Source organism: Sylvia atricapilla, chromosome 29, assembly GCF_009819655.1.
Source record: "Sylvia atricapilla isolate bSylAtr1 chromosome 29, bSylAtr1.pri, whole genome shotgun sequence".
Lineage (NCBI taxonomy): Eukaryota > Metazoa > Chordata > Aves > Passeriformes > Sylviidae > Sylvia > Sylvia atricapilla.
In genome coordinates, this window is record NC_089168.1 from 1340880 (window position 1) to 1474699 (window position 133820).

Sequence of the window (133820 nt, forward strand, 5' to 3'; positions counted from 1 at the left end):
TGTCCACCCTCTACTGGAGCATCCTTATGGCACTAACTGGAGAGAAAGCAGACAAAAATAATCCATCTCCTCTAAAGAGCATGAATTTTCATGACTGCATTCCCCGTCACCACCCAGCCCCATCCTGACCCAGCATGCAGCTGTTACCCAATGAGGTGCCGATGGTCCTTTACCTGCTTCTTCACGTTCTCGATCTCAGCCCGCAGCCTCTGGACATTCCTGGACAACTCCTGGATCTCCATCTTGGTGTTGCGGAGGCTGTCCCCGTGCCTGCCAGCAGTGTTCTGGAGCTCTTCATACTATAGGCATGGGGATAAAGACACCAGTCAGGGACACAGCTGACCAAAAAACTCAGCTGTTCCCATGTTCCTGGTGCCTCAACCCCCACCCAACTCACCCGGCTCTGGTACCAGGCCTCGGCCTCAGCCCGGCTGCTCTGGGCGATCTGCTCGTACTGGCGCCGAACCTCCTCGATGATACTGTCCAGGTCCAGGTGCCGGTTGTTGTCCATGGATACCACCACAGACAGATCCCGGCTAATTGTCTGCATCTGAGACAGCTCCTGCAACCAAGACATGAGTCAGAGGCACCATCTCAAGCCTAAATCCAGCCACAAGCCCCGTCCAACCTCAGGGTCCTTGGCCACCACACACCTGATGAGAAGTTTGCACACACACACACACATCCCCTTCCTGGAGAAGAGAGAGCTCCTACCTCCTCATAGATGCACCTCAGGAAGTTGATTTCATCTGTCAAAGCTCCCACCTTGGCTTCCAGCTCAACTTTGGTCATGTAGGCATTGTCCACATCCTAAAGGAAAGATCCCAGAACTGGACCACAGCTTCCTCTCAGCACACAAGAGCTGTTGACTCTTCCTGTTTGGTTCTGCCCATCTTGGAGCTGAGACCTTCCCATGTCTTTACCTCCTGTCCCCCCTCACCCTATCCCCGCTGGTGTCTCACCTTCTTCAGCACCACAAACTCATTCTCGGCAGCCGTGCGACGGTTGATCTCCTCCTCATACCTGTGGTGGGGGCAGGACAAGGTGAGACTCTGAGACCCCTGGTCACTCCACCCACAGGGTCTCAGCACCAGCTCCACTCTCCTGGCTGGTCCCTCCCTGCCTTGTCCTCACACTCACTTGGTTTTGAACTCCTCCACGTACTGCCTCATGTTCTGCAGCTCTGACTCCAGCTGGCCCCGCTGTGACACAATTGATTCCAGCCTCCTCCGCAGGTTCTGGATGTAATTCTCAAAGATCACATCCAGGTTCTTCCTCGGGCCAGATGGCCCTTGCTGCTGGAGCAGCTCCCACTTGGTGGAGAGCACCTTGTTCTGCTGCTCCAGGAATCGGACCTACAGCCAACGAAGGTGTGTGAAACATTCACCAGAGACACATGTCATGCCTTGGGAATCACTCCCCATCTATGTCTCATTCAGGCATTCAAGCTCCTGAAGTGCACAAGAAGCCTTATTTAATTTATTTATTATTAGACAATTAGATTTTGAGTCATTCTATACTTCTCCCTTGGGGACAAAGAGATGCTGCCAGTAGAAAATACTATCTCAATTCTCTATAGCATCAGGGTTGGACTTTGACATCATCTTTCCAGCACTGAAGTCAAGAAAGATGAATTTTTTATTCCGTAACTGCCCATGCATTCTCTTGGGAGGGATTCTCTATTTCTTCATCTTCTACTTGAAATGAAAATGATCTAAGAGTATTGGGAAGAGGTTTAATGCTCTGAAGTTTCTAGAATTAGGCTTTGAGAAGAAAGTCTCATCAAAAAACAAATCCCAGTGTTGAGCACTCTTAGAACAATTAAATTTACAGTGATGATTTTGCCCTGAATCTCCCAATATAAAACTGCAGAAGTGCCTTGGCAAGACAGTACTCAGAATACCCTGCAGGTGTTCTCTTTAAATTTCCATTAACACAAAACCTCCTCTATTGTTCAGTGCTACTTAATAAAACCTAACTAATTACAACTTGATGCTGAGGCATTGGTCTGACAACTCCAACAGCTGTTGATAAAAGTGAAAAAATTCCCATTCCACACCCCAAGGAAGTTGTTTGACATGGCACCTCCAAAAAAACCCAGTCCTAAACTCTCACCTTGTCAATGAAGGAGGCAAACTGGTTGTTCAGGGTCTTGATCTGCTCCTTCTCCTGGTTTTTGACTTGCTGGATCTGGGGGTCAATCTCAACATGGACTGGACGCAGGAGATTGGGGTCAACTTGCACTGGTTGGATGCCTCCAGGGAAGCCTGGAGCACCAAAACCACCCATTCCACCCATTCCCCCACTGCCCATTCCACCACCAAAGCCACCCATTCCTGATCCACCACCCATTCCACCACCCATTCCACCACAGATTCCACCACCAAAGCCACCCATTCCTCCACCACCCATTCCACCACAGCTCATTCCTCCACCAAAGCCACTCATCCTGCCACCGTATCCACCACCGCCATAACATCCGCCCATGGAAAACCCTCTGCTGCCCCCTGTGCTATGGAGGCTCCGGCTGCTGAACCCCCCACACTGTCCTCCTCCGCCTCCTCCCCGGGATGAGGAGTACGAGCTGTAGCTGATCTTGCTCCGGCCACCACTGCCTCCAAAGCCACCACCAACAGCAGAGCAGGAGCTGAATCCTTTTCTCCCCCCGGCTCCAAAGCTCCGGCAGACAGACTGACGAGACATGGCTGGTTTTCTCCAAGCAGAATCAAAATCCAGAAGAGCAGAAAGACCAACAGAGTTGATGTGGGCAGAAAGAAGTATGCAGAGTCTTCTCTGGCTCCAACAGCTCTGGGAATTCCCTTTTATCCGCTGCTGGAGGTGGGCTGGGACAGTTTGGGCGTGAAAGTGGAAAGCAATTTAATATTTTCATCAGCACGGGGCTGTTGACAGATTTTCCATGAGCTTTGCCGTATTTGGGGCTGCCCAGAAACACACCCTGTAATCTAGAGGTGAATAAAATGAGCATTGAGGCAGGTCTCCATGACTAAGCGAACTCTCATATCTTTATGAGATCTTGGAAATCAATTTTGTCCGTAATTCCATTTTCTGCAGCCCCTCATTGGATATCCCGCCCTCATTAGTGACTCCCAATAATTCCAGATAGCGATCTTCCTATCCAAGATCCACAGAAAGGCAAAGTTTTGATGAAATCCGAGCTATAATATGGCTTTCACAATTCCTTACACACACCCTTAATCCTCATTTTATATGTTAAATTGCCTTTGGAGTTTCAGGAGATGTTTCCCAATCCTGAATGGGAATTCACGACACCAAAATTTAAGGAGACTCAGCATATTCTTCTAGAGTGGAAAAACATCTCCTTGGAGCATGTGGTGTCACTACAGTGGGAGTGTCTTTTGCCTGTAGACTAAATTCCCTCCACTTGCAACTCTACAAATCTGGGACAACTGTCTGGGGCTTTGGATGATGCTGAAGCAGAGGGAAGAAGGTGACTGGAATAATCTCACTCTCCTCAGTGTTCTGAGGGTGACGGAGAATGACAACTTGAGGAAGAATGAAGCGAACCCTCTGGTGACAATATCAGGGACAAACAGACAAACACTATGGAAGAGGAGCAACAGATGGACAATTCAAAGTGGTGAGGGGTTCCTGCTGCTCTGGTGAATCCCATCACCTCCGATTTACCTGTTTTTTCCCAAAAATGAGATGACTGAAATGGAAGAACCTGCTGAGAAATGGAGCTGTTGCAACCCCCAAGGCATAGTATAACCTTTTGCTTCCAAATAATTTATTGGGAAAGGAATGTGGTTTAGGAATATCATTTAAGAATATGGTTTAGAAATGTATTTTATAGGATGTGTCTGAAATAAACCCCTTTTTTGTGTTGCGTGTAAATGAAATTTTAATTATTTAAAGATAATACAAATAATATCAGTGCGTTCCAAAAAAAGTAGATTCTAGTTTAAAAGGAAGCCAAGTCTGTAAATACTTTTTAAGAGGCAATCTAAAGGTTTTATCTACCTGGATAATATCAATTAAATATCTGAATCATTTAATGAATTTAATAGAAAATGAAGTTCACATTTTCCTAGAAGACAGCACAACACAAGTAATGAAATAATGACAGAAAATGCTTTTCTAGCCCTTGAAATACTTAAAACATGAACTTAAGGCCATTCAAAAGACCTGTATATGAAGACAGACCTTCAGAAGGAATTTTCAGAGTCTCCAACAGGATCTGGACAACTAAATGTGGTTTGAAAGTATCACGAGGCATCAGAAACAAAAATGTCTTTGACTATCACTGGGACAGGAGTACTGAGCCCCCTGGTCTGCATGGAACAGGGTGCAAGGGAGGGGAACACATTATCCTTGAGGGAGTCAGCAGTTGGCCGAGGGTTTTCCCATTCTTGAGAGACTCAACAGTTGGCCAAGAGTTATCCCACTCCTGAGGCACTTGGTAAGAGTTGGCCAAGGATTATCCGACACTTGAGGGCTCAGTAACATTTGAACAAGAGTTATCCCACTCCTACCTCCTGGTTGGTCAAGAGTTATCCCCCTCTTAAGGAATTCAGGCAACAGTTGGCCAAGGATTGTCCTACCCATGAGGGGCTCAAAAAACACTTATCCAAGAGTTGTCCCATCCTCAATGGACTCAGGTAAGAGTTGGTGAAGGGTCATCCCACCCTTGAGGGACAAGGTTATCCAGCTTTGTGGGGGACCAACCAGGGGGACCAGGGTTGGCAGAAGGTTGTGTGTGTTCCTGCAGCTGGAGAATGGACAGCACCCCCACAGCATGGCGGGGACACCCTCCCTTCCAAAAGCAGCTGCAATCAAGATGGGCTGGTTTCTCCACAGTCATCTCCCAGATGAAGATTTAAGCTCTCCAGACCATCCTGCAGCCCAGTGCACTCACTCATGATGCACATGCCAGGGGAGCTGCAGAGTGGTTCAGGCTTAGGTGGAGAAAACAGGTTGTCCCTTCTCCTGGCCTCCCTCTCAACTGCCAAACCCATGCTATGAAGGCACCAGGACTTCACTGGAACATCCCATGAGGAGATTCCACAGGGAGGAGGAAGATCTGCAAAGTCAGCCAGATGCCTGGGTGCTGACCACACTCAGCTCCTGCAGATAAGATGCCCAGAATGAGTCACCCTGACGTCTTCAGACAAGATGTGCAGATTATTCCAAACCTGGAGTCACTACAGCCGCCTTCAGGTGAGACTCAACACCAAGCTGATCCTTCAGATCTCTTACACAAGGAGTTGAACATGGTAAGATCAACACCAGGAAAAATGTGAACTCAGCAGAAAAAAACTGGATGGAGACCAAGCCATGTTCCGTCTTCACATCTAACCCAGCCAAGAGCTTCCATCACAGATCTTGCATGGAGGAGGTGTTGCAACGACCCCTCACTTGGCACTACAACGCTGTATTCTGGATTTTAAAGCTGAGAAGAAACAGGCTCTTAAAATTAAGCACCAAAACAGGTGCTTGCCCCAAGCTCAACCTCAAACTGCTCCTGGCACAACACCAGCTTCTCAGAGCCTTCTCAGCATCTTCTTCTTGGGCCAAATCCAGCCACGTTCCCCAACCCTGGCACCCTCCTGCTGGGCGCCCAAGGGGAGAATTCTCTCTTCCAAGAAGCCTGTAGTCATTCCCTGTTGCCTTTCCTGGACCTCTACCTCAGTCTGCAGCTTCCTGACCCACTCTGAGAACACCAGTAACTCCCAGAGGCTGTTGCAGGACTCTTGAACCACCACTGGCAAAGTTTTTGCCTCTTTGATCTCTCTGGGTGGTGGAGGAGCCACAGCACAGTGCAGATCAAACACTCCAGCCTCCCCTCCCAAACTCCCTCGTGAGCTCCTCCAAATCTCTCCCTCCTGCTCTTGGAGCAAGGATGAGCCACTGAGGAGTTAATCAGCTTCTCAGGGAGAGGATGGTACCTGAGCTCATGGATGGGGATGAATCACACCTTCCCAGCCCGTCGTGTTCTCACGGCTGGAATCATGGCTCATCCTGATTTCAGAATGAGCTTGGAATCATGGCTCATCCTGGGGCACATGTGTTTGTGGCTGACTGCAGCTAGTGGCAGGTTCTTGGGCAGCATCCTGATCCATATTCACCTGCCCTCACACCACTGCACCTGGCAACACTGGTGCCATCTCTTTCGCCTAACACAGGTCAAAGTCTCCTGCACCTGGAGATGATCCCAAAGGAACCTCAGAAGAAATAATTTATTTACATTGCTTGGTCCAAGGGGTGCAACACCTCCTGTCTAGTGGAAGGTGTCCCTGTTCATGGCAGAGGGGTGGAATGGCATGATCTTTAAGGTCCCTTCCAACCCAAACCATTCCATTATTCAATGATTCCAGAACTCTGACCTGGGCTCTTATTTCTCATTGTTCAGCTGGAAGATCCAGATCCCAGCCATTCCAGATATAGGCTTGTGTCTCCAGGTGAGAGTCAAGAGCATCATCTGAGCTGAGGCACCTGCCCTGATCCATTCTCACCACTGATCTGTTCCCTCAAAACACAGACACAGGCAGGAGAACAGTCCCAGCCCCCTCTCCCACCCTGCCCAGAACAGCTCCCAAAGCAGCAACATAACAACATCGTGAATATTCTCTGCAATTTATTGGGAATGGCAACATCCCAAGGAAGGAGGGCAGGCCGCAGAGGAGGGGGGAGGTGGGGACAGTACATTTTGCACTGTGGCAGGGGAGCTGGGCACTGAAGGACAATTTTGGTCTCCTTGGGGATAGTCCATGTGTGTGTGAGGTGTCCCAGGTGTCACTGAGAGCTGGGACAAGTGGAATGGAAGCCGGAGGTCCAGGTAAGTTTCCTGCTGGCAGCACATCTGGGGCTCCCAAGTGAGCAAAGTTGCCCAGAAGCTCCACCCTGGGCCAGCTCATCCCTCTGGACACTGCCTGAGATGCCCCCTCCCCAAGGAACAAATCCCGCTTGCCCCACACCCACCCTGACCCCAAAGGCCTGCAAAGGGAGTAGCAGGATGGACACACACAGAAGCACCCCGGGGACAGAGAACAGAAGGAGAGATGAGGAAAGAGGGGTTTTATACACGTTTGCCACAAGAAATGTACAACACAGCAAGGAAGGCAGAGCAGCCCCTCCTGCCAAGGCAGCTCCCGGTGCTGGGACACCCACCACAGCCCCGGGTGGGAACAGGAGCTGGAATGGGCTGGGTGCGAGGGACAGAGTTCATCCCATTGCAGGACACCGGAGCTGAGCTTTGGGAGGCTGGGCTGCTGGCAGGAGGAGAGAGGAGGTGCTTCTTTCCTTGTCAACCTTCGGGGCTCAGAATCTCACTCCCGAAGATTTGACCGAGGTGGTGGTGACGCATCTCCGCATGGAGGAGGATCCCCCGCCAGAGCCGCACATCCTTCCGCTCCCAGAAGAGAAGCCCCCACCGTACATTCCTCCCCCCATCCCACAGCTGCCACCCATGCTGCCTCCTCCAAAGCTGCTGCCTCCTCCACAGATGCCACCTCCTCCCATTCCTCCTCCCATGCCGCTGCCGCCTCCAAATCCTCCCATTCCACAGCTGCCGCCTCCGAATCCTCCTCCCATGCCGCTGCCTCCGAATCCTCCTCCCATGCCTCCTCTGCCTCCAGAGACAGTCGTCCTGCCCACCACAGCTGGAAGAGAAGCATGGATTACTCACCTGTTGCCCAAAAGAACAAGTTCTCCCCCTTCTGAAGGACCCCAGGGCAGATACTTACAGACATTGACGTTGGACATGCTGTCGTTGCACAGCCTGTGAGGGAAATTGGACATTTTAATTACCCAATACAAGAGAGGTTGTAAAAACTTTAAACTGTGTTTCCACTATCAAGACATTTTCCTGGTTCACTCTCCTAAGCCACTGTGGAATCACTATAAGATTGGAGGAGGGAAGGGGTTGGTAATTCCTCTTTACAATGAGGTTTCTCCAGATTTCAGGTTCATAAAAAACTCAGCAGTGACAGAGATAGGGCAGCAGCTCTGCCACTCCTAGGGAGCCAGTTATGGATCCTGACCCTTAGAAATCCCACACAGCATCAATCATAACATCCACCTGTTAGCCCAAAGAATTGGTTTGGAATTACAGTCAATATTCCAGGTGTCCAGTGTCACAACCCCCAATGACAGCTCAGCTGTTTACCTGTTCTCCTCTCCCTCCAGCAGCTTCCTGTACATGGCAATCTCAACGTCCAGCGCGATCTTGACATTCAGCAGCTCCTGGTACTCCTTCAGCAGGCGAGCCAGCTCCTCCTTATCCTTTTGCAGGGCACTCTCCAGCTCCTCCAGCTTCAACCGGGCATCTTTGAGGGCCATCTCTCCCCTCTCCTCAGCCTCAGCGATGGCTGCCTGCAGCTGCTGGTTCTGGGAAGCACAACAGGAGCTTTCTCAGACCTCATTTTGTCCCTAATGATCAGTCCTCAGACCCCCAATAGGAGAAATCCAGAGGAAAATAAACATCTGCATAAAGTGAACTTGGGGTGATGAAAGGTTTCTACCCCACTCATTGTCATTTGTGATCCAGCCTGCTACCATCTTCCCCTGAGACATCAACCAGCCCCTACCTGCTTCTTCACAGTCTCAATCTCAGCCCGCAGCCTCTGAATGTTCCTGGTCAGCTCCTGGATCTCCATCTTGGTATTGCGGAGGTTGTCCCCGTGCCGGCCAGCTGTGCTCTGGAGCTGCTCGTACTGATGGCACCAAGACAACGACCCATCAGTAACACATTCCTGGTGCCTCTGCGAGATTTGTCCCCACTTTCTAGGGTCAGTTGACACTATGAGGACCCACTCATCATGCCCAGCCCAATGTTCAAGGTGGCTCAGAGACTCAGTCATGGGGCTTGAGCTTTGAAATGGATCTTAATGACACTAAAAAGCATCTTTTGCCTTTTGAAAAGCCACTTGGGCTGGAATTTTCTCATTAAGGTGCATTTTGGGCCATTTTAATTGAGAGGTTTTGATGCCTTATGTTTTAGCTTTCATATTATCCAGATTCTGTACTGCATTAGTATATAACTCTGAACTTCATATGAAATGTTAGCAAGTTCTCCTCACAGTTCAGTCAGACAAAACAATCCCTTTCCAGCCTGAGAACCAAGAACACCACTGCAGCTTCAGAAAATATAAACAACAGCGAAGTGAGGAGAGCAAACTGGGATGATGGGACTTCATAACCTGAAGCTGTAATTGGACAATTAACCCCAATATGTAAATGGACCAAAAGTTATAAAAGTGTGAAAGATCATGACCCATCATCCATCTTGGATGTAGCCTCAGCTGGTTCTTGTACTGTCCAAGGTGTATTCTTTGAAAGTCTTTTTAATAAATACCTACTTTATTTTTTAACACTCTCTAGCCTCAGTCTAGGTAGCCTCTCAAGTCATCAGTCCGTGCCATGCACCTCGGTGAGTTTAGCACATATTGGGAACAGTGAGTCATATCCCTCAAAAGCAGCTCAGTCCCTCTGGACCTTCCTTGCACCACAAGCTCCAGCCCCGTTAGCTTGAAAAAGTATCTCACACAGCCATAAATTATTGTAAATCACCCTGCCACACCCAGGAGTCTCAACTGCTCCCTGACTCACCTGGCTCTGGTACCAGGCCTCGGCCTCAGCCCGGCTGCTCTGGGCGATCTGCTCGTACTGGCGCCGAACCTCCTCGATGATACTGTCCAGGTCCAGGTGCCGATTGTTGTCCATGGACACCACCACAGACAGATCCCGGCTGATTGTCTGCATCTGAGACAGCTCCTGCAACCAAGATATGAGTCAGAGGCACCATCTCAAGCCTAAATCCAGCCACAAGCCCCGTCCAACCTCAGGGTCCTTGGCCACCACACACCTGATGAAAAGTTTGCACACACACACACACATCCCCTTCCTGGAGAAGAGAGAGCTCCTACCTCCTCATAGATGCACCTCAGGAAGTTGATTTCATCTGTCAAAGCTCCCACCCTGGCTTCCAGCTCAACTTTGGTCATGTAGGCACTGTCCACATCCTAAAGAAAAGATCCCACAGAAAATAGTTTTGTTTCTTCTTGGGAATCCTTCAGCTTGTGGGAATTGCCATCTGTGCTGAGGGTTTGGTGTTATTCACTGGGATATCATTATGTTTATATATAATTCTATAACCATATATATAAATAATTAAAAATAAATAATGTTATGGTGTCATTCAGTCATGAAAATTGAATATATGGGTTCCAGATATCAGCTGGAGGATCTTAAAAGCTCCACAATTCCCATTCAAGCATAGGTAAAGCCAAATATTAAGGGATTATTTTGTGGTGCCAGTGACTCACCTTCTTCAGCACCACGAACTCGTTCTCGGCTGTTGTGCGCCGGTTGATCTCTTCCTCATACCTACAGAGAGGAAAAGTGCAAATTGAGTTCCTGGACTTTTCTGCCGAAGGCCATGAGAAACAAATTTAAAGGGGAAAAATCACTAAATTACAATATTTAGGCTGAAAAACTCTCCACTCTCACCATGTAAAATAGTTGGGGAAAATTAAAGTGACCAAAAAGCTGCTTGAGCTGCTCCTGGCTCCACACTCACTTGGTTTTGTAATCCTCCACGTACTGCTGCATGTTCTGCAGCTCTGACTCCAGCTGGCCCCGCTGTGCCAGGATTGATTCCAGCTGCCTCCGCAGGTTCTGGATGTAATTCTCAAAGATCACATCCAGGTTCTTCCTCGGGCCAGATGGCCCTTGCTGCTGGAGCAGCTCCCACTTGGTGGAGAGCACCTTGTTCTGCTGCTCCAGGAATCGGACCTACAGCCAACACACAGAGGACCCACCATCAAACCGGAACAGGTCCCACCAAAACATCTCTTGCATCACTCAGAAAGATTTGCATGGTGATGAGAAAACCAATTAACTCTGTTTCTTTAAATTTCTGTTGGTGTGTAAGCTGCAAAATTGGGAAAAGAAGGAAAATTCTAGTAATTTTCTACTCAAAGGAGCTTTTACACATTGCCCTTACTCCAAGTCTGGCCCCATTGCAGGCAGTCTCCAGCCTAGATTTAAAAGTCTGGAGATTTGAAAACAAAAAGAGAAAAATATAAATTAATACTTAAGTGGGAAGTTTTTTGGGCAGAGAGGGGTGTAGGAGGGAGAATCTGTGCCCGAAACCTGTGGAGGTTGAAGGTGTTGAACCTGCTTGCGAGAGTAACCTCAGAGTAGAGCTTGGTGCAACAGGGCAGATGAAAGCCCTGAAGACATTGCTTTGATCTCGTGTGGAGGAGAGATTCCCATCTCTTCCCTTAATGAAAAGGCTCTGCTCAAGCTTCTCTGCCTGCTGGGATTTAGCTCTAGAAGGACATTTCTGCACAGCTTGGAAGTTCCTCCTAATTTGGGGCTTAATCAGGCAGAATCCCACCCTCTCACCTTGTCGATGAAGGAGGCAAACTGGTTGTTCAGGGACTTGATCTGTTCCTTCTCCTGGTTTTTAACTTGCTGGATCTGGGGATCAATCTCAACATGGACCGGACGCAGGAGGGTCGTGTCAATCTGCACTGGCTGGATCCCAGGGCCACCTCTCCCAGGGCCACCCATGCCAAAGCCTGGGCCACCAAAGCCACCCATTCCTCCACCACCCATCCCGCCACCAAAGCCACCCATTCCTCCACTGAAGCCACCCATTCCTCCTCCACCGCCCATTCCACCTCCTCCCATTCCTCCAAAGCCACACATTCCTCCTCCTCCTCCACCCATTCCACCCCCAAAACTGCCGAGACCCCCGTAGCTCCCGCCAAAGCCACCCATCCTGCCGCCGTATCCACCGCCGTAGCACCCGCCCATGGATATCCTGGCGCTGCCCCCCATGTTGTGGAGGCTCCGGCTGCCGAAGCCCCCGCACCGTCCTCCTCCTCCGAATCCCCTGGACACTGAGTACGAGCTGTAGCTGCTCCTGCTCCGGCCACCGCCTCCAAAGCCACCACCGATTGCAGAGCAGGAGCTAAAGCCCCTTCTGCTGCCCCCTCCAAAGCTCCTGCAGACAGACTGACGAGACATGGCTGGTTATCCTCAAAAGAGCCAAGAATGGAGAAGCTGAGGAACTCGACGGGTTTGTGGGTGAGGAGGTGGGTGGAAAAAGGGAAGTCAGTCCCTCTGGCTGGAGGGCAGCAGATGCTCCCTTTTATGTGTTTTTGGAGATGGGCTGGGTTTGCATGGGCGTGAAGGAGGAGACAGGTCCTGTCTTCATCAGCGTGGTGTGGCTTAAGATTTCCATCTCCAATTTGCCAAACATTGACCCTACCCAGAAACACACCCTCTAATGCAGGAGGAAAGGCAAAAAATATCCAACTGGGGCTCCCAGCACTCCATGACTAAGGAATCCTACATTTGGTGGAGCAGCAAGACCCTCCCTAGGATATGCCAGGCATTCTTTTTCCACCTTTCATCCACTGGGGTTGTTTCCCTGCTTGTGTTTATCTTTAAATCTCTCACTCCAAAGCCCCATTGCAGGCAGGCACTGCGGCTCATGCCAAGCTGTAGACCAGCTTTCACAATTCCCAACACACCTATGTTACACCCTCAGCCTTCTTTTTACTTGGAAAATTGCCTTTGGCTCAGAGAATTGAGTTTCTCAACCTACAGCCAGGGCTCAGCAAATTGCATTTTGATGAGGCTCTGAACCTTTTTGATAAATAAAACCTCACCAGTGACGAGACACCAGTGCTGGCACTGAAAATTCATTTATTGTTGGACTAAAACATGTCCCACTGACTTTATGCCAAGATAATCTCAGCACTAGTGAGGAAATACCCTAGCTGGGAAACCCGTGTAGGATTTTCTGAAAGCTTCAGGACCATGAGGAGACACCAAGCACCGGCTTCCATGGTGGGACATGCGGGAAGACAGAGAGACAGCCCCAGGAACGCAGTGGGAGGAGGGATCCCAAACCTTTCTGCCCACATCACATGCCCTGGAACAATGTAAATGCAATTAATAGAGCTCGACTCGTTTACAGAGGTGGGGAAATGAGGAGAGCACAGGGCTTGGTGGAATTGCCATTCTTTCCAGCGGTGAAATTTTTTGTTTGTTTCATTTATTTTGGTTATTCATTTATTTTATATGCAAACATATCTTTGGCAGATGTAGATTTTAGAAAGGCAGGAGTTTGTTGGAATCCTCCAGCTCTGATTACCAACTGAGGATGGATTCAGACTATGATCCATCACAGAATTCCAGAATGGCTTGGGTTGGAAAGGATCTTAAAGCCTATTTTGTTCCACCACCTCCTGTGGGCACAGGGACATCCTCCACTATCCCAAGTGGCTCCAAACCCCTGTCCAACCTGGCCTTGGGCATTTCCACGGATTGGGCATGCATCACCCTTCACAGAATCATGGAATGATTCAGGCTGACTCTGTAAGTCATTGAATCCAAAAATCCATCACAAATCCACCCTTTTGCCTTGCTTATCAAACAATAATTGGTCTCATTTTCTTTTTTTATAGAGAAAATATTTTTTCTATTACTTTTCAGCATTTTAAAGCCACCTAGGACATATTGAAGTCCAAACCAGCAGCTCTGGAGGCACCTAACTGTGCTGGCAGCCATCTGGTTCAGGTCTCAAAATTCTCACAGAACACATGTTAATTAAGAGTTTCTGGAAAATCCACACCAGCAACTTCTGGTATCATCAGATGTTTAAATACCTCTAAAAATATCGCCCAGACACCCATTTCCAAAAGTGCCTTGGGACCTGGACATGCAGCTAAACTGGCATTTCCACTGGAAAACATGACATTCCCTGTACTTATCCTATCTCCAGGACCTGTGTGGGTCTGCGAGGACTCGAGGAAGTGGATCAGGTGGGTAGATAAGGCTAAGAAAAATTGTGGAATCGTAAAAGTGTTAAGACTGGATAAGACCTTCAAGATCATCAAATCCTACTTTTGAAAAAATAAATATATATAATATCACAGCCTCTTGCAGAGCAAAGGAATGGGGAGGTGAGGTTGGACAGAGGGTTTTATAGGCAATAAATAAAAAAATAGACAAGAAATCTGTACACAGACAACAAAAATGGGGGCTGGGGCACTGTCCCTCAATGGCGCAGGCAAGACCCGCCTCCCTCAGCATTACTAAACCTCTGATTACACTTTCCTGGGGAATTTTTGTCGGTGTTTTTTTCTCCTCCTGTGGGCGGGATGACACGATCTGAAAGTTCTCCTGTTCCCAGGGGAGGAGAGTTCCCGAGTCAGCAAACGGCAGAGCCCCAAGCACCCGTGGAGAGATAACACAGAGCACTGAGTCACGGCCACGGCTCCAGCCAAGCTTAGGAAATCAAACTGAGATTTGGGTATCGGCATCACGTCCCAGTTCAAACATGGTGGGCAGAGGTGAAATGGCTTGGGTGGGAAAGGACTGGAAAGATCCTCCCATCCCACCTCTGCCTTAGGCAGGGATACCCTCCACTAGACCACATTGCTCCAAGCCACGTCCAGCCTGGACTTGGACATTTCCAGGGGTGCAGCAGCCACAGCTCCTCTCCTCTGGGAAATCCATTCCAGGGCCTCCCCACCCTAACAGGGAGGAATTCCTTCCTGAAATCCCATCTAATCCTGCCCTCTTCCAGCTGGGAGCCATCATCCCTTATCCCATCATTTCAGGACCTTTCCAAGCCCCTCTACAGCTCTCCTGGAGCCCCCGGTGAAGGGAAACGACCTTCAGAGGTCACTTCACACCCAAACTGTTCCATGATGCTGTGAAAATAAACAGGTCATGAATAACTGAGAGGAAACCATGAAATCACAGAATCATGGAATGGTTTGTGCTGGAAAGGACCTTAAAGTTCATCTTGGTCCATCCCCTGCCATGGGCAGGGACAAACCCTGATGAATCCAATCATATTTTCAGACCACAGAAAACATTTTCTCTCCTCCAACCAGAGGCAGGAATTATATTGCCTCTGCGTCTGGCCTGGGAGAATTCTTCCCTAATTGCTGGTGTGATCTCAGGAACAAAAGGAAAGGGATTTGTATGTATGTTTGTTTTAGCAACTGTCCTTTGGGCTCCTGGAGAAGCCATTTGTCTCTCTTCAGGCAGGCGTCACTGCTGGAAGTGAGTTTGGATTGGGGTGACTCCCAGGGATTGGGGTGACTCCCAGGGATTGGGGTGACTCCAAGGGAAGTCAATGCCTTTTCATTCAACACCACTTCAGGTCACTTTTACAACTTCCCGAATGTTTAACCATCGCTCAAACCATGTCCCCACCCAAGTAGTGACAAGCCCACACTGGCAGCATTGTGACATTCCACCTGTCACTGCTGGTACTGGATGTCTTCAGCTTTTACCAGCTCAGAACAGAATACGGGAGAAATGGGATGAGTCATCCCAAGCCCAGTCTGTGGTTGGCCAGGGATGTGATTCAAGGTCTCCTGAGCAAGAGGTCAAACCAGGAGTTTGGGGATGAAAATTTATCCAAATATTCTGCTTTTGGGGAGAGGTGGGGTTTGATGGAGCAGGGTGGGGGAGAAGGTCTTGCTCTTTCCATGGTCTCAGTTACCTTTTGGAGATGCCTTAAGAGCAATCCATGGATTCCTGGTGAGTCCAAATAGTAGGAAAAGCTGCAGAACTGGTTCCAAAACCATGGATACCAAGGAATTGGTTCCAAATTATTTGGAGGGGTGATGACCACTCTTCCTTATTGCACACCAACCATGGTAGGATGCTCTAAAGCACTTGGAATTGCACAAAGAGTGCCCTGGGAGCTTCAGCTGTGGCACCACAGTCCTGGAGCCACCTCAGAAGACAGAGTGGGCAGTTGTGTGGTTAGGCATAGTGGCCAAGGAGAGGTGAGATAGCTGTGGAATATCCCAAATTGTCTAACTCCAACATGGAAAGAGCTTAGGAAGAGAAGGAGGAAGGGAAGAGTCTCCTAAAATCCACAGAGTCTAAAAGTCTGCTCAGATCAGGTGGGCACAACGGTGGGACAACAATCTCTGCCACATCCAGAGATCCTGCAGGACAGAGAGGAGGACCCAGGGGCTGCCTCTTTCTCTCTGCCGGAAGTGGGCTCATTCCCAAGGCTGTCACCAAAGACACCCCCAACTGTGTCACTGTCACTCTGCATCCAACATCCCTTCAACCTCCTTGGTGGGACCCTCCTTATACATCCAAAACTCAAAAACTCCCCACATTTTTTGAGACAAGAGAGGGGTGAGAGGAGACCCAGTTGCACCTTCACCTGAGCTCCTTTAAATTCAGACTTCAAAGGGCAGGAGAAAGTCAGGAAGTGTTTTCAGATCTCATCAGAAGACAAGACTTGTTACAACATGAAACTCTTTGGTCGGAGAGAAAACCACACCAGGTTTCTGCCTCTCGTCTTTATTGGGGGATGGCACATGCCAAGGAGAAAGACTTACGCAAACATACACAATTGTTCCCATGGTCCCAAGGAAAAGTTGAACCCTGAGTAAAAATAAACATTTTACAACAACCTGAGTGAAACTCGAGGGGTAAAAGCAAACTAAAAGTCAGTTGGGTGAGAAACATCTTCAGCTGGGCCAAGGCACCAGGAGGAAATTCCTGTTTTAGAGCTTGAGCTGCAGCTGATGAGTGGCACTGATTAAAGCTACACCACGGCTGAATCCAGCACAAGAGCTTAAGAGAAGCTGAGGCTTCCCTCCACACTCGGAGCTGCTCCTGGATCCAGCCCTGCTCCTGCCTGTGGTCGGGCGCCTCTTGCTAAGAGGGTGCAGTTCCACAGGCTCATCCCAGCCAGGTTTGGGGCTCCCTGTGAATGGGCAGGTCCTGCTCCCAAAGGAGACCTGGGCACCTTCATCTCCAGCAGCTGGAGGGGAGCACAAGGGATTGAGCTGTTCTTGGCTGCTGTTGGGAGTCTCAGTCCTTAGCAGGTGGATTTGGCCATGTTTGTCTCCTATCCACAGTTTTAGTGCTGGTTTAAGGTGCCATCAGTGCCCATCACCCAGTGGTCCTTGGGGAGTCATCGTGCATTTGCTTCCTTTCTCCTCTGGGTGCCGGGATCGGGGGGTTGATTTCTTTCCTATGCCCTCCGGATGGTGGGGCTGCCGTTCTTCAGGATGGTGCCAGATCCCCCCACCACCACTGAGTTAGATCCCCCACCCAGGGAGCCAAATCCACCCCCAGCACCAAATCCACCCCCTCCCAGGCTGAAGCATGAACCAGCACCACCCGTGTTGCAGCTGCCTTTCCCGCTTCCAAAGCCAATTCCTCCTCCAAGGCACAATCCATTGTATCCACCTCCCACAGAGCTGCTGCCGCCCACCACGGCTGCAGAGAGGAACAAAAGGCACCAGGTTACCTCTGATGCCACCAAGAAGTTTGGGAGCACCAATCCCAGCCCACCACACTCCCATGGGAACAGTACTTACAGATGCTGACAGAGCTCTGGCACTCTCCAGACATCCTGCAAGGAAAAGAGATGGACTGTCAGATCCAGTCAGAGCATCTGGAGTAGTCCAGCTCCATGAAGTCAGGATTGGTCCACTGGCACAGCCACAGGACCATGGCTCATGACAACACCATTAATGTTTTATGAAGATGATGGTATCCTTTTTTCCCATTGAGGGATCAGGATACATTGGAATTCTTGCTGTATCCCACCCACCTGCACTCCTCGCCCTCCAGCAGCTTCCTGTAGGTCGCAATCTCCACATCCAGGGCCAGCTTGACGTTCATGAGCTCCTGGTATTCTCGGAGCTGCCGGGCCAGGTCAGCCTTGGCTTTCTGCAGGGCTGTCTCCAGCTCGGTCAGTTTGTCCCTGGCGTCCTTGAGAGCCACCTCCCCACGCTGCTCCGCATCCGCAATTGACGTCTGAACGGTCTCACACTGGAGGGCAAGACATGGGTGGGATGAGTGGGGTGGAGGCAGCCAGTAAGAGATGAAACCATGATCCCAGATCAGAGAAACACATCATGGTTTGGGCTGGACAGGACCTTAAAGATGACCTGGAGCATCAGCAGGAACACCTTCCACTATCCCAGGTTTCTCCAAGCCACATCCTACCTGGTCTTGGACATTTCCATGGATGAAGCATCCATAATTTCTCTGGGCAACATGTGCCAGAGCCACTCAGGCTCAGCTTTCCCCAGGGCTCTCCCACACCCAACAATTCCCACCAAACTTATTTCCCTTCAGGAAATTTCTAAAGGGCATGACCAAGGTCCTCCCCATTACTCAGAAAACATAATCCCCACCTGCTTCTTCACGCTCTCGATCTCAGCCCGGATCCTCTGGATCACGCGGTTCAGCTCAGAGATCTCTGTCTTGGTGTCCTTGAGGCTGTCCCCATGCTTGCCTGCAGTTGCCTGCAGCTCCTCATACTGGGATGAAGCAGGAAGAGCACATTGAGTAGGGTTATGTGACCCTTGTGACCTCACAGCTGCTCCTGGAGCTTTTGTGCAGTGCAGAGAAGCCAAGGAGAGCAAGTGTGTGCCAGGTCCACTCTGGATGGACCAGCACCAGCAACATTCCAGATCTTGCCATGGTCTGAGCTGCCACCAGTAGCTCTCCCACCCCCCCGGACACTGGAGAAGCCCAGCAGTGTCTGCCACCCTCACCTTGCACCGGTACCAGGACTCGGCCTCGGCGCGGCTGCGGTTGGCGATCTCCTCGTACTGCGCCTTCACCTCGGCGATGATGCTGTCCAGGTCCAGGTTCCGGTTGTTGTCCATGGACAGCACCACCGAGGTGTCAGACACAGTCTTCTGCATCTGGCACAGCTCCTGCAAGGGACACCAACAAAGATTTAACCCCTGCAGAGCTTCATACGGTGCCACAACCCTCCTCCATCCCGGTGTCCCTGGAACACTCACTGCCTCGTAAAGACACTTGAGAAAGTTGATCTCATCTGACAGAGAATCCAGTTTTCCTTGGAGCTCCACCTTGGTCATGTAGACTCCATCCACGTCCTGCAGCAGAGATGGGATGAGAAAACCTGCCCAGCACACACCTGGTAATCTATAATTTCATGGAATTGTGGAATGGTCTGGGTTGGAAGGCACCTTAAATGCAATTCCACCCCCTTCCATGGGCAGGGACACCTTCCACTCTCCCAGGCTGCTCCAAGCCCCATCCAATCTGGCCTTGGACACTGCCAGGGGTCAGGCAGCCACAGCTGCTCTGGGAAATGCATTCCAGGACCTCCCCACCCTCACAGAGAACAATTCCTTCCCCATATCCCATCTATCCCTGTCCTCTGGAAGTAGGAATTGCCCCTTGTTCTGGCACTCCAGACCCTTGTCCAAAGTCCCCCTCCAGCTCTCCTGGAATCCCTTTAGGTAGAAAACAAGGACTTGACCTTCTTCAGGAGCACAAATTCATTCTCAGCTGCCGTCCTTTTGTTTATCTCCTCCTCGTACCTGTGGATGGGAAGGAGGGAGATGGAATCTGGCTGCTTGCTTTGGCTCCGGCTCAAACTAATGAACATTGTTGGCCTCAGACTCATAAACTCGGCAAAAATAGATCTGCCACGAGGAAGATTTATGGACAGGGAATTGCACTTCGCCTTTCAGGACAAGCCCTGGCTCTTGCATCTCCAGCACCTGGGTGCGGAAAGCCTGGAAAGAGGAATTCTGGCTCTGCTAAAGGGAGTCCTGGTATTTGTGGCCAGTTCAAGTTCCTTCTATGAGATCCAAGAACCTTCAGATCCTCACAGGTATCATGTAATCTCCTGATTTGGAAGGGACTTACATGGATCATCGAGTTCAGCTCCTGGCCCTACACAGGACACCCCAGAATCCCAAAGGGACCCAAATTTTCCAGATGCTCATCTCCAAACATAAAGTCAGTTTTCACCCAGCAACCTCTGGTTGATCCCAGGTCTTGTGGATTCCAATGATTCCCGGACTTCCTTGCCCACTCTCTTTTGTAATTCCTCAAGTGGATTAATTTCTCCAGTCTTTGTTCTACTTTTTCCAACTGGACACATTTTATGTTCATATTTATAGACTAAAATTATATATAGACCCTAAATTATATATTATAATAAACAACAGCAGGAAAATTATTTCTCCTTCCGTTTTTTTACTTCATGTCAACCTTCCACAGAAATCCTCAAATCCCGAATGATATTATGTGAAAGAATCGTGAAGAATTTCATAAGGAAATTAGAGTTGGGTTTAGCAACTGATCAATTCATTAAATCGTAACACCACTGATTCTTAAGGAATTCTCTCTTGAGGAAGACAAAGAGTGGAAGATCCTCCTTCAGGAAGAAGCACAATTCAAACAGTATATTGAAAAAAATCTGAGAAAAGTTGAGAAATACCTTGAAAAACTACCACTTTTCATCATAACTCACTTTCCCCAAAACATTTTAACATTTTCTAACCATCAGAAAAAAAAATATTGACAATTATTATCAACATTTCAATTTTTTGGGCTGTATGAAGTGAGTTTTTCTCTCTGATTATTTGCCACCAGACACACCAAACAACCTACTTTGTCTTGAAGTCCTCCACCATGTCCTGGAAGCTCTTCAGCTCCGTCTCCAGCTGGTGCTTCTCACTGGAGAGACAATCCAACTGCTTCCTCAGCCCACTGATGTAGGTCTCAAAGAAAGGGTCCAGGTTCCTGCCCCCTGTTCCTGTACCACCCTGTTCCTGCAGCAGCTTCCACTTGGTCTCTAGGACTCGGTTCTGCTGCTCCAGGAACCGGACCTAAACAGCCAGGGAAAGAGTCAGACTGTTCCTTCAAAATCCCATCTTTTTATTGATTTTTTCCCCCCATGTGTTTTCCATATTTTATGGAAATATGGGAATATCTTCCCATTTAATGTGTGATAACTCCTCAGTCCTACAGGACAGGTAGGACTACACTGGATGGGGTGAGTGGGCAAAAGGGGCTCATGTCCCCTCCCCAATTTTGGAGCCTCCAAACAGGAGAAACACAGTGAACTTCGTGGGTTTGGCATCTTCTTGATCAAAATAGCCAGAAAAGTCCCAACACCTTCAAAACAGACCAAAACACCCAAAAAGTCCAATCATCCCCTTAAAAATAGCCTAAATCGCTACATATCCCATCTTCTCCTTAAAATAGCCCAAAACACCCTAAATCCCAACATTATTCAAAATATTCCCCCAAAAATCCCACCTTCTCCTTTAAAATAGCCCAAGTCACCCAAAATCACATCTTTGGAAAAGTAGCCTAATACACTCAAGATCCCATTAAAAATAGTCCCAAATGCCAAAAAAATTTCGCCTTCTCCTTCAAAGCAGCCCAATGTTCCCCTTAAAATAGCCAAATTTCCTCCTAAAAACAGTCCCAAACACCTTCAGTTTATGGTGATCTGGGCAACTCCCAGTTCTGGGTGCTAGTGGAGGAGCATCTCCTGGTCATTCCCACCCTCCAGAGCCGATCCCAGGGTGAAGCCCCTCCAAACCTTGTCAATGAAGGAGGCAAATTTGTCGTTGAGTTTCCTGATCTCCTCCCGCTCCTGTGTCCGAACCTTCTGGATCTCAGGGTCAATCTCCAGATTGAGGGGGGCCAGCAGGCTCTGGTTGATGGTCACCTCCCTGATGCCACCCGGGGGACACGGGGGGAAGCCCTGGCTCCCCATCCCACCGTCGAATCCTCCACCAAAGCCACTGCTGAGGCCTCCACCAAAGCACCCTGCACCATAGCCACCCCCAAATCCTGCTCCTGCCCCAAAGCCGAAGCCTCCTTGCCCACCAAAGCCTCTGCAGACACCACCAGCCCCCCCAAATCCTCCCAGGGATGTGCTTTTACTGCCCCCCAGGGAATAGAGGCTCCTGCTGCTGAAGCTGCTGGTGCCACCAGATCCTCGGCATCCTCCACGGGGCACGGAGCCAAACGTGACCTTGTTCCTGCCCCCAAAACACACAGAGCTGGAGCTGAACCCCTTGCCAAGAGCGCAGGACTGGCGAGACATGGTGAAGGGTCCCCAAAATGCTGAGCAAAGAGCTGAGGCTGGAGCTCGAGAGGCGAAAGGAGCCAAGTCCTGTGGGAGCAGCTGCTGGGTCCCCGCTTTTTATGGGCTCAGGGAGTTGGTCGGTGCCGGGGGGAGTGGAGGTGTCATTTTTTGGGGGTTGTTTCATTCTCGTCATTGTTTTCAGGTTTGAAAGGACGCCCTCCTCACTTTACCACAACCATGACCTGCCAGCAAACATTCCCCAGAGAGTAAAGAAAAACAAAGTATTGTTGGTGTTGGAGCCAAACTCCAACTCAAATTCCCTGGGCTGCGGCTGTCACTCATCACAAAGCCCCGTGAACTCTCTGATGCATCACGCCCTCAAGGGAAACCCTTGTTTTACCTAAATCTGTCATTTTCGGCCTGACACCAGGCACTGGGTTCACTGAATTCCAACAAAAACCCAGGCTCCCAGGCACACCCTCAGATGCACTCAGTTTCAACCTCCTGCTCCGAGGAGGGGTGACGTGAGTTGTCCAAAGTGTTTCACAACTAGGAGCATTAGTGTTTGGCAGGGCTCTAAAACTACCTTTATGTCAATAAAGATGATTTTAAAGCCTTCTTAAAATTTCTGAAAGGCTTTTGAAGTCATTCTGGATCCCTCTGAGTGATGGGTTGAGCTGGGTGGGACACACTGGGATTTGCAGAGACAGAAATATCCCAATATATCTGCATTGGGCCCCACTCCAGCAGAGTCAAGACTGTTTCCTGCCCCACAACTTCGACAGGGGACCATATCCCTCCTCTGAGGAACTTTTCAGGGATTTTGGGATGTTTCCTCAGGGTCCCTGTGGGTCTCCAGTCTCTCCACAGCACGTGGTACTCAGCAAAGCCACACCCAGCCTACACTATTGTTAAAACAACACAATTTAATTGCTTAATTGCTTTAAATTTCTATTTAAATGAGGTGTTGAGCTGCCTCCTTTGAGGATCCCGGTTTATCCCACCAGTAAAACAAACAAAAAGCCCCAAAACTTCCCCCCAACTCCACACTGCCAATAAAATCCAGCTGGATTAACCTGTTCATTGGGGGAGGTTTGTGGAACTAGTTTCAGCTCCAAGACTGTTCACTCCTGGCTTTTTTTTTTTTTTTTTTTTTTTCCCTGAAAATATGTAAGTCTACGTCTGAAAGCATGTCCTTGCATTTCCTCCTGAATCTCATCAGGGATTCCTGAAGCTCCAGGATTTTCAGCCCCAAATGATTTGCAGCACAGGAACAGGGAAGTTGATGCTTCCCTAGGACAATGCACGTCCTGCATGCCCCAATCCCACCTGGAAACCCTGTCCCACCCTCTGGGGTTCCCCAGTTTTCCAGCTGGAGAAGAGAAGCAGTTTGAACCGGGGGAAGGAGGCGGCGGCTGCCTCTCCTGACCTTACGCAACCGGCAGATCTGCTCCAAAACTGAATGAACCTGTTGGAGCCCGGGTGGAGAGCATTCCTGCCAGGAGTTCCCAGGGTGGCTCCAGCACCAGCTCCTGGCCCAGCTGCTGGCCCGTGGCCAGCCCGGCACTTGCCCAAGCAGCTGCTGGGCCAGCAAAGCCCTGCCCCACCCTGCCACCAAGGGGTGGAGACACCGCTGGGACACAGGGTCCGCTCCCAAATCCCTCCTGGACTCCAAGGGGGAGCATCTGGGATGCTCCAGCACTTGCTGGAATGGGAATGCATCAGGAGCAAAGCCAAGGGCCCAAGGCTGGCCAGTGCCACCCAACCAGCGCTGGCCACCACCTCTCACCCACTGTTGGCCACCGTCACCCACCTAACACTGTCACCCAAACACCCTAACGTGAAGGGCCATCCCCTACTCAGTGTTGGCCACCATAACCCACTCAACATTGGACACCATTCTCTGCTCAGCCACTGTCCCCCACCCAATGCTGGCCACCATCACCCACCCAAACTTAACCATCCTCACCCATCCAGCACCCCAACATCCCAGCTTCCTGTATCCCATAGGAGCAGGCACCACCAGCACGGGCACCCAGCAGTCCCAACCAGGGAAAGGTGTAGCAGAACCAGAGCCCAAATACAGACATTTTCACCCCAAAACTGCCCTGAGACTGGGTTCAACTGGAAAAACCTCAGATCCAGAAACTCCTGGCTGCTCTGTTGGCAGCTGCCGACCCAGGAAATTGCAGGGCTGGGAGCAGGAATGGTGACAGCTGGAACAACAAGGTGGGTCCCCGGGAGATCAAAGCAGGTGTTGCAGAAGATGGGCGGCACCCTGGGACTGCCGAGAGCCCTGGGCGCTCTGGGATCCATGGCAGGGGCAGAGCTGGCAGCGAGGAGCTCGTGGCACCCCTCGGTCCCAGGATTTACAAGCCCCAGGAGGGGGTCAACTCTCATTACTGTTGTGATGCCATTGGTGTCACCTTTCCTGCTGTCCCACTGCCCAGAGATGGGACCCCACATCATGCTCAGCCACAGGGAAAGCTCAACCCAGCCCCAGAGCTGGAAAACAGATCCCAGGGAATGAGGATTAGGGATCATCAGGGACTAACTCACTTGGACTTGACAGCCCCTGCATGATCCTCATCAGGGGGTGAGGACCCTTCTGGGGGTCACAGGGTCGAGGTGGGCCCAGGACAGGGTGGGGTTGTGGGCCCATATGAATATACCACGGGAATAATGACCCACTGGACACGCAGCTCCCCCTGTTTCTTCACACATAGGGGGCAAACAAGGACACCAAAATGGGGTGAATTCAGTGTTAAAAAGGTTGAATCCTCCACCAAAGCCACTTTGGTAGTGCTTAAGATAGGGGAACCCATGTTTTTTGAGGGAAAACCATTGCGATTGGGGGGGATTGGACCTAATAGGCCCCCTCAGGTACAGCACCACCCACTCCCCAAATTCCTGGAGGTGGGGAACTGGTGGACTGGATCTCAGGGTATCCCTGTATCCATCCTTCCCCCATCCTCCATCCCTCCCTCCCCAGTCCCTTGGAATCCCAAATCCAGAACACTTTCTAAAGGGCCAGAATGTGCCCCAAAGTCCAACCAGGCTCCTAAAAACAAGTCCACACCCTGCCACCCCAGCCCCCCAATCCCCACTCCGGGGGGTTCCCCAGCTCCCGGGGTCACTCCATATCTCACCCCAATTAAAAAGGCAACACCAACTCAAAATATGCTGGGTCTGGGAGGGCAGAGTCTCAGGGGGCTGTGGGGGATGTTCGAGGGCAGGAGAAGGTTTGGGGTGCCGGGAGGCGAGGAGTGCAGGGGCGTGCGTGTGAAAGTACTGAGAGTTTGGGCGGCTCCTCCCGACATTAATTACAGGAGTTAATCGCCCCGACAGGCCCTGGCTTGCCACTGCACCCCAAAACCCAACCCAGGTGGTGGCCACGGGAACAGCCCCCAATAGGGGGCAGAGAACACCCTGCTATGGGGCAGAGACACCCACCCCAAAAACACCCTGGACACATCTATGTGAGGAGGTGCCCACCTAAGCACCTGGATTTTGAGGGCCCCCTCCATGGGGAGGTGCCCACCTAAGCACCTGGATTTTGGGGTGAAGGAGCCCATTAAGGAGGTGGATTTGTGGGGGGCTGAACTTGGGGGGTTCCCACAAAGACAGAAAGGGATTGAGGACTCCCTGATCCAGGAAAACTTGGGGGGCAGGAAGTGTCTGTCTGAGCACTTAGATTTTGGGGATCCCCTCCATGGGGAGGCGGGGATTGAGGTGAAGCAGCCCATTAAGGAGGTGAATTTGGGGTATCTGAGCTTGGACAAACTCTCAGTGGTGGAAATGGGAAAATCTGGGGAGGGGCACAAACCCCCAAATCCCCCTCGCTTGACTTCATCCTCAGACACAGGGGGATCCCCATAGGGCAGGCCCCCCCCCCATTTCCTCTATCACCCCCTATGAGGCCCCAGCACCCCCCAATGGTTCAGCACCCCCAAACCCCTCACCCCACTACCCCATCCCAAGACATCCAGGTGATCCCAAAAGGAGCAAACCTGTGAAAACCTAAACACCCTGAGTTCGACCCCATCCCCAGACACCGGAGGACTCCCATTTACCCCAGCACCTCGCATGAGCTCAGCACCCCAAACCCCTCACTCCGGCCCAAAAAGGGCCCCAAAGGGACCGCAGTGCCCGGGATCCCCCTTCAGCTCCCTCTCAATGCCCCAAAAGGCTCGGGGACACCCCCCAAACCTGGGGGCCCTCAAAGTGAGGCCTCACCGGGTGGGTGAGTCACAGCCCCACCCGTGGGATTACCTGGGTCAGGTCTCAGCTTGCCCTCCTCTCCCTCTGGGGGGGCTCCGAGGTCCCGGGCATGAACCCCCAGGGTGGGTTCGAGATCAAATCTTATGGGAGGAGGGGTCCCCGCGATGTCCCCGTGCCTCAGTTTCCCTCCCCCGGCACCACCAGCGCCCGCAGCTCCAGTGCTGGGAGATTTGGGTATTAAACTCCCTCCCCAGGACCCTTTGGGTGCCCCGGGACCCCCGAGGTGCCCCCGCAGTGTCCCAGCGGGGTGGGGTGAGACCCCCTGCCCCCAGAGACCCGCCCATAGCTGCCCCTTCCCTAATGCGGGGTTCCTCCCCACGGGGAAGGGGGTGAAGCGAGCAGGGGATGCTGGCACTGAGGGGGCTATGGGAGGGGTCCCGTCCCACCCCCCGGACTCCAGATGGCACTGAAGGTGACACGAGGTGACATCCCGGGGGGTCCCACCGAGCTTGAGGGCTCCAGCTCCCCGCACAAACGATCCCTTCCTCAGTTTCCCTGCAGGATCTCCGTGAGTCCCGATTTGCAACCAGGGAGGCTCCGTGGGGCTCAACCCCCCACAAGCCGCGGCCCTCCAGAACCACCCAGATCCCCCCAGGCCCCGAAGCCAAACCCCTGAGCCCCCAGACCCCACATCCCGGCCACAGCCCCCCAAACCCCCAAGAGCGCCCCGATCCCCCCATCTGCTTCTAGACCACCGCAGACAGCCCCCAGCCGCCGCACGGGGCCCCAGCTCCCCCCGACCCTTATCCCGCCCAATCCACCCCCTGCAGGAACCTCCAGATCCACCCGCAGGCTCGCCCAGCACCTTCCCCACTCCCCTAAACCCATCGGAGCCCCCGCGGCCCCAGCCCCAAAGCTGCAGCGGGGCCGGGCCCGGGCGCGGCCTCCCCAGGCCCAGCGCTGAGCCCCGGCCGCCGCCGGCCCCGCGCCTCCATCGCCGCTGCTCTGCCGCCCTCCAGCGCCCGCCGAGCCCAAAGGCACCGGGCCCGAGGTGAGCTCGTGGGCTGCCCAAACCCTTCAAACCCCTCCCCGCCGAAAAACCAGAGCCTGAGTCAAGGGGGAGTTGAAATGGGGGGCAGAAGAGAGGGTGCAAGGAGGTGACCCCCATTTAACCCTCCTGAGGGGGCGAGCCAGAACCCTCCTTCTCCCCAAAAGCGCCTCAAAAGCTCGGGCCCCCCCCCGAGGCTCAGGGGCCCCCGAGGGGCTCAGTGTCTCCCCAGAATTTCGGGGGGCTCACGGTGGGTCTGAAGGACCCCTTCCCGGTTTTGGGGCCGCCCTTCAATTCCCCCTGCAAATCTGGGAAGGGTCCCCAAAGCTCCCGGGGTGAGAACAGGGGAGACCTGAGGGCTCCGTGTACTTTGGGGCTGCAGCCCCTTCCCAACTCCTTAATTAATTAGTGAATTAATTTATTAATCCTCTGCCAGCACTAATTACAGGCACCAGGTATCACCACCTCCCCCGCCCGCGGATGGAACTGCGGGGGGGCAGACACCCCAAAACCTGTGACACCCCCAGACCTTGTGGACACCCCCAGCTCCCCCAAATCGGCTCTCAGCACTCCCCAGCCCCCACACCCTCCCTTCCTCCTTGGCCGGGTCCTGTTGGGTTAATAATTAACGGGGGACAAAGTCCCCTGTCAGTGCCGATTTTGGGGGGTCCCCCTTCCCCTCCACCCAGGATGGCTCACAGCCCCCCAAAATGGCTCAGAGCCCCTGCCATGCCCCGTGCCCCCAAATCTCTACCACCACTAGCTTCAACACCCCAGGGCACGAACCAAGTGGGAGGGCCGGGACCCCCAAACACGGCCCCTGCCACCCCTCCCTGCCGCTCCCAACCCCGCAGGGCCCCCAGCGCCTTTGGGGTGCGGGGGCAACCCACAGCAAAGGGGCCCACAGAGCCCCGTAGAGGCACACAGACACCTCTAAACAGACCCTGCTACCCCCTTCCTGGGATGAGAGCCCAGGAAGGGACCCAGGCACCCCAAAATACATTCTGGCATCCCAAAAGGGGTCCTAGCCAGAACACAGACCTGGCCACCCCAAAATTGGCTCTGATGCCCCAGGGTGGGTGCTTGTATCCCCAAACTGATCCTCATATCCCCAAACAGATCCAAGTGCCCTGAAATTGGTTCTGGCAGCCCCAGAGGGATACAGGAACCCTAAGACCCAGACACCATGAGATGGGCCCTGGCACCCCCTGAGGGAACCAGCCACCCCCAAACAGACCCTGACACTCCGAAATGGGTCCTGGAACCCCAGGAAGGACCCTGGCACCCCAAAACAGATCCTGCCATCCTGGGATGGGTCCTTGTTTGCCAAAACAGTCCCAGGCAGCCCAGGGTGGGCACAAACACCCTATAACTGGCCTGGGCATCAAAAAAAAGGACCTGGGCACCCCATAACAGAGATTGGTATCCCAAAACAAGTCCTGGCACCCCTGGAAGGGTCTTGATGCTCCAGGAGGAACCCTCGTACCCCCAAACAGACATTGCCAGCCCATGATGGGTCCTGGCACCCCAAAACAGAGCTGGACATCCAAAAACAGACTTGGACACATCAGCATGGTCGCAAACACCCCAGGAGCAACCCTGCTGATCTGGAAACACCAAGATTGGTCCTAGTCCCCCCAAAAAGACTCAGGAACCCCAAAACAGCCCCATACACCCTGAGAGAGATCTTGACACCCCCAAACTGATCCGAGCACCCCAAGATCGTCCTGGCACCCCAAAACACCCCAGGCAGCCTGGGATGAGCCCCAACACCCCAAGGAGGAGCACACACCCCTCCCCCCCAATTATCAACACTCCCAGATTTCCAAGGTTTTATTCCAGCAGCAAGTGGAACCCCCGGGGGAGGCCCAGACCCCCCAGTCCCCACCCCACAGTCCGAGAGGGGACAATGGGGGGGTTGGAGTCCTCTAGGGGAGACTGGGGGGGCACTGGCTCAGGTTGTCAGTGGAGGGTGCCTGGCGTCCCGTCTGGAGCTGGGGACCCAGCCAGGATGGAGGGGGAACACACCAGGGGCGGGGAGTCTCGGCAGATCAGGACATGGGGGACCCCCCACAGGAATGGGGGAACCCCCCCGGAAGAGAATTGGCTCAGCTGGCCTGGACAAGGGTGATCCCCCCAACAGCCCCCCAGGACATGGACAGGACCCCCCAAGAAAGGGGGCTCAGGTGGCCTGGACTTGGAGGCAGGAAATAGGGGACTTTGGGGGGACTCAGAAGGTCAGGACATGGGGGACCTCCACCCCAGAAAAAAGGGTTCAGCTCAGTAGGACATGGGGGGACACCCTGAAAACGGGCCCGGGGGGGGCTCAGCTTCGCTGGACTTGGGGGATGCCCTGGGAAGGAAAAGGGGATCCAGGGGGGCTCAGCAGGGCAGGACATGGAGGGACCCCCCCAATAAAGAAAGGCGGGGCTCAGGGGAGCTCAGCAGGTCAGGTCATGGACCTCCCCCAGAAAAGGAGAGGTCATCTTTCCAGTACATGGGGGGACATCCCAGGATGGAAAGGGGGGGCTCAGCTGGGCTGAACATGGGGACCCCCTCTCAGAAAAGGGGGTTCACCTGGCTGGGACTTAGGGAGACACCCTGGGACAGCGAGGTACATAGAAGATCCCCCTGGGAAAAGGGGGAGTTGGTTTGTGTGGACGTGGGGGACACTCGAGAAAGTGGGGTCCAGGGGACCCTCAGGTCAGGATATAGGGTCTGCTCAGGGAAGAGGGGGCTCAGATCAGCTGGCCAAGCCAAGGAATGGGGTCCCCCAGGAAAGGGGGTTCAGCTTTCCAGGATGTCGGAGGACTCGGACACGAGTTTCCCGTCACGGGTCTCGATCTTCTTGATGACGATGGCACGGGATTTTGGGGGGGCCGTGCCCTCGGGGAGTGGGGGGGGCACTGAGTACCCCGAGCTGACCACGGCCCCCCCAAACACCTCCCCAAATCCCCCCACAAAACCTCCCCCGAATCCACCTGTGGGGAAGAGGGAGCAACTGTGAGAGGGGGCACATGGGGGACATTCTAAAGCAGGGGTTTCCAGGGCTCCCCCCCAAACTCACCCAGATACCTCGAAGACTTGGTGTGGATGCTCAGGTTCTGCACAGCAGCCTCGAGCCTGGGGGGGTTTGGGGGGGTCCCCCAAATAGGATCAGTGATGGAGGGGGGGATAAATTATGTGGCCTGGGGGGGGAATTGGGTGGGGGAGGGGTAGTCCCCCCAAACTTTCCCCTAAACAGGAGCAGTGACAGGGGGCTATTTAAGGGACATGGGTAGAGTGGAGGGGGGGCGTGGTTTGGAGGGGGTCCCACAAACTGAGTGTTTCTGGGGGAAGAGGAATAAAGGACATGGTAAAGTGGGGGGTATCTGGGACATTTATGGGCTATGAGACCTGGGACATGGAATGTCTGTGGAATATGGGATACCCACGGGATATGGGATGCGGGATATGGGATGTCCATGGGATGTGGGATACTTGCAGGATGTGGGACATAGAATATGGGATGTTCATGGTATCCAGATTGAAGGGCATGGTATATGGGATGTCCATGAGACATGGGATGGAGCACAGGACACCAGGTGTGAGATATGGATGCCCAGAGGTTATGGGATGTGGGATGCCCATGGGATGCGGGATCTGGGATTTGGGATCAGGGCTTCCCACCTGCTCTCCTCGCCCTCCAGCAGCTTCCTGTAGGTCGCAATCTCAATGTCCAAGGCCAGCTTGACGTTCATGAGCTCCTGGTATTCCCGGAGCTGTCGGGCCAGGTCCTGCTTGGCCTGGGCCAGGGCCCCCTCCAGCCCCCCCAGCTTGGCCCGGGCGTCCCTCAGTGCCAGCTCTCCACGCTCCTCAGCCTCTGCCACTGCTGCATCCAGCCCAGAGCGCTGCGGGACAGGACACTGAGCCCAGGATCCCCCTGGACCAAACATCCCCAATATCCCTCACCCCCTCAGCACCATGGTCCAGTATACTCAGTGTCCCAGTATTCCTCAGTCCCCAGTATCCCTCATAAGCCATTATCCCTCACCCCCTTTTCACCCAGTATTCTCACCCCCTAAAATCCCCCCATCTCAGAGCCATCACTCTTTCCTCCCCTTTCCCAGACAAGATCCCAAGGGATCCTCAGGAATCCAGTGGGAGCGTTCCCAGGGGGTGCTGAGGGATGGGGGGGAGGGGCAGGCACTATCCCTCCAAATTTCCATCCAGGTTGAACCCCAAACCTGATTTTTCAGAGCCTCAATCTCTGCCTGGATGCGCTGGATCCGGCGGTTCAGCTCCTGGATCTGGCTCCGCGTCTGGCGCAGGTCGTCTCCCTGCTTCCCGGCTGCCGTCTTCAGTTCTTCATACTGGAGACACCAGACAGGGGGTGAGAATGTGGGACCCCCCAAATCCACCAGCACCCCAAAGTTGGGAGGAAAAAGCTGGGATGTGGCTAAACTTGGAGGGATATTCCAGGGTGGGATGTGGTAAGTCCAGTTGGGTTTGCGGCTGCAATCCTGGGGTGATGGAGATGGGGGACCCCCCCTTGTTCACCAGCACCGCAAAAATTGGGAGGGAAGAGCTGGAATGCAGTGGAGGCAGGAGGGATGCTCTGACAGGTATGTGGTAGCTCCAGTTGGAATTTGGTGGGTACAGCTGGGTTTGGAACTGGAATCTTGGGGGAATGGAGACAGGGGAGACCTATATTCCCCCAGGCACCCCAAAATTGGAAGAGCTTGGATCTGCCTATGTCAAGAAGAATGCTCCAACTGGGATCTGGGATCTCAGGGAGATGGAGGTGAGGGGACCCCTCTCTTCCCCAGCACATCAAAACCAGGAAGGAAAGAACTGGGATATGGCCATGCCAGGAGGGATGCTCCAGTTGGGATGATCCACTGGGATGCCGTGGGTCCAGTTTGGGGTCAGGGTCTTAGTGGGATGGGGAGAGGGGAACCTCACTTTTCTACCAACACCCCAAAAATTCACAAGAAGAGCCAGGATGCAGCAATGGTGGGAGGGATGATCCACCTGCGATGTGGTGGGTCTGGCTGGGCTTGAATCTGGGATCCCAGTGGGATGAGGGCCCCCAGTTTCCAGCATCCCAAAAACAGGGATGAAAGAGCCTGGGAAGTACTGGCACTGGGATCTGCGCCAGGAATGGAGTTGGGGGCCCCTCCCTGCCCTGCAGCACCCCAGGACTGGGATGAGCCCACGCCAGGGGGAACACTCCAGGCTGGGATGTGGCAGCTCCAGTTGGGTTTCAAGCCAGAATTTCTCCCACGTAGCAGCCTCCAGGGCAGGGAGGAAGAGGAGAAGGAAGAGGAAGAGAAGAAGGAGGAGGAAGGATTTGGGCCAGGGAGGAGGAGGATGGGGCAGGGAGGACAAGGAGGGTGAAGACTTGGGACAGGGAGTAGGATCGAGGAGCAAGGAAGAGGATGAAGGCTTGAGAAGCAGGGAGAAGGAAGGCTCAGGGCAGGGAGGAGGAGAATAAGGAAGAAGGAAGAGGATGAAGGCTTGAGAAGCAGGGAGGAGGAAGGCACAGGGCAGGGAGGAGGATGAGGGCTTAGGGTGTGGAAGAGGAGGAGGGTTTAGGGAGCAGGAAGGAGGAGGAGGAAGGCTCAGGAAGCAGTGAGGAGGAAGGATGGAGGAGCAGGGAGGAGGAGCAGGGAAGGGAGGAGGAGGAAGGATTAGGCAGGGGGGAAGAGCAGGAGTAAGGATTGCGGAAAAGAGAGGAGGAAGATGGTGAAGGTTTGGAGAGCAGGGAGGAAGAGGAAGAGCAGGAGGAAGGCTGGGGGGGCAGCAGGGGTTGCTGTCCTGACCTTGACCTGGTAGAGGCCTTCAGCCTCAGCGCGGCTGCGGCCAGCAATGTCCTCATACTGCGCCCGCACATCCGCCAGGACCCCGGCCATGTCCAGCTGGCGGCTGTTGTCCATGGACACCACCACGGCCGTGTCTGACACCTGTGCCTGCAGCTCCTGCAGCTCCTGCACACACAGGGGGGTTGGGTTTAGCGGGGGACACCCCCTGAATGCAGGCACCCCAAATCCCAGGTACCCCCAAACTCAGGTCACCCCCAAACCTCCTCATAGAGCTGCCGCAGGAAGTTTATCTCGTCCGTGAGGCTCTCCAGGCGTGATTCCAGCTCCACCTTGGACATGTAGGCTTCATCCACATCCTGCGGGAACAGCCTTGTCACCTCCCTGTTCCCAGCACCCCCAGGGACCCCCCAGCAACCCCTTGGTCTCAGGGACTCCCCCCATGTCAGGGTCCCCTCACCTTTTTGAGCAGAACAAACTCATTTTCCTTCTCTGTGCGATGGTTGATCTCCTCCTCATACCTGGGCAGAGGGACACAAAGATGAGGGATGACGGGCACATGAAGAAATGAGGATGGGGAACATGAGGACAGGAGGAACATGGGAATGGGAGCTGGGAGCACTTGAGGATGGGGGACATGGGAATGGGGTGACAAGGGAATATGGGAATGGGGGACATGGGGACAGATATGGAGACAGTAGGGATGGGGACATGGCAACGGGAAGTACACAGGTATATGGGAACATTGGGACAGGAGGATATAGGGACACAGGAGAATAGGAGGACATGGGGAGGTGGGGACAGGGGGACAAAGGGACAAGGCAATGGGAGGATGTGGGGGCATAGAGAGGACTTGGACCAAGAGATGTGGGGACATGAGGATATAGGGAGACCCAGGGGCATGGGGGGACATCAAGGGCCAGGGGGAGAGGGGGACACGGGGATGAAGGGCCATGGGGGTGAGGGCACACAGGATGGGGACACAGGGGTATGCGAGGGAACACTCAGGGACAAGATATGGCCTTGAATTCTTCCAGGAGGCTGCAGGGATGGCCCAGGTGGGGTCAAGCAGAGGGTGCAGCCCCAGGGAGGGGTCTACAAGGCGGTATTTGGGTCTGTGGAGGGGTCTGGGGAGACATGGGGATACCCGGGGGATTTGAGGGACACCTGGGGACACTGACTTGGCCTTGAACTCCTCAACGAGCCCCCGGACGTGGCCGAGCTCTGTGCGCAGCCGCTGCCGCTCCTGCCCAAGTCCCTCGAGCTGCCGCCGCAGGGTCCCCACGTAGCCCTCGAGGAGCCCCCCGAGGCTGCTGCGGGGTGGGGGCTGTGCCCGCAGCAGCCCCCACTTGGTCTCCAGGAGTTTGTTCTGCTGCTCCAGGAACCGCACCTGTGGACAGGGAACGGCACCCCAAAACCAGCCAAAATCACCACAAAAATCACACCTGTGGGAAAGGGGGTCAGGAGCACTCCCACACCTCAGAGTCATCCTCAAATCACCTCCACATCTCCCCAAAATAACATGCACACACACCAAAATCACACACAAAAAAATACCCCCACACCCCAAAATCACCCTTGGGGGAAAGCAGGGTCAGGTTGTTCCTATACCTCAAAATCACCCCAAAATCACCTCCACCCCCAAATCACACCTGGGGGAAAAGGGGGAAAAAGGGAGTCAGCACCCCAAAATTACCCCAAAACCACCCTCAGGGGAATAGGTTGGGCTGGAGGGAAGCATGAAGTGGAAGGATGGAGGTGGGGGGAGATTTGCGGTCCTGGGACAAGCTGGAGTCTGCATGTCCTTGTGGGGAGTCGGGGGGGGTCAGGGTGTCCCCAAGGGGGGTGTCAATGTCTTCAAGGGTCTTGGAAGGTTCCCAAAGGTGCTCAGGAGGTCCCAGCTGATCCAGGGTGTCCCTGAAGGGTACCTGGAAGGGCTTCTAAGCATCCCCAGGGGTCTCAGGAAATCCCCAAAGGTGCTTGGGATGTCCCAGCTGAGACTCAGGGGATCCCAGAGCAGGTCTCAATGTCCCCAAGGGTACAGCAAGTCCCCAAAGATGTTCAGGAGGCCCCAAGGAAGGTCTCGATGCCCCAGGTGTCCCAAGATGTCCCAGGTACCCCAGGAGATCTCAGAAGCCAGTCCCCAGGGTGGTCCCACCCCTCTTCGGGGTCCGTTCCCCACCCTCCCCCCCCTCCCAGCTCCACCTTGTCGATGAAGGCGGCGAATTTATCGTTGAGGGTCTTGATCTGCTCCTTCTCCTCCCGGCGCAGCTCCTGCAGCTCGGGATCCACGGCTACGTCCAGCGGCGCCAGGAGACTCCGGTTGATGGTGACGGCCGTGATCCCCCCGCCCGCCGCCGGGACCCACGAGGGACCCCCAAGCGCCCCGGAGCCGCCACGGAGCCCCCCGTAAGGGCCGAGGGCCGGCGCCGTGCTCATCCTCAGCGCCGGGCCGGCCGTGAAGGAGCGGGACGAGAAGGAACGTCCCGGAAAGGCAGAGCTACTCCGGAGCGGCTGCCGGGGAGGGATGGAGACCGACATGGGGCCGGGAGGAGAGGGGAAAGTGGGGAAAGAGGCTGGAGAGAGCTTGGAAAGTGCTTGGGAGGTGGGAGAGGAGGTTGGCCGGAGGATGAGGAAGGTGGAGAAAATTCGGAGGAGGCAGGAAGGTGGGAAAGGAGATTAAGGACGGAGTTTGTAAAGAGGTTAGAAAGTGGATGAAGAAGGTCGAGGAGGGTTGGAAGAGGTTTGGAGACGGCTGCAGGGAGGATGGAGAAGGTCAGAAGGAGGATGAGGAGATGGGAGGAAGTTTGGAAGAGGGCTGGAGAAGGTCCTCAGCTGAGGAGGACAATGACGACTGCAGGAGGCTGAGGACGGGTAGAAGAGGTTGCAGAGGCTCAGGAGGATGAGGACGGCTGGAGTAGGTTGGACGAGGCTAGAGACGGCTGAGGAGGATGAGGCCGAAAGCCGCGCTCGGGGCAGGAAGGCTGCGGCAGCCCCGGCAGGACCGGCCGGACGGGTCGGGGCAGGACGAGCCGGGCCGGGCGGAGCGGCCAGGCGGGTTCCGGGCGCGTTCCCGGCTTGGTTCCCGAGTTTACCCCAGAGCCGGGGGAGGAGAAGCGAGGGGAGGGACCGGAGCTTTAACCCCTTCAGGACGTGGGATCCGCGGGATCACCGGGATCCGCCGGGAGCGGGGCGGGCGGGGGGCGCGGGAGTGGGCTTACCCCAAAATGCGGTGCCGGTGCCCCCACCCCCCTCCGCGCCCCCTCCCGGAGGAGGAGACCCTCCGAGTGCCCAGGGATGTCCACAGCCCTGTCCCCGCGGTGTTATCTCACCTGGGTCTCCCAATCGGATTCCCCTTCATCACTTCACCAAGTCTTGTCCACCCAGTTTGGGCCCCCAGCCCTTCACACCAGACCAGGTCCCCCCAGTCTCAGTCCCCAACCCCTGGCCCAAGCCCACATCCACAGCTTGTCTCCCAGTCTGGGTCTACAGACCCATGTCACCACCCTGTGTCCCCCGGTCTGTGTCCCCAGCACCACATCCCCAATCCATGACTATTCCCCCAGACAATGTCCCCAACCCCTATCCCCTCATCATTGTCCCTGCCCATGTCCCCATCCTAGGATCTCAAACTATGTCCCTGTGGCGTGTCCCCAGTCCCTGACCCCATAGTTTGGTAGGCCATCAAACTGTGTCCCCAACCCCATGTCCCTCAATGCAGTACCCCAGTCCCTGTCCCCCACTCTGTGTCCTCAGCCCATGCCCCCAGATCCAAGACCGCAAGCCCTGTTCCCAGACCTCCATTCTCAGGCATGTCCCCAAATTACACCCAAACCTGCATCCCTTAACTCTCTTCCCCAACCCCAAAACCTGAAGCCCTGTCCCAAGCCCTGTGTTCCCAAACCCTGACTCCCAGTCTTTGTCCCCAGCTCCATGTTCCCCAACCCCTGACCCCAGTCCCTGTCCTCAAATCTGACTCACAGCATGGGACTCCAGCCACATCACTCCAAATCTGGCCCCAGACCTGCCCCCAGCCCTTTCCCCAGGCCTCACCAAGGCCTGTCCCCAGTACCAAACTCAGTGGCAAAATAAGGAAAACATCCAAAAAAAAGGCGTGGGATGGATGGATGGATGGAGGTGAGTTCAGGTGTATTCAGGTGTGTTCAAGCAGGTTCAGGTGTGTGCTGCTGGGTCCAACAGCAGGTGCCCGTGTGTGTAGTGGTGGCTCCAGCCCAGACTTGCCCGGCACGAGGGTGGCACACGCTGGGCACGGACAGGGTGCAGTACCTGCAGCCTGGGAGTCAGGACCTGGGATTTGGGGTCCAGAAGGTTACAGGGGTTTGCCTCCAAGTACACACTGACTGCTCTGGGGTAGCATCTCCTTCCTTCCTTCCCTCCTTTCCTCCCTCCTTCCCAGGAGTCACATACGTCTGAGCAGCCCAGCCCCAACCAGGGACGGTCTCAAAGCCCCCCCAAACCTGCAACACCCGGGAGGGGACACGATCTGCTCCCCCCGCCCAGAGGTTCCCACCACTTCCAGCTCCCTCCCTAAATCCCGCCCGTCTTATCAGGAAGGAATTTCCAGTGATAACCCTCGAAGGGGGGGTAGTGTGGGTTCCAGACCCTGCAGGACACTCTCCCAGCCCCAGGAGCAGCGGGGACCCCCTAAACCCTTGACAGCCACAGCTGAGCCCCCCACCACCATCAGCTGGGGATACTGAGGCACAGGGGGACACGGGGAGAACACGGGGGAGGTGTGAGGTGAGGGGGGACAGAGGCATGGGAAACGTTTTGGGGATGGGGGGGACTCAGGAGGACACGAGGAGTGGATACTGGGGGAGACCAGGTGACACGGGAGGAACAACCTGCGGGGACACCAGGGGGTCGATCACAGGGATGTCTGGCGACCGGGGGACACGAGGGGAAGGAGGGAGGGGGAACACGGCGGGGGCCGGGGGACACGGGTGGGACACGTCACCCATCGGGAACGCCCGGAATGTTCCCGATAAGGCCCAGGGTAGGAGCAGCCCCGACACCTCCGCCCCTCTCCCGGCGCCCTTCAGGGGGCCTCAGGGGGTCCCCAAAGAGGGACGAAGCCGCTGGACCCCGGGCGGGACCCCCTGGGACACTCGGGTCCGGGACCTCGGGGAAAATGGGGGAAAAGGCGGGGGGAAGGGGGAAGATAGAGCAGAACTGGATAAAAGTGAGCATAAGTGGGGAAAATGGGGGAAAATTGGGCAGGAATGGGGAAAAACGAAGGGAATGGGCAAGGGAAAGGAAGAGGGCAAAGCAGAGAAAAACGTGGGGGAAAAGAATAGGGCAAAATGGCAAAAACTGAGGGAGAAACCTGCAAAATTGGACAGAGATGGGGCAAAAGGGGATAAATGGGACAAAACAGGGCAAGATTAGGCAAGAAGGGTTAAAGTGGGACAATAACGGGATAAAATTACAACATAGGGTAAAAATTAGTAAAACGGGACCGGAATGGGGTGAGAAAGAGCAAAATGGGGCAAAACGGGAAGATTTGATATAAATGAAGTAAAGCAAAAAGAGGCAGGAATGGGGGAAATAGGGAAAATGAGAAATGGGCAAAAATGGGGCAAAAGTGGGCAAAACTTAGTAAATGGCACATGAACGGGGCGAAACAGGGCAAAACGGGGGAAAACAGGGCAAAATGGGGCAGGAGTAGGGTAAAACAGGGGGTCTCAGGTCAGACAGGGCTGCAGCAGTGCAAAGGTCAGTAGGGGCTGGCTTTGGGGACCCAAAAATGTGTGGGGCTGTTCCCAACCCTGCCCCACATCCCACAGTTCTGGGTCATACCCCTTTCCACCCACCCCACACCCCACATGTTTAGGGGTTGATTCCCTTCCCCTGCCCTGCTCTCCCCAATTCTGGGTCAGACCCCAAAACGTCTGGCCCACATCCCACGAGTTTTGGCGCTGATTCCTTTCCCTCACACACCATTCCCCACGTTTTGGGGTCGATCCCCTTCCCTGCCCCCCCCAACCCCTCGTTGTGGAGCCGATTCCCGCAGGAACAAAGCGCTGGGCCGGCTCCAGCCGCACCTTCCCGGGAGCGAGGCCGTGGGGAGGTGCCGTGGGGCCGCTCCCGGCTATAAATCCCGGCCAGAATTCCCGCCCGGAATTCCATCCGTGTGTCCGTCCGTGCGACTCTCGGGCTCCCGCCGTGGGATCACCGTCCCCATGAGCTTCTCCCGCCGCACCGTCTATTCCAGCTCCGTCCGCTCCGGCGGGATGGGGACCCTCGGGACCCCTGGGATCGTCCCCGGCCGCCGCTTCGCCCCCCTGGGCAGCGCCGCCAGCGTGTACGCGGGGGCGGGGGGCGCGGGGTCCCGCATCTCCGTCACCCGCACTCTGAGCAGCTCTGGGGGGGCCTTTGGGGCCGGTTATGGGGCCGGCCTGGGGTGTAATGTCTTTCTGGGGGGCTCCGGGGCCGTGGCCAACGAGAAGGAGGCGATGCAGGACCTCAACGACCGCCTGGCCACGTACCTGGAGCAGGTGCGGAGCCTGGAGCGGAAAAACCGGCAGCTGGAGACGCAAATCCGGGAGTTTATGGCCCAAAAGGGGCCCAGCGCCCATGACTGGAGCCCCCAATGGGAGCTGATCGAGGAGCTGCGGGACAAGGTGGGGGCGCCGAGGGGTTGGGGTTAAACATTAACTCGGGGTGGGGGAGGGGAAAGGGCTGAACTTTGCATCTGTGAGGGGTCTGTGAGTCTCTGGGTGGGTATAGGGGGGATATGGGGAGATCTCTATGTCCCCATGGGTGGGGGGCGCGGGGTGGGTTCTTCCCCGCAGGGCTGTTTTTGTGTGGGGCGAAGGGACGTGACCGCGGCCACTGGAGTGGGGCAGTGTCAAAGGAGCCCCCCTCCATTTTTCCAATTTTTGGGTAAATGACCCCCCGCCAGCCCCCACAAAGCCCCTCCTGGAGCCTCCTTAAGGTGACCGGCACCCCTCACCCCCCCTCACCCCCCCACACACACCTAGGCCCCCGCCCCGCCCCCGCCCCGGATTATCGCTGCTGTTCCGGGGCGAGGCCCTGCGGGGAAGGGGGGCCAAGGAAGTCATCTTGCCACGGTGACGGTGACACGTGTCCCTGTGTCCCTGCTGTCCCTAGGTCCACGTGACCATCTGTTCCATTCACCTGTCCCCCCATATCCATATGTTCACTTGGGTCCATGTGTCTCCATGACTATCTGTGTCCACCTGTGTCCCCCCACATGTCTTCCCCTCCATGAGTGCCTATATCCCTATGTCCACTCATGTCCATGTCCCCATGTCCATGTGTCCCTACATGTCCCTATTATCTGCACATATCCCCATATCCCCCCATGTCCATGTGTCCCCTGTATCCATGTGTGTCCTTGTGTCCCCACCCCAGATCCTGGAGAGCACAGTGGAGAATGCACGGACGGTGCTGCAGATTGACAACGCGCGGCTGGCGGCCGATGACTTCCGGGTCAAGTGAGGGCAAGATACTGGGAAGAATGGGAATAATGGGGGTGGGAACATGGCAGGGATGACACAGGAATGAGGATGGAGTGAGAGTAGAGATGGAAGTGGGGGTGAGAATATGATGGAAAAGAGGGTGCAGGTGGGCTGGGAATAGGCGTGGGACTGGGCATTGAGTGGAAATGGAGATAGGGGTGAAAATGGAGCTGTAAACAAGATGGTAATGGAGATGGGAATAGGGGTGGGATTGCTTAGGAATGGGGATAAAGATGAAGTGGGGATGAGGGTGAGGATGGGGGTGTGAATGGGGATGAGGATGGAGACGAGATTGGGATGGATGAGGGCAAGGACGAGGATGGAAACAGGAGTGAGAATAGGAGTGGGATGTGAATGGGGATAAAGATGGTGAGGGAGATGGGATGAAGACAAGCACGGAAAAAAGAGTGGGAATGGGAATAGGGTGGAAATGGATGGGGAGGGACTAGGAGGAGAACAGGTAGTAATGGAGGCAAGGATGGGGTTGGGGTAGAGAGTGAATGGGGATGGGTGGGAAGGAGGTGGGTACAGGGATGGGAATGGGGTGGAGACAGAGATAAGGATGGGGCTGGAGATGGGACAGGGACGTGCACAAGGACAAGGATGGAATAGAGATATGGACAGGGACAGGGATGGGCTGAGGATGGAAATCAGGATGATTTCCACCGTGGCAAGGCCAAAGATGGAGTGGGAATGGAGATGGGAATCTGGATAGGGGCAGGGAAAAGGACAGGGATGGGGACAGCTGTAGGTGAGAATTGGGATGGGACAGGAATGCAAACGTGGATGGGGAGAGGGATGGGACAGGAGGATGAGGAAGAGGATGAGACAGGAATGGGGATGGGATGGGGATGGAGAAAGGGATATGATGGGCATGGAAATGGGGATGAGGATGACAGGGATTGAACAAGGATGAAGAAAAGGCTGTCTTAGGCTGGGGATGGAAATGGGGCTGATGCTAGGGCTGGGGGACAAGGATACATCGGGGACAGAAACAGGATGAGGACAAGGTTATGAACAGGCATGAGGCTGGCTCTGCTCCATGTCCCACTCTGGCTGTGGCCCTGCTCCTGCGGTGTTCCAGGTTTGAGGCGGAGCTGGCCATCCGGCTGTCGGTGGATGGCGACATCGCGGGGCTGCGCAAGGTCTTGGACGACACCAACATGACGCGGCTGCAGCTTGAGGGGGACATTGAGGCCCTGCGTGAGGAGCTGATCCTGCTGCGCAAGGACCACGACCAGGTGGGTCTAGGGGGCTTGGGGGCCTCGGGGAGGGGGCGCCGTGGGACACCAAACTGACCCACTCTGCCCCCAGGAAGTGCAGGACCTGCGGGCGCAGGTCTCACAGTCAGCGCTGACGGTGGAGGTGGATGCACCGCGGTCGCAGGATTTAGGGAAGGTCCTGGGGGAGCTGCGGGCTCAGTACGATGCCCTGGCCCAGAAAAACCTGGAGGATCTGGAGAAGCAGTGGGGGCAGCAGGTAAGGAACCCAAAAAACCCTAAACCCCACCCCAAAACAGCCCCCGAAATGGTCCTGAGGGAGCTGCAGGTGCAGGACAATGCCCTGGTCTTAAAATCCGCGGAGGACCTGGAGAAGCAGAGGAGGTGGGAACTGGGGCCCCCAACCCCCCCACAGTCCACACCCAAGGGTCCCCAGTGATGGTCCATAAAGGTGTCCCCAGTGGGGTGTCACCTGGGGGTCCTAAGCAAGGGGAAAACACCTTTTGGGAGGTGTTCTCAGGCTGGCATGGGAGGACCCCAAAGGAGTCCCACAAAGGAGAGAGGGAGGGGTGGCAGACCCAGGGGGGTCTAGGGTGGAGATTTAGGATGTTTTCGAGGGGACTTCTGGGGTGAACTGCTCCAGAAGGCTCCTGACCCAATCTTGGGGACATTTTGGGGTGGCCTCTATCCAAGGGGGTCCAAGTTTGGAGCCCCTTCTAGGCGCCCAAATGTGGGCCCCCCATGCCTGAGTGTGGGTCCTCTTGGGATGATCTCATTCCCCACATCCCCTTCAGAACTGGGGTGGGACCAAGGCTGCTGTCCCCCAGACCCCAAGTGTGTCCCCAGACCCCCCCCCGACCCCTTCTTTCCCCTCCCAGATCACGGAGACCACCCTGGAGGTGACTCAGAGCACAAAGGACCTGGACACAGCGCGAGGCACTGTCGGAGCCCTGCGTCGCTCACTGCAGACCCTTGAGATTGACCTTGAGGCCTTGCGCAATCAGGTACCCTTAAATCTCCCCCAAAACCCCTAACCCCCCAAATCCCTCAATCAACAGCCTCAAAACTCCAAGTCCCCCCCAAAAAAAACCTAACCCCTTAATTCATGGCTCCAGAGCCCCAAAACCCTGCCAACCCTCAACCCATAACTCCAGCCCCCCAAAGGCCATTTTTGAGGTCCTGACCCCCCACCCCCTAAACCCTCCGAATCCCCCAGAACTCAGGGCTGGGGGCAGTGCTGCCTAAGGCTGAGGGTCAGGCCAGGGTGAACCCCTACCAGACTCCCTAATTCTCCCCTGATCTCCCCAGAACACAGGTTTGGGGGCTGCATTGACCAAAGCTCAGGGTGAACCTCCACAGAAGCCCCAAGTTCCCCCAGAACTTGGGTCTGGAGGCAGCACTGGCTGAGCCCAAAGTTACTCCCCCTGCATTTTCTGGTGCAGATCCTCCAAACCTCCCATTTCAGGGGTACTGACTCCCCTAAACCCCTTTTACTTCCCTCCGCCGAACCCCCCAGAACACAGATTTAGAGGCTGCCATGGTCGAGGCTGAGGCTCAGACCGGGGTGAACCTGCCCAAAACCCCTTTAACCCCCAGAACGCGGGTCTGGAGGCAGCGCTGGCCGAGGCCGAGGCCCGGGCCGGGGCTCACCTGGCGCAGGTGCAGCTCCAGGTGAGCGCGGTAGAGGCGGAGCTGCGGGACGTGCGGGCACAGCTCCAGCGGCAGAACGAGCAGCACCGGGAGCTGCTCGGCCTCAAGGACCGGCTGGAGGCCGAGATCGCGACATATCGGCAGCTGCTGGAGGGTGACGACGGCGGCTTCAGGTGAGCGGGGGGGACTGGGGAGAGGATCAGGTACGGGGGTGAGGAGGGGGGGGGGGACTTCAGGTGGGGGGAAAAGGAATTCAGGTACCCCCGGGGTGGAACGTCAGGTGAGAGAGGAAGTTCAGGTACAGGGGGAGTGAGTTCAGGTGAGTGAGGAAGTTTGAGTTGGGGGAGGGGGATTCAGGTGAGGGGGAGGCGTTTGGGGGAGTTCAGGTATGAGTGGGTTCAGGGGCGAGTTTGATGGAGAGGGAAGGAATTCAGGTATGGGATGTTAGAAGTTCAAGCCAGCAGGGAATTTGGGAGTGTAGTTCAGATATGGGTGGTTCAGCTGAGGAGGGGAAAGAAGCCAGGTACAGGGGGTGGAAGTTCAAACCGGGGGGGAGTTCAGGTACAGGGGAGAATGTGGGGGGGGGGGGGGGCATTCAGGTACAGGGGTTCAGGTGAGAGGGGGAGGTTTAAGTTTGGGAGAAGGTGAGCAGAGAGAGCTCAGGAAGTTTGGGGGGTGAGCTCAGGTATGAGAGTGAGGGGGAAATTCAGAGGGGCGGAGTTCAGGTGAGGGGGAAATCCAGGTACAGGGGAGTTTAGGTGGGGTAGAAGTTGAGGTGAGGGGAAAATGGAGACAGAGGAGGGGGGGATGTGGGCTGGGAAGGGATAATCCCAGGAATGGAGTGTCCAGGTGCCATCCCTGGCATGGGGAGGGGACAGTGAGGACACCCAGAGTGGATGAGCCTCCTGTGATGAGGTTTCCACGTCCCACCAGTTACAAGATTTTGGAGACAGCCAGGGGAGAGCAGTGATGTCCAGGGGGAATGATTGCAGGAGATCATATATCTGAGTTCTGTCCTTCAGGATGGTTGGGGATGGGGACAATGGTGACATCAGAGGGGATGAACCCCAAGTGTCCAAATGTCCAAGTCCTACCAGTTACAATATTTTGGGAACAGCCAGGGGACAGTGGTGACAGCCAGAGGGGACAATCTCCAGGGTGTTGGGAGACCCCCAGTCCAATCGCCCTGGACATTCCATCTCTATCACCTGTTGGTGACACTAAGCGGGACACTACTGGCATGGGGAGGGGTCCTCCAGGTGCCCCCACCCCTAACCACCCCTCCCTGCAGCCTGAGGGATGCCCTGGACAAGGAGACCACGGCCACCACGGCAGGGACAGGGACCACCCAGCGCGTGATCACAGAGACCAGGGAGGTGAAGGTCCGCACCTACTGAGGGGGTCACAGGGGATCCCTGGGCTCCGAAACCCGGGGGGCCCTCGAGCCCCAATAGATCCAAATAAAGTGGTGAATGCCATGAATGGGAGATGGGATGTGCTGGTGTGTCCTTTCGAGGGGGAAATGGGGGTGGGACATGGGGCTGAGAACGAGGAGAAACTGAGGCACGGGGTGTGGGGGCTGTCAGTGGAGCAATGGATACCTGTACCCCTTCCTTGTCACCATCTTCATACCGACCCCCGGTCACCAATGCCCGCCTGGGACACCCCTTTCGTCCCCCGCCCATGTCGGGGTCCTCGGGGGGACTGACCTCCCAGAACCAGCTGGGAGGACCCCAAAACGTCCTGTCCCCTCCAGTCCCGGAGTCAGCCCCGAGCTCCGGGCTGCAGTACCCGGGGTTCCCAGTGCGGTGCTCCGGGTCGCGGGGATCCTCGTACCCGGGAGTCCCGGTGTAGGGGGCTCCTCGGGGGTCGGCACTGACACCTCTGGAGGTATCAGTGCCCAGGGATCCCGGTGAAGATGCCTGAGGGTGTCTGTGCCCGGGGGTCGCGGTATCCGGGAGTGCTGGGGGTGTCAGTAGACGGGGAAGGGTGGTGGTGCCCGGGGTTGCCTGAACCGGGGGTCTCGGGGGGCTGCCATGGGTGTCGGTGTCGGGGGCATCGCGGCGCCCGGGGCGGTCAGTGTGTGAGGGAGCCCGTGTCCGGGGATCCTGATGTCAGGGGTCCCAGTGACCGGGAATCCCGTGAGGTGTCAGTGCCCAGAGGCCGCAGCGTCTTAGGGTCCGGGGAGTGACGGTGTTGGGGCGTCTCGGTGTCCGGGCTGTCACGGCCCGGAGGTGTCGCTGCCCAGGAGTTCCGAGCAGTCCGTGGTGCCTTGGGTGCCCGTGCCGGGGGCTGGCGGTGCCGGCCGGTGCTGGGGGCTGTCACTGCCCGGGGGTCCCGCTCGCCGGGGTGCCGGTGGGAGGGTCCCGAAGGTCCCGAAGGTCCCTCCCCCTCCGCCCCCTCCCCCGCAGACCCATCCGGCCCCGCCCCCGGGGCCAGGCCCCGCCCCCGAGCCAGACCACGCCCTCCTCTTTACCCCGCCCGCTGACAGGGCGCGACGCTCGTGGTCACGTGACGCCGCCATCCGGGTCCTTTGCCTTCTCTGCCTCGTCCCAACATGGCGGCCCCAGGTGAGCGCTGCGCCGCGGGCCCGGGCCCCGGCGGCCCTCGCGGGGCTCTTTGGGCACTGATGGCGACACCAATGGCGGCCCCGGGGCTGCTCCGGGCACTGCCGCTCTCGGAGATGGAGCCAGGGGGGAAGGTGGTGGCGGGAAAACCGGGGGAAGCGGCGGGAAAACCGACCCCCCCCCCCACCCTTCCTCCTCCGCCGCGTCCCCTCAGGGCGGTCGCGCGCCCTTCCAGCCCCCCCGCCGCTTCCCATTGGCGGGGTTGCGCGCGCGGCCCCTGATTGACGTGCGCGCGCCGAGCCCCCCCAGCACCCCCCCGAGTCCCATTGGCGGGGGCGCGCGCGCCCGGCTGGTGATTGACGTGCGTGCCCCTAGCCGGTGATTGACGTGCGCGCGCCGGGCGCGGCTCAGCGCGTGCGCGCGGGAGGGGGGGGAGGGGGCGACGCGCCCACGTGGCCGCGAACGGGCGGGGGTCGGCGAGGCCCCTCTGCAGGGAGTTTGGGGGGGGAGGTGGGATCAGCTCCCCCGCCCCCCACATACACACATCTGCCCTCGGGGGCTGCACCGGGAACCCCTTCCCGGGCCCGCGGTGCCCTTGAGGCTCCTTGGGGTTAATAACGGGGGAGGCGGGGCGGGATATGACCCCGCCCAGCCCCTCCAGGGTTGGTCCCGGGGTGGTGGGCACACCAGACTCCCCCCAGTCCCAACCTGGTTCCCCCTCCGTTCCCGCTCCCGCAGCATCCGCCGCGATCCCCGACTCTCCTTGGAGCGGGAGGGGTGAGCACGAGGGGCTGGAAGGTGACACCCCCCCCCATCCCCAGGTTTGGTGTTTCCCACCTGGATCCATTCCTGTTCCAGCTTTCCCTGGACCTCAGGTCCTTCCCGCATTCCCAGGGGTGTCCCAGGCTGATTTCTTGGGGGAGGTCGGGTCACCCAGGGACAGCTCTGAGGGTCTTGGGGCTCTCGGATCCCAGGCTGGGATTCCTGTAGGATTCCCGGAACAGCCCCGCACTTATCTGAAATCCATGGTAGGGAGGGATTGGGTGAAGATAGAGCCATGCCAGAGGTTTCACGTACCACCACCACCCTCTCCCAATTCCCACAGCAAAACACTGGTGATGGTTCTCTCCATGCTGGGTTTCCATGGAATAATACATTTCCAGGCCATTACGTGACAGTCTCAGCATCTCACCTCCATCCTTTTTAGTCTCATTAAAACCCTTTAGTTGATTAATTAATTATTATTCCACTCTCTGCTCAGAGCTGTGACAGTCCAAAAATTTATGATCTCTCCTTAAAAAAGAGAGGGGAATGTTTTTCCAAGCCTTTCTCTTTCATATCCTAAAAACACATCAGTTTTCCTTCCCCTGGGAGCACAGTTGACCTCTCCAAATCCTGATGGGGAAGGAGGGGAATCCATAACTTCTTTGGGGCTCCAAGACACACACCCCAGCTCCACCCGGAGGGATTTCTCATGGAAAATGCGGCATTTTTGCCAGGAAAGGTCCCAGATCCAGCAGCAGAGCCGCATGAGGGTGGCAGTTCTTCCTGGAAGGTGGGAATACTGGGGGAATTGTGAATCAAAGCCCGCCTTCCAGGAAATATCCCCGTTTTCCAGGAGGGTCACAGCATGTGCCTTGGTGTGTCCCCATAGGGAGTGGGATGGGGGAAACAATTTTCTCAGTGGAAATAGCAAATAAAGGGGGCTGGGGGATGGTTTGGTGGCTCCTGTCCCCTCATGTGACCCCTCCCAGTGGCCCCTGTCCAATCCTGATGTCCCATGTCCCAGTCTGGAGCTGTGTCCCACTCTGGTGTCTCCTGTCTCTCTCCCAGGTCCTCATGTCCAACTCTTCATATCCCATCCGTGTCCTGTCCCAGTGGCTCCTGTCCCATCCCAGTGCCTCATGTCCCATCTTGTGTCCCTTCCTGCCACTTCCTGGCTCCTGCTGTGCCTCCTCCTGTCCCATGCCAGTTTCTTGCATCCTGGTGCCCCATATCCCTTCCCAGTTCCTTCTGTCCCATCCCAGTGGCACCTTTCCTGATGCCCTTGTGGCCTATCCCAACAGTTTACATCTTTTCTCGGTGCCATATCCCACCCAGATGACTTGTGTCCCATCCTGTATGCCCTCCCAGTGCCTTCTTGTCCCATCTCAGTACCCCATGTCCCATCTTGTGTCCCATCCTGTTGCCTTGTGCCCTATCCTGATGCTTCATGTCCCATCTCAATGACTGGTGTCACATCTTGGTGGCTCCTGTCCTTTCTCGGCTCCTCATGTCCCATCCTGACACCTCCTGTCCCATCCTGGTGCTCTGAGTTATATGCCAGCACTTCCCATCTCATCCTGATGCCCTGTGTCCCATCTCGTGTCCCCTCTTGGCATGTCCTGTCCAGTCTGTTGTCCTATCCCAGTTCATCCCATCCCATCTTTGTTGTCCCATGTCACATCTGTCACCTTGTGTCCTATCCCAGGGTCTCCTGTCCCATTCTGATGCTCCATGTCCTCCTGTACGGTTTCCTCCTGGCTCCTCCTGTTCTGTCTCATATCCCTTCCCAGTGGCTCCTGTTCCATCCCAGCTCTTCCCATTCCATCCCAGTGTCCCATGTCTCACCTTGTGTCCCATCTGTCACCTTGTGCTCCATCCCAAGGCCTTGTGTCCCATCCTGGTGGCTGCTGTCAGCTCTTGGTATCCCATGTCCCATTTTAATGTCCCATCACAGCACTTCCTGTCCCTTCCCAGTGTCCCATGTCCTGGATCCTCATGTCCAATCCTGGCACTTCATGTCACCTCTCAGCTCCTCATGTCCCATCCTGGCATCCTCTGTCCCATTCCAGTGTCCCATGTCAAATTCCTGTGTCCCATCCTGGTGTCTCTAGTCCCATTCCAGTGGTCTGTGTCCCATCCCAGTGTCCCCAGTCCCCTCTGCCCCTGCCCTGTTCCTATCCCTGCTCTCATTCCACCTATTCCCACTCATTGCCTCCCATTCCCACACTTTTTCTGACCCTTTCCCACTCTCATTCCCCCCTGTCCCAGCTCTTATTCCTGCCCATTCCCTTTCTCATTCCTACCCATCCGTGTTCCCATTCCCATCATTGCCACTCTGACCCCATTCTCATTCCATCTTACTCCCTCTCTTTCCTGCCCATTCCCGCTCTCATTCCCACACATTCCCTGCCTCATTCCCCCCACTCCCATTCCTGCTCTGATCCGTGTCTCCGGTTGCTCCTGCAGCAGCAGCAAAGAAGAAGCCAAAGAAGGGGAAGACGCTGACGCTCACGGATTTCCTGGCGGAGGATGGGGGGGGCGGGGGGGGCCCCACCTACATCCCCAAACCCGTGAGCTGGGCCGACGAGACCGACGACTTGGAAGGTGAGCATGGCATTCCTGGCCCCTGGAATGTCATTCTTGGAGCCAGGAAGGCATTACCTGCTTTGGGATTGGCAATCCCAGCCCCCAGAGCAGCATTTCTGGAGCCAGGATAGCATTCCTAGCCCCCAGAGTGGCATTTCCAGCTTTGGGATTGGCATTCCCAGTCCTTGGAGCAACATTTCCAGAGGTGGAACAGCATTCTCAATCCCTAGGCACCATTCTGAGCAGTGAGATTGGCATTCCCAGCTCCCAGACTGGCATTCCTGCTTCAGGATCAATATTCCCTTACCCCAGAGGGGCATTCCTGGATCATGGAGAGCATTTCCCAGCTCCCAGACTGTCATTTCCGGTTCTAGGTCTGCATTCCCAGCTCCTGGAACATAATTCCTGCCTTCCAGAGTGGCGTTCCCAGCTCCAGGATTGGCATTCCTGCCTGCCAGTGGCACCCACAACTGAAAAAATCCACTGGCTGTTCCTGGTTTGAGGAATAATGAGTCTGGGAGAGGCATGCAAGTTTTCCTTAGGGATGAGACTCAGTGTCCAGCAACGTGGGGGATCAGGAATGGGATATCGAGTGTTTTGGGGATCACATTCACTAGAGCTTCCCACTGAGCCAGACTGGAATCCAAGTGGGAATGAATCCTGGAAAGCCATCCCATGTGATTGCCTATCCCTGCCTTGGCTGCTCTGGATGGCCTCAGGGCACCTTTTCCATGGATTTACCAATGCTGCTGGCAGTTGCCATTGCTCTGCTGGACTCCAGTTCTCTCGGGTTGGCTCTGGATGATTCCAGTTTCTTCCCGTTGCCTCCGGTTGCTTTCAGCTGCCTCCCTCTGGGTGGTTTGGGGGTGATTTGCTGACTCCAGTTGACTTGGCCAGCCCTGGATGGCCCCAGTGGGCTCCAGTTGACCCTGATGGGGTGCATCTGTGCCCACATCTCGGATTTCTCCGCAGTCTCCACCACCTGGCACAGCAATGATGATGACGTTTACCGGGCGCCTCCGATTGACCGCTCCATCCTTCCCACGGCGCCGCGCGCCGCCCGCGAGCCCAACATTGACAGAAGCCGCCTCCCCAAATCACCCCCCTACACGGCATTCCTGGGAAACCTGCCCTATGATGTCACGGAAGAGTCCATCAAAGATTTCTTCCGAGGGCTCAATGTGAGTGACATTCCAGAGGGTGGGAGTGCTGTGGGAACCCAGGATGGGGCACTCTCTCCCCATCAGATGCCTGTATCCATTGCCATGAGGCGTTTTCCTGAGATGTGGGTGTCTGTAGGTTGATCCTGAGAGAATCCCTTGAATCCCCAGGCGTGGGTCAGCCATTCCCACTCCTCCAATGCGATTGAGGAGCCTCCAGTGGAGGGTTTCCCTGTGGAATCAGGTGGAGGTTAGACTTGGGGGGGTGGGGTAGGACAGCTGGCTCCCACCCCAATAGAAAGAAAACAGCATCAGGAAGCTCATAGATCACACAGAGGTGCTGAAAAGCACAGGGAAATTAGTCCCAAATTGGGGAAAACCAAGTTTATTCCCATTTGAACCAATCCTGCTCTTCCCTCTCCAGCTCTGCACCTGGCTTTGGCCTTCCTCATTCCTTTTCCCTCTTCCTTGGAATTTGTCATCCTTAAAATATAACTCCATGCATGCATTGTGGCTTCTCCTTGGGTCCAAGCTAGATCCTGGCTTTTCAAAAGGTTTCCCATCAGGAAATCCATCCCAGGAAAATCCAAGGGATTCTCTGAGACCCTGTGACCCCCTGAGTTGTCATTTGAGAATGTTGGTGGCTCCTGACACTTTGCAGGGCTCTGATGAGGAATGAGCAAGGAGCTCCCACACTTTGGGAACCGAAATCCAGGGAAAGAAGGTTATGGGCTACCCTGTGTCCATGTGAGATTTGTGCTGGACATATCCAGGGCTGGTTTTCTGCCGGGATGAGCTCTGAGATAGCTCCTGCTTCCCTGAGCCTGGGTTGGAGCCTGCAGAGCATACCTGGCCCTTCCCATTGTTCCCAGTGCAATTGCCAGAGCTGGAATTCTCTTCCCAGTCACTCAGTCCAAAGATGTTGGAAAGTTCTGCTGTGTTTGGGGTGGGACCCCCTCTTCCCTCCTTATGCATGAGGAACCCCCTCAACCTCTGGATATCCATGAGTTGCTCCATCCCAGATCCTGCTACTCTTCCACATCCCTCTTTGGAAGCCAAGGTCCTGAGGGGAGCTTCCCTGCCTTCCCTCCCTTGGCAGATCAGCGCCGTGCGGCTCCCACGGGAACCCACCAATCCTGAGAGGTTGAAAGGTTTCGGATATGCGGAATTCGAGGATATCGATTCCCTGTTCCAGGCCCTGAGCCTCAACGAAGAGGTGAGTCCGATCCCAGCTTCCAAGAACACATCCCAGGGCCTAAAGGGGCTCCAAGGACCTGGAGAAGGATTTGTACATGGGGCTGGAGTGATAGGAAAGGGGCAAATGGCTTCCAGCTGGGAGAAGGGAGGGTCAGGTGGGATATCGAGAGGGAATTCCCAGCCAACACTCACTTCCCACTGTTGTTCCAGTCTTTAGGAAACAGAAGGATACGAGTGGATGTGGCAGATCAAGCTCAGGATAAAGGTGAGCGTCCAGCTGAGGATGTGGATCAGGCGGGGTAGGGACGCAGGGAGAGTGGCCAAGGGCCCAGCCCTGACCTTGCCCTGTTTCCTTCCTTTCCTGTTAATTTTCCTTTCCCTCTCTCTTTCCTTCTCTTTGTCCTTGCCCCTGTCCATGTCCCTGGCCCTCAGCAGACCGGGACGATCGCTGCTTCGGCAGAGACCGGGATCGCTTCCGGGACTCGGAGCGGTTCGAGAGCGACTGGCGCGCACGTCCGGCTGCTCCCGACACCTTCGATGACTACCCCCCGCGCCGGAGTGACGATGGATTTGGGGACAGTGAGTGAAGGGAACAAGCCCAGCATTCCAGGCACTCCCTCCTTCCCCTGTGTCCTGGGAACCAGCATTGTCCAGGGGCACCTGATACAGCTCTGCCTGAGATTAGGAGCTAGCTGAGCTCATTCCCACCCTGAGCTTGTTTTGGTCCTCATTCATTCCCAGAAGTCCCTCCTGGAGCTAATGTATTCCCAGAACTCATTCTCACCCTGAGCTTGTTCTTTCCCCATTTGGAGCTCATTTGTTCTCTGCTCTCATTCCCACCCAAACTCACTAATTCCCCAAACTCCTTATTCTCACCTGAGCTCAGTTTGTAGGAATAGTGGGGCCTCCTGCTCTCCCATGTGGAGCAGTACTGGGATTTTCCTCCTTTCATGGAGTCTCTGCCAATCCCAGTAAAATGCCATTGCACTTCAGGATATCGTGATCGCTATGATGACCGGTATCGGGACGGGCCACGGCGGGACATGGATCGTGGCTTTGGGAGCCGGGATCGCTACGACGACCGCAGCAGGGATTACGACCGAGGTGGGAATTCCCAAGGATTTTCGGGGCAGAGAGAGTGGGAGCGAGACGCGCACACAGCACACACACACACACCCCATGGCCAGCAAGTAACTGGGAATCCTCCAAATTCCCTGACTCTTTATCACTGGGAATCTGGGCTGCGTTATCCCCAGTCACTGTCACACAGATCCTTCTCCTTCTCCAGGATACGATTCCCGAATAGGCAGTGGCCGGAGAGCCTTTGGGAGCGGATACCGCCGGGATGATGACTACCGTGGCTATGAGGATCGTTATGACCGGCGGGATGACCGGATGGATCGGTGGAATTCCCGGGATGATTACGGCCGGGATGATTACCGCCGTGAGGACAGAGGTGGGGTGGGACTGGGACTGTTACTTTGGGAAAGGCTGGATAGAATGGGAATGATCCCTTAAGAAAGGTGGGTGGGGGAAGGGAATGTTCCGTGGGAATGGTGGCGTGGGACAGGGATTATCCTGTCAGTCCCAGCACTGTTCCAGGTGGGATCAGTGCCCACCGGGATCTCCCGGCTCGTTCCCAGGTCCCACCCAGAGACCGAAGCTCAACCTGAAGCCCCGGAGTGCTCCCAAGGAAGAGGAAACTTCCACAGCTCCCGCTGCCCAATCCAGCCGGGCTGCTTCCATCTTCGGGGGAGCCAAGCCTGTGGATACAGCGGCTCGGGAGCGGGAAGTGGAGGAGCGGCTCCAGAAGGAGCAGGAAAAACTCCAGCGGCAGCTGGAGGATGACAAGAGGATCGACAGACGGCCCCGGGAAAGGTGGGAATGGTGCCTTGGGAAAGAGGGAATGGAATGGGGACGATCCCTTGGGAAGGGTGGGAAGGGCTGGAATGGTCTCTTGGGAAAGGTGGGATAGGTAAGGAATGATCACTTGGTAGTGGTGGAATGGGCGAAGAATGATCCCACCCAAGAGGGGAGAGGTAGGGAATGGTCTCTTAGGAAAGGGGATATGGGCTGGGAGTTATCCCATGGCAGAGGTGGGGGAGGGCAGGGAATGATCCCCATGGAGAGGTGGGATAGGATGGAAATGATCCCTCAAGAAATTCGAGGCTGATCGCCACAGAGATGGGAGGGACAAGGAATGGTCCCTGTGAAAAAAATGGGATGGGTGGGAATGATCCCTTGTGGGTGGTTTGGGGGGAATGGTGCCCATCCTGTGGGAAAGGTGGGATGGAGCACCCCTTTCCCAGCCTGCTGATCCTATTTCCACCCTATGCCAGGCATCCGAGCTGGCGGAGCGAGGAGAACCAGGAGCGATCCCGGACAGGCAGCGAATCCTCCCAGAGTGGCCCTGCGGGACCACCAGGAACGTCTGTGGGCTCAGGCCCCACCGGCAGGAGTGAGTTGGGATCCGGCACAACCAGAGCATCTCAGCCCAGGGTGTCCGGCAGCTCCCACATGAATTTGTGTCCCCCCAGCCACACGGAGGAGGGAGAGTGAGAAATCCCTGGAAAATGAGCCTCTAGGAAAAGAGGAGGAGCCGCCCTCACCACCCTCCAAATCCCGGGAGGAGAAGCCGAAGGTGATGCCGGCGCCACCTCCCAAGGAAAACGCCTGGATGAAGCGGAGCAGCCAGAACCCCCCCGGCAATTCCCAGAGCTCTGACTCCGAGCAGCCCTCCCCGACAAGGTGGGTGTCCCAGGAAGGAGCGGCCTGGAGGCAGCTTTTCGAGCCCGAAGCGTTCCATGGGTCCCTGGTTTTCCCTGGTGGAGCCCCTTCCAAGGGCCAGGAGAAGGGGCCCCTGTCCTTTCTAGGGCCCATCCCAAAATTCCTGAATCCCAGAGATGTTCCTGTGCCCCATCCCAGTGTTCCTGTGGGCCATTCCATGGAATCACTGGCCCATCCCAACATTCTTGTGGCCCAGGGATGTTCCTGCTGCATGTCTCAATATTCCTACGCCCCTTCCCAGTGTTCTGTGGCACATCCCCATCCTCCTGAGGCCTATGGAGGCTCTTCTGCCCATCCCAACCTTCCTGTGTTCCCTCCTACCATTTTCAGGTGTGTTCTGGGCTCCATCCCAGCATCCTTGTGCCTGATCCCAACTTTCCTGGGGCTCAGGGGTGTTCGTGTGCCCCATCCCAATATTCCCAGGAATTCGCTGTGCGCCGTTCTAATATTCCTGTGCTCTACCCCAACATTCCCAGGCCCTATCCCAACATTCCCAGGCCCCACCCCACCATTCCTATGAATGGCGCCATTCCAGGGACCCCCCTGATGCCCCTTCCCCTCTTTTTTCTTTTTCCAGTGGGGGTCCCCCTGGCCCCTCCCCCCATGGAGATGATGGGGCCCCCCCCCAAGACCCCCCAGAGGAGAGGTGAGAATGGGAGGAGGGGACTGGGAGGGCCTGGAGCAGGTTTCGGGGATTTGGGGGAGACTTGGGGGCTCAGAAAGTGTTTAGGGAGGGGTTGGGGATTTTGGAGGAGCTCAGGGGGAGGTTGGTATCAGGGGATTTGGTGGAGGAGGGGTTTAAAAGGGGTTAGGGGTTTCCAGGGTTTCGAGGCCTCGCTGGGAGGCTCGGGGGGGTTTGGGGGCTGTGACACTCCCCTCATCCTTTCCCAGCAGAGGAATTGAAGCCGGAGGGGGGTCGGGAGAGCAGCTCCAAGGGCCGGAGCTGCAGCCGCGGCCCCACAGGGGACCCTGAGAGGTGAGGCCACCCCCAGACCCCCCCTCAGGAACCGGGAAACCCCCCGGGCTCTGGGAATTTCCCCGGGAATTGACCTCTGATCCTCTGATCTCTGCCCCCCAGGAGGGACCCTCGGAAGGAGCACGAGCCAAAGAAACTGGAGGAGAACCCCCCCTCTGTAAGGATCCAGGGGGGGACCCAAGACTTGAGGAGGGACCCCTGTCAGATCCTGGGTTTGGGGGAATTTTCACCATAACTGACCTCCCATGCCTCCAGTTAGCTGATGGGTCTGTGACTCCTCTTTGGGGTGAATGAACCCCCAGGGGACTTTGACTCCTCAAATCTCACTTTCTGGAGTGTTTTGGCAATTCTCTGTTACAGTGCCCCCCTCCTCCTGCCCACCCCCACAGTTCAGCCATGGACAGTCTGAGACCCCTTTTTTGGGGTGCAGACCCCCTTGGTGGGGTCTTCATCCTCTCCAAATCTTGGGGTTTTGGGAATTTTTTTCAATAATGACCCCCCTGGCCCTCCCAGCTGAACCACCCCAGCAATTTTGGATGTCTCTAGCCCCCCCTGTGACCCCCTGGTTTTGGAATAAAGATCCTCTAAGGGTCTTCATCCTCCTCAAATCCCATCTTTGGGTATTTTTCCTGGTTTTCCCTGCAGTTCAGCCATGCCAGCAAATATGCCGCGCTCTCCATGGATGGGGAGGATGAAGGTGATGATGAAGAAGGAGCTGAGTAAAAGCTTCCTCCCCCTCCTCCTCCTCCTCAGCCACCGCGGGAACCTCCGGAGATTCCCAAAAATCCCAACTTTGATCCAGGCGAGACGGAAATAAAGCCTAAAACTCATCAGTTCCCTCAGCTACGGCTTCTTAAATCCTGAAAAAACCCCACCCTGAATACACGGGAATCACCCCAAAATAGGCCCGGGGGGCAGGAGGGGTAATTCCAAGAGTTTTCTCAAAGGAAAAGCAGCCCCCCACTCTGTGTTTTCCATGGAATAAGGGGTGAGGAATAGCTGGCCTTCCTCCCACCCCAAGCCTCACTGGAGCCCCTCCAAAACAGGGATGGGGAGGTGTGCAATCCTGCCAAATCCTCCGGGGTCTGGGATCCCACTCTGCCCCCCATGTTTTGCACCTCTGGATTGTCAATTTCCCCCAGACACTTTCATCATCCTCTTGCTCACGGGTGTCCCCTCAATTCCCCCCCCCCCCCACCCCCCCCCCCAATTTTTGGGATGCAAACCCTGCCCTTTACACAGGAAAACCTGGATTTCCACCCCAGAACCTCAGGATAATTCCAGATTTTGGGATTTGGGGTGGGCTGTAAAAATGTGTAAAAAGAACCTTCCCAGAAGTTTTGGGAGGTCTTGGGGGAATTTTGGGGTTCTCCCCCAGGTTGGAGGCTACTTTGTTTTCTCCAATAAAAATGAGCTTGAAAAGATCGAGAAAGGCCCCAGATCCTTCTGCCCTTCTCCCCTCCTCGAAGGGGAACGGGGCAGTTCCCAAAGCCCCCACAGGGGGAATTCCCTGCCCTGACATTAGTCTTCCTCTCTCAGGGCTTCCTTCTTTTTCCTTCTTGAGTATTTCTCTTTCCTCATTCCATCCTTCCTCTTCCTTGTCCCCACTTCCCCCTCTTTCTTCGTCCTCCTTCATTCCTTTATTCCTGCTTTTCCTCCTCCATCTTCCTCCTTACTTCCACCATCTTTTCCTCCTCTCCCCCTTCCTGTTCCACTTCCTTATTTCTTCCTCCTCCCTCCAGCATTCCATCTCTTTCTGCTTCCCTTTCACCTTCCTCCTTCCACCTCATTCTTCCTTTTTCCTCCTTCCCTTTCCTCCTTCCACCTCATTCTTCTTACTTTTTCCTCCTTCCCTTTGCTCCTTCCCTCTGTCCTTCCTCCCATTCTTCCTTCATCTTCCTCCATTTTCCTCTTCCCATCTTCCTCCTCATCCCTAGTTCTTCATCCTCTTCCTCCTCCTTATTCATTGTTCCTCCTTCACTTTCATCCTGATCCTTCCTCCTTTGCTTCCTTCCATCCCTCCTCCTCCGCCCCCGATGATTAACGGTAATTAATTGGGGGCGCGGGCACAGCACTGAGCCCTGGGATGCCCCCCCCCCCCCCCCCATCCCTTCCTCTCTCCCGGCTCTTCCCAACCGCTGGAATGCTGGAACCCGCCTCCCCCACCGCTGGAATGCGGGGCCCCCCCGCGGCGGCTCCGGCCCCACAAAGGGGGGTCTGTCCTGGCCGGGATGTGGGGGGAGGACCCCCGGGACTGGGAGGACCCCAGGGGCCGGGAGAAGGGGACCCTGACAACCCCGACCAGGAGGGGGCCTTGATTCAGGGCCCCCAATCTCCTCTATGCACCCCCAAAGGCTCAAACCCAAATCTTCCTGTGCCCCAAAAAGCCCCTCCCCAATTCCTGAACCCCAGTTCCCTCCCTGCACCCCAACCTCCCCTGCATTATAACCCACACCCGAAATCAGCTCTGCACCCCAAAACCCTCCTGAAACCAGAACACCCTCCTAGCATCCCAATTCCCCCCTGTAACCCAAAACGCCCCCACTTCAACAACCCCTAACCCAATGCCCCCCCCAAACCCCCTTTACCCTAATTCCGCCCCCCAGCCCCCCAATTCCTTCCCTTGAAACGAGCTCCCCGCGGGGGCGTCCCCAGGGAGGGGTTTGGGGTCTCTGTGCTCCTCTGGGGCGCCCATCCCGGGATTTTGAGGGGTCCCTTGAGCCCCTCCAAACCTACATCCCCCGCCCCGAGTTTTGGGGGTCGCAGAGGCTGAAGATCTCTTTTCCCGCCGACTTTGGGAGTCCCCATGGGGTGGGTCCAGCCCCCCCTTTTCCCCCGAGTTTGGGGGTCCCGGGTAAATGGGGGGGGGGGGGGCGGGGGGAGGAGGAGAATGAAGAAGGGGCGGGTGCAGCGCCAGGAAGGTCCGAGGGAGGGTCGGGAAGAATTTTGGGGGATCCTGGAAGGGAGAAAGGGGTGAAACTGAGGCAGTGCCAGCAGGGGGAGGTGTCATCCCGTGTGTCCCCCGTGTGTGTCCCCCTCGTGTCCCCTCTCCTTATCTCCCCTGTGATGGTCCCGCTGTCCCCGCCACGTCCCCCTCCGTGTGTCCCCTGTGTGCATCCCCCGTGTCTCCTCCTCGTCTCCCCTCTGATCCTCCCGGTGTCCCCTCCCCGTGGCCACACGTGTCGTTCCTGTGTCGTCCCCCCCGTGTCCCCCCCGTGTCCGTGTTCCCCCCCCGGCACGGGAAGAGGCTCCGGGCTCGCGGAAACGGCCCCTCCCCGCGCGCCTTCGGCCACGGAGCGGCCGGCGGGACCCACCGGGAGCCCCGAGCCGCCCCCCGGGAGCGCCTGGCACCTCCCGAGGCCCCCGCGGACCCTCCCATGAAGCCCCCCGGGGCCGTGGGGACGCTGCTGCGCGCGCTCGGCCGCCGCGATGGCCCCGACGTGGTAGGACCGCGGGAGATCCCTGTCCCTGTGTGGGTGGGGGTCCCGCGTGGGGTGGGGGCTCCCCGGTGGGACAGGGTGGGGCTGGGTGCCGGGGGGCGAAGCGGCGGGATCCCCTCCGTGCCGCCCCCGCGGGGATCGCCCGCGGTCCGCTCCAAACGCCCCCTCCCCACGCGTGACGCTGGGTGCCCGGGGGGGGGGAAAAAGTCCAGTCTGACCCCCCCACACCCCTCCGCTGCCCCTCCCCACATTTTCCCACGCTCACCCCTCGCCTCCACACTTTCTCTTTTCCCCCATTTTCCCACTTTTTCTCTTTTTTCCCAGGCCCCTCCCCCCCCGTCCCGCGCGCCCCCCGCGCCTCCTCCCGCTGTCCCCCTCCCCCCGCACACACTCCCACGCCCCTCCCCCTCCGTGGGAACGGCGGGGTCGTCCCAGGGGGGGCCATTTCCTGGGCTTGTCCCTGCCCCGCTTCCTGCGGGACTCGATGTCCGTGGCCGGGGGCCAGAGGGGCGGGGGGTGACACGGGGGGGACACGCGGGACGACACGGGGGGGGACACGGGGAGGGAAACGAAGGGACACTGGGGGACATGAAGGGACATGGGGGACATGAGCGACACGAGGGTACACGGGGAGACACGGGAGAGAGAGCGGAGTTGACATGGGAGTGACGAGCAATCACGGGAGGGACGAGCGGAGGGGGTCGGGGGGACACGGGGGACACGGGGGCGTTACTTGGGGGACACCGGGGTGGCACTGGGGGTGACATTTGGGACACGAGAGGGTCACAGCGGGGGCATGGGAGGAATAGGGAGGTGACGCAGGGACGACATGAGAGGACACGACATGAGTGGGAGCCGAGAGGGCATACAGGGCACACAGGAGAGGATGGGGGAGGGACACGGAGGAACTCTGGGTGACAAGAGGGGGACACATGTGAGGACACGTGTGGCGTCATGGAGGGGACACGGGTGACACAGAGAGGACACGGGATAGTCGGGGGACACAGGGAGAAGTCCGTGAGAAGTCGTGGAGGGAACATGGATGACACAAGGAGGCACATGGGTGACAGCAGGAGGACAAGGGTGTGACACCTGGAGACTCGTGACGGGCCCAGAGGAGGACGTGGGGTTTTACAGGGGGGCGGCACGAGAGGACACGGAGGTGACACGATGGGAATTGGGTGAAACAGGAGTCGATCCACGGAGGGGTCCCCGAGGGGACCCGGGGAGGACCCGAGGGGTTCACAAAAGAGACACAGAGGGTGACACGGGGGGGACACGGGAGGATATTCGGTGACACTCCCCGTGTCTCTCCAGCAGCGGCCTCCCCAACCCGCCCCCCACGCGTTCCGCGAGAGGAGCCTGCGCCGGGGGGCGCCCTGTGGGGGCTGCGGAACCCCCCTGGGACCCCACGGGCTCGTGTGCAGAGGTGACACTCCCGGGACACCCCCGGGACACACTGTGGGGCTGGATGGGGGAATGGCGGGAGGGCGGCTACCAGGGGCAGTGGGATCGGGACTGGAAGGTTACTGGGGCCAGTGGAGGGGTACTGGGCAGTTACTGGGGGCGCTGGGAGGTTACTGGGAGCATTGGAAGGTTCCTTGGGTGGTTATTGGGCGCCCTGAGAGTTTACTGGAGTGTTTACTGGAGGCAGTGAGGTGTCTGGGGATTTACTGGGGATACTGGGAGGTTACGGGGGGGCAGCGGGAGGATATCGGGGGGACCCTGGGGGGTCCTGATGTCATCGTTGTCCTCCCCAGTTTGCAAAGTCGCCGCCCACAAGAAATGTGAGAGCAAGGTATGACGGGGGCGTCACCCAAGGGCGGGGGTCCCATTTGGGGCTGGGGTCCCATTTCAGATGACCCCCGTGTCCTCCTCCAGGTGACGTCACCGTGCCAACCTCTGCCCCCGCCTGAGCTGGTGAGTGGGGCGGGGGGGACCCGCGATGTCCCCAAACCTGCCGGGCAGGACCCGAGACGCCTCAAACCCCCCTCGAGATCCCCAGACCCCTCGGGCACGGTCCGAAACCCCCAAAGCACCCCCGGGCAGGACCCTCTGAACTGCCCTCGGGACCCCCAAACTCCCCGGGCAGGGTCAGGGACCCCAAGGAAGGGGTGAAACCCCCCCAAGACCCCCCGAGCAGGAGACGGGATTCCCCCTCGGGAGCCCCAAACACTCTTGTCAGGATCCAGCACCCTCGATATTCTCCGTGGGCCCTGAACCCCCCAAATCCCCCTCGGGACCCCCAAACCCTCCCAGGCAGGACCCTGTCCCCTCCCCGGTGGCCGGGCCCCTCCAGACCCCGCTGTGCCCCTCCAGAGGCGGAACACGGCCCCGGTGCGGCGCAGCGAGCGCGTGGTGAGACCCCCGAAACCCCTGGAACCCCCCCAAACCCCCTCGACTCCCTGACGACCCCGTGACCCCTAACCTCCCCCCGGTATCCCCAAACCCTCCTGACCCCCCCCCGACCCCCCCTCCCCAGGCCCCTGACAACCCTGTCACTCTGAGGTGTTTTGGGGACCCCTCTGACACCCCCCCTTAGCCCCACCCTTACCCTTCCCTGACCCTTCTTGACCCGCCCCCGACCCCCTCCCGACCCTCCTCAGGTTTTGGGGAATCTCCCTGACCCCCCCTTGACCCCACGCCCCTGTATGGGGACACCCCCAGTCTCCTCGACTCCCCCTTGACTCCCTCGGTCCCGCCCTGTTTTGGGGTCCCCCCGCCCCCCCTCCTTTGCTCCCCCTGTCTTGGCCAACCCAAAGGCACTTGACGCCCTCCCTGCCCCGTGTTTGGGAACACCCCTTAACTCCCCCCATGTTTTGGGTGCCCCCCGACCCCCTTTTCCTCCCCTCGTTTTTGGGTCCCCCCGGGACCCTCCAGGGCTCCTCGCTCGACAGCGCCCCCCAGCGGAGCACCCTGCCCAGGTACGGGGGGTTGGGGCTGCGAGGGGCTGTCACCGGGATTGGGGAGAGGGGGGGAATTTAGGGGAGATCCCAAGAGGTTTTGGGGTGCCGGGGCGTTTGGGGGAAGCTTGGGGTGTTCTTGGGTGGGGTTAGGGTGCTGAGAGAGTCCCGGAGGGTCAAATTCCCTCCAGGGGGTTCTGGGGATATCGCCCCCCGGTTCTGAGCCCCTCCTGTCCGCCAGGACTCCTCGCGCCCCCAGCCCCGAGGCCTCTCCCTTCCCCCCCCTGGACCTGACGTTCGTGACCGAGCGGATCCTGAGCGTGGGGGTCCCGGGGGGCGGCGAGGAGGGTCCCGGGGGGCACCTGCGGCACCTGGCCAAGCTCCTGGGAGCGCGGCACGGCCCCAACTACACGGTGAGGGCAACTGGGGCAACTGAAGTGGGTCTGGGGTGGGGCACTGGGGGTCTGCTGGGAGCGCTGGGGGTCTGCTGGGTCGAGAGGGGCTGCGGGGACACGGGGAGCCCCGGGGAGGGGGGACAAGACACGAGGGATCCGGCGTGGCCGGGGGGTTGGGATTTCGGGGGTTCCAGGGGTGGGCTCAGGGGGCCTGGGGCAGGTTCGAGATCACCCCGGTGGGTCCGGGCTCCCCCCGACCCTCTCCGTGTCCCCCCAGATCTTCAACCTGTCCGAGAAGCGCCGCGACCTCACGCGCCTGAACCCGAAAGTGAGGGGGGTCCGGGAGGATCTCGGGGAGTATGAGGGTCCCCCTGGGGGGTTTGGGTCTCGCTGGGGTTGGGGGGTGTCCTGGGGTGTGCGGGGGTTCCTGGGGGAGTCTTTGGAGGGTTGGGCGTTGTCTCGGGGGGTGCTGGGGAGGTCCTGGGGGGAAGGGGCGGGTTGGAGGTCCCAGGGGCATCCCGGGAGGTTTGGGGGTGTCCCGGTGGGTTTGGGGTCCCCCCGCAGTGTCCGGGCTGCCGGCTCTGACGGCTCCCCGCAGGTGCTGGATTTCGGGTGGCCGGAGCTCCTGGCCCCCCCGCTGGAGCTGCTCTGCTCCGTCTGCAAAGCGCTCGAGGGGTGTCTGGGGGGGCACCCCCGCAACGTGGCCGTGCTGCTCTGCAAGGTGGGAGCCGGGGGGCTCTGGGGGCCTCTCAGGGGGCTTTCCCCGAGGTTGGGGAGCTGGGGACAATGGGGAAGGGGCTGGGGGGGGCAATTGGGCGGGAACTGGCTGGTACTGGGGGTACTGGGGGCGAGGAGGGCACCGGCGGTTCCTGGGGTGCGCTCAGGGTTGGGGGGCAGCGGTGGGACTGCGGGGCACGGGGGTGGCAGTGGGGGTGACAGCGGCAGGAACCGCGGGGTCCTGGGGGCTGGGGGGGGGGGGGGCACTGGCTGGTACTGGGGAGTACTGGGGGGTCCTGAGAGTCCTCACCCGTCCCCCCACCCCCCAGGGCAGCAAGGCCCCTGTCGGGGTGGTCGTGGGGGCGTTTCTGCACTACAGCGACGTGTGGGGCAGGTGAGGGGGTGCTGGGGGTCTTTGGGGCATCGGGGGGGGGGTTAAGGGGGGAACTTGGAGGGCTTATGGGGGTTATTGGGGGGCTGGTGGGGGTTTCCAGGAGGTTATGGAGGGTTGGGGGCAGAGTGGGGGTCCAAAGGAGGGTTCTCGGGTTCAGGGGTGGCCCGGGGGGAGCTATGGGCAGGCTGAGGGAGCTCATGAGGAGGTTAAAGGGGGGTCGTGGCGAGGGGTTGGGGCTGTGGAGAAAATATGCGGGTCTTGGGAAGAGTCTTACGGGTCCCAGGAAGATCGCCAGGACTTTGGGGGTCCCCTGATCCCCCTTTTACCTCCGCCCAGCCCCGAGCAGGCGCTGAACGCGCTGAGTATGAAGAGGTTCTGCGAGGAGAAATTGGGAGGGGTCCTACAGCCCTCCCAGCGCAGGTGGGGCCGGGGCTCTGGGGTTACGGGGGCTGCGCCATGGCGGGACTGGGGGAGTCGGGCTGGTTTGGGGGTGATATGGGGGAATGGGTTCCGGGGGGGTTTTGGGGGTGTTTTGGGGTATTACTTCCGGTGATTTTGGGGTGGCTTTGGAGTGATTTTTTTGACGTGCTTTTGGGATGGGTTTTAAGGGGTTCTAGGGTGTGGTTTAGGGTGCTTTTGGGGGTGCTTTTGAGGTGATTCTTAGGAGTGGTTTTGAGGTGATTCTTGTTGTGGTTTCAGTTGGTGTTTGGGGTCGTTTTGAGGGGATTTTTGGCGTCGTTTTGGTGTGGTTTTGGGATCCCACTCGTGCCCTCTCCCCCAGGTACACAGAGGATTTCGGGGCACTGCTCTCGGGGCGACTCCGCCTTAACAGCTCCCCCCAGTTCCTGCACTACGTCCTGCTGCCCCCCCTGCCTGCCTACGACCCCCCCGACGGTCAGTTTGGGCTGGAGGGGGACCCCGGTTAGCCCTTAGGGCCCCCCAGTGATCCCCCCGTGTCCCCGCGCAGGTTGCCGCCCCTTCCTCAAGATTTACCAATCGCTGCAGCTCGTCTACACCTCGGGGGTCTAGTGAGTGACATCCCCCACCCCAAATCCGACCTCCCCTGCCCCTCGTGACGTGCCGGAGTCTCCTAAACCTCATTCCCACCCTGCTGTGCCTGTTGGGGGCGTCCCGGCGCCTCCCCCAAACCTCACATCCCCCACTGTGCCCACCGAGGGGTCTCTGGACGCCCCCAGCGCTCACAACGCCGCCCACCAAACCGGCCCCCAAACACCACCCGACCCGAGCCTTCGGAGGGCTCCCCCCAACTTCACCCCCATCTTCCCCAAGTGCTTTATGGGTGGTGGAGTTTCAGGGGTACCCCTAATCCTGACACCCCCCCAAAACCTGAACCTCCCCCAAAGGCGCCCCCTTCTTCCCCCAGCAGCCCCCCGGCCTCGCAGTCCCTCTGCGTCACCCTGGAACCGGCGCTGCTGCTCAAGGGAGACGTGATGGTGAGGGGGGCTCCGAGGACGAGGTGGGGAGGCCGCGGGATGCTCAGAGGGTGTGGGGCGGGGCCGGGGTGACCCCCGCTAACCTTTGTGGATGTGGCTCCCCAACTCACCTGTCCGTGCCCCTTCCTCACCTGTGCCCCCCCGCCCAGGTGCGCTGTTACCACCGGCGGCGGGGGGGGGCGCGAGGCGGTTTTTGGGGTTCAGTTCCACACGGGGACCCTGCGCGGGCCCCGCCTGAGGCTGCGCCGGGACGAGCTGGACGTGGCGTGGCAAGGTGGGGGCGCGGAGGGCGCGAGGGGCTGGGAGGGTCAGAGGGAGCTGGAGCGGACTGCGGAGTTTGGGAGGCTGTGGAATTTGGGGGGACACGGGAGGACACGGAGAATGTGGCGGTGCTTATGGGCCTCGGGGGTTCGGGGTCCTGGAGTGACTCGAAGGGCGCCAGGAGGGGGGACACGGGGAAATTTGGGTTCACAGATAACGGGGTCGCCCCCACTTCCCACAGAAGAGAACAAGGAGGGCAGACCTGGGGGAATTGGGTGTGCAGGAGGCGGATGAGGGTCGGGAATGGGGCGACTGGGGGGCGCGGGGGGATTTGGGCTTGCAGGTTATGGGGACGCCTCCACGCCCCTCCAAACCTTCCGTGCTGCCCCTCTCCAGACCAGCGCTTCCCCCCGGACGCCACCGTCGAGTTCATCTTCTCTTCAGTCCCCGAGAGGGTCGAAGGTGGGTTTTGTGGGGCGGAGTCCCGCGGGGATACCCCGCCAGAGCCCCCCTCACTGCCCCCCTCCTGCCCCCCACCCGCAGGCTGGGTCCCGCCCCGCGGCCCCCCCCGCCTCCCCCATCGATTACGGGGTGCGAGACCCCGCGGTTCGGCGGGACTCCTACGAGGGGCACTGGGACAGCCCCGAGGGTAAGAGGGAGGCGCGGGACAGATTTGGGTCCCCAAGGCACGGGGGAGAAGAGGGACCCCATGGCTTGGGGTTTGCGGGATGCTGGAGGGTGTTGGTGTGGAGTGTCAGGGGTGGCTGGGGGGATTTGAGGGGCCGGGGGGACTGGGGGTGTTCGGGGGTTTCGGGGGGGCCCACGATACAGGAGGGCTGGGATTTGGGGGAGGCCCGGGGGATCCCCACCTTCAAAGGGGGAGTCGAAGGCCTGGAGAAAATGCAGGGAACTGGGGGTGCACGGGGGGCTTTGGGGGACAATATGGGCGCACAGGAAGGGTCCCCATGGTGTGAAGGGGATGGGGGAGGAGACAGGGGGTCCCAGGGTGTTCTGGGGGGGGGGGGGGTCCCGTGGAGTTTTGGGGGTGCAGGGGGGTTGTTGACCGCCCTTTTGCCCCTCAGAGCCCTCCCACACTTGGGGTCCCCTGGACGGCAGCCCCTACGCCCGCGTGCACAAGAAGGGGGGTCCCTCCCCCCCCAGGGGGGACTCTGACTCCCCGCCCCCACCCGGAGCACCCCACGGCCGCCCCCCACCCCCCACGGCCGCCGAGCGCCGGGAGCTGGAGCAGCTGCTGGGGGGGTTCGGGGTGCGGGGGGGCCGCGAGACCCCCAGCCCTGGGGAGGAGCCCCCTGACACCTCCGAACCACTCGGGACTTCCACAGCCTATGGGACCCATGAACCCTGGACCCCAGCCCCCTACAGGAATCCCACATCCTACGGGACCCCCGTATCCCATGGAACCCAAATATCCCACAGCACCCCCACATTCCATGAGGCCCCTCTATCCCACGGGACACCGATATCCTATGGGACCCCAATATCTCATAAGACCTCCCCCTCCCACGGGGCCCCCCCATTCCATGGGACTCCTGCTCCCCACAGCCCCCCGACGTCCTGCGGGACCTTATCACCCCACAGCTTCCCCACATCCTATGGGGCCCCCAAATCCCAGGGGTCTCCCACACCCTATGACACTCCAAAACCCTATGGGACCCTGGTGCCCCACGTGACCCTGACACCCCATGGCCCCCCAGCATCCCAGGGGTCCCCAACTTCCTACAGGACCCCGGCACACCATGGCCCCCCAGTATCCCCTGGGACTCCCACATCCCACGTAGTCACAGCACCCTATGAGACCCCAATAACCCACAGGACCCAAATATCCCGCGAGTCCCCAACATTCCACGGGACCCCAATATCCCAGGACACCCTGGTGCCCAATAGCACCCCAATATCCCAAGGGACCTTAACATTCCAGGGGTCGCCGATACCCTACAGCCCCGCAGCATCCCATGGGACCCCAACATCCCTGGAGACACCGACTCCGTATGGAACCCCAACGTCCCAGGGGTCCCCATCACCCTATGGGACCCCAAAATCCTATGGGACCCCATCATCTCATGGATCCCCAACATCCCAGGGCCCCCACACTCCCCACAGCCTCCCGCTAGCCCAGAAGTCCCCAGCATCCTATAGCCCCCCGATATCCCACGGGACCCCAATAATCCATGAGACCCTGACACCCTATGGGACCCTGACATCCCAGGAGACTCCAGCCCACCACAGCTCTCCGACATCCTACGGCCCCCCAAAACCCCATGGCACCCCAGTATCCCCTGGGGTCCCAATCTCCCACATCACCCCGATATCCGAGGGACTGGGAGCCCCCCACAGCTCCCCAGTAGCCCACGGGACCCCTTCACTCCACAGCCCCCCAGCGTCCCATGGGATCCCAATATCTCACAGCCCCCCCGCGTCTCACAGCCTCCCAGTACCCCAGAGCCCCGCTGGCCCTTGGGCCCCTCCCAGCTCCTGGGCCCTCCCGTGCCCCCCTCTGTGCCGCCGAGCCAGCCTGGCCTCCCCGCAGGACTCCCCAAAACGGGGGGTGCAGCGCTCGCTGTCCGAGGGGTTTCCCCCGTGGGGGGGCTACGGGCGCCCAGTGGCCGGGGGGTACCTGCTTTTGGGGGGACTCCCGCCCCTCTGCCCCTGCCAGGACTGCCAGGGCTGGGGGGGCGTCTCCCCACTCCCCACCCGCCCAGTGTATGGCGGACATGGCTGGGGGGGCCCCCCCGCGCCCCCTCCGGAGCCCCCGAATTGCCCTCACTGCGGCCGCCCCGGGCTGGGGCTGGAGCGGGGACCCTCGCCCGGAAAAGGGGGCTACGATCCCCCAGCCGTGGGGGAGCCCCAGGAGCCGACAGGTAAAGATGAGGGGCAAAGCAGGGGCTCGAAGGGGTTAATGGGGGTTCGGGCGTGGGGGTACTAGGGATTTGGAGGAGTCTAAAAGGGCTATGGGGGCTTCTTAGGGGGTGTTATGGGGCATGAAAAGGGCGATTGGGGGGTCCTGGGGGATCTCTTGGAGGTAAAAATATTCGTGGTGCGGGTCTGGAGGGGTGTTGGGGAGATTGAGGGGCGTCTAAAGGGGCTGGGAGGTGCTTCTGGGGAGGGTTCGTGGCCACAAAGGGGCTGGGGGGCACCTTGGGGGAGCTGGGACATAAACGGAGGGAAATTTGGGGGGGCATTTGGCAGGGTTAAAGGGGTAATTGGGGGATCCGGGGCGTGCTGGGGAGCGGCAGAGGGCAAAGGAGCCGCTGGAGGGAGGTTTTTGGAGGCCCCCCCAGAGGGTCATTTTGGGGGGTCTCACTCCACTCTCTGTGCCCTCGTAGGGAGGCGCAGCCCCATTGAGGGGACCCCCTGGCCAGCCCCCCTCCGTGCGCCCCCCGAGTCTCCCCGTGCCCCCTCCCCCGGCAGCGGCACCCCCGCGTCCCCCGCGGCTCCGCAGCCGCCCCTGCCCGAGAAGCGGCATCCGCCGGCCCCAGGGGGCCCCCGGGACCCCTCCTCACCCCAGCGCAGCCCGGGGGGGGCCCAGGGACAGCCCTCGGCGGGGGCGGCGCCGGGCGGGACCCCCCCAGGGGGCACCTTCGTGCAGGACACGACCAAGTTCTGGTACAAACCGGGGCTGTCCCGGGAGGAAGGTACGGGGGGGGGCGGGGGGAACGGGGCGCTGGGGACCCCCGGGTGCTTGGGGGGCGGGGGGTACCATGGGCGCCGGAAACTCCCGGGGGGTTTGGAAGGGATCAGTTGGGGGGGTCTTGGGGATTATTAGGGGGCATTGAGGGGCTGTGGGGGTGTTTGAGGGAGATCGGGGGAGCATTGGGGGGGTCTGGGGGGGGTCACTGAGGGGGCGGTCAGTGGGAGCTCTGGGGGGGTCAGTGCTGGGGTCTGGGGGGGATAACGGGGGGAGGGGTCGGGGGGAGATCCATGGGGGGATTCGTGGGCGAGGTCTGTGGGTGGCTTGGAGGGTTAAACGAGGGAGTCGGCGGGGTCCCCCCGTGTGTCCCCTCGTCCCCGTGTGACCCCCGCGTGCCCCCCCAGCCGTGTCCCTGCTCAAGGCGGCCCCTCCCGGCTCCTTCCTCGTCCGCCGCAGCAGCAGCTTTCCGGGGGCATTCGGGCTCGCACTCAGGGTGGGGGTCCCGCCCCCCCGCGCCACCCCCAGAGCGGGTATGGACCCCTGGAACCCCATAACCCCCCACCCCCGGCTCCACAGACACCCCCCGGTACGCCCCAAATTCACCTCTGCCCCGTGGAATATTTGGGGGCCGTGGTGGTTCTCGGGCATCTCCCAGGGCTCTGACACCCCCAACAGCCCGGGGACCCCTGAAAATCACCCCAAATTCCCCACCAGCAGCCCCCAAATCCACCCATAGACCTTCCCCCACGCAGTACTGGGAGGTCGTGGGGGGTTGTCCATAGTGGGGAGGGTCCTGGGGGTCTGGACACCCCCAACACCCCGTGAACCCTCCCAGGTCCCCCCCACGGACACCCCCCCAAATGCCCCATAGAAAACACTGGGGCGTCAGGGGGTGCTGTGGGGGGTCTCGGGGGTGCCCCAGACGTCTGACGCCACCCTGGTCCCTCAGGGGACCCTCAGGAGCAGCTGGTCCGGCACTTCCTGATCGAGACGGGCCCGCGGGGGGTCAAAATCCGGGGGTGCCCCGAGGAGCCTTATTTTGGTGAGGGGAGAACAGTGGAGGGATCTGGGGGGAATCTGTGAGGGTCTGGGAGAGGAGGGACTATGGGGGTCAGGGGGATCTCGGGGGAACTTGGGGGGACCGAGGTGGGCCGGGGGGTGTTGGGGTCAGGGGGAATCTCTGGGGGCTTCGGGGAGTCACTGAGGGTTTTGGGGTGCCCTGACCCCTCTTCTCCCCAGGGAGCCTCCCGGCGCTGGTGCTGCAGCACTCCATCACCCCCATCTCGCTACCCTGCACCCTCCGCATCCCCCACGCAGGTGGGCATCCTAGAAACTGAGACAACACCCCAAAACTGTGTGGACACCCCAAACCGCCCACGTGACACCCCAAAACCCCCATGGGGATCCCCTCAAACTGCGGGTACACCACCTCAGCATCTCCCCAGGACACACCAAAACCCCCTTGGAGAACCTCCAAACCATGGGACACCCCCAAAACCCCGCGGGGACACCCCAGAACCCCCCAAGGAACCCTCCCAACTTGCCAAGGAGCCCCCGAAATCCACAAATGAACACCTCAAAAACCAAGGGAGCACCCCAAAGCCCCCGTGGGGACACCCCGTAACACCCACTGGAACACCCAAAAAAGCACGAGGATACCCCAAAATCGCCGGTCCTCCCCCAATAGCACAGAAGCCCCCAAAACCGCGGGAATCCCCAAAAATTGCGGGCACCCTCCCAAATGGCGGGGACTCCCCCCAAAAAGAAGACGGGACCCACCAGAGATTCCTCCAGTCCCCCAAATCCTCCCAGAGTACCCCCGGTTTTCCCCCAAACTCTTTGGCCCCCCACCCCGAATTTTCCCTGCCAGGGGGCTCTGGATGGTCTTTGCTGGAGCACCGGGGGGGTCCCGGCCGCTCCCCCACCCTGTGCCCTCCTCCCCAGAGCTGCAGGAGGAGCCCCCGGACCCCCCCGGACCCCCCAATGTCAGCACGGCCGGAGCCCTCCTGAGGCAGGGGGCAGGTGGGACTGGGGGGACTGGGCAAAGCGCGGGGGGAAATGGGGGCACTAGAGGGGGCTGGGGGCACTGGGGGGGCACTGGGATGGGGGGTTGCTGGGGCCATGCAGGCACTGGAATTGGGTCACTGTGCGGGGCTGGCATCGGGACTGGAGAGCTGTGGGGGCTGGGCCCGGTTTTGGGGGGCTGGGCCCGGTTTTGGGGTAACTTCCTCCCCACTGCCCCCCAGCCTGCTCTGTGCTGTTCCTGGGCTCGGTGGGAACCGAGGCCCTGACTGGGCCCCAGGCCGTGGCCAAGGCCGTGGGGTCGCTCCTGGAGGGGGCTCCAAGCGCGGGGGGCTCCCCCCGGCCCCCCCCCAGCCCCGTACACTTCAAGGTGTCAGCACAGGGGATCACCCTGACGGACCGGCAGCGCAAGTGAGGGACCCCCAAACCCCCCAAACTGAGACCCCTCTAACCCCCCAGTAACCCCAAAGCCCCGACCCTCCCCAAACCACCCAACCCCCCCCGCTCCCAGACCTCTCCAAACCGGGATCCCCTCGAACACCGACCCCCCCAAACTACCAAACCCCCCCCAAAACCACTGACTCCCCCAAACCTCCCAAGTCCCCAAACACCGACACCTCAAACCCTCTTGAGCGCCCCAAAACCCCCATCCCCTGAACCACCAACGCCACTAACCCCCTAATCCTCCCACCACTGATCCCCCAAACCCCCTGACACACCCCAAAACTAACCCTGACCTCCCCCCAAACAAACCCCTCGGCACCCACCGACCCCGGCCCCCCGTGCTGCCCCCCACCCCCGCCAAAGCCCCCTCACCGGTGCCTGCCGCCCCCAGACTCTTTTTCCGCCGACACTACCCTGTGAGCAGCGTCACCCACTGCAGCACCGACCCCCAGGAGCGCAGGTGAGGTGGGGGGCGCACGGGGGGGCAGAGGGGGGACCCCTCCCAGACTTCCCAACGCCTTTAACCCCCCCAGGTGGGCGAACCCGGACGGGACCACGGCCAGGTACGTGGAGAGACCCCCAGAAGGGGAACCCCCAGAAAGCGGGAGGGGCACAGACCTGACTCTAGCCTCGCCCCCCGCCCGCCCCCAGGATTTTCGGGTTCGTGGCGAAGCAGGCGGGGGCACCGGGGGGCGGCAACGCGTGTCACGTGTTCGCGGAGCTGGACCCCGAGCAGCCGGCGGGGGCCATCGTCACCTTCGTCACCAAGGTCCTGCTGGGGACGCGGCACTGAGACACACCAGGACCCTCCCCGGGACCCCAAAAACCATCTGGGGTCTCCCAAAGCCCTCCGAGGCAGGGAGGGCTCAGGGGTACCCTCAAAACCCAGTGGGACTCCTCCCCATCTTCACCAAGGTCCTGCTGGGGACACAACATTGAGGGACCCCCAGAACCCCCTGGGACCACCAAAAACATCTGGGGATGCCCAAAACCCCCTGGAGTCCCCAGTGCCAAGGAGGGGACAGGGGGTCACACATAACCAACCTGCCCCCCGCCATCATCACCTTCATCACCAAGGTCCTGAACACCCCAAGTTCCCCTACAAGACTCCCCCAAAACCACCCCCGGATCCCCCAAACCCTCCCAGACACTTCCGATTTGGGGGGAGCACAAGGGGACCCCCATAACTGCCCTCCCCACCACCTTCATCAACAAAGTCCTACTGGGGACCCCTAAACTCCCCAAGACCCCCTCCCAGACCCCTCCAAACACTCCCCAGACCATCCAACCCCCTCTTGGAGGCCCCCCAAAACCTCCTGCACCCCCTGAACTGCCCCTCAAATGAAGAAAGGGGGGGCTGGTAGAAAAGGGGGCACAGGGATGCCCCCTGCAATTTGGGGAGTCATTGAGGAACCCAAATAAATCCGCATTTATTTTGGTGTAAGAAATGGGTTTATTTAAGGGGGGGAGGCATGGGGACCCCCCCCCATGTGCAAACGTCAAAGGGGACCCCAAAACCAGCCCGGCCCCCACCACAGAACTGGGGACTTTTTGGGGGGGTCCCATGGAATTGGAAGGGTCAGGTTACATTCATGATGGGGGGAACCCCTAATTCTGGAATCCCCCAAGAATGAGGAGTGCTGGAAGAGATGGGGGGGGCAAGGTGTGATTTGGGGGGCACTGGGGGGGGTCAGTGGAGTGGGAGGGGTTGGGGGGACTGGGGAGGGTGAAAGGGCTGATTTGGGTGGCTCTGGGGAGGGGCACTAGGGTCACCCATGGTGGAAGGGGCAGGACTGAGACCCCCCAAATCCACCTTGGGGGGGTCATCAGGATGATTTGGGGGGGGGGGGCAGGATTGAGTCCCCCAAAAACACAGGGGTGGGGCAGGAATGGGCTTCCCTAAAATATGGTGGAGGCCATGGCTGAGACCTCCAAATACCACCTTGGGGGCCAACAGTGGGGTACTTTTGAGGGGTCAGTGGGGGGATTCAATTAGGGAAACCCTCTCCTGAAAGAGCCCCCGAAGGGCAAAACTGTGGGGGCAGCAGGAGTGAACCCCCCAAAAACCACCTTGGGGGGGTTTCCACTGCTGTGGAAACACCCTAAAGTGCACTGGGAGGGCCCGGGGTGGGTCCGGGAGCACCAGAGGGTTTCAGGTTTTGGGGCGCCCCATGCCGGGCCCCCCTTTATCCGCTCAGGGGGTGCAGGTCCACCTTGACCCTCTCGCCAGTGCTGAGCATCCCCACGGTGGGGAAGAGCCCCCCAGGGGGGACCCCAACCTCCCTGCGCCCCACAACCGTCCCGTTCCGTGTGAAGAACACCTGGGAGGACACAAATCGGGGGTTACCCCTATATTGGGGAGGGGCAGGGAGACCCTGCCCGCCCCCCAAAGAAAGGGTAAAGAGGGGAGTAAGGCAAAGGAAGATGAGCCAAGAGGGTTGAAGGAGAGATTTTTGGGGAATGGGGGGTTTGAGGAGGTACAAACACATGTAGGAGGTACAAACACAGCAGGGTCACCCCAAAATATGAGAGGAGGGCGGGGAGACCCCAGTCTTCAAAGGAGTGGGGGCAAAGGGGTTGACCCCAGGGTAAGTCACTAAAGGGAACCCAATGGGAGTTGCAGGGGAGATTTTTGGGGTTTTGGAGGGTCCGGGGTTCAGGGGAGTCATAAATACATGTGGGGATCACAGACAAACAAGAGGGCACCCTAAAATATGAGGGGGGGTGGGACACCCCCAACCCCCCCACCTCCCCCCCAAACTCCGGGTGTTGGAGGCCCCCAGAGTGATTCTAAAGGATCCCAACAGGGGAGGCAAAGGGGAATTTTAGGGTGAAGGAGGAGCTTTTTTGAGGGGCAGGGTGTTTTTTTAAGGCACAGATTTTTTGACCGGGTCTCCCCACCCTTACCACGACCTTCCTGCCCTCCTGCTCCTGCTCCATGTCCTCCCCATCCTCCTCCTCCTCCTCATCTTCCTCCTCCTCCTCCTCCTCCTCCAGGTACATCACATTGCGCATCTTCACCTTCACCTCGGGGGGCTCCGAGGCGTCATCGCTGTCACCTGGGGTGGGGAAAAGGGTGAGGGACCCCCCTCGCAGGGCCCGCCCAGGCTTTAAGGCGTCCCCGCCCCGTGATACCTTCGCTGTCCCGGCCATAATCCCGAGGAAACATGATCCCACAGCCCATCACGTCGCCCTTGTAGCAGCGGGGGCCAAAGGGATCCCCAACCCCGCTGCCATGGAACAGCTTTCCATCATCTGGGGGGAGACTCCGAATTAGAGGAACCCCCAGTTCGTGGGAGAAACCCCCAGACACCCTCCATGGGGGTGCACCCCAAAGAAGAGGGAGAAATGGCCAGAGAAAGGGGCTACAGGTGGAGGAGAAGGGGGAAAAGGAGAAAGGGACAACTGGGGATGGGGGATGCACAAAGGAGAGGATCAGGGAGGACTCCTCAAGTCATGAGGGGGATCCCTCCCATGGATGTGCACCTCAAAAAGAAGAGAGAAATAAGACTTCAGAAAAGTGGAAGAAAGAAGAGGATGAAGGGCATGAAAGGGCAAAGGGGTGAAAGGAGATAAAAGGAGGGAAAAGGGAGAGAGGCCATGAAGACCTCCCCAAGGGGCTGGGAAACCACCCCTCAGACCTCCCCATGGGAGTGCACCCCAAAATAAGGGAGGAAACTGGGTTGGGAAAGGAAGAGGACAAAGGAGAAAAAGATGAAGGAAGGAAGGGAGAAGGAGGGAGGGATCATGCAGACCCCAAAAATTAGTGGGGACCCCCTAAGTCATGCAAGACACCCCCAGACCCTCGTTTATAGGGGTGCAACCTAAAACAGGGGGGAAAAATGGAAAAAGGGTTTTCAGGAGAAGGAAGAGTAGGAGGAGGTCCAACTATTGTGGTCCTGTGTTTGCGGGGGTCCCACCCATTTTGGGGGTCCCCTCCCCACTTTTGGGGGGCTCACCCGCATGATAGGCCACCGAGCCCCTGCTCCAGCCGGGGTGACGATTTTTGGGGTAATCCTGGGGGGGAGCATAGGGGAAGGAAGTGAGGGCAATGTAGGGGGCCAGCCCCCCCAAACCTGTGGACCCCAGTTTTCCCCCCCAAACTCTCATTTTTGACACCCTCCCACCTTTCAGCCCCACCTCCCCATCCCCCAAATATGAGCCCCCTCCCCACCTTCCTTGGCCACTCCCAGCCCTGGAGGAGGCTCCAGCCCCCCTTTACTCCCCCTGAAACACCCGGACTCCCATTTTTTACCCACATCCCCCACTTCCCTGCCCCACCCCAGAACCCCGCACCCAAATTCCGCGCCCCTCGCGCACCTTTCTGGCCACACCCAGGGCGATGTAGCACTTCTCTCCAGGGTCCAGGATCTCCAGCTCGAAGTAGTGACTGCGGGGGCTGAGTGGCCGCCGGGCCTGGGCCAGCCCCACATCCACGATGCTCTTCCCCTTCCCCACGTACTCCAGTACCTGGGGGGGCGCGGGACGGGCTCAAACTGGAGGAAAGGGGGCACCCACCAACCAAGACCAGCCCCAGATCCACAAAATTCATCCCCTTCCCTACCTAGTAACAGCACCTGAGAGTGTTTGGCGGGTCCGAGGGGATGTAGAGGATCACAGGGGGTGAGGTGGGGGCTCACAGAGGGTCGGGGGGACACGTACATGGGATTTGAGGGGTACCCAAGAACCCCCCGACTGCCAATGTCGCTGCTGTGATCCCTTTAAACGGGGCCCCATGTCATGCCCCCCCAATTTCACTCTCCCCAGGATCCCTCTTGTCCCCTCCCCGAAACTGTCCTTACTCAAACTCCCTGATCTGTTTTCCCCACCCCACAACCTCAATTTCTGATCTCCCACCCCAGGGAGAGGGTCCAACCTCTTCCAAACCCCCCCATCCCTGCACCCTCATTCTGAGCTCCCTCCCCGGGTCATCCCCAGCCCTGGGGGAGGCTCCATCCTCTCTTTTTCTCCCTTCCGGCCCCCTGACCCCCCCAAACCCCTAGGGTTTCCAGGTGCTCACGGAGCCGCAGAGTCGCACGTCATGGAGCCTCCCCCACTCCTCCTCCAGGCTGTCCACCAGCATGGCCCCCCCCTCATCCTCGGGGGGCCCCGGCGGGGGCAGATGCAGCCGAACCTCCTCCCCCAGCGAGTGCAGCCCCACGGCTGGAAACAGCCCTGGGGGCGACAGTGGCACCCCCAGACCCCCCACCTGCGATTGAGGGAGGCAGGGGGTGAGGGGGGCTTAGGGACAAGGGCACCCCCAGGCCTCCCATCTGGGATTTAGGTAAACACCAAAGTGGGAAGGGAGGGGGCTCTGGAGACTTTGGGGTTTCAGAAGATTAGGGGTCTCCCCTCTTCTGTCCATTCTTTGTAAAGAATGGCTGGGGGAGGGGCAAAAGGACCCCCTGTTTGGGATGTCCTGGAAGTTTTGAGGGTCCTGGGAGGTTTAGGGGCACCCCGATGAGTTTTCAGGGTGCTCTGGGGCAGGGTGGGGGTCCTCTCACCCTCTGGCCGTTCTTGGTGAAGAAAACCTGGGCTGGGGGGGCCCCGAACGAGCCCCTCTCGACGCCGCAGCCGATCCGGTCCCCGGAGCTGCACTTGGAGCCAAACTGGCGTCCCTTGGCCCGGCCACTATAGAGCCTAAGGCATGCCAAAAATGGGGAGTTCAGAATGGGATGGGGGTTGTCAGTAATGGGGGACTCCAAACCTGGAGTAGATCCCACGTATCACAACGTTCCCCAGGTCTCAATGTCCCCCAACACCTCCCAGTCTCGCTGCCTCTCGGCTCACCCCAATATCCTGACACCCCCAAGGTCCCAACCCCTCAATATCCAGCCATGCCCCTACTGTCCCGGCACCCCTGATATCCCAAAGCATCTCATTCTCCACCTCACTGTTCAACATCCCAACATCTCTAAAGATCGTGACATTCCGTAATAACCCAACACTCACAACCACCCCAACACCTCCCTGCTATCCAAACGACTCCTGCCATCCCGGCCCCGCGATCGCAACACTCACTTTCCATCATCGGCGTGGTAGGCGACGGAGCCGGGCCCCCATCCCGGGGGATGCTCGAGGCTGTGGCAGTGGGGCACCAGCCCCACGGCGATGGTGCCGCGGACCCCGCTGTCCACGATGGACACCTGGGCACGGGGCGGCGGGGTCAGGGCTCCGGACCCGGCCCGGGACAGCCCGCGCCCTCCCGGACCTCCCGGCTCACCTCGAAGTAGTTGCTATCGCGGGTCAGCGGCCGCGGGGCCACGTAACAGCCGACCTCGCCCGAGGGGCCGCGGTAGCTGCGGGGGACAGGGGGGCTGAGCCATCTCCCGACCCCCCCTGGGTACCCCTAGACCCCTCCCAGACCTACGGGCGCTTCCAGATCCCTCCCACCCTCGAGGGCTCCCCCAGCCCCTCCCTGGGTACCCTCGGCCCCCTCTTTGTGGGTCCAGCCCCCTCCCCGGCAGGAGCCAGCCCCACTCCCACCCTTGTGGCTGCATCCCCCCCTCCTTGGGCCCCGCCAGCCCCTTTTTGTGGGTGACCCCGGCCCCCCCCCACAGCCCCGTGAGTCCCCTCACACGCCCCCGGAGCCCCCCAGCTCCCTCCTGCGAGTGTCCCCAGCCCACCCGCGGTACCTGAGGGTGTCCCCGTCCACCAGGATGTGCCGGGCGCGTTCCTGGCAGCGCAGGCCCCGATCCCGGTCCCGATCTCGGTCCCAGTCGCGATCCCGGTCCCGGTCCCGGCCCTCCCGCACTTCCCGGATCTCCCGGATCCGCCGGCGCCAGTTCAGGAACCTGAAGTGCAGGTTCAAGTCATCCATGGCGGGGGGGTCCTGCGGGGAGGCAATGGTGGGACCCCCAAAAGGACGGGGGGGACCCGAAACCGACACACCCGAAACCGACACCCTGAATCAGACAAGAACTCCCCCAAAAACGGGATCCCCCGAAGCTAAGCCGCAAAGACACACCTGACACCCTAAACACCTAACATCCCAGAACTGTCCCCCAAACACACCTGAACCCGCGAAACTTCCCCTGAAACACACCCGATCCTCCAAATCATATCTGAACCCCTTAAGCATACGTGACTCCCCAAAATACACCTGAACTCTCAAAATTAACCCCCAAAACACACCTGATGCAGCAAAATAGACCTAAGCCTCCTAAATACACCTGACTCCCTGAAATACACACAACCCCCGACAACCCATCAGGCCTTCCTGGACCCCCAAAACACACCTGGACCCCCAAAACACATCCGAACCCAAAAAAACCTACCGGAGACCCCCCTCCCCAAACTGTCCTGCCAAACACTCACCTGAGACCCCAAACACACACCTGACACACCCAAATCACATCGGACAACTCAAAACTAACCCCCAATCCCAACACTGAGCCCCACACACACACCAAGGTTCTCCCATTCCGGGGGTGCCCCTCCCCTGCCACCACTACTCCCAGAACCCCCCTAAAGCACTCCCATTCCCCCGCACCGCGGCTGCTCCCCCACCATGGGACCCCCTCCAGACCTGCCCAATTCCCCCCCCAATTCCCCTCTCCACTCCCAAATCCCTCCCGTATTCTCTGTGCCGCGGTCTCCCCGCTCTCCCCCCCAATTCCTCAGGACCCCTCCCAATCCCCCCCGGTGGTCCCCACACCTCCCAATCCCCCCCGGTGGTCCCCACACCTCCCGATCTTCCCCAGAGCCCCCCCGGCTGCCCAACGCCCCCCTTACCGGGGGTCCCGCCCCCTCCACGGGGGCCGCGCTCACATCCGGGTCCCGCTTGCTTCCGCCTCCCTGCGCCCTCCCACCGTGCCCCGCGGACCAATCGCCACCCCCCGAGCCGCAACTGACAGGCGCTTCAGCCAATCGGAGGCCAAAGCAGGCAAGAGGCGGAGCCTACCGCAGAAAGCGAGGAGTGCCCGTCAAAGGCCACGTGACGCTGGGGGCATGGAGACGGGTAGCGTAAGAGCGCCCTCTAGAGGACGGGGGAAACTGGGGGAATTGGGAAAAACTGGTGAGAATTGGGGAGGACTGGGGGGCCAGGAGTCACTGGGGAGACTGGGGAGAATTTGGGGACGAATGGGGGGAACTAGGGAGACTGGTGGGAACTGGGAAAATTGGGAGAATTGGAAGATATTGGAGGCACTGAGGAGGTTTAGCTTGGGGTCAAACCAGTGCGAGGGCTGCACTGGGGACATGGCTGGACTGGGACTCACTACTTTGAACTGGGGGCACTCTGGAGGGGTTTAAATGACCCCCAGACCGAGGTTTGGCCGGCAGGGGTGGAGGACTTCACAAACTCCTCTATTGGGTGAGTTTATTAGAAATAAATTAGGTAATAAATACACCCCCACCCCCATGACACCACATGGGGTCACAAGCCACACTTGGCCTGGTGTCCTCATGCTCCCTCTGCTACACCTTGGGGGTCCCATCATAACCCCGGTGTCACCATCGGGGTGTCCATGTGTCACTGTCACCTACACTTCATTATGGAGGTGAAACTGTGACCTGTCACAGCCTAGTGTCACCACTAGGGTGTCCCAGTGTCACTATTACCCACAGCTCAGCCATGGCATCATCTGAGTGTCCCAGTGTCACTGTCACCCACAGTCCATCGTGGGGCAACACTGTGACCCATCACAGCTCAGTGTCCCCACAGGGTGTCTCAGTGTTTCTGTCACTCACAGCTCAGCATGGGGGTGACACTGTGACCCCACCACTGCCTGGTGACCGCCATGGGCTCTTTGCATGTCCCTGTCCCCATTACAGCCCAGCGTCCCTGACCCTGTCACACTCTGGTGTCTCCACTGAGCTCTCCCCGTGTTCCTGTCCCAGCCAGGTGTTACTGTCCATGTCCCCATCCAATCGCAGTGTTCCATCAAGCTGGCCCTGTGTCCCTGGTGTTCCCGTAGAGCTGTCCTAGTGCTCCTGCCATTGTCACATCCCAGTCGCTCTGTAACACCTTGGCATCCCCATTGAGCTGTCCTGGTGTCCTTGTCCCACCCCAGCATCCTTGTTCCTAAGACACCCATGTCCCTACCAAACTTCCTGGTGTCCCAGTCACATCCTGGTGTCCCCATCAAGCTGCCCTGGTGTTCCTGTCCCTGTCACACCCCAGCATCCCCACTACACTCCTATGTCCCTGTTGAGCTGTCCCAGTATCCCTGTCACACCCTCATGTCCTCACTGAGCTGTCCCAGTGTCCATGTCCCTGTCACACCCCAATGTTTCTGTGACATCCTGGTGTCCCCCTCAAACTATCCCACTGTCCCCCTCATGGCCAGGTGTCCCTGCTGAGCTGTCCCAGTGTCCCCATCCCAGTGTCCTCGTCACTCCACAGTGTCCCCCTCGAGCAGCTCTTCGTCCCCCACCCTCAGCCCCTCATCCCCACGGGAGGTGCCCAGGACCCCCCCGGCTGCCCCCAGTGCCACCAGCGCCGCCAGGGCTGCGGCCCCAAACACCCCTCGTGTCCCTGCGGGGTCCCCAGGTAGTGCTGGCAGCGCCAGTGACAGTGCCAGGCCGAGGGGCAGCCGCAGCCACCGCGCTCCTCCTGCCGCGTCCCCGCCCCGCTCCAGCCGGCGCCGCAGGAATGCCATGGCTGGGAAGTACATCCCACAGGAGAGCTGCAGCACCAGCACGGCAAGGAAGTCCCCGGGGGGGTACAGTGGCAGTGCCAGGGCCAGAAGGGCCAGCACCAGGAGCAGGATGGAGGCAAACAGGAGCCTCAGTGGCTGCAGCCGGAGCCTCCCGGTGGTGCCCCGCCGGAACAGGGCTGAGCCCGCGGCGCTGGCAGCCGTGAATCCCGAGAAGGCGATTCCTAGTGGGATCCCATGCGGCTCCAGGACAGGTGTCCAAAGGAATGCAAAGATGAGAAGGATGCTCTCCACAAGGGCCTGGACCAGCCCCAGGAGCAGTGCCCGGGGGTCAGACAAGAGGACCCGAAGGCCTTCCCCACAGGCCTTACTGCAGGGCCGGCTCTTTCCATAGTTCTCATCCCAGTTTTTCCCAGAAAAGATCCCCGAGAGTGCCAGGAAGGGCACAGCCACTAGGAATGGGGCCACAGGGCCCAGCGCCAGTCCCTCAGCCACCAGCTCGGCTACCAGGCCGGCTGCCACGGCCAGGCCGCTGTTCCAAAGAGCCACGCGGGAGAAGGTGTCAGGAATCCACTCGCCCGGGAAGTCGTGGTGCTCCAGGTGCTCATGAATGTACCAGGACTCAAAGGCAGAGAAGAGCAGTGAGGTGCCAAGTGCCGCCAGGACTCTGCCAGTTGCCAGTGCCAGGAAATCCCAGGAGAGCTGCAGCAGGCAGGACACAGAGCACAGCCCTGAGGACAACACACAGGACTTTTTCCGGCCAAGCCGATCCACAAAAATACTGGAGACGAGGCCGAAGGCGACGTTGGAGGCAAAGCCGCAGGAGTAGAGGGCAGCAATCTGGCTGCGCAGGAATCCCCGGCTCTGCAGCAGCTGGAACAGCAGCGGGCCCTGCAGCCAATCTGCAGCCAGCGCCGGCAGGTATCCCAGCAGGAATTCCCGCTGGAAGCGGCGGAAGGCCGGGTTGGAGGGTGAGGGGCAGCGCGGGGGCGGCTCCAGAGCCAGGCAGGTGAGCAGGAGGAGGGCGAGGGCAGAGCAGGGTAGCAGGAACATGGTGGGGAGGCGGCTCAGGAGGCCCTGGGGAAGGAAAATGGGGGATCAGTGCTAGGAGGAACTGGGAGAGTCCAGAGGGACCACCCAGGTGCCCTAAACCCCCTAGACAGCCCATGGGTGCTATAGGGACCCCTCAGCCCGAAGACACCCATGGGGGACTCTCAGCCCCTAAAACAAATCATGGGATATAATAGGAACCCCAGCATTATAGATATACCACATAGTCCCCCCCACAGCTCCTCCACGGGCCCCACCACCCCTCGCAAGCCCACACAGACACCACCCAGGTCCCATAGAGCCCCCATAGACCCCAAAACCCCACCAGAATTTCCCACAACTCCCCAAAGACCCCCCATGCCCCTCAAAAGGCCGCCCACATGCTCCAGATCCTCCACAGCCTCACAAACGACCTCCACAGACTCCCCACAGGACCCTCATAGAACCCCCACGTCCCCCAAAATCCTCCTTGAGTCCCCCATATACCCCCTAGAGCCTCACACAGCCTCCCTCCACTCCCCATAGCCCCTCTCTACGCTTCATAGCCCCCCTCCCCCCGACGCCACAGTTGCCCCGTAGGACCTTCCAGACACCTCTCAGACACTCCAAAACCCCTCTATCCGTTCCAGCAACCCTCGGGCCGCTCAGAGCCCCATATACCCCCGCTCTCCACAGGTGTCGTAGCTGCCCCACGGCGCCTCCGCGGAGCCACTTCCGCTTCCGGTCTCCATGGGAACCGCCATCTTGGTCCGTGTCACGTGACACAGGGCACCACCACCGCCACCACCACTGCTCCTCGGCCCCACTCGCACGGACCCCCTCCCACAGGTATCCTTAGAGACCCCCAGAGACATCACGGGGAGTTATGAAGAAATCCCCGCCCAGACAGCCCACGGGCGATTATGGAGATCCCCAAGTACCCCCCAGAGTACCCGCGCACGGGGGGCTTTCGGAACTTCCACCCCAAAGAAACTCCTCCCAGACACACCATGGGAGTACGTGGGGACCCTCGCCCTCAGAGACCTTGTGCAAAGACCTTCGAGGAAATCCCCTGCGCAAAACCCCTCCGTGAAACCCCCTTGGTGACCCACCCTCACAACACCCCCTCGTGAAACCTCCCTTTCCGTACCTCAGTTTCCGCAGGCTCGTTAAAGGAGGGGTCCCCCTGATCGCCCCTCACTCACCGCCGCCTCCGGGGGTCCCTGGTGGGGTTCGGAGGGGCCGGACCCCCCTCATTTGATACTGAAGCGGGGCCGGGGAGGAGCGCGGCGCGGGGGTGGGCAGCATCGGGAGGGGGGGCGGCACTGGGGGCACGGGCGGGGGTGACACGGAGGGGGACAGGGAGGGGAGTGGCACTGGGGGCAGGCTGGGGGGGCGCAAAAGGGGGAGCAGCAGGAGGGGCGACAGGGCGGGGGGTGATATTGGGGGCAGCAGGGAGCGGGGTGACACTGGAGAGGGCAGGGAGGGGGATGACAGGGCGGGGGGGGACACTGGGGGCAGCAGGACAGGAGGTAGCACTGGGGACAGGGGGGTGGGGGGCACCAGGCGGAATGGCAGAGGGGGTGACAGGGCAGGGGGCAGCAGGAGGGGGCGCAGCAGGGCGGGGGGCAGAGAGGGGGGTGGCACTGGGGGCAGCAGGGGAGGGGTAAGCAGAAGGGGCAGGGGGGGGAACAGAAGGAGGGGGCGCAGCACGGGGGAAGGTGACAGGCGGGGTGACAGCGCGGGGACGTTCCCCCGCGCCGGCGAGGCCGGGGTCGCGGCCAGCCCAGCCCCATGGCCGAGCCGCCCCCAGCACCCCACGGTCCCCCCCCCTGCCCGGGGATTTACTGGGCAAAGCGGCTGAGCCGGGGGAGCGGGGGGGGGCGTAGGTGGGCACGTGGCGGCACCCGTGGGTGAGGGACACCGGGACATGGTGACATGAGGACACGGGGCGGGGCACAGGGGACATGGGGAACATGGGGTGTGGGGAGACACAGGGGACATGGGGAGGACCTGGGGACAGAGGGAATGCGGGGGACACAATGGGGAGGGGGACGTGGGAGAGCACAGGAAACACGGGGAGCATAGAGGACATGGTGCAAATTGGGGACGGGGGACATGAAGAACACAGTTGCGCGGGAATGCAGGGACACAGGGACTTGGGGGGCACAGGAGCCACTGGGGACGCTAGGGACATCGAGGACACGGGGAATATGGGGATGTGCGGGGACATGGGGGACACAACTGAGGGGACACGGGACATATGGGTGCACAGGGACGTGGGGAACACGACTGGGGACACGGGATTATGGGGACATGGTAGGGCACAGGAGACATGGGGGGACAGGGGCCCCTGGGCGGACAGGATTGGAGAGGGGAAGGAGTTATGGCAACTTAGGGCAGCATAAGGGACACGGGGAGACATCGGGGATGCGGGGCTATGGACGTCACAGGGGACACAAAAAACATGGGGAGACGTGACTGGGGTGGACCCAGGGTTATGGGGACTTGGAGGGCACGGGGACTACGGGGGACTGCTAGTAGGGGGGACACAGGTTGGGGAAATACGGATCATGGGGGGACGTGGTGGAGACACGATTGGGGCTCACAGAGAATTGTGGGGGGACATGGGGGGACATACGGGCGGTACACGGAGGGGGGGGGGGTCCCAGCGTGACGAGGCGGGGCCGGGGCTGCACAAAGGGGCATTGAGCCACAGCGAGGGAGGGGCGGGGAGAGGAATTTCCACCCAGAACTTTTTCCGTGAGCCTATTGACGCTCCTCCCCCACTCCAACCCCTCCCCTCGGGAAACTGAAGCACAACGGAGGTTTACACGCGTATCCGGGCATGGGGACGTATGAGTGCGTGTGTGACATGCGGGACACACCCTGCACACGTGTCTCCACGCTCAGACAGGAGTGTGCACGCTGGAGGCTGTGTAAAGGTGTGTGACACGTACAGTGACGTGTGATCATCCTGTGTAAAGGTGTGCTACCGGTGCAATGATCCCGTGTAAAGGTGTGTGACCTGATCCATGTCAAGGTGTGGCATGTGCAGTGACACATGATCATCCCATGTAAAGGTGTGTGACACGTGCAATGATCCCGTGTACAGGTGTGTTACTTATGCAGAGCCCCAGGAATGCAGTCAGGCAGGCGATGCTGGCACAGCCCTCGTACACCCGGAGACACCCAGGCACACCCAGACACACCTGCGCACACTCACACACACCTGTGCACACCTGCATATGCTCACACACACCTGGACACGCTTGGGCACATCTGGACATGCCGACACACATTTGTGCACAGTGGATACACTGGGGGAAGTGACAAGGGGATTGAAACGGCTTGGAAACGGGAGGGATGATAGGGTGGACTGGGAGAACTGGTACGACTGGGAGGAATTGGGGAGTGACAAGGGGACTGGGAGGGACTGGGAAAGGCTAGGGAGGTGACAGGGAAACTGGAAAGGACTGGAAGAACTGGGAGGACTGGAAGTGCACTGAGTGGAATTAGGAAGGACTCGGGAGGGGGACTGGGAGGGCTGGGGGGGCAACAGAGGGCGTGGCCTGGGTGTCCCCCAGGGAGGGGGACACACAGAGGGGACACACACGTCTGATACCGTGTGACAATGTGACACATGTTTACGCGGCGCCGCGTGTCCTCGCCCCAGACCCCTCCCACTGCTCCGAACCCCGCACATTCCTCCTTCAGCCCCGCCCAGTAGCTCCGCCCCTCGCTCAGACCGCGCCCCTTTCTAATTCAGCCCAGGCTTGCAAACCCCGCCCCCCGGGCCCCGCCCCAGAGCCCGTCCCCACCACGCCCCACCTGTCACCGAGACCACGCCCCATTCCTATGAGCCCAGTCACTCGAGGCCCCGCCCCCTCCGAGCCCCGCCCTCTAAGGACAGGGCCTGCTCTCAATTTAACCCCACCCGTTTAAGCCCCGCCTATATCTCCTCCCCATATGCCTAACGACCCCGCCCCTTGCAGGCCCCGCATTCGCCATTCCATTCACCTCCTCCCACCCAAGCCCCGCCCCTCGCCCAGACCCCGCCTCATTTCCTGCTCCCCTTCAGGCCCAGGGCGGTCAAGCCCCGCCCCATCCAGGCCCCGCCCCCGCAGGCCCCGCCCCCGCAGCCGCACCCTCCGGGGCCGCTCGGGGCCGATCGCGACCGGGCCGGTCGCGACCGATCGCCGAGGGGCCGAGGGGCCCGTGGGGGGCCCGGAGCCGCCATGTTCGGCTGCGTGGAGGCGGCGTCGGCGCCGCGGCGGCTGCACGACGTGACGAACCGCGGGGGCTGCGCCCTGCGCAGGGTCCCGGTGCCGGCCGGCTGCGGCGGCCCCGCCCGCAGAGGTACCGAGAGGGGGGGGCCGGGAGCGCCCGGGGGTGTTCGCGAGTGGGTGTAGGGGTGAGGAGCGGGGGCGGGGAAGCGCGTCCAGGTGTGAGCTGAGTGTGCAAATGGGTATGAGAGCGAGTGCGCGGTGGGTGCGTGGGGGGGTTGTTCGTGTCGCGAGTGGGTGCGAGGTGTGCCGGGAAGCTCCTCTGGGTGTTCAGATGAGTGTGCAAATGAGCGTGCGGTGGTTGTGGCACCGCGGGGGTGACTGCGCGGGAGGGGCTGGCGCGCCTCTGCCAGTGGGTGTGGGGAGCGTGGGGGGGTCGGGGCCCTTGGGAGGGGTCTCCGACTGTGAACCCGAGTGTGCAAATGAGTGTGAGAGGGAGTGCCAGTGTGCGGTGAGCGGGCCGGTCGGTGCGTGGGGAGGTTCCGTGTCCGCGAGTGGGTGCGTGGGTGTGCCAGGGGCTGGGATGGAGAGTATGTCCGAGTGTGTTAACGCGCGTGAAAGGGGGGTAGGGGTGACCCGGGGGGCCGGGGGTGACCTCGCGAGGGTGGCGGGGGTGGTAGGGGAAAGTGACGCGCGTGGATGCACCTGGGCGTGTGCGGGACTGACGCGAGGGGGTGGCCGGGGGCGTGTGCGCGGTGGGGGACGAGGGTGTAAGGGGGAGACATCCCCAGATTCTCCCCAGGAGAGACCCGGGTTGTGAGGGCTCCGTTTGGGGGGGGGGGGGGGGGGGGGGGGGGGGGGGGGGGAGGGGGAGGGGGGCAAGGTCCCAGACCCATTTTGCGGGGGCATAGGGACGTGGGGACCGCAAGGGGGGAGCTCCACTGGGAGAGGGGGGGGGGCGAGGGACCTGGACCCTGTTTATGGGGGCGGTCGCAGTGTCCCGGAGCCTTTAGGGGGTCAGAAATAGGGATCCGTTTTTTGGGGGGGGGGGGGTCAGGGATACCAGGCGCACAGGAACATAGACCACCCAGAACCCCTTTTGGGGGGGTAGGGACCCCTGGACCGTGTTTTGGAGGGGCTCAGGGTCCCCGAACCTTGTTTTTGGGGGGGTCGCAAGACCCCTTTGTGGGCGTAGAAAGAGACACCCGATTTTGGGGGAGCCCACAGGAACCCTCCGCGTGTAAATCTGGGAACAAACAGGGTGGGAGTTGAGAAAATCCCCTCAAATCCCCCTGAATCCCCCTCTATGCCCGTGGTGCGTTTCCCCTTCCCGTGTCCTCCCCCCTCCCAGTTCCTCGGCCCAACTGGTTCCAGTCGAGGCCGCGCCCGCTCCCCCCCCGCGTCCCCCCCGCTCTGCCAATGTGGCACTTTAACCCCTGCGGGACTGCCCCAAAATCACCCGACCCCCCTTGGCGCGGGGGCGGCTGGGGGGGGATGGCCCTTTTTAGCAGGGTGGGGGGCGTCACCCCCCAGGTTTGGGGGGGAACCCCCGGGCCCCACCCCAAATTCCACCCTGGGCGGAGGAACTTCCCCCCATTTCCTTCAGCTTCAGGCCTGAGGGGGCACTGCTCCTTGGAGCGGGGAGTACCCCAAAAAATTGGTGGGGCCCACAGCGTCGTGGCAGCCCGGGATGGTTCGGGGCTGCTGTGTTTTGGGGGGTGTATGCTCTAATTTGGGTTCCTCCCTCTTCAAAAATCCAACCTTAAGAGAAAACACGCACGGTGGGGTCCCCCAAAGATGCCCGCACCTCCCAAATGATCCCAACCCTCCGCGGGGAGTCTCCAGTATTGGTGGGGGGGTCACAACCCGCCCTCCCCAAGCCTGAAGCACGGACAGGTGGGTTCCTGTCCCACCCAGGGGAGGCCAGAAAGTGGTCCCGAATTTCGGCCCCGTTTTTAGGGCGGGGAGCCTCTCCCACCTCCCCCCCTCCCCCCGGGTTATTTTGGGGTGCTTGTGGCACGCTTTGGGCGGGGTCCCCCCCCGCTCCGCCTCGCTCCTCCTCTCCCCCGCCGTTACAAACGCACCGCTCGAGGCCGGAATTTCCTCAATTTCAGCAATTTTGGTTTTTTTTTTTTTTTTAGCAAAACACACAAAACCCACCCCAAAAAAATCCGAAACCAGCAGCCCTTCCCCCAGTGCCGCCTGGGCTGCTCCTCCCTCTCCCCCGTGTCAGCCACCGGCACGGCGCGGGGGGGAATTTGAGAGGGCTGGGGACCCTCCTTCTCCAAAATTTTGGGGGTTGGGGAAGCTGGGGACATCCCTTACCCCAGGTTTTGGGGGTTGGGGAGGGGGTCGAGGAGGAGAGAGGGCACACTGATCTGACCCTCCCACCAGCCTCCGTGGTGGCACCCCCGGATTCCAGCCCTCTACTCCCCAGCCCATGATTTTGGGGTTTTGCTACTCAGGTTTTAGGGCTGTGGAGGTGACAGCAAGACCCCCAAAACCACACCGGCCCTTGTGCTTTAGTTTCCCCTAGCCTCCCGACATGGGCTGGGGCCCCTTTGGAGAGGGATTGAGAGGGGTTGTTTACCTCCCCACACCTTTTGCCCTCCCCAGCCCTGGAGCCCTCCCCTGGGCGGCTTTTGGGGGACACGGGCCCCCCCTCACCTCCGCCCCCTCCCCGCGTGCACAAGCCTTGCTTCGTGTGCAGCGACCGCAGCTCTGGGTACCACTACGGAGTGAGCTCCTGTGAGGGCTGCAAGGTGCGTGGGGGTCAGGAGGACAGCGGGGCTGGCTCAGGCGGGGGGACCCCCTGGGACAGTGAAACCCTGGGCGGGGCAGTGGGGACCCTGTGATGGGAGCGGTGGTATTTGGGCAGCTGGGGACTCAGCACTTGGAGGAGGCCCTAGGGGGTCCTGGGGGCACTGGAGACCTGCCCCAAGCTAAGGGGCCCTCCCCCCACTCCCCAGGCAGTGAGGACCCACTCGAGGAATGGGGATCCGCTGGGGGAGTGGGAATCCCCTAAGCTCTGGGGAGCTGTAATGGGGACACTTGGGGACATCATGGACTCTGTGGGGCGAATGGGACCACCCCTGAGGGATGGGGACCCCTTCCCAGGCACTAGGGACCCCTCAGGGACAATGGGAACACCCTGGGGAAATGGGACCCCCCCCAAGCCCTGTGCCCCACCCTGGGATACTGGGGAGCTCCACCCCAAGCACTAAGGAGCTTTATTGGGATCCCTGGGGGTGTGATACTGGTGCTCCCAGTTTGGGGGTTCCCTGGCCCCCTCCAGCGCCCCATTTTCCCCCTCCAGGGGTTTTTCCGGCGGAGCATCCAGAAGAACATGGTGTACACGTGTCACCGGGAGCGGAACTGCCAGATCGACAAAGTCACCCGGAACCGGTGCCAGTTCTGCCGCCTCCAGAAGTGCTTCCAGGTCGGAATGTCCAAGGAAGGTGCGAGGGGGTCTGGGCTGGGGGCCCCCAAAGTTGGGGATCTGCCAAAAGCATCACTGAGGGGCCCTGGGGATGTCCCAGTAGGCCTGGGGATGTTCTTGTTGGGAGGGATTTGGGGCTATGGAAGGGACTGCTGGGTGTGAGGGTTCCCTGTCTTGGTCCTGCAGGGGTGTCCCATAGAACTGAGACACCCCCCCTCCCGCCCAAAGCTTTGCTGAGGGGTCCCAGGGTCCTGGGGATGCTCATGGTGGTGATGTTTCTGTCCCATGGATGGATTTTGGGGGGAGGAAACCCCACCTGGGAGGGATTTGAGGGGGCCCACCAATGCCCTCGACCCTCAAATCCCACCCCCCCAGCCGTGCGGAATGACCGGAAGAGGAAGAAGGAGGTGAAGGAGGATTTGGGGGGGGATGAGCTGAGCCCTGAGTTGGCCGAGCTGGTGCGGAGGGTCAGCAGAGCCCACCAGGAGACCTTCCCCTCTCTGGGCCAGCTGGGCAAGTACACCACGGTGAGCAGGGCTGGGGATCTGGGGAGGACCAAGGGGGTCCCCAACTCTCTCCCCAACCCTCAGATCTGGAGCAGGGTCACTGCTCACTCCTGATCCCCTCCAAACACGAGCACTGGGGGCAGCTGGGTCTGGGGTGCACATTCAGGGGGAGTGGGACACCAGGTTTCTGTCCCCAGGGGGTTTTGGGGAGACCCCAACCCTCAGACATACAGTTGGGTCCCTGTTCCCTCATGAACCCCCTAAAACACAAGTGCTGAGCAGCTAGGGGGCTGGGAGGCAAGTTCAGGGGGAGGGGTTCACTGGGACAGCACTAGGGGATGTGGGGGGTGTTTGGGGGGTAACTTATACGAGAGACCCTAACCAGGGATCCTAGAGTGGGGTCTCTGCACCTCCTGATCCCCAAAAACTCAAGTGCTGATTAAGGGGTGCAGCTGGACCTGGGGCTGGGGTTGAGTTCAGGGGCTGGGGGTCGCTGAGGAGGGAGTCCCAGCAGGTTCCAGGGGGTCCCAGCAGGTCCTAAACCCCCATAACTGAGCCTGTGTCCCCCATAAATTGAACACTGGCCCCATGGTGCAGCTGGACCTGGGGTTTGGGGTTACTGAGATTGGGGTCCCAGTCATCCCAGGGAGACCAAATCCACCCTGAACCCCCATAATTGAACCCATTCCCCCCAAAACTGGAGCATTGACCACGGGGTGCATGCAGCTGGACCTGGAGCTGTGGGACAAGTTCAGGGTTCTGGGGTTGGGGTCCCAGGGGTTGCTGAACAACCCTCCTAACAGAGCCGGGGCCCCCCCCATGCTCCCAGAACTCGAGTGCTGACCACCGGGTGCAGCTGGACCTGGGGCTGTGGGACAAGTTCAGTGAATTGGCCACCAAGTGCATCATCAAGATTGTGGAGTTTGCAAAGCGGCTCCCAGGCTTCACGGGGCTCAGCATGGCTGACCAGATCACTCTGCTCAAGGCTGCCTGCCTCGACATCCTGGTGAGGGCTGGGCCTCCCTGGGCTTTAGAGGGTCTCCTCATGGGGGTTGGGGGCTCCTTGGAGGGGCTTGGGGTGGTCCGGACCTCACCACCCCACAGATGGATGTCCTGGAGATGGGCTGGGAGGTCTCCTGGGAGGGTCTGTGTCGGTTGGGGATCTCTCAGTGGGAAACTTTGGGGTTTCTCGGTGCTTTTGGTGACCTTGACCCCCACCAGTGTTGTGTGTGTCCTGTGGCAGAGCCAGAACAGGACACAATGCTGCAGGATGGATTGTGGGTGGATGGATTTGGGTGGATTTTGGGGACCCTGCCCTGGAGATGCTGTGGATCTGCACCTGCTACACTCCAGAGCAGGACACAGTGATGGGATGGGCTGACCTTGGGTGAATTTTTGGTGTCCCTGGATGTATTGTTGGGCCCTTCTGCGGATTTTTTGCGTACTTGTGTGGATTCTGTTGCCCCTTGGTGATTTTGGTGACCCTGGATGGATTTTTGGTGTCCCTGGATGCATTCTGGGGCCCCTTGGTGATTCTGGGGTCCCTGGCCTGCAGATGCTTCGGATTTGCACCCGCTACACACCGGAGCAGGACACGATGACGTTCTCAGATGGGCTGACGCTGACCCGGACCCAGATGCACAACGCAGGATTTGGGCCCCTCACTGACCTTGTGTTTGCCTTCGCGGGGCAGCTTCTGCCACTGCAGCTCGATGACACCGAGACCGGGCTGCTCAGTGCCATCTGCCTCATCTGTGGGGGTGGGGACATAGGGGACATCAGGGGAATGTGGGGGACATGGGACTGAGTCAGGGCTGCTGTGTCATCTGCCTCATCTGTCAGGGTGAGGATACGGGGGACAGCGGGGGGCATGGGGGCATGTCAGGGCTATGGTGGGCAGGGGAACATGGGGACATGGGACTGAATTGTGACCACTGAACTGCGGAGGTGGGGACATGAGGGGATATCTAGGACAGAAGATGGACATGTGTGAGAACACAGGGACACGGGGACAGTGTCAGTCCAGGTGGTCTCTCCTTCTCTTCCCAGACCGGATGGAGCTGGAGCAGCCCCGGCGTGTGGAGCGGCTGCAGGAGCCACTGCTGGAGGCTCTCCGGGTGTATGCCCGGCGCCGGCGCCCACGGCAGCCACAGCGTTTCCCCCAGATGCTGCTCAAAATCACTGACCTGCGTGGCATCAGCACCAAGGGTGAGCAACCCTCAGATCCCCAGGACCCTCCAAACTGTGGCAACCCCTCCAGGACAGCAGAACCCCCCAAGGCCCCCAAAACCCTCTAGCCACAGTGATCTTCCCAAACACTGTTCAAAGTCACCACCGAAGAAGGCAACCCCCAAACTTTTCCACGACCCCCAAACCTGCCCCTGGCACCAGGGGAGTTGAAGCTCTCAGGGAGGAACAGTTGAAGGTCCTGGGGGTGTTTCAAGGTTTTGAAGGGGGGTGGTTTGAAGCTGATTTTGGTGGTGTTTAAGGTATCTGGGGAGGTTCAAGGTTTTGAAGGAAAAATTGAAACTTTTGCTGGGTTTTGAAAGTTGGGGACTGTTGAAATTTGGGAGGGCACTGAAGATCATTTTTGGGTGGGATTCAAGGCCTCGGGGCGGGGGGGGGGGATTCAGTCTCTTGGGGGGGGGTTGTCAAGGTTTTGGAGCCCAAGATCTTGGAGGGGTACCATCTCTCAGGAGGGGCCCAAGGCCTTGAGAGGGGCCTGAGTTCAGGGGGTGTTGACATTTTGGCTCCCCCAGGGGCTGAACGAGCCATCACCCTGCGCACGGAGATCCCAGGGCCGATGCCCCCCTTGATCCGGGAGATGCTGGAGAACCCCGAAATCTTCACTGAGGTGGGGGGGGGACGCCCCCCCCCCACCCCCAGAACCCCCTGCTGCCCAGGACAGTCCACCCGGCCCCCCTAAATCGCCATAGCTCCCCCAGCTCGGGGGGGATCTCCAAAGCCCCTCCCCAGTGGGGTGGGATGTTCAGAGCTGCCTTCCAGGGCCCCCCTTTTGCTCTGGGAAGGGGGAGCTCCCCAAAGTGCCCCATCCCACCCCCAAAGTTGGGGAAGGGGACAGAGACTGACAGAGCAAAGCTATTGCCTTAAGCTGGGGGTGTCTGGGGATGCCCTCCAAACCTCAGCTTCACGCCAAAGCCCCCTTAGAGCCCGCTGCCACCCCCCCTTGTACTGGGGGGACGTGGGGGGGGTTTGGGGGCCCAGCCCATTCCACCCCAAACTAACGCTTGACACTCCTGGGGTGCCCCTCCCACGGTTTATTTATTGGACACAGGGTGGATTTTGGGGGGAGGCAACCCCATTCCCCCCCCAGGACATCCTACCCCCCTAGTTTGCGGGGACCCCGTTTATACTGGGGGGGGACGCTTGTGGGTTTTACTTTTTGAAGCTGTTGGGGTAGGGAGTGACACCCCAAAATTACCCTCCTTCCATTGCCCCCCCAAAGACTAGAGAGGCCAAAGATGGGGGACACAAAGTGACCCCCACAACCGCACCCCCACCCAAATCGGGGTGGGGGCTCAAGCCACAGGGTGACCCTAAAATCCTGAGGGTCCCCCCTAGACCCAAGTGCCCTCTGAAATCTCTGTTACCCCCAGCCTGGCTGGATGATGGGGTCTGGCCTTACTGACACCCCATACAATTGCCCCCTCCACATTTGCTCCCCCGAATTTGGGGGTGCAGAGCCCTCAGGGGGAGCCTGTTACACTACACAGAGGGGTGCCCTCCCGGGGCTGCACTTTGACCCCTATTTATTCCTCTGCGTTTACATTGGCCCCTGCCCCCCAAGAATGGGCCCCCACCCCCAATGCTGCCCCCCGCTAACTCTCCCCCTTTTTGGGGGGCCTCCCTGCCATGTTTACAGCCCACCCACCCCCTCCCATGCTGGGGGGAGGACATGGGACTTTTCTATTTTTGCAAAATAAAGTCATGGAAATTCTGGGGGGGTCGTGAATTTGGGATGGGGGCTGTATAGGGGACTTGGGAGGGAGAAGGGAACCTTAGGAGCCCCCTGAGGTGAGGGGGCACCCTAGGGTACAGTGGGGGAACCTGGGGACCCCCCCCGACTTAGGGACCCCTCCAGGGATAAGGGGGGCACCTCTGGGCCCCTCTCCAATTTTAAGAGCCTCATATTCCCAACTGTAATCCCCCCTCACTTCGTTTGGCATGAGTGGGTTCTGGGGTCCCCCCTCACTCCCCCAAAGGACACAAATTTGGGGTTAAAAAAAGCAAAACCCCAAATTTTTATTTAAATAAGCCCTAAAAGAGGGGGGGAGGACACACAGGGGCGGGGGACACTGAGGGACACAGTTGAAAAGGGTGGGACACAAAATCTGGGGACCCTTAGAAAAGAACTACAGATTAAAAGTGACCACCCCCACCCCCCCAGGGCTGCTCCCCCGCTGCCCCCCCCACCCCACCCCACCCCCATAGCAAAATAACTGTATTAAACCCTAAATCCCAACAAAACACCCCAAAAATGAAGCCAAGAGAGGGGAGGGGTGGTGTGAGGGAGGTGGGAGCCCTCGAGGGTGGGAGGCCCTGGAGTGCCCCAACCCACCCCTCCCCGCACCTCAACCCATGCCAGAGCCCTCAGACTGCTCCCCTGGGCCCCACAAATTTGGGGGAAGGGCTCAGCAGAGCCAAAGTCCTTTCTGAAGTGTAATTGCGGGAGGCCCCCCAAATTTGGGTCACCCCCAAAACTCCTCCAGGCCCAGAAACAGGGTTCAGGGCACAGAAATGGGGAGCAAGAACTCATCTCTCTTGCCCCTTGGAGCAGTCTCTGATGGGGGACAGGGACACCCCCAAAATGGGGGGAAGAACAGGGGCTGCCCTCGTGGTTTCTGGGGGCTTGTGGCTGCTCCTGCCCACTCCAGCTTGCCCCCGATCCAGGGGTTTTCTTTGCCCTTGCAACAGCATTTTCCAGGAAACTGGGGAGCCCTGCCCCCTCCCCCCAAGGGCACAGACCTCCCAGCATGGGGGAACACAGGCAGCACTCCAAAAACACATGGAAGTAGGAGAAACCCCACAAAACTTGAAGGAGTTCTAGAGGAAATGGCAAGTGCCACTGAGTGTTCCACAGGATGCGCTGCTCAAGGGGGTTCCCCAAATTAATTTTTTTTCCCTATTTCCCAAAAAAAAAAAGGGGATGCACAACCGCCCCACCCCCCAAAGCTGAAGCACCCGCCCAACATCTTCAGTTTTTCCTTGTTTCCCAAAGAAGAGGGGGGATTGATGATGCTGCTCCCAGTGGGACCCTCCTACCTGTGCACAGGTATCCTGGATCCGCTGGGAGTTCGGGCAGTTTGGGGTTCCCAGTCTTTCCTAAGAGGGGGAGGGGTGGATTCGGGGGTATAACGATGAGGGGGGGCACTTGAAGATTCAGGAGGATTTTTGGGATCATAATCCAAGTTTTTAGGCTGGAAGGGCAGGAAAGATCCAAGTTTTTTCATGCTGGCAGCACTCAGGTTCTTCCCCATCCTTAGAGGGGGTTAGAAATCCAGGTGAGGCAGAGCATGGTGATGGGGGGGTGCGGGAGGAAACACCCCTCCAGCACCCCCTAAACTTCCCGGTATTCCCAGATTTCACAGCAGGAGCTGGGAGTCGGGAGGGGTCTTGGTCTGGCAGCCTTGGCACATGCGCTTGTGTCGGAGCAGCCGGTCTGTGCGGGAGAAGCTCTGCGGGGACAAGGGGGTGTCAGTTCTGGGGCTGGGGGGTTGCACTGTGAATCCCAAGAGTGCCCCACCATTCCACATGGGAATTCTCCTCGGGAATACCTGCATGCAGCGCTCGCACTGGTAGGGCTTCTCCCCGCTATGCACCCGCTTGTGCCGCTCCAGGTGGTACTTCTGGATGAAGCGCATGTCACACATGTCGCACTCAAACGGCTTCTCCCCTGGAATTCCGGGCGGGAATTAGCGCCGGGGAGAGGGGTGGGAATTAGCGCGGGGGTGGGGGCTGTTCATTAATGAGGGGTCATTACCAGTGTGGATGAGGATGTGCCGTTTGAGGTGGTAACTGCTCCGGAAGGCGCCAAAACAGTGGTCGCAGATGAAGTTCTTGAGCTGGAAGGAGCCGTTTTGCTCAATCACCACCATCTGAAAAGGGGGGGATTTGGGGGTTCAGAGCCGGGGGGACCCCCAGCAGCCCCCCAAATCCCCCCCCCCGGCCGTCCTGCGCCTGCCGGAGTTTGGGAGATTGTCTTCCTCCTCCTCCTCCTCGTGCGGCGCGGCGGCAAACCTGGGATCCTCGGCGGGAGGAGCTCGGGGGTCCCTCGGCGCCGGGAACCCGCTTGCGGCGCTGCCGGGGGGGGCGAGGGGGTGTCAGCGGCCCCCGAGATGGCCCCCGACCCCCCCAGACCCCAAAATCGAGGGGTGACCCCCCGCTGGGGGATGGGACCTGCCTTTTTCATGGATTTCTTGGGGTTGGAGGCCTCAGGAGCATCGTCGTCCTTGCGGGCGCGGGGCTTGTCGGGGTCCTGGCGGAGGGACTGGGGGGGGCAGGAATTGGGGAGGGGTTTGGAAAGGTGGGATTGGGGGACAGAATTGGGAGGGGTTGGGAACAGGGCAGGAATTGGGGAGGGGGAATTGGGAAGGGGGATTGTGGGACCAGGAATTGGCGGGGAGGGTGTTAGGAAGGTGTAATTGGAGGGCAAGAATTGGGATGGGGGTTGAGGGGGCAGGGATTGTGGGGGGTTTGGGAAGAGGGAAAGAATTGGGGGGTCATTTGGGAAGGGCAGATTGGGGGACCAGGAATGGGAGGGATTGGGAAGGCGGCCGGGATTGGGAAGACAGTATTGGGCAAGCAGGAATTGGGGGAGGTTAGGGGAGCAGGAATTGGGGGGGTAGGAATTAAACAGGGGCAGGAAATTGGTGAGAGGGGTTTCAGGGTAAGCAGAGAATGGGGAGGTTGGGGATAATGGAATTGAAGGGGAAACAATGGAATTAGGAAATTCCAAGACAGGAAAAGACCAAATAAAGGAGGAAAAATCCAAGTGAAGGAGGAAAAATCCAGTAAGGGCAAGTGAAGGAAGGAAAATAAAGTGAAGGCCAGAAATGGGAAATGAAAAGACAAAAAAACACAATTAAAGCAGGAAAAGGTCAAATGAGAAGTGGGAAAATCAAACAAAAGCAGGAAAACTAAAGCAGGAAAAAGCCATTTTTCCATAAGCCATAAAGAAGGAAAACTAAAGCAGGAGAAATCCAAATTAGAATGGGAAAAAGTCAAATAAAATATAGAAAAGGATTAATAAATGGAGAAAAACTCAAATCTGAGGAGAAAAAATTCTAATCAGAGGAGGAAGAAGCAAATTACAAGTGGAAAAGCCAAATTTGGGGCAGAATAGCCAAAATTAAAGCAGGGAAAAAAATTAGTTAGAACCCCCCAAATAAAAGCAGAAAAAAAAGAAATTAAAGGTGGGAAAAGCCAAGCTAAAGGCATAAACCCCCAAATTAAAAGGCAAAAACCCCCAAGTAAAGGTGGGATCCCCCAGTGGAAGGTGCCAGATCCCAGCCAGGGGTTCCCACTCCGTACCAGGAGGTCGGGGCTGGAGCCCCGTTCCCGGCTCCCGTCCTGTTTCCCTCCGGATTTGGGCATCATCTTCTTGCTGGCGACGGTGGGGACGAGGCAGACGCCCGAGAGCCCCTCGCAGGCCAGGAGACTCGCCTGGAACAGGGACCCCTGGGATCAGCCCCACATCCCAGGAATGCCAGGGTGCCCCTTGGAGCAGGAGCCCCCTGCTTCTGGGCCCTGATGGGAAATCTGGGATAATCCTGGGGAAACTTGGGATGATGGCAGGAGAAATTTGGGATGATCCCAGAATAATTCTGGGAAGACCCTGAAGTAGAACAGAGGGAGTTGAACCCTCTTCTTTCAGCCCAATGAGGATTTAAGGCCAACTGGAAAATCAAGGGAATTGTGCAGCAAACTTTGGGATACTCCTGTGGAAAAGTGGGATAAACCCAGGGCAGAACTGAAGACCCCAAAACTAGGAATGGAGGATGTTGAACCCCCTTTTTTGCAGCCTGTTGGGACCTAAGGATTAATGGGAAATTCAGGAATAATCCCAGGAAAAAAGTGGGGAATTATGGGGAAAATTTGGGATAATTCCTGAATAATTCTGGAAAGAGCCCTGAAGAAGGAGGGCTTGGGGGAGCTCAACGGCTTATTTGAGGCCTGACAGGATCTAAAGGCTACCAGGAAATTTGGGGAATCCTGGAGAAAACTGTGATAATCACAAGGAAAATTCAGGATAAACCTGAGAAAATTCTGGGAGAATATCAGGGAAAACTGTGATAATTCTGAGGTAACTCTGGGAAGACCCCAAGGTGTGTCTGAAATCCTTTATTCCAGCCCAGAGAGGATCTAATGGATAACAGGAAATTTCAAGACACTCCTGGGGGAAATTTCGATTATCTCAGGGAAAACTGGAACAATTCCAGCAGAAACTGGGAGAATTCAGGAATAACTCTGCAAAAATCTCAAAAATGGGGAGGGGAAGGTGGGGGAAGACAAAGACACCCCCAAACTGCATACTGAACTACTGATCTGCCTTTATTGGGGCCCTAACGGCTACCAGGGAAATCCTGGGAAAAAAATTGGGATAATACTATGGAAATTTTGGGATGATCCTGGGAAGACCGGGAAGAACCCCAAGTGTGGAGGGGCAGCTTGAACTTTCTTTTTTGAGGTCTGACAGGCCCTCAGGGCTAAGAGGAGAATTCAAGATATTTTTTGAGAAAATCAGGATAATCTTGGGGAAAACAGGGATAATCCTAGGGTATCTCCCTGGAACAGGATGGGGGGATGGAGAGGCACCCCCACCCCGGCGCAGAGGGAGGGAAGCTCCAGCTCCAGGTCTCTCCCCTCTTCTTTCCCTTTCCCATTTTTTGGGGGCTGTTGGTCCCCCAAATTCCTGGGCCTGGGGGTGTCAGGATGCAGGGGGTGGGGGCTCATTACCTGAGCCATGCTGTGGGAGCCTTTGGCCTTACTTCTCGCCCAGGTAAAGCTCGTTTGGGGTAAGAAAAGGTGGGATCAGTAAATTTTTATGGATTTTTGGGCGGGCTCCAGTACCCGCCACGGCGCCGCCATTCCTCCTCCTCCTCCTTCTCCTCCTCCTCTTCTTCCTCCTTCCGGGGGGGCCACTGGGGCAGGAAGGGGGGGGACACAGGGCCGGCCCCCCCCCCGAAGCCGGGACCCCCCGAGCTGGGCGGGCGGTGGATCTTCGGGGATGGAGCTGAATCCAAGGGGATCCGCCTGGAGGGAAACAGTGGGAAAAAGGGAGGTCAAAGGGGGGACCAAAGGGAAGGACCTCGGGGTGAGAGGGGAACAGTGACACCCCCTCGAGGAATGAGGGGGGTATCCCACGACAGGATGGCACTCGCGGGGGAAATTCCTGGAATAGGAGCTGGCCCTGCGGAAAGGGGGGGAAAGGGAGTCCCGGGGGTGGGTGACTCTAGAGGGGGGGTCCCAGGGCAGGGGGAGGTGGGGGTGGGGATGATTCTGGGGGATCCCGGGGGTGTCTGTAACCTGCAGGAGTTGGGGGGGTCGGGGGGGGTGACACGGGGGGGGGAGTCATCATAGCGAGGGGTCCCAGCGGGAAATCATACCCGAGGACGACCAGAGAGGGGACGGGGCGGGGTGGGTCACACCGGGGAGATCCCAGGGAGAGCAGGGGGATGTTACCGGGGGTTCCCAGCGGCGGTATCCTAACCGGGGAAAGGCCTGGGAAGGGTCACGCCGGGAGGGGCCACACCGGGGATCGGGGCCGCCTCTCTCGTTAGGGACCTCCCCCCAATCCCTCCCCATCCCCCTCCCACCCCTAGCCCGTTTCCCTTCTACCATCCCCGGTGGGAACGGCGCCCCGGTGCTGGGCGGGGTCCGAGCGGCCCCGAGGGTGCCGGAGGGTCCCTGGGGGAGTGTCGGGGGGGAAAGTCGGTCCGTACCTGCTGCGGCCCCTCCGCGCTCCGACCGCCCGAGCCCGGCCCCGCCGCCCCCCAGCCGCCGCCACCACCACCCGGAATCGGAAACCCCCGCCCCCACCGCCACTTCCGGAGCCGCTGAGCACCGGGCGGAAGTGAGGGCTGCCTTGCGCATGCGCAGAGCCGTGGCCTGACGCCGAGCCCCGTGCCGCCATCGTGGGTGAGGGAAGTTGCCAAGGCAACGGCGCGGCCTGGATCCTCCGAGACCCCCGACCCCCTCTGACCCACCCCCAGGAGAGGGACCCACCGCCTTGATCCCCCCTGACTCACCGAGATAGGGACCGACTACGGCCCGATCCCACCCCCGACTTCCTCGGTCCTCCCCAGGGGCGGGACCGACGCCCTCCCCCCCCGACAATCCTCCCCCGACGCCCCCCCACGCCGGTGCCCCCATTTGCGACCCACCGTTGGGGACCTCCTACTACAACCCCCCTTTAGGCCTCCCCCCCCCCACTCAGACCGCTCCCTTTGGGGTCTTCCTCGTGACCCCTTTTGGGGGCTGGTCCCTCTCTTTTCTCTGCTCCCCTTAATTACCCCCCGGAGATGGTACTGGCCCTCCCTTTGGTGTCTGAAAATTGAGGGGGATACTGGAAATGGGGCTCTGGGACTGGGGGGGACACTGGGGACAAGGGGGACACCAAACACTTGTAGAGGGACACACTGGGAGTGATGGGGCTACACTAGGGATAGCAGGGGGGGAATACACTGGGGACAGGAGGGACAATGGGAATAGGTTTGGGGGCCCTGGGAATGGGTGGGGGCCATACTGGGAATGGGTTGTGGGGACACTGGGAGTGGGAGGACATGTGAGGTTACCACTCTTCCCTCTTCACACAGATCCAGGGATACAGCCTTGACCCTGCCCTCCTGTCCCCAGAACCCTCTGGGGCTCCTTCCTGAGTCCTGGACTCTGCTCCTTGCCCCTTGGCAACGTGATCAGAGGAAATTCCATCCTGGGAAGGGAGAGAGAAGCTGGGAGAGCCTGATCCCAGGAGAGCCTGACTCCAGGAAAAGTTGCTCCTGGGAGCACTTAATTCTGGGATCACCTCGTCCCAGGATCACCTCATCCCAGAAGAACTTGGTCCTGGCAGCACCTGATCCTGGAAAATTCCAGCTGGCAGAGGTGAGAGGAGTTGGGAGCACCTGAGTCCAGAGAGCCTGAACCCTGGAGAAACCCCTCCTGGGAACACCTAATTTTGTGATCATCTTGTCCCAGAATTACCTCATTCCAGAATAACAGAATTCTGGAATCACCTTATCCCAGGAGAATTTCATCCTGAGAGAATCTTATCCCAGGAGCACCTACTTCCAGGGAGAAGGTAATCCTGGGATCATCTTATTCCAGGTGATCCTTATCCCACCTAATCACATCATTCTGGGACCGTCTTATCCCAGGAGAATCTTGGCCCGGGATCACTTTATCCCAGGATTAACTCCTTCCAGGGGAAGCTCATCCTGGGATTCCCCATCCTGTCACCTTCTGCCAATTCCAGGCCCAGGGTCCCTCCCGGCGCATTCAGGGTCTCCTTGTGTTCTCCTGCCATGGCTGAGCCCTCTGAGATTTGGGACAGCATCCCGTTGGATGATCCTGGCCTGGACATTGCCGCCGGGGAGGAATTCCTGCAGGAAGTGTTCCAGATCCTGCTGGAGGAGGGCGTGCAGAAGAGCACAGACGTGACACAGAAGGTTAGGACACCAGAGCACTCAGGAGGGTGGGGGTCCCCAATCCCACCCCATCCCAGTCCCAGTCTCATTCCCAATCCCAATCCCAATGCCATTCCTGCACCTGCAGGTGTGTTACTGGAAGGAGCCCCCTGAGAGGGGGTGGGGTCCCCAGTCCTCCCTGTTGCCTGTCCTATTCCCAGTCATTTCCTGTCCCAGTCCCAATCCCATTCTCATTCCCAGTCATTCCCAATCCTATTCCCCGTCATTCCCAATCCTATTCCCAGTCATTCCCAAGTGTGTGACTGGAAGCAGATATGGAAGGGGGAGGGGGTTATAATATTGCTCCTTTCCCAGTCCCATTCCCATTTGAATCCCAGTTCCACTTCCATTCCCAATCCCGTTCATAATACAAGTCTCACTTCCAGCCCTGTTTCAATAGCCAGTCCTATTCCCAATCCCATTCTCAGTCTCATTCCCATTTCCAATCCTTTTCCCATTCTCAGCCCCATTCTCAGTCTTATATTTGGAACAGGATTGGGAGTGGGACTGGAGTTGGGAATGAGAATAAGTCCCAGTTGCAGTCCCAGTTGCAGTCCCATTCTCATTCCCAATCTTGTTTTAATTTCCATTCCCATTTGCAATCCCACTTCCAGCCCCAGTCTCATTCCCATTCCTCATTCTGTTCACAGTCCCAGTGCCAGTACCAGTCCCATTCTCAACGCCATTCCCAGCCCATTCCCTGTCCAGTTTCCAGTCCTGTTCCCAGGCCCTCCCAGTCATTCCCAGTGCATTCCCAGGTGTGTGAGTGGAAGGAGCCCCAGGAGCTGCGGGAGCTGCTGGATCTGGAGCTGCGGAGCAACAGGGAGGGGCAGGAGAGGCTCCTGCAGCGCTGCCGGGACGTTCTGCGCCTCAGTGTCCGCACTGGTGCGCTGCCAGTACACACCAGTGCACACCAGTACACAGGAGAACAGTCCCAGGGCAGGCCCAGTGCCTCCCAGTTTAGCCCTGCACAAACTCCCAGTTTGGCACGGCACCTCCCACTTTAGCCCAACAGGTCCTGGTTCAGCCCCAGTGGTTCCCAATTTGGCCCCTGGTGCCTCTCAGTGTCAAACATTGTAGCCCTGCCATTTCCCCTTCCATGTTCCTCATGATCTTCCCTGTCTCCTTTGACTGCCCCCGACCCTCCATTTCCCTCCCATGTCTACTCTCTGATCCCCTATGTCTCCTCGAACTGCCCCATGTTCCCCCATGCCCCTTCTGTTCCCTCCCTACTCATCCCCAATCCTCTCATGTCCCTCCATGTCCCTCCTGTGTCCTCCCTAATTCCCCTATATTCCCCTTGCCCTCCAGTTTTCCCATTTCCTCTCACCCCCCATTCTGCCCTCCATATCCCCCCCATCTCCCCAGTCTCCTTATGACACTCCCATGTTCCCTCTGAACCTCACAGGTCTTTCCCTTATCTTCCTGTCTCCCAGCCATCCCCAGCCGCCTCCTGCCATTTCTCCCTATCCCTTCCCATGTCTCTCTTTGCCCCCACCATGTCCTCCCCTGACCACCCTATGTCCTCTCTGTGTCCCCCCAGGTCACCGCCGGTTCTTCAACCAGCTTTTCTCAGGGCTTGACCACCATGCCCTGGCTGGGCGGTTCCTCACTGAGACCCTCAACACGAGCCCGTGAGCCCCCAACACCCCCAGATGGGGGCTGGTGGGTGGGGAGAACCCCCAAAAACCTGCCATGACTCTCCCTCCCCCAGATCTACCTGGGAGGAGGCCCAGTTCTGGTGGAGTGGGAGGTGCTGAGGGGAGGATTTTGGGGTGCTGAGGTTTAGAGGGAGGGTTTTAGGGGTGTTGAGAAGCCCAAGTGCGAGAGGATCCTCCCAAACCCTGCCCTGACTCCCCTGATCTAGCTCCCAGTGCTGGTGCTGATGGAGGGGGGGTTCTGGGGGGAGGGTTTTGGCTGCTGAGTGGGAAGGTTTGGGGGTGCTGAGGCTTGGGGGAAAGGTGTTTGGGGTTCTGAGGTTTCAGGGGGAGGGGAGCCCTCCAACTGCTGCTGGGCCCTTCCAGATACACATATGAGGTGGCCCCAGTGCTGGTGCTGATGGAGGAGCAAGTCCTGGCCAAGCTCCGGGAGCTCGTGGGGTGGAGCAGCGGTGATGGGATCTTCGCTCCTGGTATTCTGGATCCTTCCTGAGGGTTATTCCTGGCCCCCCTTCTCCCTCTGGCAGCCTGTCCATGGTGCCCCGGGGGTGACACGGAGGTCCCTGTCCCTGGGCAGGGGGCTCTATGTCCAACATGTTGGCTATGAATGTGGCACGATTCCGGCGCTTCCCAGAGAGCCGGAGCAGAGGGAATTGGGACCTGCCTCGTCTGGGCCTGTTTGCATCCCAGGAGGTGGGAGTGGGGGTCTTGGGGTCTCCCCATAACCTGATCCTGCTTCACCCCAAAACTGATCCTTGGAGGTTGCCCTAAACCTGATCCATGGGGTCACCCCAAAAGCTGGCCACTGAGGTCACCCAAAACCTGGCCCATGGGATCACCCCAAATCTGGTCCCTGGGGTCACCTCAAGCCTGGTCCCTGAGGTTACCCAAAATATGGTTCCTGAGGCCCCCCAATCTTGGTCCTGTTTTCCTGCCCAGAGCCATTATTCCATCCTAAAAGGAGCTGCTCTCCTGGGAATCGGCACAGACAACGTTCACCTGGTGCGGACAGATGAGATGTAGGTGCTGGGAGGTCCCGTGGGGCCCCAGGTCAGGGAGTCCCTCTGTGTTTCCATCCCTGTGCTTTTCTCTCAGGGGGAAGATGATTCCAGAAGAGCTGGAGAAGGAGATCCAGAGGGTGAAAGCTGAGGTGGGGAGAGGCTGCACTCCCCACATCCCCAAAGCCCCCCAAACTTCCCAATGCTTCCCAGAATTCCTGATGGCCTTCCCAATGTTCCCAAAACTCCCTCAAACTCTATGTGTCCCCCTCTAAGTCCCCAATGCCTCTCCAATGTTCCCAAAGCCCTTTCCATGTCCACAAAACCCCCCATGTTCCCCCACTGTCTCCCCAAATCTCCCCAATGTCCCCCCAGAACCTGAATCTCCTCCAATGCCCCCCACCCCACTGTCCCTTCAACCCTCCAATGCACCCAATGTCCTCTGTCCTCCCCAGGCCTCCTGTCCCCCCTTGAAGTCCCCTGTCTTCCCCGAAGTCCTCTAAACCCTGTTTCCTGCATGCCCAATATCCTCCAATCCCACCAACCTTCCTGTGAGCCTCCTCAAATGCCTACCCAGGGCTTGGAGCCCTTTCTTTTTCTATGCCACTGCCCCCTTGTGCCTACGCCTTCCTAGATAAACCAAAACCTCTCCAGGTCCAAATCACCCCAAAAGCTTGCCCAAATGCTCCCTCAGGACTTGGAGCCCTTTCTTTGTGCCACCATCCTAGGCACCTTCAACTGTCTGTGTCCTCCTGTCTCCTATCCCTCAAATCCCCCTCAAGCCTCCCCAGGTCATCCCCAGACCCCCTCAGATCCTCTGCAAATCCCCCTCAAACCCTCTCAGATTCCCCCTCAGCCCCTCCCAAAGCTCCCCTAAATGTCCCCCATCCAGGACATGGAGCCCCTTCTTTGTGCCACCATCCTGGCCACCTTCGACTCCCTGTGCTCCCCCTCCCTTCTACCCCCCTTCCATTCCCCCTGTACCCCCCAACACCTCCAGACCACTCTATAATCTCCCCCAGGGCTCGGAGCCCCTCTTTGTGTGTGCCACGAGTGGCACCACTGTCCTGGGTGCCTTTGACCCACTGGATGCCATCGCCGACATCTGTGCTCGCCACGGGCTGTGGCTGCATGTGGATGTGAGTTCGGGGGGTCCCTGGTTGGGGGGGTCCGAGGGTCCCCCTGTGGGCACTGATCCCCCTTTCCCTGCAGGCAGCGTGGGGGGGCAGCGCCCTCCTGTCCCCCCGACTCCGTCACCTCCTTGCTGGCATCCACAGGTGTGTCCCCTCCCCTTGCCCCCCAAAAAGGGTCCTACCCTTCCCCGTCCGAGTTTTTGGGGATCCTCTTTTCCCCACAAGGCCCCCCAAACTCTGCTGTTCCCTCCCACCAGAGCTGACTCGGTGACCTGGAATCCCCACAAGCTGTTGATGGTGGGGTTGCAGTGCTCAGCATTCCTGCTCCGTGACAGCTCTGTAGGTGCCCCCCGTCCTGAATTCCCGCCCCTGGGATATCTCCCCAGGCCCCCTCATTTATTTTGGTGCCCTGTGGTCCTCCCAGGGGCTCCTGCAGCGCTGCCACGGTGTGGGGGCCTCGTACCTGTTCCAGCGGGACAAGTTCTATGACGTGTCCCTGGACACAGGGGACAAGAGCCCCCAGTGCGGCCGCCGCGCCGATGGTCTCAAGCTCTGGATCCTCTGGAAAGCCGTGGGAACCCAGGGGCTGGGACAGCGTGTGGAGCGGGCGTTCGCTGCCACTCGGTGAGCCCCGGGACTGGGGGGACCCTCCACCATCCCAAACTGGGCTTCACGTCTTTGTTCCCCCCAGGTATCTGTTGGAGCAGGTGAAGAGGAGGGAGGGATTCCAGCTGGTGATGGAGGTAGGGATGACGCTGGAATGTGGGATGGGGAATGTGGACTCTTCTAAGAGTCCTGGAGTTTGGAATGCCACAGGTCTAAATCATCCTGGAAGTTTAACTCCCAGGGGATTAATCCCAAAGGTTTGAATTCCCAAGGTTTAAATTCCAGAGTTTTCAATCCCATGGGCTGAAATCTCAGAGGTTAGAATTGTCCCAGAAGTTTAAATCTTGGAGGTTTAGATCCCTGAGTACAAATGCCAGAGGTTTAAATCCCAGAGTCTGAAATCCTGGAGATTGGAATTCCAGAGGTTTAAATCATCCCAGGGGTTGAAATCCTGGAGGTTTTAAATCATTCTCCAGAGGTTTGAATCTCTGAGGATTAACCCCAGAGGTTGAAATCCTGGAGATTTAAATCCTGGAATTTAAATCCCAGAGATTTTAATAATCCTGGAATTTTAAATCATCCTGGAAGTTTCCATTTTGGAGGTTTAAATGCTGCAGATTCCAATCCCAGACAATTAAATACACATGGCTGAATTCTTGGAGGTCTGAATCCTCATCAAATCTTGGGAATTGAGTGAATGGCCTTGATCTCCTTCCTCTTCCCACAGCCAGAATTTATCAACCTCTGCTTCTGGTTCATCCCGCCGAGCCTGCGGGGCCAGGACAGCTCCCCAGAATTCTGGGACAAACTGGGAAAGGTGAGCCCAGAATTCCAAATTCCCCCCTACAACAGCCCTCCAAAATCCAAAAAAATCACCCAAAAATAAAAACAAAATCCCCCCGAAATGGTGTTTCCCTCTAGGTGGCCCCAGCCATCAAGGAAAAGATGATCCGGAGAGGCTCCATGATGGTGGGTTACCAACCCCATGGATCCCGGGTCAACTTCTTCCGGCAGATTATCACCAATCCTGCTGTCACTCGCCAGGACCTGGACTTCTTCCTGGATGAGATCCAGGAACTGGGTTGGGATCTATGAGCACTCCCAAAAACCCCTATGAAAGACCCCAAAACCTGCCCCCCGTCCCTGAGGAAGAGGAGTGGAGCCTTGATTTCCTTCCCCCGTCCCAAAATTGGAAATTACCCCAAAATTCCGCATTTATGGAATAAAACAGCATTTAATGGTTCTGATAATAATTTGATATAACCCCATCCCCCAAAATGGGGTTTGGGGTGTAAGGGGTCCTTCAATTCCCCTGGAAGCTCCAGAGGAGGTTGTGGATTCTGGATCAGGATGTAGCAGCCTTGTGATTCTCCTGAAATTCCTATGACTTCTTGAAGCTCCTGAGGTTGGAATTTGTATGGAAGGGAATCTGTCAGCATCCAAAAGACTCTTGGGAGGGTACCGCAAAACCTGCTGCCTCCATCTCTAAGGAAGTGGAGCAGAGCCTAGACTTCCTCCTGGAATCTTTAAATCAGGAATTAAGATGAAAGTTCTTGGCGCTTGATCCCAAAATTCCACACTCATGGAATAAAACAACATTTAATGGTCCCAATTTTACATTAATTTGATATTACACCCCTCTCCCCCTGAAATGGGGTTTGGGGGTCCCTCAGTTCCCCTGGAGACTCTGGAGGAAGTCGAGGATTCCGGGATCAAGCCGGGCATGCTCAAGGCAGGATCGGAGCTGGGACGCTGTGGCCTCGTGTCGCTCCCGCCGCTGCCACTCCCGCAGCATCTCGAAATTCCACAGGACGGGATTGCTGGGATTTTCCTCCTGGATCTGCTCCAGCCGGCTTCGCTCCAGCCCTAGATGCAGAATTCCTACTTCCTGCCACTCTTTTCCCAATCTTTGGGCGACTTGCATCAAATCCTTCTCTGTCAAGCGCCGGGGATTCATGGGTGCAGCTGGAATCCCACCAGGACAGTGTCCTGAAGTGGGGTCCCCTCTCACCTTGGGGATGTCCCCATTAGCTTCACAGGGAGTTTCCTTCGGGATTTGCTCTTCCAGGGGCAGCTGGAAGCGCTGGATGAGGTCGAGACGGCCGAGCTGCCGCAGGATCCTGGCAGTCACATGCAGGGAATTCCCCGGGAAGCGCTGGAGGAGGATCCGGCACAACTCGGGGCGCGATGCCGGGAGCAGAAGCCCGGCAGGAACTTGCCCTTCCAGCAGGAACTTCAGGCTCTGGAATTGCTCATCCGGGAGCGCCTGGTGCACCTCCAGCAGCGTCACCCTCTCATCCCTCTCCATCGGGGCAGAAAATCCTGCAGGGAAGTGGGGTCACTCCTGGGACACAAAAGTTGGAAAAGAGGGGTCACGACGCAGCCCAAAAAGTAGGGGGAAAAGAGGGCCACCCCCGGCCCCTAAAAATTTGGGGTGGAAGGGGGTCACCCCGTGCTCCACAAACTGATGGTAGATGGGTCACCGCCCAGCCCGAGGGCTTTTCCTGGTGTCCCCGGTGCCTCCACCCTGCCCCGGGGCTGTGCCCTCCCCGTGTCTCTCTAGAGCACCCCACCTGCCCTCGGTCTGAGACTCCCGAGTGTCACCCCAGCGCCCCCACTCTGTCCTGGCCCCCCATGATGTCCCTCCCCGATGCCTCCGCCGTGTGGCTAGTGCCCTTTGTTCCGGGTCCCCACGATCTCGCGGTGCCCTCGGTGCCTCCCTACTGTTCTCCCCTCCAGCCGCCCGTTCTCCCCCGCGAACCCGCCGCGCTCTCCCCGCGCTCCGCTCCCGCCGCCGCGGTTCCGGCTGGGGAGAGGGGCCGGTGGCCTGAGCAGGGGGCGTGGCCTCCGCTCCCGCCACAGCGGCTGCCGTGGCAACGGGGGCGGGGCTTGGTTTGAATGGCCGGGGCGTGTCGTGGCCGGGGCGCGGCTCCGCCTGGCGGGGCGGGCCTGCGGCCGGCCGTGGCGGGGTCCGGAGGTCGCTCGGGAGTGCGGCGAGTCTTCGGTCAGTGCCCGGCCGCGAGTGCCCAAAGTCCCCCGGTATTCCCCAATAATTCTCGATACTCCCCAATCCTTCAGTCACTTCCAGTACCCCCAGTCTCTCAGTCCCCGCAGTTACTCCTAGTCTCTCACGTCAACCCCTAAGCCCAAGTCGCCAAAGTTCTCCCAATGGTCAGCTCCCCTAGTATCCTCCAGTATCCTGCATTCCCCCAGTAACCCTTCAGTAGTCCCTGCAATTCCTCAGTGCCTCCAGTATCTCCCAGCACTTCCTAGTCTTCCAGCATCCTCCCGTACCCGCCAGGTCCATTAGCACCCACCCAATTCCCCAGTTTCCCCAGACTCCACAATTACCCAATCCCCCCAGTATTCCCCAATCCCCCCAGCAACCCCCAGTTCCCTCAGTCCCCAGTTCCCCATCCTCCTCATTATCCCTGACACCCCAGTTCCCCATCCTCCTCATCATCCCTGACACCCCAGTATCCCCCAATCTCCCAGAAATCCATTATCCCCCAATCTCCGCAGCCAGCCCAGTATGGCCCAATCCCCCTAATCCCACAGCAGCCCCTATATCCCCATGTATCCCTCAAAGCCCCCAGCGCTCCCGAACTGCAACCTTCCCAAAGTGCCCCCTCCAGTGTCCTCCCAAACGAGACTGATCTAGCCACCCCTCCCCCCGAGTCCCCCAGGTCCATTCCACCACCGATGATGGGAGGGTCCCTATTGTTCCTCTTTTTTTGGGGTAGGTGGACTCCCTCCTGGGGGCGGGTTTTGGGGGGGTCGCCTTAGGCGGATTGTGGGTAGTCGGAGGCCTCCCACCTCAGCGCACTGTGGCACTGGCGGCCGCACGGGAGCCCTTCCGTCCGCCCGCCCTCGTCCGATCTCCTGAGACCCCCTCTGCTCCCCAACAGCAGTGAGTGACCACCGGGGATGCCCTGAGACCCCCTCTGCTCCCCAACAGCGGTGTGTGACCACCGGGGATCCCCTGAGACCCCCTCTGCTCCCCAACAACGGTGAGTGACCACCGGGGACACCCCCCCGCCAAACTGAGACTGAGCAACTCCCCTTCGCCCTCCCCTCCCCTTATCCTTTTCTTTTTCCGCTTCCCCTTCCCAGGGCCTCCGCGATGGCTGCGGTGCGAGGGGAGGGGCGAGAGGAAGCAACCCTCCCCAAATTTAGGGGTTCCTCCATGGGGTGAATGGGAGGGGCTGTGGGTGGGACGAGGGTGGTGACGTCATGTCACTCTGTGTGTGTGTCCCCAGCACCAGGAGGGGCACGGAGCGGGGTTGGGGGCAGGCGGGATCCTTCCCTTGGGGGCGGCAGCGACCCCTCTCCCCACCTTGGAGTGTCCTCGGGTCACCCCAGTTCTCTCCTCCCGGCAGAGTACTCCCCTCTACGGCGATGGAAGCGGGGGAGGTGTCGGCCGCCCGAGATTCCCCTGATCCTCCGGATCTCCGGGACGCTCTGCTGCTCGAAGCGCCCCCCACAGGTGAGACCACCCCACCTCTCGCAAAAGAGGCCTCTGGCCACGGTAAGAGGTTCTGAGGAGGCCCCCTGGAATCGCGGAGGGGGTGAGTGGGTGCATTTTTGGGGGTCCTCTGGGGACCTGCAATGATGAGAGGGGACCTGCTCCCGTGGTACTGGGAGACCTCAAACCTGAGAGAGGGATCCAGGTCCTGGGGGGTGTCCCAGGTATGTGCCTGGGCATTGTGGTCCCATGGTGTAGAGGTACCCTCATCCCACAGTATGGACATGACTCCATCCCAAGATAAGGGAATCCTAGGAGTGCCAGGGTACCCCATTCCCATGACATAGGGGAACCTCAATTCCAGGGTAAGGGGGGACACAGAGGTGTGAGAGTGTTGTGTTGCCATTGTGTAGGGTACCCCAGTTCCAAGGTATTCCCATTTCTCACACCCCAGGATATGGGGGTGTCACATTCCTGTGGCACAGGAGTACACGGGGTGCCCCAGGGATGTGGGAGTGTCCTAGTCCCATGGAATGGGGTACTCTGATCCTGGAGTACAGAGGTTCCCCAATCCCAGAATAGGAATCTGGGGCTGTCCTGTTCCCCTGGTGTGGGGTGCCCTGTTCCAAGTAGGGGTTGTCCCAATTCCAGGGTAAGATGGTGCCCTGATCCCGCAGCTCAGGGGTACCCCTGTCCTGGGGTGCAGCGATGTCTCATTCCCATGGAATGGGGGTGTCCCAGTGTTGGGGTACAGGGATATGTCATTCACATGGAATGGGGTACCCCTATCCCAGGGTATGAGGGTGCCCTGATCCCAGGATATGGTGGCACCACAACCCCAGAGTTCAGGGTCAATATCACCTGATTTGGAGGTGCAGGGTTCTAATCTCATGGCATGGGAGTGCCCCAATATTGGGCTGCAGGGCTTTCCCAATCCCATGGAATGGGGGTCCCCTGATTTTGGGGTGTAGAATATCCCAATCTCACCTGATGGGGATGTCCCAGTATTGAGGTGCAGGGTTGCCCCAAGCCCATGGCATGACGGTGTCCTGATTTTGGGGTGCAGGGGTATTTCTGGGTACCCCAACTCCATCCCTGGTTTCCAGAGGGAGTTTGGGGTCATCCCTGGGTGGTGCTACCTCCATTTCTGTCCCAGTCCTTGGTCCCCCTTGACTCCAATCTCACACCCTTGTATGGGTGGGAATGGAGGAGAACTGAACTCTGGCTTTGAAATACGATAGGGATGGGGGTTCGAAAGGGGAGGGAAGAGGTGCTAGCAGGGATGGGGAAGGGGGGAAAGAGATGAAGAAGATGGAAAGGGGTTTGGGAAGGGAAAGAAAGGATGGGGAAAGGACAGCAGGGATGGGGCAGGGGGAGAAGGGATGGAGAAGGCTCAGAGGAGGTGGAGAAGGGGAAGAGGGGATGGAGAATGGGAGGAGGGGATGGAGAATGGGAGATAAGGATGGGAAAAGGAAGGTGAAGAGAGGATGGGAAAAGGGGAAGAGAGGCTAGAGAAGGTGGAAAAGAGAATGGGGAAAGGACAGTGGGGATAGAGCAGGTACAAATAGGATGGACAGTGTGGAAAACGAATGGAAAAGGGAGAGGAAGAGAGTGGAATGGAAAAGAGGATGGAAAGGATGGCAGAACGATGAAGATACCAGTGGGACTAGGATGGGACAGAGGGCCTGGAGCAGGTGCCAGCTGCAAAGGGCAGGTAAGGATGGGAAGGGACAGAGGGCAGGTCCTGATGGGATGAGGGGCCCTCCAGGTCCCTGTCCCTGCCCTTCTCTGCTGATGCCCGTCCCCCTCTCCTACAGCCCAGCTCGGCCCAGCTCGGCAATGCCGGAAGCCCCCCAGGTCCCCTGTGGGGGGACCAAGCCCCCTGAAGGAGCTGCTGGGGCCAGAGGGGGATGGCCTGCACCCCACTGTCTGCATGGAGTGTGGAAAGGGCTTCAGCCGGAGCTCAGACCTGGCACGGCACTGCATCACCCACACTGGGGAGCGACCATTCACCTGCAGTGCCTGCCGGAAGGGCTTCAGCCAGAATTCCAACCTGGCTACCCACCAGCGCATCCACACTGGGGAGAAGCCCTTCGGATGCCGGGACTGCGGGAAGCGCTTCGGGGAGAGCTCGGCACTGGTACAGCACCAGCGGACAAACACTGGGGAGCGGCTGTACAGATGTGGGGAATGCGGGAAGAGCTTCAGCGTCAGCTCCAACCTGCGGCGACACCACCGTACCCATGGGTGAGAGCAGCCTCATCTCTGCCCCGAGTGTGGGGACACTTTCTGGAACCCTGCCCAGCTCCGGAGGCACCGCAGGGAGCACGTGGTGTGAGGGTGGGCAGGGTGGGCACGGGGACAGGGAAACCTGGATGAGGATCAGGATGCCTGGATGGGGATAGGGACACATGGATGGGGATAGGGACACTGTGATGAGGACACCAGGATGAGGATGGGGAGGTTGGATGGGGACAAGGACAACCAGGGTTGGGGCACAAGGAAGGGAATGTGTTGGTTTGGCACAGCCTGGTTTTTGGTAACGGAGGGGCCACAGGGTGGATTCTGTGAGAATCTGCTAGAAACTTCAACCATGTCTGATAGAGCCAACCTCTGATGGCTTTGAAGATGGACATGCTGTTGGCCCAATTAAAGAGAGCACAGAGGTAGCGCCTCTGTGATGACATATTTAAGAAGAAAATCAAAACAGTGCTTGTGCAGGTTTTTTCCAAGGGTGGCAAAGCGCCGCCGCTGGGGCCCTTTTGGGACAGCGCGCAGCACTGCGCTGTGGCTGCCACTGTCTCAGCGTGGCCCACGGCGAGCCTTGCCTGCCTGGCTGCCCCGAGCCAGCCGCGCCATGCGTGAAAAGGGCAGGGATGGTGGCGGCAGCTTCCCGTTCCCAGCACCCTGCATGAGGAGAGGCGTTAAATAGCGCCAGCACCGTGGCAGCCTCTGCCCGTGCTGTGCCGATGGGGCTGCCTGGCCAACAGCGGAAGTATGACGAGCAATTCCCCTATGCAGAACCTAGACAAAATCAACTTAGCGCTGTGGGATCCTGCAGGAATCTTTAAACTGGTGGAACTTGTTGAACATCATACCTACAAGCAGCAGTTTTTATTCTAGTCAAAGAAGAGGAGGAAGTGAGGACATGTGAGGGAAAACAACATGGCAACACCAAGGTCAGTGGAAAAAGAGGGAGAGGCGCTGGAGCCAAGATTCCTCTGCAGACTGTGGTGAGGACTGTGGTGAAACAAAGTGTTCCCCAGTAATGCATGAAGTCCACAGGGGATGCAGAGATCCACTTGCAGCCTGTGGGAAAATCCCACACCGGAGTGGATGGATGCCAGAGAAAGCTGTGATCCAGTGGGAGACCCGAATAGAGAGAGAGGGTCCCTGCTTCCACAGACAGAGAGAGAGAGCCCTTGCTTCCAAACTAGAGCAGCCTTTCCTTAGAGGACTGCACCCTGTGGACGAATGTCCCATGCCACAACAGTTTTGGGAAGACTGTTCGTTTGCCTATGGGAGGGACCACACAGAATAGCAGAAAAAAGACTTCTCTCCCTGAGTGAAAAAAAGATCCTGAGTGATGAACTGACCAAAACCCCCATGCCCTGTCTCCCTGCACTGTTGGGAAGGAGGAAGGGGAAAAGGTGTTTTAAGGGCTTATTTTACTTCTCCTTGTCTCCTCTGACTCTTTTAATAATAAATTTACTTTATGCCTTTAAATTTGAACCTGTTTTGCCCTTAGAGTGTTTTTTCTCCCAGTTCTTACCTCAGCTCACAAGCCCTTAATTAATTCTTTTTTTCCCCTCTCTTGTGCCCAACTGTAGCAAGAGGGTAAGCGAACGATTCTCATGGGTGCCTGGCATTTGGCCAGTGTCAAACCGTGACAAGACAGCAGTATGACAATGAGGACACTGTGACAGGGACAGGGAAACCAGGATGGGGACACTGTGATGGGAATGGGGACAACAGAATGGGCCTGTGGAGACACTGGGATAGGGTTGTGGATCAGGACAGGGATACTAGGATGGGGGCAGCAGGATGGGGACAGAGACATCAGGATGAGAATGGGGACTCTGAAATTGGAGTGCATGGATCTGCTAACATCATCAATAAAAAGTCCCCAAGCAGCCTTGTTCCACCACACAGATTTGGGCATCCCCCCAACAGTGTCACTGCCAGGGGGTAATGACAGCTTCTTCCCATTGCAAGGTCTTGGAGTCACCCCCAGTGATCCAAGTGTGGCCCCAGGGAGCATTTTTGGTTCTTCCAGGAAGGCCAGATCCAGTGCCAGCACAGGGCACCTGTGGGAAAAGGGGAGCAGCATGGGGGTACTCCACTCACACACTGGCACTCCCAGACGCTCCAGGGGGCTCTGGGAGGTGAATGTTGCAGAAGGAGCACACAAAAATCCTGATCCCACAATCCTGCTCACAATTCTCTGTTTTTTTTTTTTTTTTTTTTTTTTTTTTTTTTTTTTTTTTTTTTTGTGTAATTACAACCATTTTTAATTTGTAGAGGACAGGAAACACACTCCTGGAACATCAGAAGGAGCTCAGGGATTTGGGGGGTGCAGGGGGCACCCCAAACCTCAATCCTGCAGTTCTATGATCTCACTGATGAACCTCCAGCCTCATTGCATAATTCTAACAATTTTTACTTACTTAAAACTGTTGGCTGCCTGCCAGAGTGGTGTCACCACTCTTGCATCCCTCCACCCCACCATCTCCTCCACGCATCTCGCCAGGCAATCACTGTCTCATGCACAAGGTGACCATCAGCCCATTCACCAGCCATCTGACCTGCAGGTGAACCTCTCCCAGAGTGCTTTTTGGTGAACAGGAGTGGACAGAAGTGAACAGGGTTTAACAAAGGTGAAAAAGGTCCTTATTCTGTCCCACATATTCTCTGCATTATTTTTTTTTTTATTTTAGGTTTCTTGTGACATAACAATAAAACAAAATGTAATAAAATTTTCAGAAACAGAAAGATGTTTATATTGTGTTGATATGTATTTGACCTGTATTGCCCTATATTTTTCTGTATTTGTATTTGCCACTGCTCTGTAGGTAAATTGTATTTTAACTGGTGTGTATATGGATTGCATTTGTACTTGTATTGCCTTCCAGTTAGGAACTGTAAAAATTTCTTTACAGAAAAAAAGCAAATTCAATATACACAGAATGTTTTGCATTACACAGCCTTGTATTTGTATACATTGTTGTTTCCATGTGTTTCTGTGAAGTGTAAATAAAAAAGTCATTCAATAATGTTGAATAAACCTTAATAAAGGTGTCTCCCACCCTTTTTGGCTCCTGTCGCCCTTTGGTGTGGTTTAGTCTTTTTTCTTTGTCTCCTGTGCGTCCTCTTTGTCTTCCTTCTCTTCAATTTCCTCTGTTCTTCTCATTTCTTCTTTTGTCTTGCTTTTCATTGTGTTTCTTACTTTGATTCCCACTTAACTTTCCAGTATATTCTTCACTTTACTTTTTATATGTCTCACACAGAGAACTGTGCCAGGACAACAAGCTTGTCCAGAGCTGGCTGCTTATGCTTAGAAACTTGTATTTGGACCACATTCATCAAGGGGCAGTTGTCTTTCCTCTACAGCCTGTGCTGTCACACTGCTGTGCTCTCCACATGGTCCTTCTCAGCTGCAAGTCTCACCATGCATATGACAGACACGCAAGGACCAAGGCTCTGGAGAGAAATTTCAAATAGACGTGCCATCACATTTTTCACTCTTGCAGCTCTTTTGCCAAGGCTCTTCTTTTCTCACACAGAAAAATATGCCAGGACAAAAACATGTTTTTCATGTCTCCTTTTTGTTGCCCTGATTGTGGTGCTGTGTTGAAAGTCTTGGACACAGAAAAACTAATGCAGCAAGTGCTTCTCTCCTGGCACATTTTGCTGAGCAAGAGCTAGATGGACAGTTTGGACTCTGAGAAACATAGAGTATTGTGAGAAACGAGGTTCAAACAACTCCAAGATGTTAAAGTTGTTAGTTATAGAATTGTAAAGTTAAGGTAAAAGTTAGTTTAAAAATTGTAATGATGTTAGTTATTGAAAACTGTCTGTACACATTTTGTATCCCCTGTCCTAAAACCTCTACTTACCTCTCCAGTCACTTCCCTGTCAGGTTAGACCACTCCAGTTTTCCCAACATCGCTGTCCCCTCCCCACTTCTGCTTCTCTACCACGCCTCCGGCTTTTCTCCGCCCTGTTGCTCCGACCCGTCCATCGGAGCCCTGCTCTCTGCTTACACTCCGCCTACACTCCGCCCACACTCAGCCCACACTCAGCCTACACTCCGCCCACACTCCACATACACTCCACCTACACTCCACATACACTCCGCCTACACTCCGCCTACACTCCGCCTACACTCCACCCACACTCCACCTACACTCCACCTACACTCCACCTACACTCCACCCACACTCCACCTACACTCCACCTACACTCCACCCACACTCCACCTACACTCCGCCTACACTCCGCCTACACTCCACCTACACTCCGCCTACACTCCGCCTACACTCCACCTACACTCCACCTACACTCCACCTACACTCCACCTACACTCCACCTACACTCCGCCTACACTCCACCTACACTCCGCCCACACTCCGCCTACACTCCGCCTACACTCCACCTACACTCCGCCTACACTCCACCTACACTCCGCCTACACTCCACCTACACTCCACCTACACTCCGCCCACACTCCGCCTACACTCCACCTACTCTGCCCACGCTGCCCCCTGCTCGGGAGTGCCGCCTCATATGGAAATGAGGAATCCCATGATGCAATGGTCTCTAAAATAAATACTGATTACTCTCCCAGACAACGAGTCAAGACAAGACTGATGAGAGCAATAAAAAGGCATGAGATAAACACTGCCTGCAGGCACCACGGTGAGTCTGAGCTCTGCAGCCTCTGCCTCGCCATGACTTAAAGGTACTGTAAAGGAGTGAGCACTCTCTGGCTGAAGCGAACCCCAGCTCTTCTCTTGGCACTCCCGCGAGGTGAGGCCTCCCGCTCTGTGGTGCAAGGAGCAGAATGGGCTGTACCTCCCCCTCAGCAGTGTGGCTCAGCAGAAGCCAGTGAGCAGCGGAGGGCCATCGCTCGAGACCCATTTCTCTATGATCTAAGTCAATAGAAGAGATTAAGGGGGTAACATTGTCTCCTGCCCATTTATACCCCAGTATATACCCTTGGCCTTACAGCTAAGGAAAACCATGCAAAGCACACATGCATGCAGTAGAGACACTGAAAAACAGCAAAGCTGAATGCTATTGCTAGGCTTCAGCTCTGTCCAGCACACATAAGGTGAAGAGTGAAGCCGCAGAACATCATGCATGTGAGGGTAGTACACCGCATTGCAAAAGTCCAGGAACAGCTCATTCATAATCAGAGTCAGATGGGAACACTCTTGCTGCTTTAACCTGTCTATTGCCCACTGTTGGAAGTTAGGTTTGTTCCTTTTTTACTCTAAAGATTTTTTTCCCCCATAAGTTATGAAGGAGACCAAGTGTTAGATACCTAAGAGTGCTTAATCAAAACAAAGAGGTGGCCAAAGCTTGGAGGGGGAGATGACTCGAGTTTTGGGGGCAGGAAAGGACGGAGTTTGAGGCAGTTGCTCTCTCTGGCTCTGGGCATCGGAGAGGACACAGCCAGGCTGCTGCTCGTTGAGGGACGAGTTTGCCATCACCAGAAAAGTCCAGTCCTGGGAAATCTACCATCATCTGCTCACGTGCCCTGGAATTTGGAGCTCCTCTGCCACCCTGCTGGAGCTGAGCCAACCCTGCCCCGGCCTTTGGCGCTGCTTTTTTTGCTACAGTGTGACCCTGCACCCTCCTGCCCTGCTGGGACACCCTGCCCCTGCCTGCCAGGACATCCTGCCATCCCAGCTACAGCCCGGGACTTGTCCTCTGTTCCAGCTTGGTGCTCTGAGGATCCTACAAAGGCACAGAGACCAAACTCCCCTGGGTTTTTATAAAGCAAAGCCCTCAAGGTTCTTGGTACTGTTTTGTTATTACTGCTGTTGGGGGTTAGGTTTTGTTCCTTTTTACTCTAAAGAATTTTTTCCCCATAAGTTACCAAGGAGACTAAATGTTGTACTTAAGACTATTTAACAAAACAAAGGGATGGTCCAAGCTCGGAGGAGGGTGGGGTTTTGGGACAGAGAAAAGGACAAAGTTTCAGGTAGCCAGGCTGTCTGGCTTTTGGTGTTCGAGGAGAAAGCACTGGTGCTTCTGCTGGAGGATTTCACTGCAGTCCAGTCTTGGGAAATCTGCCATCTGCTCGCTCTGGAATTCTGAGCTCCTCTGCCACCTTGCGAGAGCTGAGCCAGCCCTGCCCTGCCGTGGTAGTTCCATCGGCGCTGCTCATCTGCTACAGCGTGACCCTGCATCCCCCTGCCTTGCCGGGACCCTGCCTCTGCTCTGCCAGGACCTTTCTGCCACTCTACAGTTACTAGGGCGAGACTTTTTTCTCCACTGTTTCCAGCTTGGTGCTCTGAGGATCCTACAAAGGCACTGAGACAAAACTACCCTGGGGTTTTTTTTGTGAAGCAAAGTCCTCGAAGTTCTTGGTACTGTTTTTGTTATCAATGCTGTAGTTGTGTTTGTTTGTTTGGTTGTTTTGTTATATATTAGTAAAGAACTGCTATTTCTATTTCCAAAATCTTTTGCCTAAAAGCTTTTAACTGAAAAAATTATAATTGGAAAAAGGGTGGTGGTGGTGGTAGTTTACATTCTCCATTCCAAGGGAAGCTCCAGCTTTCCCTGGAAGATACCTGTCTTCCCAAACCAAGACACCCTTATAGCATCTTTTGATGTACTTGTTGAATCTAAAGCTAAATGGGATTGCTTCCACATCGGGCTAAGATAGGAATATGTATGAGCACATGTAGCTGTTGCAGACCTTCCCCCTTATGATGGAGAACTTGATTTTGGCAGGCAATCAGTGGCAGGAATGCTCCTCCTGCAGCCCGTACACAGTGCACACAACTATGGTGCTTCACAGGTTTGATCTCAGAGTTATGAAGCACCATGCCTTTTCATTTTCCTGGAGTGCAAAGTGTCCACCTACTTCTTGTGCAGAACACATTTGTGAACGAAAGGACATGGACATCTTGGTCTCTGCAAATTTGAAAGTGCGTGATCTTAATTGAAGCTGAGCAGAAAACTGCAGAGCAGCAGAGTGACACTGCAGTTCATATGATAGAATAGGAAAGAATAGGAAAGGCTGCTAGGAGAAGGGCGTACTGTAGGAACATCTTCTGTCCTTACACTTCTTTTTCTGTGAGGCACAGAGCTGAAGGTGTGTTAAGGTACTTGCGCTGCGAATATCAGGTTTCCAAGGAAAGAGGGAAGGTCAGCAAATGCCTTCTGTCCTGGCAAATCTCCCAGTCCAAACTGCAGGTGGAATCGCTTTCCTGTAGCAATGGACTCGGCCACACTGAGAAAATCAATGATGCTATGTATAGAGAGTTGAGAAGGAAAGTGAAAATCTGTAATGTCTTTGGTCTAGTTTTGAGAGGGCAAAGGGAAGATGAAGGCCAACATTGGCTTCTTGTTCTTGGACTTCTTCGGGACCAGCTGCTGGATGTTTGGAGAGGTGGAGAGGATGAGATGGTATATAGAGCTTGAAGGAAAGGGCGTATGTTCAGGGAGTTTGATTCAGTTCAGTGGCTGTGAGTTACATGCTGAGCAGCTGATTGCATAGAGGAAGTTGTAAAACAGAGGCAATGCTGGAACTGGCTTTTCTTTTGCAGCCTTTAAACTGCTCAGCCAACAATGAAACGAATCCTCTTCTCTCTCTGCTACGGGAGCACATTCTGTCTGTGTCCAAGAGCCAGGATGCACAATGGAACTCTTTCCCACCCTGCCCCCACAGGAATGGGGCCGGGCTAGGAAAGTGCTTGCCTTTATCCTTGGCGCTGTCAGCATCCATCAGAACAACCACACGATGGTGATGTCGACTCACAAAAGAAGGAAACGCACCCAGCCCGGCTCGAAACTCCGGAGTGCAGGGCCAGGTTGGGAACGTCCCTGCTCTCAAATCAACAGTGCCAGCACAAAAACTTTTCCCTGATCTTTCCTTCTAACTGCACACTCTTCTTTGCACCACACTTGAAGGACAACACAAACTCCATTGGCCTAATAAATTTTTTCATTCTCACAGAGTCCAGCCACCAACTTGAAAACACCTGGCAAGACCAGAGCTCACCAAAGTGTCAGATGAGAAAGCTCTTGCTGCTTACAACTTCATCTGCACCCCTCAAACTACCAGCACACACCCTGCTATTGGCACTTGTCTTCTCAGCTCTAGATACCATCCTTCAGTTTCACAGAGTCAGGTTCCAAATGAAACATCACCAGAGATTGCTCACACACTAAAGCTACCACGACAAAAAGCTCAACAGCTTTCCATCTGCATTCCCACTGACAGTTCAACTGCTCCAGTCCAGAAAACTGACTTTTGGCAAAAGCCTTTAAATTCACTAAGAGCACCCAGTGTGCGCATCTAAACTTGCTTTCTTTCCCAAAGAGAGGAACTAGAAGCCCATCTCAAAAGAAATGTCATGCCTACCTCCAAAATGCAAACCATCTGATCCCATACAAAGGTGCCAGAACACTTACTGAGCATTACCTGCCCAGGGCACTAGATCTGCTGCAGACCAAGACTCAGTGTAACTGCTTACCTTGTCCAAAGGATGTGTGCTGCCAGAAATTTAAGAAGGCCAACTCTGAGAAGGGGAAACCACAAGCCAAATTAAATCTTTTGGGAGACCACATTCCAAAGAATGATATCGAGTCCATAACTGTATAAATTGAGGTAGTGCTTCAACACCTAATACACCAGGACAGAAAGTTGCTGCCATAGAAGGGGCCAGGACAGAAATGTCTTGTTGGACTATTCCTCCCCTTGGTACCTTAACATCAGCTCCACCAACACTGGCACTGTGTCCTCTGCTTCCCAAGGAAAGGCACTCCAAATCACTTGGCCTTGCCTTCAGTACCTTGCCTAGCTTTTCCTAGCCTACCCTTGCTGCTTTCCTTGCCCATGTCTGCCTTGCCTTACCTAGAGCTTCCTTGTGTTGCTTTTCCTTGCCTACTATTCTTTGCTTTGCCTTCCATGCAGGCAAGGCAATACAAGCCAGGTGTAGGCAATTGTGGGTGTGAAAAACAAAGTTTACTCTTTAATATTTTTAAAAGTTTAATAAGAGACAAAAAAGGACAATATCCAGCACTGGGGTGTTTTTGATGATCAGCCAGAAAACACACAGCTTAAAACAATGTGCTCTATATACTGTTACATTCCTGGGAGTACATGCACATTCGTGAGTTAATACATGATTTAGACATTCTCGTGAGTGTTTGATGTTCCAGGATCTCTTTTGTTTGGTTTTAGGTTCTGACTTGTTTGCATGACATCTTGTAGATTAGGTCAATAAAAAGAAGGCTGGATCCCCGAACCATGTGAGAGACCCCATGGGAAATGCCCCATGGCCACTATCCTTATTCAAATAAAGTTAGAGGATTCCTCTGTCTCCTTTTTGGGCATAAACCTCTGGCATCCTGGATTAGTTTTTCTAACACCAGCAATCTGCTGTGGGGTCTCCATGCGCCTCCACAGCCCTCCATGAAGTGCAAAATTGTGGAGAGTAAAATCTCAAAATACCAGTTCATTGTTAAATGTTTTTAAAGTTAAACGTTTCTCCTGTTAATTGTTAATTGTTAATTGTTCATGTCCCTTGGTGAAGCTTAATTACTGTTTTTACTGTACCTACACCCCCTTTCCCGTTGGGTATTGCTTCCGCTGCTCCCAAGAGAATGTGCGCCCAAGACCATATGCAAATTAGAAGCCTCCCGTACCATCCAAGACCCAATGACAATGAGTCAACATAAAACCATAGACTGAGAATAACTACTGTGGGCCGGCAGAACCATGAGGAACTCCGCAGCAACCAGAGCTGGGTTTTACTTTGTCACCATAACCCTAACAGGACTCAACCAGACAGACACCCCTAAACCATGAGCCAGCGTCTTCCTAGGGACTCTCGTGAGGACGGAAGGCCCAGATCTGCTGTGCAACAGAGATGATCTACTCCTCCTCTGCATTGTCCAGGGAGCAGCAGTGGTGTGCACCCTGCTCAAGTCCCCACCCAGGCTGGTTTTTAATAAAGGCTATTTAAAAGGAGCTGGTCTCCTGGCCTGTTTATAACAAAAATGGTTCCAGGTGGTACTGTGGAGCTTGCCCACAGCATTCTCTCGCCTTCCCAGGGCTGCCCACGGGCTGCGGAGCCACCTCACTACTGGCATGGGCAGTGCCAGGGCCCCTTCTTGACAGCAGCCGGGGAGGTGCAGAGTGGGTGGCTGCAGGACCATCAGCCATTTTACGCCGCGCTGTGCTTCTGCTTTCATTTGTCCATCTCCCCTGCTGCTTGCCCCCCGCCTGCGCCCTCTGGTTCTTCCAGCAGCTCCACCTGGGTCTCGGCAGGGCCTGGCTGCACGCGTGCCACGCGGCACGGAGCACATGTGTTGCACGGCAGGCCACGGGGCAGGTGGGGCGGGCCGACACAGAGAGAGGAGTCCTTGGGTGAGTGGTGGGTTGCCATGTACTTCTGCTTCCTGTCACTTGGCAGCTGCCTCTGGCAGTGGCCTGGTGGGTGCCATGTGGTCCCATGCAGTGGCAGGACCAGCCAGGCTCTGTGTGGCCAGGCGTGTGGCCTGCAGCAGGCGCAGCAAGGGGCTGCTGACAATGCCGGTGTGGTGGTGTGAGAGGGGAGCTGAGGCCAGCATTCCCAGGGTGATGACTGGTGGCCGACTTTAGCCTGCTGCCCTCCCTGCCACCCGTACCCAATTTGGGCAAACCCAGGGTCACTGCAGCAGCAATGGGTGGCAGAGTGGGTGTCCTGGGTTGTAATATAGGATGTATTCTATCACCATCTTCATGAACTGATGAATCCAATTGCTGGAGCAGTGTTCTTCCCAAACCCCCCTTCCTCTGGGGTGCCTTCAGTTAATGGCCCATCAATGCCTTGCTGCATGACTCCTAGCTAACTCCCTCCGGGGGTTATCTCTCTTTAATGGGCCATCAAGGACCTCCTTTATGACTCATCAGCCCATTGTGAGATGCTCCGCCCACAGGGAGGAGCCAAGCATTCTCACCTGGATATAAGCTGAGATTTGGGACAGTTCAAGTAGCCCTCACCCACTGGATTCTGAGAAGACCAGAGCTACCAGACCTTTCTACAGGATCACTGCTTCAGGAAGACCACCTTGTCTGGACTGCTTCCATCACCCTGCTCAGGTTGTATTCTGACTCTGTCAGTGGTCTTTTTTTGTATTATTGCTTTCATTTTATTTTATCTTTTTTCCTTTTTCTTCTCATTAAATTGTATTTCTGACTTGGAGACTCTCACTTGGTTTGTTTTCAAACCACAACAGCGGGGGATCACTCTCGGTGCTGTGCCGCCTGCTCCCACCCAGTGCCGTGCTCCCCAGAGGCATTTTTCCCACCTCTCCTGGGAAAGAGACTTAAGAGACTGTTACCAGTACAGCTTGGGTCAAAGCTACAAGATACTTATATAGCTGGAGTTACAAAATACCAATATAACCTGAATAATAACTTTCTATACTTAAATAACCTGAATCATAACTGTCCATACAATGTAATAGTTAGTATATAGGTAACTAGTCTCTTAATGGTTAAACAGAAACTTGCCAGATGAATAATCTTAAAAATAGATGAGTGTATCTGTATTGGGAAGCAGCAGGGTGTACTAAGAGAAATTGGGAAATGTAAAGCCAATTAGCCACAAAATGAAGAATTTAGACCAGTTAGATTCAGGAGGACCAAGTAGCACCATAACTGTGCATGCTCCAAAGACAAAATTGAAATGTTCAGATGCAAGGAGGACCTAGAGCCTTCATCAAAGAAGACCCTCAAGACTGACTAAACTGAGGAAGTGTCTTCATGGAACCCAGGAGACCACTGTGACAAAATGGAATCTCATGGAACCAAGTGTCCCTTGTGACAAAGAGGAGCCTCATGGAATGCAGGAGAACTACTGTGAGGTTACGGAACCTCATGAAACCAAGGTTCCCATGTGACATAGAGGGGCCTCAGAGAAAGTAGGAAATTCTTGGGAAGCAATGGGCTACCATGGATGCCAGTGTCAGTTGTGGAACACAGGTTCCAACTGCCACTCTTCCTGGACTTCAGTGTCCTTAGTTACAAAGTGCAGCCTCATGGAATCCAGGAGACCATTGTGACACAATGAAATTTGATGGAACCAAGTTTCAGCTGTGTCACAGTGGGGCCTGATGAATTCTAGGAGACCATTGTGTTACAATGGCATCATGTGGAACCAAGTGTCAATTGTGACACAGTGGGGTGTGACGTTGTGGAATTTAGAAGTTGAGCTGGAGCCCAGATGCCAATAACCCTCTCCAGTGGAAAGGCCACTTGGGAAAACTCGGGCAAAGCAGTCAAGCTCATACATCCACACACGCCACGTGCCTAGCACAGCTAGGAGAGGAAGAAGGCCTTAACACCAGATCAGTTCCAGCAGGTTTATTCCCAGGAGCTGAAGGGACCCCAAGAGCCAAGAAAGCAAGGTATTTGCTTGTGCCCACTTAAGCATGGGGTTCAGCAGCCAATGACCTTGAGGTTTGGGGGCAGAGCAAAGGGCAGGTAAGGTCAGTATTCCATAGGGGAGACAGGGCCAGCCACCAGGTCCCACAGCCAATGGAGACATAATGAGAAGAGGACAAACCAAAGGGCATTGGGCATTAGGGGCAGGAGGAGCTAAGGCAAACCATGTATACAGAGCACCATTGGGAAGTCCCTCTCTTAGGCTGGGCCGGTAATTATGGTCTGTTCTGCCAAGGCCAGACCCTGAGTATTATGTTGAGAAGCTGCAAGCATTCCACAACTCCCGTGTTCTTCTTACTAAGAAGACACTCCCAATGGACTTCTGTAGACACTTAGCAGGAAAACATGAGCGAAATGATAAAAGCCAGATTATAACAAAAAGGCTCCCTTTAACAAAGGATGAAACCCATCCTGTCAGTCCCCATTGTCCAAAAAGTTCATTGAACCAGTGCAAGTTCTCAACCTTTAATTCCTTCACTTGCTCACTCAGCTTCTGGATGTTAGCATGGATGGATTTTGAGTGCGAGGAGAGGTTGAAGCAGCACATTCCTTCAAAGTCTTGGGAACCATGTCCATGAGCCAGCAGCAAATAGTCCATTGCAGCCTGCTTTTGTAAAGTTGCATGCCTGGTAATCTCAGTGTCACTAAGCAGGTCACTGAGTGCAGAGGAGGTAGAATTTGCCTGCTTACTAAGCCAACATTCCAGGTGAGAAATCTTAGCTGCAGCCACCCAAGGTAAAAACAATGAGACCATGACTCAGATTCCACAGTGGGGTTTCAAGGAACCCAGGTACCACTGTGACATTTCCACGTCCTGTTTCAAGCAAAGCCACAGACCTCCCCTCCGAGGTCACCCAAACTGGCTGGCAGCACTCTCCCTGTTCCTGTCCTAGAGGCACCAACGCTGCTCCATGGACTTCTGTGCTCATGGAGAGCACAGAAAGCACACAGGTGTCTTGTTTCTGGCAAAGCCAGCAGTAAAATTCTCTAAAAGCACTAAGCTGGCTGCAGAATGGCATTTTCCCTGAGAGAGTACTGTTGCTTCTCCCAGCCAGCACTGCATTGTTCTTGGTGTCTTGGTGCAATTTTTCATTTCAATTCATGGCTGTCCCTCAGGGTTCTGAAGAAGTGCTGTATTTGGATTTTTGGCCTCAGAGTGGGAAGTGCAGGATCTGAACAATGGGATCTCAGCTCTATTTTAGGAAGCCTGGAAAAGCAAGCACTTATTTGTGAGGAACTGCTTAGTCTTGAAAGTTGAGTTGTCATGCAAGAGGTGGTGCAAAGGGTGAGATTTAACCTTATATCATTCTTTGTTGAAACCACCTCTGATTCAAGTCTTAACAGGCTTCCACAGTTTTTGCAGGACAGCTGATTTCATCCAGAGCAACTCAGTGCATTGTAACAGGCACTGGACTGCTTCATGTAATTGGTATCTTGTGTTATGCAAGATCTTCAGCAACTTTGCCTTCAGTTTTCATGGCAAATAGCATTTTGTGTTTATCCAGCACAGCATTAGGTTCCTATTTATGTGTCAGTAATTTGATATGTTATTCCTAGTTAGTTCTGATTCCCTTCTCCAGATCTTGACTTAACTTTGGGTCTCACGTTTCTTCTGCCTTTTGTGCAAATGAACCTAATACTTTTGCTCTAACTTTGTATTGAAATATCAGTCATAAACTAATCCAAATAAATCAAGCTGATGTTTTGCTCTACTAAAGTCTCGTGACTGCCTTGGAAGGTGGGAGGAGTTGGGAGCAAACAGTGTAGGGAAGTTGACTGTGGAAGCTGCAGGCTGTCCAGCAAAAGCTGAGTGTATGTCTCTGACACCTAGGAAGGATGGAAAGAGTTCTGACACCTAGGAAGGATGGACACTGAATGTTAGAGACAAATGAAAAGAACTGGTGACGTGAGATCAGATTTGAGCCCTTTCTGACGTCCACACATGCTCTTTGTGCTGTCAAATTCTGTGTGTAACCAAGTACAGTAGTTCCCTTGGTTATTTTGCAGGTAGACAGGATGCTCCAAGCTCTCGAGACAAGACTGCCCACGCTTGAGTCGCAGGTGGCTGCTCTGCACGGGCAGGTTGAGAGGAAACACCTGTGGAGCTGCAGGAGAAGGGCAAAGGTGAAACTTGGCCCCAGAATCCCCTGGGATCTGTGGGAACATTGCGAGGGCCGTGAAAGAGCTGAAAGCCCTGGGTGGCCCGTGCCGTGGGGCAGAGGTGCTGGCCGAGGGTGGGCCCCAGCCAAGGAGCTCCTCTTGTGTCCCTTCAGAGGATACCCCCAGGGGGTTTGTTCTCGATAAACGCTTCTGAGCAGTCCATCTGTAGACTTCTGGTTTAATGTAAGAATTTATTTAAACTTTTGTCTCTGAAAGCAAAGCATATACCTCCTGACTTCCCTGCTATTCAGTATCTACTGAACTGGATGTGCATTTTCCTGGGCTGATGAGAAACGTCCCTGTGATTTGATAATGTCCAAAGGAACAGCATCAAGTCACTTTTCTTCTTGTCTCCATAGCTGTAGCTTGACTCATGCTCAAAGACAGGAATGACTCTAGGACTGTATGTGGTGACTTGTTGTTTGGTGGGGTTTTTTTGCAAGTTCAGGGCTAAAATATGATAGGGGGAAGGCTTTTTTTGCAGCATTAGATAAATGCTTTTGCATGAGATGTTGAAGATCAGTTGTTTTACAACTTCAAAGGGAGGCAAAGCAAACCAGGCTGATGGCCACACTCCTTTAAGCAAGGCTAGGTATGTATTTGAGCAAATATTTCTGCAATTTTTTGACGTTAATGCTGCTATTTTGGTTGTGTTTGGATGTCTGTTCATTCGACACATTGTCAGTGTTTCTCATACGGAACAAGTGTTCCACCTAGTGTTTTTCAATAAAAGCAAGCAGCTGTGGTATAAAGCAAGAATAATCACAAAAAGTGGTTTAGGTGTTGGGATTTGGCTTTTTGGGCTTTGTTTTTATTTTTGGCGGGGGAGGAGGTTTGTTTTGGTTTGTTTTTTGGTTTTTTTTGGGGGGGATATTTTGTTTGGTTTGGTTTTGTTGTAACCCAACACTACTTAGCTTTACCAATGTGATTTTTAAAGTTTTCTCCAAGAACTTGGAATTAATTTCCCCATTCTGCCTCATTGGTAGGCACTGTATCTCTTAGAAAAGCTTCTCTCTATATAGAAGAACTGTACTATATATACTCTAGAAACTGGATACATTAAAATTATATTTTAGCAACAGTAGGGTCTTGTAATTTGCTGTGTTCACAGAACACATAGAAGCAATTACCAAATACGTTTTCAATTCATTTTGGTGTTTGATAAAGGTCTGTGTTATATTTGCAAGAATATAATTTTTAATGTTAATGCCATTATGGCTCACCATTATTTTTATATTGAGGAGTAATTGATCAAAATTGTGATTTACCAGGGGTTTTACAGTCAGGAGCTGTAATTTAACCAGAAATGTGGTAATTCCAGATAGATCCCAAGCTGCATGTTATCAGCTTACTATCAGTTAGCTTTGAATGGCATGTGATGAGACATAATTGGTTTGTTATATATTACCATTCAAAATATCCTAGTATTAAATATAGGTAGTAACGTTAATACTGTCACATCATGCTCGTGCAGCTGTGGACATCATTAGACCTAAAATAAGTACCGAATTTCTGATCTTGTTCATTCATGTATTAAAAACTGTGAAGTACTTCTGTCCCGTCTGGAATAAATCCTTCTGTGTCCTCAGACCTGCTGGCTTGCAGTACAGTTTGGGCACTGTTGGTGAATCCGCAGATGGCTGGGACAAGAAATTCTGCCGACCTGTATATTCTAGAACATGTGGGTTTATTGCAAAGGTTGTGGGTAAAAGGGCCTTGCCTTCAGCCACCAGCCTGGGCTGAAGGGAGTCCCAAAGAGAGCGGAAGAAGGAACAGCAGGGTGAGAGCTGAGAGAGAAGGGAGTGAGAGAGCAAAGTGGCAGGGGGAGGAGAGCAGGAGAGAGCGAGAATAGGGGGAAGAGGAAAGGTAAGAGTTAAGAGGAGAGGTAAGAGTAAGAGTTAAGAGGTAAGAGAATTGGAGGGAGAAAAATGGGGTCTGGAAATCTATGGAGCAGGGAATGTGTGGGGCAGAACCAAGAATCTGTGAGGCAAAAAATCTATGGGGCAGGCATGGGGTCAAGATTTGGGATATGGAATGCGTGAGGTAGGATGTGGGGCAAGGAATGTGTGTGGCGGAACCAGTGTCAGGAATCTATAGGGCAGGAATGGGATCAGGAATGTGTGGGGCAGGAAAAGATGTGGGGCAGGGAATCTGTGGGGCAGAGCTGGGGGAGAGAAATGGGGCCAGAAAATCTCTGTGGCAAGAAAATCTATGGGTCAGGAATGTTTGGTGCAGAGATGTGTTGGGCAGGAATGGGAGCAGGATGTGGGGCAGGAAAACCTGTGGGGCAGAGCTGGGGGGGGGAAAATGCGGTCAGAAAATCTGTGGGGCAGAGGAATCTATGAGGCAAGAATGTGTGGGGCAGAGATCTACGGGGTGAGATGTGGCGATTGGATTTGTGAGGCAGGAAGAGGATGAGGATGTGGGGCAGAATTGGGGGAGAGAAATGGGTCAAGAATGTGTGGGGCAGAAATGTGTGGGGCAGAGCTGGGGAGAGAAAAGGGGTCAGGAAATCTCTGGGGCAGGAATGGGGTCAGAAATGAGTGGGACAGAAATGTGGGTCAGGGAATGGGGTTAGGAGATCTGTGGGACACAATTTTCCATCTGTGGGGAGGGAATGTGTGGGGCAGGGAACGTGTAGGGCAGAACCAAGAATCTGTGAGGGAGAAAATCTATGGGGCAGGCATGGGGTCAAGATTTGGGATATGGAATGCGTGAGGTAGGATGTGGGGCAAGGAATATGTGGGGCAGAACCAGCGTCAGGAATCTATGGGGCAGGAATGGGATGAGGAACGTGTGGGGCAGGAAAGGATGCGGTGCCAAGCCCGATTTTGGGGTGGATTTCAGGGTTTTCGGGGTCCCTCACCCTCGATGAGCCACTGGCAGTTGCCGTTGACCAAGCAGTTGCCAGGGCCGTGGGTGACAAAGCCGTGGGGTCCCCTCAGCACCCGGCGCTGCCCTTTGCAGCCCCCGGTCTCCGCCCAAAAAACCCCCAACCCCCCAAAACCCCAAAAGCAGCACCCCGGGGACCCCCATGGTGCTTGGGGTGGGGGGGTAGGGGAGGAGCTGAGGCTATGGGGAGTTTTGTGGTGGTTTTGGGGTGATTTGGGGGGGGGTTGGGGTCCTCCAGTCCATTTTTGGGGTGCCCATACCTGACCTGGCCTCCAGGCGGAAGCTGTGGGGGTCCCCCTGCACCCCTCTCCCTTCCAGCAGCGCCGGGACCCCATCGAAGGCGTAGACGGAAATTCCCTGCAGGATTTGGGGAGAATTTGGGGGGAGGTTTGGGAAAATTCGGGGTGTTGTTGGAGAAATTCGCAGAGATTTGGGGAAAATTCAGAGAGATTTCAGGGAAATTTGGGGAGGTTTGGGGAAAATTTTGGGGAAAATCAGGGAAATTTGGAGGGGTTTGGAAAAATTTGGGGGGGTTTGGAGGAAATCTGGGGAAATTTGGAGGGGTTGGAGAGATTTCGGAAAATTTGGGGAATATTTTTGGAGGTTTGGGGCGATTTGGGGAAATTTGGGGGCTTTTGGGGGTCCTCCTAAAAATTCCCCAATATTCCCCATTTTTCCCCCTAAAATCCCAATTTTCCCCCCAAATCCCTTAAATTCCCAATTTTCCCCTCAAACCTCTCCCAAAATTCCAAAAAAATTCCCCAACAATCACAAATTCCCTCCAAATCCCCCAAAATCTGCATTTCCCTCCCTAAAATGCCAATTGCCTCCCTTAAACCCATCCAAAACCCCTCTAAAATTCCCTCAAATCTCCCCAAGTCCCAAATTTCCCCCCCTGAACTCCCAGAAAATTCCCACAAATTCCCTCAAATTCCCCAAAAATCTCAAATTTCTCCTCCAAACCCGTCCAAAAACTCCCAAAATCCCAATTTCCCCCAAAACTGCCCCCCAAATCCCCAAATTTCCCCCCAAAAATCCCAATTTCCCCCCAAATTCCCCCAATTTCCACCCCAAAAATCCCAAATTTCCCTCCAAAATCCGCCCAAAATCCTAATTTCCCCCTCAAATTCCCCCATTTCCTCCCCCCCAAAATCCCAATTTTCTCCTCCAAAATCCCCCGAAAATCCAAAAAAAAATCCCCCCCAAATCCCAATTTCCCCCAAAAATTCCCCCCCCAAATCCTAAATTTCCCCCCTTCCCCCAATTCCATCCCCTCTCACCTGGCAGGGCAGCTCGCTGTCGGGCCGGAGGGGGAGGCCGGTTTTGGGGCAATTTGGGGCGTTTTTGGGGCAGGGCCGGGGCCCCCCCGTGAGGGACAGGCAGTGGGGGAGGGGCCCTCGGTTCGCCCCCGGAGCCCAAATCCAGCGGGACCGAGAGCGCCAGCACGAGGTGGGGGTCCCGGCACTGCCGCAGGAACCCCCGCCGTTCCTACAGGAAAATAGAGTTTTTGGGAATTTGGGAAGTTTTAGGGAGTTTGGGAATTTGGGGAATTTTTTCAGAATTTTTTTTTTCCCAAAATTTTTCTGATTTTTTAGATTTTTTTTTCTGATTTTTGTGCACTTTTTTCGGATTTTTTTCACATTTTTTTAGATTTTTTTGCTATTTTTTTCTGAACTTTTTGGAATTTTGGGGGGATTTTTTTGTGATTTTTAACATTTTTTAAAAATTTTATTTATTTTATTTTTTTTTTTGGGGGGGGAGTTACAATTTTCAGGGAATTTTATTCAATTTTTGGTGGGATTATTTCGTTTTTTTTTGTTTTGGTTTTTTTTTGTTTTTTGTTTTTTGTTTTTTTTTTTTTTTTAAATTTTGTGGAATTTTTTTAGATTTTTTTTGCGGATTTTTTTTTCAAAATTTTTCAGATTTTTTTCAGAACTTTGTATATTTTTTCTGATCCTTTATCAGATTTATATCAGATTTTTTTTCTGATTTTTTGCGGGATTTTGGGGGCAATTTGAGCTATTTTAGGATGGTTTTGGGTATTCTGGACTGGTTTTTTATTCTGGACTGAATACTGAATAAATTCTGGTATTCAATACCCAGAATTTGGGTATTCTGGGCTACTTCAGGCCAGATTTTTTATTTTATTTTTTTTTAATTTATTTTTGGCAATTTGGGGCTGGTTTGAGGCCATTTGGGGCAAGGTTTCTTCTATTTTTGGCTATTTCGGACCAAATTTTTTCTATTTTTGGCTATTTTTCTTGGGATTATTTTATTTTTGGACAATTTTAGGACATTTTGGGATCTCACCTGGGGTCCCTGCAGTGCCCAGGCTCACACCTGTGGCAGTGGGGTCCGTGGTGGGGGGCAGGCAGGGACACACCCTGTGGCTCCCTGGGATTTGGGGCAGTTTGGGCCATTTTAGGGTTATTTTAGGATGGTTTGGGATAGTCTGGGCTGGTTTGGAGCTATTTTGGGTTGGAATATTTTGATTTTTGGGTATTATGAGTGAGAATTTTCTTTTATTTTTGGTGATTTTGGGCTGGTTTGGGGCTATTTCAAGCTGGATTTTGTTGATTTTTGGCTATTTCGGATCAGATGTTTTCCATTTTTGACTATTTCCATCGGGTTTTTTTTTTTTTTTTTTTGCTTTAGGACAATTTTGGGGTCTCATCTGGGATCCCCGTAGTACCCAGGGGCACACCTGTCACAGTGGGGACCCGTGGTGGGCGGCAGTGACAGACCCCCGTGTCCCGGTGGCAGAAGCTGCGCTTGGGGTCCCCGTGGCCGTGGCAGCTGCAGGAGCGACACCCCCCGGAGCGCTGGCACTGCAGGCCCTCCGTCCAGTCTGGGGGAAAACCATGGGAAATCAGTTAAAGTTTAAAAACGGGAAAAAACAGGGTTAAAATGGGAATTTTGGGGGTTAAAATGGGATTATTGGGGGGATTTGGGGGTTTTTTGGCAGGACCAGCAGTGCTGGCACTGCAGGCCCTCCGTCCAGTCTGTGGAGAAAAGGGAAAAAATGGTTAAATTATAAAAACGGTAAAAAACAGGGTTAAAGTAGGAAAAAACAGGAAAAAACAATGAAAAATCAGAAAAAACCAGGGTTAAAATGGGAATTTTGGGGTTAAAATGGGAATTTTGGGGGTTAAAATGGGATTTTTGGGAGGATTTGAGGGGTTTTGGGCAGGGCCGGCAGTGCTGACACTGTGGGCCCTCCGTCCAGTCTGGGGGAAAAACAAGAGAAATTGGTTAAAGTGAGAAAAAAAATGGGAAAAATGGGGTTAGAATGGGAAAAAAATGGGGTAAAAATGTGGTTAAAATGGGGAAAATGGGAATTTTGGGGATTAAAATGGAGTAAAATCGGATTAAAATGGGATTTTGGGGTGAATTTCAGGGATTTTTGGGTAAATTTTGCATCCTGGAATTTTGATGTCCCAGGGCTGATTTTGGGGTGGAATTGGGGGATGTGGGGTGGAATTGGGGGATTTTTGGGGCTCCCAAGGCTGATTTTTGGGGTTCCCAGGGCTGATTTTAGGGGTAAATTTGATGTTTTCAGGGGGGATTTTGGGGTGAATTTCAGGGATTTTGGGGTGAATTTTGGATCCTGGATTTTTGAGGTCCCATGATGGATTTTGGGGTGAACTTTGGGGATTTTGGGGTGGAATTGGGGGATTTTGGGGTGAATTTCAGGGATTTTGGGGTG

The 133820-nt window shown here is 56.9% G+C and overlaps 12 protein-coding genes and 1 long non-coding RNA gene across 23 annotated transcripts in view; 6 read left to right on the plus strand and 7 right to left on the minus strand.

Moving 5' to 3' along the window:
- The window catches only part of LOC136372794 (keratin, type II cytoskeletal 6C-like), a 4041-nt gene extending 1338 nt beyond the window's left edge, over positions 1-2703 (minus strand). For all 5 annotated transcript variants that reach the window (XM_066337587.1, XM_066337585.1, XM_066337586.1 and 2 more), the window contains exons 1-6: positions 2116-2703; positions 1141-1355; positions 963-1023; positions 715-810; positions 398-562; positions 174-299 (exon numbers count right to left, since the gene is read on the minus strand). In XM_066337587.1, coding sequence (XP_066193684.1) covers positions 174-299; positions 398-562; positions 715-810; positions 963-1023; positions 1141-1355; positions 2116-2703 — 1251 coding nt within the window. The remainder of the gene's footprint in view (positions 1-173; positions 300-397; positions 563-714; positions 811-962; positions 1024-1140; positions 1356-2115) is intronic.
- Positions 2704-7158: 4455 nt separating this feature from the next.
- Positions 7159-12075, minus strand: LOC136372793 (keratin, type II cytoskeletal 6C-like). Its single transcript, XM_066337581.1, has 9 exons — positions 11389-12075; positions 10559-10773; positions 10305-10365; positions 9906-10001; positions 9589-9753; positions 8568-8693; positions 8147-8367; positions 7725-7759; positions 7159-7640 (listed from the first exon to the last, which is right to left on the minus strand). The coding sequence occupies exons 1-9, from the start codon at positions 12013-12015 to the stop codon at positions 7300-7302; spliced, it is 1887 nt and encodes a 628-aa protein (XP_066193678.1). The 5' UTR covers positions 12016-12075; the 3' UTR covers positions 7159-7299.
- Positions 12076-16322: 4247 nt separating this feature from the next.
- On the minus strand, positions 16323-21950 carry LOC136372782 (keratin, type II cytoskeletal 4-like). The gene is made up of 9 exons (XM_066337566.1): positions 21377-21950; positions 20437-20654; positions 19295-19355; positions 18810-18905; positions 18555-18719; positions 18192-18317; positions 17603-17823; positions 17367-17401; positions 16323-17265 (listed from the first exon to the last, which is right to left on the minus strand). Exons 1-9 carry the CDS (start codon positions 21884-21886, stop codon positions 17018-17020), a joined length of 1680 nt encoding a protein of 559 aa, XP_066193663.1. The 5' UTR covers positions 21887-21950; the 3' UTR covers positions 16323-17017.
- Positions 21951-28955: 7005 nt separating this feature from the next.
- Positions 28956-36382, minus strand: LOC136372784 (keratin, type II cytoskeletal 8-like). The gene is made up of 9 exons (XM_066337568.1): positions 35144-36382; positions 34120-34328; positions 33399-33459; positions 33202-33297; positions 32942-33106; positions 31364-31489; positions 30807-31027; positions 30205-30260; positions 28956-30118 (listed from the first exon to the last, which is right to left on the minus strand). Exons 1-9 carry the CDS (start codon positions 35477-35479, stop codon positions 29925-29927), a joined length of 1464 nt encoding a protein of 487 aa, XP_066193665.1. The 5' UTR covers positions 35480-36382; the 3' UTR covers positions 28956-29924.
- A 2616-nt stretch (positions 36383-38998) lies between these two features.
- KRT18 (keratin 18) lies at positions 38999-44800 on the plus strand. Its single transcript, XM_066337576.1, has 7 exons — positions 38999-39582; positions 40337-40419; positions 41528-41684; positions 41758-41922; positions 42542-42667; positions 43260-43486; positions 44605-44800. The coding sequence occupies exons 1-7, from the start codon at positions 39142-39144 to the stop codon at positions 44708-44710; spliced, it is 1305 nt and encodes a 434-aa protein (XP_066193673.1). The 5' UTR covers positions 38999-39141; the 3' UTR covers positions 44711-44800.
- Positions 44801-45789: 989 nt separating this feature from the next.
- EIF4B (eukaryotic translation initiation factor 4B) lies at positions 45790-56181 on the plus strand. The gene is given in 16 exon segments (XM_066337598.1): positions 45790-45883; positions 49112-49249; positions 50204-50412; positions 51491-51607; positions 51799-51853; positions 52024-52167; positions 52582-52692; positions 52877-53044; positions 53232-53466; positions 53928-54046; positions 54126-54336; positions 54953-54995; positions 54997-55021; positions 55267-55351; positions 55454-55508; positions 55997-56181. Coding segments are annotated over 16 exon segments (1806 nt in total). The 5' UTR covers positions 45790-45870; the 3' UTR covers positions 56075-56181.
- A 2440-nt stretch (positions 56182-58621) lies between these two features.
- Positions 58622-71929, plus strand: TNS2 (tensin 2). The gene is given in 29 exon segments (XM_066337427.1): positions 58622-58794; positions 60109-60220; positions 60552-60589; positions 60673-60711; positions 61111-61149; positions 61672-61715; positions 61936-62107; positions 62367-62417; positions 62688-62810; positions 63136-63200; positions 63537-63620; positions 63982-64094; positions 64168-64228; positions 64585-64654; positions 64804-64821; positions 64823-64928; positions 65312-65377; positions 65459-65564; positions 65870-65883; positions 65998-67794; positions 68260-68568; positions 68969-69094; positions 69514-69606; positions 69804-69881; positions 70509-70586; positions 70811-70997; positions 71422-71490; positions 71564-71593; positions 71682-71929. Coding segments are annotated over 29 exon segments (4296 nt in total). The 5' UTR covers positions 58622-58728; the 3' UTR covers positions 71824-71929.
- A 530-nt stretch (positions 71930-72459) lies between these two features.
- SPRYD3 (SPRY domain containing 3) lies at positions 72460-78828 on the minus strand. 2 transcript variants are annotated; one of them, XM_066337569.1, is made up of 11 exons: positions 78765-78827; positions 77666-77862; positions 77254-77329; positions 77052-77176; positions 76535-76670; positions 76051-76239; positions 75351-75500; positions 74990-75047; positions 74166-74285; positions 73938-74089; positions 72460-73351 (listed from the first exon to the last, which is right to left on the minus strand). In XM_066337569.1, the coding sequence occupies exons 2-11, from the start codon at positions 77848-77850 to the stop codon at positions 73217-73219; spliced, it is 1326 nt and encodes a 441-aa protein (XP_066193666.1). In that variant the 5' UTR covers positions 77851-77862; positions 78765-78827; the 3' UTR covers positions 72460-73216. The 2 variants fall into 2 exon arrangements, with proteins under 2 accessions (XP_066193666.1, XP_066193667.1); XM_066337570.1 differs by lacking the exon at positions 76051-76239 and having other exon boundaries at positions 78765-78828.
- A 505-nt stretch (positions 78829-79333) lies between these two features.
- On the minus strand, positions 79334-82395 carry MFSD5 (major facilitator superfamily domain containing 5). Its single transcript, XM_066337571.1, has 2 exons — positions 82340-82395; positions 79334-81706 (listed from the first exon to the last, which is right to left on the minus strand). The coding sequence occupies exon 2, from the start codon at positions 81680-81682 to the stop codon at positions 80366-80368; it is 1317 nt and encodes a 438-aa protein (XP_066193668.1). The 5' UTR covers positions 81683-81706; positions 82340-82395; the 3' UTR covers positions 79334-80365.
- Positions 82396-85787: 3392 nt separating this feature from the next.
- Positions 85788-93787, plus strand: RARG (retinoic acid receptor gamma). 4 transcript variants are annotated; one of them, XM_066337573.1, is made up of 9 exons: positions 85789-86017; positions 88501-88646; positions 89201-89342; positions 89699-89850; positions 90659-90835; positions 91385-91589; positions 91879-92037; positions 92589-92673; positions 92704-93787. In XM_066337573.1, exons 1-9 carry the CDS (start codon positions 85897-85899, stop codon positions 92753-92755), a joined length of 1239 nt encoding a protein of 412 aa, XP_066193670.1. In that variant the 5' UTR covers positions 85789-85896; the 3' UTR covers positions 92756-93787. The 4 variants fall into 4 exon arrangements, with proteins under 4 accessions (XP_066193671.1, XP_066193670.1, XP_066193669.1 ...); XM_066337572.1 differs by having other exon boundaries at positions 92589-93787; XM_066337574.1 differs by lacking the exon at positions 88501-88646 and having other exon boundaries at positions 85788-86017; positions 89201-89323; positions 92589-93787.
- A 1451-nt stretch (positions 93788-95238) lies between these two features.
- ZNF740 (zinc finger protein 740) lies at positions 95239-99892 on the minus strand. 3 transcript variants are annotated; one of them, XM_066337577.1, is made up of 8 exons: positions 99792-99892; positions 98806-99102; positions 97381-97512; positions 96251-96337; positions 96088-96147; positions 95831-95945; positions 95625-95743; positions 95239-95525 (listed from the first exon to the last, which is right to left on the minus strand). In XM_066337577.1, the coding sequence occupies exons 2-8, from the start codon at positions 98812-98814 to the stop codon at positions 95433-95435; spliced, it is 615 nt and encodes a 204-aa protein (XP_066193674.1). In that variant the 5' UTR covers positions 98815-99102; positions 99792-99892; the 3' UTR covers positions 95239-95432. The 3 variants fall into 3 exon arrangements, with proteins under 3 accessions (XP_066193674.1, XP_066193675.1, XP_066193676.1); XM_066337578.1 differs by lacking the exon at positions 96088-96147; XM_066337579.1 differs by lacking the exons at positions 96088-96147; positions 96251-96337.
- On the plus strand, positions 99886-107179 carry CSAD (cysteine sulfinic acid decarboxylase). The gene is made up of 16 exons (XM_066337567.1): positions 99886-99987; positions 100665-100950; positions 101044-101513; positions 102290-102416; positions 103075-103165; positions 103556-103662; positions 103767-103882; positions 104129-104208; positions 104285-104339; positions 105210-105326; positions 105400-105464; positions 105578-105659; positions 105745-105944; positions 106012-106063; positions 106654-106743; positions 106848-107179. Exons 3-16 carry the CDS (start codon positions 101370-101372, stop codon positions 107019-107021), a joined length of 1500 nt encoding a protein of 499 aa, XP_066193664.1. The 5' UTR covers positions 99886-99987; positions 100665-100950; positions 101044-101369; the 3' UTR covers positions 107022-107179.
- A 5991-nt stretch (positions 107180-113170) lies between these two features.
- On the plus strand, positions 113171-114123 carry LOC136372668 (uncharacterized). Its single transcript, XR_010745524.1, has 2 exons — positions 113171-113570; positions 113658-114123. It is a non-coding gene; the product is annotated as an uncharacterized lncRNA (long non-coding RNA).
- The last annotated feature ends 19697 nt before the right edge of the window (positions 114124-133820 follow it).

What these genes read in the sequence shown, in the direction of transcription:
- LOC136372782 (XM_066337566.1), bottom strand. Translation starts at nt 21,886, where the DNA reads ATGTCTCGCCAGTCCTGCGCTCTTGGCAAGGGGTTCAGCTCCAGCTCT. An exon ending in TCAAGTGTCTTTACGAGGCA is followed by an intron (nt 18,720 to 18,809) that starts GTGAGTGTTCCA and finishes TGTCCCTTGCAG; the next exon opens with GAGCTGTGCCAGATGCAGAA. An exon ending in AGTCCTGGTACCGGTGCAAG is followed by an intron (nt 18,318 to 18,554) that starts GTGAGGGTGGCA and finishes GCTTCATCCCAG; the next exon opens with TATGAGGAGCTGCAGGCAAC.
- ZNF740 (XM_066337577.1), bottom strand. An exon ending in CCAAGAAATCCATGAAAAAG is followed by an intron (nt 96,148 to 96,250) that starts GCAGGTCCCATC and finishes CCCCCCCGGCAG; the next exon opens with CGCCGCAAGCGGGTTCCCGG. An exon ending in CCTCCCGCCGAGGATCCCAG is followed by an intron (nt 95,946 to 96,087) that starts GTTTGCCGCCGC and finishes CCCCCTTTTCAG; the next exon opens with ATGGTGGTGATTGAGCAAAA.
- SPRYD3 (XM_066337569.1), bottom strand. Translation starts at nt 77,850, where the DNA reads ATGGATGACTTGAACCTGCACTTCAGGTTCCTGAACTGGCGCCGGCGG. An exon ending in GCGATAGCAACTACTTCGAG is followed by an intron (nt 77,177 to 77,253) that starts GTGAGCCGGGAG and finishes CCCCGTGCCCAG; the next exon opens with GTGTCCATCGTGGACAGCGG. An exon ending in ACGTGCGACTCTGCGGCTCC is followed by an intron (nt 75,501 to 76,050) that starts GTGAGCACCTGG and finishes GCGCCCCCCCAG; the next exon opens with GTACTGGAGTACGTGGGGAA.
- MFSD5 (XM_066337571.1), bottom strand. Translation starts at nt 81,682, where the DNA reads ATGTTCCTGCTACCCTGCTCTGCCCTCGCCCTCCTCCTGCTCACCTGC.
- KRT18 (XM_066337576.1), top strand. Translation starts at nt 39,142, where the DNA reads ATGAGCTTCTCCCGCCGCACCGTCTATTCCAGCTCCGTCCGCTCCGGC. An exon ending in TGCGCAAGGACCACGACCAG is followed by an intron (nt 41,685 to 41,757) that starts GTGGGTCTAGGG and finishes CTCTGCCCCCAG; the next exon opens with GAAGTGCAGGACCTGCGGGC. An exon ending in GGTGACGACGGCGGCTTCAG is followed by an intron (nt 43,487 to 44,604) that starts GTGAGCGGGGGG and finishes CCCTCCCTGCAG; the next exon opens with CCTGAGGGATGCCCTGGACA.
- LOC136372793 (XM_066337581.1), bottom strand. Translation starts at nt 12,015, where the DNA reads ATGTCTCGTCAGTCTGTCTGCAGGAGCTTTGGAGGGGGCAGCAGAAGG. An exon ending in TTGAGACTGTGAAGAAGCAG is followed by an intron (nt 8,368 to 8,567) that starts GTAGGGGCTGGT and finishes TGTGCTTCCCAG; the next exon opens with AACCAGCAGCTGCAGGCAGC. An exon ending in CTGGAGGGAGAGGAGAACAG is followed by an intron (nt 7,760 to 8,146) that starts GTAAACAGCTGA and finishes TTTCCCTCACAG; the next exon opens with GCTGTGCAACGACAGCATGT.
- LOC136372784 (XM_066337568.1), bottom strand. Translation starts at nt 35,479, where the DNA reads ATGTCGGTCTCCATCCCTCCCCGGCAGCCGCTCCGGAGTAGCTCTGCC. An exon ending in TCGCCGCCTTCATCGACAAG is followed by an intron (nt 34,329 to 35,143) that starts GTGGAGCTGGGA and finishes CCCTGTCCACAG; the next exon opens with GTGCGGTTCCTGGAGCAGCA. An exon ending in CTGGAGGGCGAGGAGAGCAG is followed by an intron (nt 30,261 to 30,806) that starts GTGGGAAGCCCT and finishes AAACCCCCCCAG; the next exon opens with GCTCGAGGCTGCTGTGCAGA.
- CSAD (XM_066337567.1), top strand. Translation starts at nt 101,370, where the DNA reads ATGGCTGAGCCCTCTGAGATTTGGGACAGCATCCCGTTGGATGATCCT. An exon ending in CGGGCGTTCGCTGCCACTCG is followed by an intron (nt 105,945 to 106,011) that starts GTGAGCCCCGGG and finishes TGTTCCCCCCAG; the next exon opens with GTATCTGTTGGAGCAGGTGA. An exon ending in TCTGGGACAAACTGGGAAAG is followed by an intron (nt 106,744 to 106,847) that starts GTGAGCCCAGAA and finishes GTTTCCCTCTAG; the next exon opens with GTGGCCCCAGCCATCAAGGA.
- RARG (XM_066337572.1), top strand. Translation starts at nt 85,897, where the DNA reads ATGTTCGGCTGCGTGGAGGCGGCGTCGGCGCCGCGGCGGCTGCACGAC. An exon ending in CTGCCTGCCTCGACATCCTG is followed by an intron (nt 90,836 to 91,384) that starts GTGAGGGCTGGG and finishes CCTGGCCTGCAG; the next exon opens with ATGCTTCGGATTTGCACCCG. An exon ending in CATCTGCCTCATCTGTGGGG is followed by an intron (nt 91,590 to 91,878) that starts GTGGGGACATAG and finishes TTCTCTTCCCAG; the next exon opens with ACCGGATGGAGCTGGAGCAG.